Consider the following 140,250-nt stretch of genomic DNA (forward strand, 5'->3'; position numbering starts at 1 on the left):
CTTGACTAATATGAAAATCTATCTCCCATTTACATCTTGCAGTGGAGCAGAACAATTGCTCTGCATTTTGCACAGGGCTGAGCGGAGCCCTAAATGAAAATTGCTGAAACATGGACACCTAGTGGAGACACCCAGCCCTCACTGTGCTCTTCCCAACTGAAATATCACCAAAACATGAACTTTTACAGCTCATCCTGCTGGAACCTGGGGTTTTGTGCCCAGCCCAGCGCTGAGCCACACGAGGTGAAGGGGATGGAGTCAGGATCTGGCCAAGCAGAAGCTTTGCCTCATTGAACAGCTCACCCAGGGCACTGATGGAGCAGAAAAGCTAATGAGCCACACAGAAACAAATGGTTCTTCAGCAAAAGGTAAATAAATCTAGCAATGGAGCTCCAGGGCTGGGTGGAAATCAGGGGGTTTAAGTGCCCCTAATCAGAGCTTTTGCATTTGTTTCCAGGGGGAGAAGGAAAGCAGTGGCTTTGGGGAGACTGGATGCAGAGAAGATTAAAGTTCACATCATTTTCAAACAAATAATTTTCAAATCTAGAATACAAACTGAGGACAAAGAGTGACTGTGATGCCCTCAGAGGGATGGGATGGGATGGGATGGGATAGGATGGGATGGGATGGGATGGGATGGGATGGGATGGGATGGATCCTACAAGAATTCCACATCCAAGTGTGTTTGATCTCCAAGAACACACAATCACTGTCCATGTCTGAAGTAAATATACTCAGGACATACTCATCTCTAAAGTCCTCTTTTCTCATGCTGTTCCCTTCACTGCCATCCACCTCGGGATTGCTGCTATTATGGGATTCCTCACTGGGCTGATGCTTGGCCAATATTTGACTTCTCTTTTTTTGTCTCCTGCGAAAATCATCTGAAACTAAGCAGAAACTAACCTTGATTTATTTCTTTAATAAACAAAATTAAGATGCTGCATGTTAATAAAAATGAAAAGTATTCCCTAGTTGTTGGGGGTTTTTTTTTTAGTTTCCAAAAACAGTCCCATATCTCTGTCAAAGTTAATGTAACCAGAATTTCCATGGGAATTTCTGTCAGTCTGGGGAAACTGGAACTGGCTAATGTAAATAACTGCAGCCCATCCTCCCACTGCTGTCCACATCACCTTGTGAGAAAGAGAAGGGCTTTATTCAGAAAGGAGAGTGTTGTCGTGGGGGTTTTGTGGATTAAAACTCGGATGGGATAACAAAATTTTACAGGAACGTTCTGTCAAAACCAGACAGAAATTATTAAAATGACAAATCATTACTTGAATTTCATGGGATTCCATGCAAAAACCTTTTTTTTTTTTTTTTTGGCACGGATTCCAAAATTACCTAAAGACACTGTAAGAACAGATCATTCTTTTATGATTTTATGAGTTGCTTTCTACATGGGCAAATAGTTTTACAGGCTGACATTTCTGTTTCTTTTAATAAGCCTAAGAATGTAAAATATGTATTTAAGGAGTACCTGGCCTGTATGTTTTGGCTGAGGTAGGACTGAGAATTAACTCCCAACTGCCTCTAAAATTCCCAAACACTCAAAAAACCACCTTGGATTACAAAACTCCTCTGTACCTTCCTGCACATGGCAACTCCATTTTACTGGGGTAGCAACTTCACAGCACAGTAACTAGTTAATATTACTTGTTAAATATTAGTTCATATAATACAAAATGAGCTCCTATTTTAGAAATTGAATATTTCTTCCAAATGATTCCAGATGGGCTTTGCAATGGAGCAGTGCTTGTGGAAGGACACAAACCACAAACAGGCTGAGAGCACAGCTCTGCAAATGTTGTGCAGATTTTAAAGGAAACCACCACGTGTGTGGTCACAGGAGGAGTTCAGTGAGCCTGGCAGGGAGATCATGTCTTGCCACTGGAGCTGCTTTTCAGCTCTATTCTTCCACCAGGGCCTGAGAAATCCTGTGACAGCACAGAGCAGGAGCATCTTCCCCCGGGAAGATACTGGGAGTTCAGAGGGGTTCCTGTGGATGCCATAACAAATCCATATTTATATCCATACAGCTTGGAATTGCTGGGGCTGGCAGTGCACACAATGGGACACTGAGAGTCAGGCAGCAAAGGCAGCTGTGCCAGGGTTGAAGGGTTGCAGCCACGGGGATTTAGGGAAGAGCCCTATCAGCCTTGCCGGGAAGCTGACATTGGCTTGCACCTTAATTTAACAGCGCAATGAATCAGCTGAGCATCAAGAAACAGCAAGCAACTGAATATCTGCGTTAGAGCAGTGAATCGGCCGGAGCCAACACGGAATTCACCGTCCCCACGCTGCCATTCCCAGCACAGGGAGAGAGGTGGAGGGATGCTCGGAGCCAACACGGGATTCACCGTCCCCACGCTGCCATTCCCAGCACAGGGAGAGAGGTGGAGGGATGCTCGGAGCCAACACGGGATTCACCGTCCCCACGCTGCCATTCCCAGCACAGGGAGAGAGGTGGAGGGATGCTCGGAGCCAACACGGGATTCTCTGTCCCCACGCTGCCATTCCCAGCACAGGGAGGGAGGTGGAGGGATGCTCGGCAGGAGCTGCGGGCGTTCGGCCTCTCCCTGCAGGGCACAGCAGGAACGCTCCGGGAAGGGAAAGCAAATGCCCAAAACTCCCGGGAAAGGGGTCTCCAGTGTTCTTAGTGCAGCCCTGTGTCTAGAGGCAGGATTAGCTTTATTTCTGTTGTTCCTAAGAGATGTTTGTTTAACCTGCTCTGAAAAGTCCCAGTGACAATCCCAGCCTCAGTACAATGCTCAGCGTTGTCCTCACTCACAGGAACGCTGTGAGTTGGGGTGGTTTTTTTGCATTTTTATATTATTTTGCAATATATTTTACTCCTCCCGTATTCCAGCGGTCCTCCAGGACAGTGCAGGTCTGTCTTGTGCATTTTGCCATTCCTAGGCTGGATTATTTCAGCCTTGTCCCTCTCCCCATGGCAGCAGTGTGACATTCCTGCCTCCCTGGGCTCCACCGTGACCTCGAGGGCTGCAGTTCAGAGCCTGACATTGGGGTGCTGCCTGCTCATCTGCTGCCTCATCATAAAATGGGAGCCTGCAAACATTTGGGAGAGTGTCTGTACAGTCATTGATAGAAGAAATTGATAGATAAAAGAAACGTGGTGTGACTCATCTGAAGCTTGTCCTTCAGACAGCAAGTTCTGTCTGCAGCACAATTTGGGTTTATCAGGAACAGGGGCAGATACTTGGTTGAAGAAATAGAAGTGTGACTGAGTTAATTGAGGGTCTGGCTGTGGGCTCCCTCCAAGGCTGCACACTGATAATGAAATGTGAGTGGCCTGTAGCTCCTCGTGTTTTGTCTGCTTCTCCCTGCAGTGAACATCTCATAGTAAATGTGTCTGCACAAAGAGAAAATACAGACACAGCCAGCAGAGATAAACCCCACTTTCATTCAAGTGAGACTTCATTTGACTGATTTAGAAGGAATTTTGAATCAGAGTGACATCCTTGATGCTGGGTCACTTTCATTTTGTTGCCTGGCATATTTTAATTTGGGTATTTTAATGGCAGAGCTCTGAGAATGAGCCTGAAGTTACCAGAGCACCTCTGTATTTGGTGACAGGAATACATCAGGTCCCTCTGAGGTTTGGTTTCAACACTTCTTATGTGAATTAATATCAAAACAAATTAAAAGTCCTGAGCTGGTGTATCAAGTGAACCTCTGTAGGCAATACACAAGCTGAGTATTCTCACGTTTTGTGCAATAATTCCTGTCTGGCCTTGTAACCACTCTTGGCCTTGTGACTACTGCCCTTTGGTTCACCATAAAAACAGGAATGAGAGATAAAATACTTCCTAAGAAGGACGTATTATTACAACTTCTCATCAGGGGATTCACTGATTTCTGCTGGGAATCAATTCTGTGCCGAGAGTCTGTCCCTGGAGCCAAATTGTCTTGATCCTCTTTGTATGACAGTGGCACCTCCCAGGGTTACCTCAAAACAGGAGCAGGTGGAGCTGTGACTGTGGGTTTGATGAGCACGGCTCAAGCTGTAGAAAAAGGGATACTGGGTCCTGAATTGTGAAAATGCTTTGTATTTTATTCAGGTGATTTTATTTTATTGTTTCAGAAGCACACCCTGCAGAGCCGGCTCTGAGCTGCAGGATCAGCCTCACCTGGTGGGACAGCAGTGCCTTGTCAGGGTGGCCACTGAACCACGGGCTGAGCCAAAAGAGTGGAACATTGTCCCTGCGTCCTCACACCGCTAATAAATCATCTTCCCCTGTTTCTCCTGCCTCTGCTCGTGGGGCGGGGACATCACCGCATCCCGGCGGGGACATCACCGCATCCCGGCGGGGACATCACCGCATCCCGGCGGGGACACGGGGACATCACCGCATCCCGGCGGGAACATCACCGCATCCCGGCGGCGGAGCCGGGAGCACATTCCCCGTCCTTCCCTGCTGGGAGCGGGCAGCCGGGACCGGGACACCGTGTCCCCACCTCTGCCAGAACTGGACCGGGCCCGCACGCGGGGATGGAGAGGGATCTGGGATGGAGCGGGACCGAGATGGGCGGAGATGGAACGGGACCGAAAACCCCCCTGCAGCAGGGATGGCGAGGGACCGGTGAAGCAGGACCAGAACCCCACGGGAGGGACCGGATCTCCCTCTGGGCTAGGACAAAGCGGGACCGAACCCCGGCGAGGATGGAGCGGGACCGGGGATAGAGAGAGACTGGGAATGGAGCGGGCTGGGGATGGACAGAGACCGGGAATGAAGATAGACCGGGAATGGAGCGGGTGGGGCGGGGCGGGGCGGGGCGGGGCAGGGGCGGAGCCAGGGCGGGCTCGGGGCGGGGCCAAGACAGGCTAGGGGCGGGGGCAAGGCGGGCTGGGGCGGGGCCAAGACAGGCTGGGGCGGGGGTAAGGGAGGCTCGGGGCGGGGTAAGAGGGGCTCGGGGCGGGGCCATTCCCGCCAGGGCTCAGGGCGCAGGCGCGGTGGCGGCGGTGACTGTGACGGTGACTGTGACGGTGCGTGGTGCGCGCGGGCGGCGGGAACGGCCCGGCTCGGTCTGCCCGGGATAGCCCGGACCGGACAGTGCCCCTTAAACCCCACTGGGACAGTCCGGGACCCGTGCGGGTCCTGCAGCCTGAGGGGATCCCGGCCAGCCGTGAGGGGTTCCCGGTGCAGCCCTGAGGGGATCCCGGTGCAGCCCTGAGGGGATCCCGGTGCAGCCCTGAGGGGATCCCGGTGCAGCCCTGAGAGGATCCCGGCCATCCCTGAGGGGTTCCCGGTGCCGCCATCCCTCTCCAGGCGGGTCCCGGTGTAAGGCAGGGAATGCTGCCAGGCACGGCTTTTCCCAGGATGTGTTCCTTGAGTGCCAGGCACAGAAATCTGTGAATATCTCGGAATATCCGAGCTGGGATGGACCCACAGGAGCACCCAGCCGACCCTGGGCCTGCACACACAGCCCAGCAATCCCTTCCTGCTCTGACAGCTCTGTCTGAACGCTCCTGGAGCTCACGCTGCTCAGAACGCTTCATATTTATTTATTTGGATGGTTTCTGCTTTTGCGTTCATTCCCTTGCTTTATTCCTGAATGTGTTTTACTCCTTTTTTGCTGGAGCTTCCTCTATAAACTCCGGGGCGTGGAGATTACCTGGATGCCCCAGAGCCAGATCAGAGATCTCCAGCACATGGCTGCCTGTGTTTGTTTGGTCTAAGAGTTACAGAATTAAACCTGTGTTACCGTGCAGGATCCACGGAGAATTTGCTACTGTAGAAGATGTCTTGCTGAAACACAGAAAAGTGGGTGAACCTTAATTCCTGAGTGTTAAATCTTTTCTTTCCACTTCTTAGGAGGATAAATTAAGAAATGGCAGAAGCAGTTTTTCACCCCCCGAGAAGGAAAAGAAGAGTTTTTGAGTCGTATGAAGCTCCCTTTCCTGTGGATGTGGGGGGGAAGGATTTCAGACTGTGCCAGGCTGAGATCATTAACAACAATGTGATCGTGAGGAACCCCGAGGATATTGAACAGCTCTACAACAAGGTGCTGCACCCTGTTTGCACAATATTTGTTGTATTTTAAATGCAGGTAAAACATAATGCTGGTTCAAATCTGCTGCCTTTATGCTTTCCTGCCCCTTCAGCCTCCCATGATTCTCCATATTTCCCTTCTCTCCTAAAATCAGTACAAAAAAAAGCATATTCTGTATCAAATGTGGAAAGTCTTTCTTATCCAAGCAAATAAATTTTGGAATGAAGTGACATTGTGAGCTAAGAAATGGCTGGAAAGCCTTTATGTTTGTGTCTCCTTTCAACGTTTTATGCAACATTTCAAAGCATCTTTTTTGTAGCACACAGGGAGTTGAAATAGTAATGTTTTATAAATGCTTGTATAATCTTTTTCACTTCAGAGTGATTTATTCCTGTGTAAAATGAGCTGTGTTAAGTTTTTTGTGTCTGAGTACCATTTCAGCAGCATTCTAATGCAGTGGTATCTCCTTGGTTTCAAGTGTTGTTTTCAAACATTTGTGGGAGATGTTGGCTGACAAATATTTAGAATCCAGGAAAAAGACCCAACTCTCTTCAGGCTAAATGGGATTTAAACACTTGGTTAAATCAGGTGTTTGATACCGAACCTGTCACCAGCAGCTAAACAAGCTTAGGCAGAGCCAAAATGCTGCAGGAGTTCAGCTCTTTGTTCCAGCTGATCTCACCATTCCACACTCTGTAACTGGGAAAGAAAGCAGTTTTTGTGCCATGAGATAATTTGGGTTTTTCCTGTCCTTTGCAGGGCTATTTTGGAAAAGGGATCCTGTCCAGGAGCAGGCCAGTGTTCAGCATTTCAGATCCTCTGCTGGAGGCCAAGTGGAGAGGTAAATGGGGGCTGTTTGTACCTCAGCACTGCTCTGGTAGCTCCTCTCACCTTTCCTCACTCACTGAAGGTATATTTTTATAAATTACCTGCAGAAGGATAATCTGCTAGATTGGATCAGGTGAAGATTATATTTCTCTCCACATCTCTCATGCCTAGGAAAAATCTAACAATATGAAATCCATGTGGATAATTCCTTAGTGCATTCTCTCAAACCTTCGCTAAATTGTTGCTTGGGAAGACTGAAGTAAAGGGATCATCCTGGGGCTTTCCCCCTCTTATTTTCCTGGGGTTTAATCTGCAGAATTTGGTGTCCATGAAATTATGAGAGAAGAATTGGTGAAGTTTTCAGTCTGCTCTTGGCTGTTTCTATAAAACCTCATTTTTTACTCACCATTCCCATGACACTGAAGTCCCAGAGGCCATCACTGGATTTCATCCTGTCCTTCCATAATTGTCTGGAGGAAAAAGTGTATTTAGTTCTTCTCTGTACAGGCTGCTACATTTGTACTTTTCCTAGTTCTTTCATGTCCCTGCTTGAAAAGTGGGACCAAAATGGCTTTGAGGACTGAAACTGGGGACAATTCCTATGCTGCAGATCACTGCATCGATCAATATCACACAAAACCATCTTTATATAGATGAAACAATGTCTGATTTTTCTCTACACAGGTGTTAACACAAACATGCCCATAATTACATCTCAAAAGTAAGTTAATTTGCCTTTTTCTTGGTGTTTTTAGGAAACACATTATTCTGGTTTCTATTTCTCATATTGGGTGTCAGGTTGTTGGGTGTATAAATAATGAGGGTGACTTGCTTCTATTTCTTCTCTCATTTATATTATGTATATCTTATATATTATAATATATATAAAATATTATAGATATTTCATTCACAAATCCCTTTAGAAGAAGTAGAAATGGGGTAGGGGATGATGCTCAGGGTGGTTTTTCATGTCAGCTTGTAGGTGTTGATTACTGAATAGAAGCCAAGGCTGAGTGCATGCATCAAATGGGTAATTAATTAATAACAATCACAAGCATAATAAACATTCTTCAGATGAGGAGCAGGAAAAGAAGTTTCTGAGGCAGGCTTTGTCAAGTATCTCTTCCATTTCCATAGGGAATTTTTGTGGTATAGCTGAAGCAGCTCTTGAACTTGTATAATACATTGATATTTTACTTGTTTTAGGTATCAGTTAACATCGGTAGTTTGTACTCTTTGCAAAACAGAGTGCTGGACCACATATTTGTTTTTTTCTGATTAAACAATGTGTAAGTTATTAAGCATGTGCAGCTGAGTTACTGAGTTGGTTTTAATCTTATGATAACTAAAAAAATTCACTTGAATTTGAAAATTATGCTCCTGCAACCCTCGATTCTAGGTAAGAAAAACAGTAACCATATTATTACTATTGCTGCTGCAGTTACTACTGCTTGCAGATACTGAGCATCAATAAAAGTGATTTTATTGGTGCACAAAATGCTCTGCCTCAGTAGGCAAGTGCAAATTAAATGCTAATTAAATGATAGGACAAAGAGGAATGTCTTTTATATAACAAAGAGCACAGCACTGAATTATCCGGCTTTATCAGGAGCCTGCAGGGGGTCTTGTATTTGTGTTGACACATGGAATTTGCATTTGATTGTCTTTGTTACCTGGGCTGAAATTGCTGCCTGAGGATTTTGTTCAGGGAAATAAAAAATGCTGTACAAGATTTGCACTTTCACAGAGTGAAGTCACATTTCAACTGGATATTAATGTTATTTTCCAAGAGAAGGAACTGAAAAGGCACTAAAAACTGTCATAATTGAAAAATATTAGAAATAGTTGCTGAAAGTTGTCAGTGTCTCATGATGGGATTATTGTCATTTCTCAGGGATACAACTGAGGGTTTGGTTTCTGCTGGAGATTTTTCCACTGTTGTTTCTGCTGTGCCATTGCTGTTTCCAAGGCAATTAAAGCAGAGTTTTGCAGCTTCTGCTCTCAGTCCTTGGCTGTATAAAAGCTCAAGTGAGAGGGCTCTTGTTCCATGTTTAAATCCTGCAATTCCAGCGTGGTTTTGTGGGGAATTCAGGCTTAAGGCTTTCATGGGAGAAGGGACTTTCTGCCTGCTGAGGTTCCTGCTCCTTGAACCTGCACAGCAGCTGGGGCAGGGCTCAGCAATGGTGTTTGCTGCCTGAGAAATTGAAAAGGCCAAACAAAGGCAGAGGAGGCAGCAGAGTCCTGATGTTCATGAAGCTCCCTAAAAACCTGGAGCCTCATTGCATCGATCACATTTGTGCCCAGCAGCTGCTGAGGGGTGTTTGTGAACTGTGACAAACCTCTGGGGGTTTCAAGGTGTTAATGAAAGGATGGAATCCCTGGAATCCCTCATTTCTTGTGTTCCCCAGGTACCAGCGCCGTGTGCAGTGGGCTAAGAGTGTCCTGCAGGAGCAGGGCCTCGACGACTGCTCCGTCACCAAAATCCTGGAGAATTACACCAAACCCCTGGGGCTGCCCTTCTCCAGAGGGGATGGGGCTGAACAAACTGGGGACAGCTGCACCACAGGGGGCCCAAAGCCAGGAAATGCAGAACTGAGCTGGAAATCTGCTGGCAGTGAAGGAGCCCAAAGCCCTGAGGGTCAGAACGGGCGCTACGAGGGAGGGGATGCAGCCGTGGGTCCTGGCAGTGGCTCCAGGGAGCAGGAACAGGGGGATTCCAGGGAAATGGCTGAAGGCTCCTGCCACAGGGACCCTCCTGTGCTCTGTGGCTGCGAGGTGAAGCAGAGCCCTGAGCAGAGGGCTTGGGAGGGGATGGACTCAAGGGAATGTGCTCCAGAATATGTGCTGGTGCAAGACGAGGAAGAAGGAAGCTCCTGTCCTGATGATGATTCCATTCATGCACAAGAGAATGTAAGAAAATATCCTGATCTTTTCAAAAAAGCTACTTTCAGAATTCAGTATTTTTTCCACTTCAACGTTTTAATAATAGTCATTTTTTCTTGTAGCTTGTCAAGAAGGAAGTGTTAGTGTGCAGAAAAAACCCATTTAGGATTTTTGAGTACTTACAACTCAGCTTGGAAGAGGTATGTATCAAATACGTGCAAATTAATTGCTTTTCATCTGAAAAAGTAAACCTTATCTATGTTACAGTGTCATTTAAAGCATGTTTCTAAAATACAGGGTCCTCCTGTGTCTCCCAAGTACCTGGATTGTCTTAGTCATTAAACTTAGCTTTAGTAAGCTGTGATAATTCCATGAGATGGCTAAAAAGTAGGGTCCAGTCCTGTGTGCTTTAGGTGAGTAATCCCACTGACACAGAGACCAGTGACAGGACTTTAATATAGAAATACCAGGAGTACAGTGTCTATATGAATCCTGTTTTGATTTTGCTGCTTCTAAATATACTTCTGTGTTAGTTTTAACACCATGCCTTCAGCAGGGATGGCATTGTAGAAAATTAATTAATGAAGCCTTTGTGCTTGCAAGGCTTTGTGTATAAACTACAGGAGGAATGTAGCTATCAGTTAAACTGACTCTGTTTGTTTCTTCAGGCTTTTTTCTTGGTGTATGCTCTGGGATGTTTAAGTATTTATTATGGTGAGGTAAGACATTGGATTAATTTTGGATTACTGGGTATGCTTTTTCTCTGAATATGGTTTGGTCTGAATCTTTACCTCTATGGCAGTGATTTGTTCTGTTAATTCTGGAGGAGGAAATACCAAACAGAGGAATTGAGAAGATTTTCTTACAAGTAATGGTATTTCTGTTTAGGAAATGCAGGTCTGAAAGCTTTAAGTTTACCAAGACAAATAAAATTAAGCACTGTCTGCCTGCAGAGAAAGGATTTGTGTTGCAACTTAGGTGGGAAATACAGTAGAAATAATATGGTGAATAATCACACTTGAGATGGCAAATTCATTGGAGCTTTAAACATTAATTCTATCAAGCTATTATTCATGTAATGCCATAATAATTCAAACCTGTGCTTTTAGTTTAAGATTTGTCAGCCTTTCCTTTAACAGGGGTGTTATGGGAAGAGAACTGCCTAAAAGACCCACTCAGTGGAGCACCAGCTTCCTGTCTTGAATTTAGGGGTTTTGTGTTTTAGTGTCTGCAGCTGGTGCTCTGTGCAGCAGCCTGTGCTATTTGGTATTTGGCTGCTGTGATCACAGACATTTGACACTTGGCTGTGATATTTGGCTGTGCAGCAGAGCAGGGCTGGTTTGTGTCAGTGCACTGACCTTGCTGTGTGCTTTGCAGGAGCCCCTGAGCATCGTGAAGCTGTGGGAAGTGTTCAGTGAGGTGAAGCCTGATTTCAAAACCACCTACATGGCCTACCACTACTTCAGGGGCAAGGGCTGGGTGCCCAAGGTGGGGCTGAAGTATGGCACAGATCTCTGTGAGTACCTCCCCAAAAATGGGATCATTTCCTGCTCACCCCTCCAGGCAAGGCAAAGCTCCAGGCCCAGAGAGGAGTGCAGTGAGGAGCTGCAGGACAGGAGCAGCCTTTGCTGCTTGCAGTTGGCAAAGGACATTTGGGGTTAGCAGTGAAGCTGGGATGTGAGTGGAAAGGAACATCCCATATCCAGTTGGTGAAGAGACAGCTTGGAAGGTCTGGTGTGCTTCATGAGGTTCATCATTCCTACAGGATTGCTCTGAAATTCACTTCCCAACTTTCTCTGTCCTCTTTTAAAACCATCTCCTGCAGTGTTAATGTGATAGTCTCTGAGTAACAGGTTTGAATCCAGATCCCAATTCACATTAAAGTTCATGCACCTCATTCATCCCATCTAAGAGAAGCTGAACTTCTGCTGAACTTACTGCTAAGACTGGTTCTTTGTGTGGGGCTTCTGGGGGAGACAGAGAATGGACTTGGCTTTTTTGATTATTGGTTGGAGATTTAATATTACAGAAGTAATTAGTGGTGTCCTTGCTAAGGAATTCAAGAGCTCCATTTAGCTTATGTCAACATAAGCAGTGCAGTAATGCCTGTTATTACAGGAGAATGTGCATTGAAGTGAGATATTTTTGGATGTGTGCAACCCAGCAGATGTTTTAATGAAGTGGTGACACAGTCTGGGGGTTGTGCTGAGCAAGTCCTTTAGGTCAGTGTGTAGCTCTGGCTGGATTCATCATCCCTGCTGAAAAATTCCATCAATTGCTAATTCCTCTGCTTCTTCTGCCTTACCTTTGACCTGCCCTGAGTCACTCTGCTGCTCTTGCCTCTCTCCACTTGCTGGGACAACCTCATTCTGAGCAGAATTCAGAAGAGTTGAAGTTTTGTCTTGTGTAATTAAAATTTACCAAACATTAGTCAATATTGATGGGCCCTGGTATGAAACTGATTGAAACTCTGATCTAACTGAGGTGTTTCTCTTTCATTTCAGTGCTGTATCGAAAAGGGCCCCCCTTCTACCATGCCAGGTTTGACACTCATGTTTCTGGCTCATGCCTTTGCTTCCAGTTAAATTTCACTCACACCAGTTTAGCATCTTCACTGGTTCAGCACATATTCATCACTCAAAATACGTTGCCAGCTGTGTTCACACTGGCAGTGTGAAAATCCTTTTAGCAGAGGAGCTAAATGACACCATTTCTTAAAATTTTAAATAACAGGTATTAAAAATTCAAAGTTGCAGTGGATTTAGTACTCATATGATGGTGCACTCAGGAAAATAATTGGATTTTTTAATACTGATTTAGGAAACTGTGTGGTCTGGGTAATTTATGTCATTTGGGAGAACTTTTAAGGGATGATAATTGTCTTTATTGTCTAATCTGGTTGAACTCCTAGGTAATAAATTTGTTATAAATGTCAGCTTGGCTTTAACAAAGAGAATGCTGCAAACATCAGAAGGCTGGGGAGTGAAGGCACCATTGGGCACATCTACAACTTCAGTATTTCTCCTCTTTTTCTTATAGAAAAAAAGACTGAATTTCACAGCTTGCAGCCTGCAAGCTGGCAGATTGTTTAATGCCAGTCTTTAGCCTCTAGTTCTTGAGCTGTCTTCAGAAAATGGCAATTCCCTTTCTGTGACTCGGCCTGCCTGCTGTGTTTTCCAGTTACTCTGTCATTGCTGAGTTGGTGGATGATAATTTTGAAGGTTCCCTTCGCAGACCCTTCAGCTGGATGTCCCTGTCTGGGCTGAACAGAACAACTGCAAATGCTTCTAAGGTACTAGTTCTGGGGTAAAAACAGCTTTGGGATGATAAAGTTTGGCTCCAAAGGGCAGGACTTTGAGTGAGGCTGGGAAGAGAATCTCCCTGCTGAAACAATATCTTGAGCTGCCAGTAGTTTCCTCTGTCAATATTCAGGTGAATCCTTGAAGAATTATTATTAAATAATAATTATTAAAGTTCTGCCACCTATAGGAATATTAAAAGTTGTGTGAGGAACAGCAAGAAGACCCGAGTGACACTTGTTTCCCGATTGCCACTTCTGTTTTTAAAGCCCTTTCCATCTCCCAGGATTTTCTTTTGAGCAGTGGGACTGAAATTTCCCTGAGATTTTCTGTGTGAGCCTCAAGGTGCTTCCACAATCCACTGAACTTCCTGTGTTTCCTGGCTGCCCCTAGGAGCTCATGCTGTGCTATTTGATCAGACCTTCTGACATGACTGCAGAGGAGATGTCAACCCCAGAGTGCATGAAGAGAATCAAGGTTCAGGTGAGTGGTTCCTGCTTTTCTGCAGCTCCTCGGGAGAACTGTGCCTTGTTCTTTGCCTTGATTGGGGTTTTGTACACATGCCTGCAATCAAATTAAATTCCTTCATGCCCCAAGTCATGAAAAGTGAATTGCAGGATCTCTATAGACTTAAAATCTCCTAATCTGAATGTGAATGTTGCTGATGCTGTACATGTAAGCATTTGCATGGGCAAACAGGGATTTCTAAAAAACCTGTGGAGATGGCAGGGGCTAAGATAAGTCCAGAAATAAAAGGGCCAAAGTGTGAGAGTTCAGCTCACTTCAGGAACAAACACAGTCATCTACTAAAATACCTCCCTGGTCACATAATACACATCAGTATTACAGACCTAGTCCCCATCCTGGCTGATTTCCTGTAGCTTTGGGGTTTTTTCCATAAGAATTGCTGGGTTTTATTTCAGGAGCTGATTGTGACTCGTTGGGTTTCCTCCCGTGAACGCAGTGAGCAGGATGAATTTTAACTGACTGCACAAGAAAACCCCACTTTAAAAAGCACTTCTTGTTGATTTTACCTGATCCTGGGATGAACTGTTGCCTCAGTACATTTCCTACCAACATACTCACTTGGTGGGTATAAATGCTGTTTAAAATGAGGTGTATCATGTTCACTGGAGAGAATGTTTTACTGTAAAATGTAACTGAACAGACGAAAGGGAAAAAATTAAAGCTGTGTCCCAACTCAAAATGTAAAATAAAAGATAGAAAGGTGCATGTTTGAGTGGTGGCTTCACTGCAGTCATTAGGAATGGTATTTCTGATATTGTGGCAGCACAAACGTGACTTCACAGTCTTGGCAAATTGAGATTTGGATTTGGGGAGAGGTTGGGTTTTTGCAGTTGGGATCCTGGAACTTATTTTTACAATCACAGTTCAGAATTGAGAACTCTTCCCAGAATTTAAATTTATCCTGGGGCCTGGGCACCTTTCCCCATCTGGGTGAGATGTGTTTCTTGCCTTGGGATTTGCAGCTTCACTTTCAGGTGTCTGAATTCCCACCTTGGCTTCTTTCCTTTACCATGCAGTTCAGAATGGAACGAGCAATCTTGACAGGCAAAGAGGCTGGATTTATTTGTTGGTATATTTATTAGTAATTAAAGGAAAGGAAATGAACAGTCAGACAGGGATTTGGGATTTCAGCAGCACACAAGCACATGTTCCCTTTTCTTCACTCAGTAAACAAATGTGACAGGAAAAGGCCATTTTGGTTTGCTACAGCTGAAGTTCCCACACTCATTTGTAGAGCTCTGAAGTCCACAGCAGTTCTGATTTCTGGGGTGAAGTGTCTTTGCAGAACAGAGCACACAGGGAATGCTAAATCAGAAAACATTTTTGCACAACAATAGTTCCCATGGAAATTCTGCGCTATGTCCATTGTGTGTTACTTCACTGGAATGCACAAGCTCAGTATCCTGATCCCTCCCCGAGGTGCAGGGTGAAGTTAGTGCTGGTTTTATCCACACTGAGCCTTAAACCTTGAGCTGGGGAGCTTCACCCCTTCCTTTCCCACTGCTACTCCAGCAAGCTGTGGTTTGCAGGCACGCTGTCCTGCTCCTGCTCAGCCAAGGGCACGATGTAGATGTCTCTGTGAGCCAGCTGCTGGTGCAGGGTGAGGTACCTGGAGGCCTCCCTGGTGTGGGGGAGCAGGAAGCTCTCGGTGAACTGGGCTTTGCTCAGGGGCTCCCGGCCCCGGCCCTGCCGCACGCGGTTCACGAAGGCCAGCGCAAAGGTGAAGCAGTTGTGCTGCTGCTCCTCATACCTGGGGACACAAACACTCCTCAGCAGGGCACCCCACTGCCCCAAACACCTCCTCAGCAGGGACTGCCCCACTGCCCCAAACACCTCCTCAGCAGGGACTGCCCCACTGCCCCAAACACCTCCTCAGCAGGGACTGCCCCAAACACCTCCTCAGCAGGGACTGCCCCAAACACCTCCTCAGCAGGGACTGCCCCACTGCCCCAAACACCTCCTCAGTAGGGACTGCCCCAAACACCTCCTCAGCAGGGACTGCCCCACTGCCCCAAACACCTCCTCAGCAGGGACATTCCCACTGCCCCAAACACCTCCTCAGCAGGGACTGCCCCACTGCCCCAAACACCTCCTCAGCAGGGACTGCCCCACTGCCCCAAACACCTCCTCAGCAGGGACTGCCCCACTGCCCCAAACACCTCCTCAGCAGGGACATTCCCACTGCCCCAAACACCTCCTCAGCAGGGCACTCCCACTCAGCACCATTCCTGGGGAGTGTTTACTCAAGGAACACGCTCCAGGAACTTCCCGTGGATCCCAGTGGTTCAATATATTCATCACAAGTGGTTCTTCCCAGCCTGAACTCTGAGCAAAAAATGAGTGGGCTGCAAGGCTTGATGAAAGTGAGTTCTTATTTTTTATACTTATTTGGCTTTTACCTTGTTAACCTTTGCTCTTCCAGCTATTGTTACCAGCTCTTTCCTGCAGCCCCAGAGTTAATTGTGTGCCACCACGGGTGTGTGGGAGCTCATTTAAAATCCTTCTATCAGTTGTGTTCTCTACTACCCCTCAGTAAGTGAAAAGCTATCAAGAAAACCAGAATTAGGCTTGGCCTGAACCCAAAGGAGTTACAGGATTAGTTTGGTGCAGTTCCTGTCCACTGAAAAAATAAGCAGAGGATTTAATTAAGAGTTGTTTTCAGTTCAGTGGTCACTGGTGTGGTTGTGGAAAAAGGTCCCTGTGTCAGGAGGTGGCAGATGGAAACCAGGGAAAAGCCTGGAGAAGGGATGCACACATCTCTGACCTTCTGCCTTTTTCATCAAGACAGTTTTAATATTACATGGAACTGTAAAAGTGGCATGAATTCTGATGGCTTTTCCTATTCTGTACACATTTTAAAAATCTGTTCTAAATCAAATTTTCCATCTCCTTTAGGGAGGTAATATTTGATTCCTGAAATTTTATAGCACATAGAGAATTGCTAAAAAATGCCTTTGATTTAATGGGTTTTTTCTTTTATATCATGGTTACATTAATTCAGCGACACCCAGGCTCTGTTACAGCTGCTCTCACTGAGGGACAATCCCAGGACTGGTGTTTTCCTGGAGAGCTGCTCTGTCACCATCAAGAGCTGGAAATCAGCCTGGTTTCCATTTCTCACCACTGATATCAAAAACAACAGCTGGGCAAGAATCCCATCACTGTGCTCAGCCTTTAAATGCAAATACACCTCAAACTGCTGAAACCTAGAAAAATAGTTATGGAATTGTGCCTGGACTTTTGTACTCAGCAGCATGCAGGTAACGTTTCATTGAACTGGGGCTTTAATGCAAAATTCCCCAAAGCCACCTCTTGCTTTAGAGCTTTTACTTAAAATTCAGAACATTCTGTCCAACCAGGCCAGGCTGAGGGTGATCCAGGCTGGGCTGCCAGGAATGTGTGTCCCAAAGGATAGCAGGCTCTGAATGAGCCCCAAACCTCATCCCAAACCCCCCCCCAGCTGTTACCTACACACCTGTGAGGGAGCCAGGCCTCTTCCAAGGAGAATTCCTGCAGGAGCTTGTCCCAGTGCTGCAGGAGCTCCCACATGTCGGGCTGCACCAGGGGGATGCTGATGCACTGCTCCCAGCCACTGGCAGCCCTGTGCACACCCTCCTGGTCGTAGTTGTACACCACGCCTGCAAACACAGCAGTGGGCTGCTGGGGAGCACACACAGAGCCCTTGGGGGGATTTCTGACTCAGCTTCCCATCAGCCCTGTAGGAAATGCAGGCCTGGCTTCTAGCAAAAACATTTTCACAGTGTGGTTTGAAAAAAGGTTTGGCTCTTTGAACAATCAGACCTGGCTTTGTGTTAAATACACATCTGATTTCCAGGGTGGGCCTAGCTAGGTAGAACCCAATAGGATTTTTAATGTGGCTTTTAAGAAATGTTTTTTAATTGGGGGTGTTTTTAGAATTAGCAAAAACCATGTTAAAGTCAATTAAACTGTAATTCCTTTAAAGCAAGCCTAGCCTTTCATTCCAGGGGTGGAAGGCGCCTGTTTGTTCCATTCAGTGCCTGTTATTAAATGGATTTGCTCTGGAGCTCTGCTGCAAGGTGAGCCCATTCCCAATGACCCCGTGCTGGGATATTCCGAGCTGGAATTCCCAGGGCAGCAGGGGTGGCAGCTGGGGTGGCTCCTGCGGGGTGCAGGGTGCTGCTTACCCTGGGAATTAGTGATCCCCACGTGGAGGTCGCTGTGCCCGTCGTAGCCGCTGCAGGAGGAGCAGAGGGGCTGCTGAGGGACATGCGTGTCCCTGTCGGGCCCGGCACACGCACAGCTCCATGGACACCCCAAAGGGTGACTGCAGTCCCGGAGCGGCTGGGAGCCCTGTCCCGTCCTTTCCCCTTCCTTCCTATTCCCAGTCCTTCCCTCTCCCTTGTCTTCCCATTTCATTTCCTTCCCCCTTCCTTCCCTTCTCTTTTCCCTTCCCTTTACCTGCCATCTCCTTCCCCATTCCCTCCCCTTCTTCTGCCCTTTTCCCGCCCCATTCCATCTCAGTGCCCGCCCTCTTCCCCTCCCACTTCCATTCCCTACTCCCTTTCCCCTCCCATTCCCCATTTCCCTCCCCTTTCTCCCCCCTTTCCCCTCCCACGTCCATTCCCCATTTCCCTCCCCGTTCCCCATTCACTCCTCTTTCCCCTCCCATTTCCATTCTCCACTCCCATTCCCCATTTCCCTCCCCGTTCCCCATTCACTCCTCTTTCCCCTCCCATTTCCCGCCCCGTTCCCGCTCCCGCAGCGCCCTCTGGCGGTTACTCCAGGAAGGTGCCGTGGCTGGGCCTGATGAGGAAGGCGCGGGGCTGCCCGTGGCCGTGCCGGAAGGGGCTGCGCAGGCGGACAGGCGCGGCGGCCAGCCCGGCGCAGCGCAGGTCCCCGCCGCACGCGGGGCAGCGCGGCGGCACGCGCCGGCAGTACAGCAGAGCGCGGCAGTGGCGCACGCGCAGCAGCGCCATGGCCCGGCGCGCCGGCGAACACCGGCCGGCCGGAAACGCGCCCGCGGGGCGGGGCCGCGGCCACGCCCTCCGCGCCGCGGAACCTCCGTGCGCGGCGTGAGGAGCCGGCCGGGCCCGGCGGTGCGGCGGCACGATGAACACGAAGCAGGTGACGTGCAGGTGAGCGCGGCCCGGCCGGGCCCGGAGCCCTCGCAGCCCTCACACACCTCCAGCCCCTGCCCCAGCCTGCACAGCCCGCTCGCGCCGCTCTTACGCTCCCACGCTCCGACCGGGGCCGGCCCGCGCCGACCCGGAGGTCGTGGATGCCCCCCAAGCCACCCTTGTCCCCTCCCCTGCGCCGGCCCCGGCCCCGCGCTGTCCCCCGCAGGCTGCCTGGGGTCCCGACCCCGCAGGGTGCCCGGGACACAGGGGGATCAGTGGGGAAAGGCTCCTCCAAGGCTCCTCGGGGGAGTTTTGTTCACTGAAAGGGCGCTCAGATAATGGCAGGGGCTGCCCGGGGAGGTTCGGGGTCCCCATCCCTGGAAGTGGCCCTGGAATGCTCTGCTCTGGGGGCAGCATGGGCATCGGGAACAGCTTGGGCTCGATGGGTTTGGAGGGCTTTTCCAGCCTCGGGGATTCTGTGAAAACAAACCAAACCAAGCCGTTCCTGCTGCCGGCAGTGCCGACTCTGACCCGCGCCTCTCCACAGGTACTACTTGCAGGGCGTGTGTCGGGAGGGAAGCAAGTGCCTGTTCTCCCATGATTTGGCCAACAGCAAATCCTCCACCATCTGCAAGTACTACCAAAAGGGGCAGTGTGCCTACGGCTCCCGCTGCAGGTAACCCCGCTCCCTGGGCACCGGGAGGGCTCCTGTCCTGTCAGCTTCACCCCGGGGCAGTCACAGAACGAACAAACAGCACTCGGGGAATGCAATCACTCATTAAATGCGAGTTTTGCCAGAGACAAAAGCAGCTTTCGCCTCCAGTAGAGGAGTTTTGCTCTGGCTCAGTTTCACGGGTTGGTTTGCTCTGTAGAAATTGAGCTTTGGGTTTCACGTGTGTTTTCCATCCAGTTCTTGCAGTCAGAGCAGCAGGTGCTCGTGGAAAGCTGGAAGCTCCTGATGCAGCTCCTGATGAGCTCCTGCTCATCCCGGGGCACAGTTTTGGGGAATTTCATCTCTGCTTGGAGCAAAGTGCCCTCCTCGTGTCCCCCTGGGGTGGTGGGGAGGCTGAGCAGTTCCACAGCTTTCCCTGGAGTCTCCAGGGTAAACCTCCCAGAGGAATGCTGTACGGAATACTGAGCATGTATCCATCAGGGATGTGCCACAGTGCAGCCCCTGGATCCTTCCTGGAGGAGCTCCCTGCTGGCTGAGGAGCCTGCTGGGGTGTCTCCCTGGTCTCGCCAGATGTTTGGGATCCTTTCCTTGCCCGGAGCAGCTGTCGGGTTGGGTGTCCCGGTGCCCTGATCCCGGTTTTCCTGCCGCAGGTATGACCACGTGAGGCTCCCGGCGGCGGGCGGAGCCGCGGCCCCGCCGCCCCCCGCGGCCCCGGGCAGCCCCCGGGCGCCTCCCGAGCACGGCCCCGCCGCCCCGCGCAGCAGGAGGGAGAAGAGGACGCTGGTGCTCCGGGACAGAAGTGAGTGGGAGGCTGCTCTGCTCTCCCCGGGGCTGCGGGAGGGAGGAGGGAGGTGGTGTCTCCTGTGATTGTTGGTGTTTCAAGGCCACCTGTCTGTGGAGTGGCTGTTTCCATCCTGCTCCCTGAGGGATGAGAGGGAAGTGTTTTGTCCACCCTGACAGGAGGATGGAGTGGGGGAACATCAGGCTCTGCTCCCTGGACAACAGGAACTGTTTGATCCCTCAAGCCTGGGGAGCTTAGGGCTGGACATCAGGAAGAATGTTTTCGTGGAAAGGGTGGTCAGGCACGGGGAGTCCTCATCTCTGGAAGTGTCCAAAGGACAGGTGGATGTGGCACTCAGTGCTCTGGGCTGGGTGAGAAAGTGGGGAATGGTGAAACTTGATGATCCTGGAGGTCTTTTCCAGCCTTAATGATTCTGTGATTTTTTTAGTCTATTTGTGACCAGAAAACACCTGAATAAACGCTGTAGTTGAACTTTTCAGTAGGCAGCTTGGGAAAATCCCTATGATTCATGAGCAGAAAGGGCTCAGAGATGAGATTCCATTGGGAAGAAAACTTGAAATTCAGAGAGCAAGGAGCCAGTGGGGGTTGAGAGCAGTGCCCTGTGCTTGTCCCTCCAGATCTGTGCAGCTCCAGTGAGGAGAAGCAGCAGCCCAGTGCCCCTGGGGCTGATGTGTGCTGCAGTGACCCTGGGGACAGCGAGGAGGCCAAGCCCCACTCATACCTGGAGGCCATCTGCAGCGGGCTGGAGGAGCCAGGGGCTGGCGGCAGCCCTGGGGCTGCAGAGCAGCTGTGTCCCTACGCAGCTGCAGGCACCTGCCACTTCGGGGAGCGCTGCCTCTACCTGCACGGGCAGCTCTGCGAGATCTGCGGCCTCCAGGTGCTGCACCCCTTCGACCAGGAGCAGAGGAAGTCCCATGAGATGGTAAAGGGGGGCTGGGAGAGCTGCTCTGCTCAGGGTGTGGCTGGGGCTGCCTGCTCTGAAGATGGGCTTTGCAGAAAAGCCTCTTGCTCTTGATGTGCTGCTTGTCTAGAGCATGGTTCTGACGGTCAAGCCTCGAGCTGAATTGGCAATGATGCTGCAGGTAGCAGCTTGTGGTTTTTCCCATTTCATCCTCATCAGAGACTGGCCTGCAGCCTTCTCCCACAGCACCCTGAAAGTCTCCCAGGAGAATGTCTTTGGGAGGTCTCTGACTGAGTCACCGGCTCACCTTACGGTGCTGGTGGGAGTGGGAATGGGTTGTGGATTGTCACTGCTGGGATGAGAAGTGCTGGAGGAAAACCTGAAATAAGACACTAATTCCTTAACTGGGAAAAAACTAGCATCTGGTGAGTGAATGTGGCCTTAATTATAATCAGAGGAACACCTTGAGTGTGGCACGTATACAGTGAGATGGGTTTTGTTGGGATGTTTGAAGCACCAAATAATTAAATCCCTGTTCTCTGACAGAGATGCAGAAAGGGGTGAATGAAGCACCCTGGCATCTTTATTTCTGACAGCTGAGAGAGCACTGAAGGCTGAAATACATGGTTGAATTTAACGTTCTTTAATTTAAACTCTGACAGTGACAGGTAGGAATGATGCCCTCAGTGAGTGTTCACATTTTCCCTGCAGTAGATCCTTCCCAGAGGGAAATTGTTTTGACAGGCTGGTACTCACAGTGACTCTCTCCCCTGACAGATGTGCATGGCAACGTTTGAGCACGATATGGAGAGGGCCTTTGCCATCCAGGCCAGCCAGGACAAGGTTTGCAGCATCTGCATGGAGGTGGTGTATGAGAAGCCCTCAGCCTCAGAGAGGAGGTTTGGGATCCTGTCCAACTGCACCCACACGTACTGCCTGTCCTGCATCCGCCAGTGGAGGTGTGCCAAGCAGTTCGAGAACACCATCATCAAGTGAGTGCTGGCACCTGAGAGGGGCTGGGCCTGCTCACAGGGGAGTCTGGAGCTGCAGATGGGAACAGAGCTCAGCAAAGCCTGCTCCAGGTGCTGGCCACGCCCAGGACTTGGCTGGGAGAGCTGCCTGCACAAGCAGCAGGATGCACTGGGTGTCCTTTGGTTCCCTTAATTCCACAGCCCTGCATGAGAAGTTTGGCCAGTGGCAGCTCAGCCCTCTCTGACTGTGTGGGCAGAGCTGACTCTGGAACAGCTGGGACCTTGCACAGGTCTGCCCCTTGGCATTGACCTGTGTGCAAAACCAAGAACTCCCATTTTTTCCTGTGTATGTGCTTAATTAGGGGATTTTTAGGGTAAATGTCCCACTAACCATGCTTTTGTCTGTCTCAGTAAATGCCTTTACCTTCTAGCTCTGCAAAAAAATGTGTTCCAAACATTCCCCTCTCATATGAGAGTATTTAAAACATCCAATTAGGGAAGTTTTCTTCTTTGAACATCTCCCAAGTTATGAACATGCTGAAGGTGGGAAATAACTTTTACTCCAAATTTCATTGAAGTGACCATCAACTCCTTGCGTTTCAAAAGGCTGAGACACCTTAATTTGTGGTTTTGGTTTCCTGCTGCACTCACAGAACACAGTTTGTTTCTGTACATTGAGGAGATCCCTGCTGCTTTTGCTGAAGTCCAGAAACAAACACAAGCCCTGGGTGCCCAGAATTGGACAATAGTCCTACTGGAACTCCCAACAAATGCACACAAAGTGCTGTGCTAACATGGGAGGAGGTGACTAAGATCCCCTTTCCCTTGGGAGGGATCCTCACTGCCTGTGGCAGATTTGTGCTGGGTTTCAGTCTGGGGAGGTACCAGAGCATTCTGTGTTTTGCCTTGTTCCTGCAGGTCCTGCCCCGAGTGCCGGGTGATCTCCGAGTTTGTTATCCCCAGCGTGTACTGGGTGGAAGAGCAGGAGAAGAAAAATGAGCTAATTGAAGCATTTAAGCAGGGAGTGGGGTAAGTTCAGCAACCACCCACACTCCTCACGTTGTTTAGCTGCTCTAAGACTCAGTCAATTGCTGAGCCTCTGTTTTTAAACTTAATGTAATTACAGACCACTCTGCAGAGAGCCCCTCCTCTCTGGTCACACTTCTGCTTCACTCTGTGGCTGGATAATTGTAGTTCAGAAATTTAGCCTCCCCATGCTCAGAAATGTTGAAGCTATTCTAGCTCACTTGCCAAAACTGGTTTTGTGTGGCTTCTGTGGATCCCTGAGCCATTAATTGCCTGAAAGGTTGTTGGTGACTGAGGAGAGCAGACAGGGAAGGCAAATGGAACAGTTCCACTGCTCTCAGCTTGGGAATGGGAGGCCAGAGCTCTGGCTGTGTTACCAGAGCATCACTGAGGCTATGGGGACTGAACTGCATCTCCTTCCCTTCCAGCCTGAAGGCAATACCCCTTTCTCTTGTAATTAACTCAGGAAAAAGCCCTGCAAGTACTTTGAGCAAGGGAAAGGAACGTGTCCCTTTGGAGCCAAGTGTCTTTACCTCCACGCTTACCCCGATGGGACCCGAGCTGAGCCTGAGAAGCCCAGGAAGCAGCTGAGCTCCGAGGGCACTGTGCGGGTAAGGAGTGTCTTGCTGTCACCCAAACCTCCTGGCAGGGGCCTCGTGCTGCTGGGAATGGTTCCTGCCATGCAGGACAAGTGCAAAAAGCACTTTATGTTCCTTGGGCAGTTTGTTCTTGGGGACAGAAGGCACCTCTCATTTCACTACAAAGTATCATTGCTTTGTTTTTTCAACCAGTCTAACCTTTCCTCACAGGCATTCTGCCCTTAAAGTTTTCACCCACAGAACTCAAAGCTGCTCTCCTGTGCTGCCACTAAGGGCAGCTGGAAAGGATAAAATCTCAGCAAGTGGTGGTGTGGTGGCTCTGTCCCAGCTGTGTCCCCTCACTGCCTATTGTGGGACACCAGAGCCTGGCTGTCACCCTGAGCTCAAACCCAGCTTTGGGATCTCAACTTGTGACTGGTTTTTAGCGAGGAGATGCCTGCCCTGAGCTGGCTGGTGGTGCTCAGGCAGTTTTTTGTCTGTTGCAGTTCTTCAATTCCGTGCGCCTGTGGGACTTTATCGAGGACAGGGAGAGCCGGAGCGTGCCCAGCGCCGACAGCGAGGTCACGGAGCTGGGGGAGCTGTTCATGCACCTGTCTGGGGCTGAGGAGGATCCCCCTGCTGCCCCCTGAGCACACCCAGCTATTTATTAGCCATGCTTTTACTCTCTCCAGCACAGGTAGAACGATACGTAGCCTGGTGGTTACTTGTGCAGTCCTGCTAAAGTTTTCAGACAGTTTTTATATGGCAACAACAACAAAAAAAGACTAAAATATATTTTAAAAAAAAGTAAGTTGGCTGCATGGAAAAAAAATCCCTTAATCCCAGAAGGGTTTTCTCCCTCTCTGGCCTAACATATGCTGTCTTGTGAGCTGAATGGTAGTGTAAATACAGGTCCAGTGAAAGCTTAAGCTGGCAAAAACTGTTGCTAAATAGAGTGTGGGTGCTTTTGGGTTTTTTTCTCCACTAAATCAGCTAAATGTATAACTACAAAACCCACAGGGATTAATGGTCAGTGTAGGGTTTTCCCCTTTTTTCTCCTTAAAAAGGAGCTGGTAGATTATACCTCAGATAGTACCTGGAGTTCAGAGGAGAGTTTGGTGGCTTCTCTGGGTGTGTGGGTACAGGGCTGGGCAGGGCCTGGCTCTCCAGGTGCTGCCAGTCCAGTTCCCAGCCCTGTCCTACACTAATTCAAATGCTCAGCCAGCAGGGGCTCCTGCTGGAAAGCAAATGCTGCACTGATTCTGGACTCACTGCACAAACTGGAGCTTGGGAGCTGCAGCAGCAGAGTGAGGGGTGTTCTCACTCACCAGGAGCAGCTCTGCAGCAGCTCAGTGCCTCCATTCCCCTTTTCCCCAGCAGTGCTGAAGGCTCAGGAGGCCTGAGGGATTAATGCACATCTCTGCTGCATTAACAGAATTACTGAGTTCCTGCATTCTGGCTTTGTTAAAAATGGGATTTTGGTTGGTGTGGCAAAGGCAGTTTGATTGTGAAATCTGGTACCAGAAGTTAATTCTGCCAAGTCATTTGTATTAACTTTGCAGTTAAACCAAGTGGCTGCTGAGTAACAGGGTGGACACAACTGAGCATGAGCTGTCACTGACTCAGGTCCTTGTAAAGCAAAGTGACACTGAGCAGTGTTTGTAAATACAGATTCAGATGGGTTTGTTTTAGAACAGCTGGGTTGCAATGGAAGGTAGGTGTGGAACTGGTTTGGTTATTATCTATAGCAATAAAAAAGCATAAAAATAATAATTTAAAATGTGTAAGAAAAAAAGGCTGAGAGCAGAAAGGTTTGTAATCACAACCCATGAAGCAGTGATGGTCACAGTCCTGATCCACCAGGGGTGGAAAATCATGAAGCAAAATGTGCTCAGAGAGCCCTGGGCAGGAAGCTGCTGCCAGGTGGGCAAACAGGGCCATCCCTTGCTGGTGACACCAGGATTGGGTGGCTGCTGGGAGGGAGCAGCACAAGCCTTCATCTGGGATTCAAACATCTTCAGCTGGCACCAGAGCAGTGAGTCCAGGATTATCCATCCAGCTGCTGTTGGCATTTCTGGCTCAGGAGCTCCTCCCCTCTGCCCCTGCCAGCTGTGCCCTCTGTTCTCACCTGGAAATAACTTTCCCATTATTATTCCCCGCTCAAGTTGATTTCAGCAGTGCTCACTGCACAGTCGGGGCTGGCCTTGGCAGTGTCTGTAACAAGCAACAATTCCCAGTTTCTTGGTCAGGCTGGCCCAGCAAAGGTCTTAAGTGCAATCAGTGCAGTTGGTCAGCACTAATTACAAAGGAGAAGGTAAATTATCCCTATGAGGATGTCAACACTAAGCTGAATGTTTCAAGGGCACCCAAATACCCCAGAATACTTCTCCAGCCCTCAGCCTCCCACTGAAGCTCATTCCCATCTGCTCCTGAACATACAATTTTTTCTTTCCAGAAAATAATATTGTCAGGAATACACACACACCAAAAAAAAAAAGAATCAATAGAGAGGATGTTCTTTACCTTAGACAAGACACTCCTGATTGACTTTGCCCCAGGAAGCCATGGGGAGTAGACTGAGTAGTAGAAACTAAAAAGATAATTTGTTTCTCAAAGCTACCCAAGGATTTACAGTGTCTGAGTTGCTAAGTTCTACACTCAGCACGTTTCATTTAATTGGACATCAAGTGCTGGTTAAAATAAACCTACTTATCAAAAATACTTCATTTTCTCAAGAAACACATTATCTGGTTAAAAAAATCAATTAAAAATTAATGATTTCTTTTGGGAAATCAGTTAAAGCAAAAACAGCTTACCTCTTCTGGGGTTTATTTCCTTCATGTTTTAATCTTATTATAATGAATTAAAAATTAAGAGATAAAGAATGTTTAGAGAATTGCAGTCCAAATACCAATATTATTAAAAACCATGCAAAACTATATGGAGCAGTCTCCTTCAAGTCTCAATTTACTATTTGGAAGCAAAGCTTATGGGCATTCTCAGTTATCATCCAGGGATTAATATTCTACCCTTGTTGTGTTATAGAATATTCTGAGGACAAACTGGAGGTGATTTCTGTGTCTGGCTCTCCCTTCCTTCCCCAGGAGCTTTGTGGGGTTTTGCTGCTGCAGAGGAGAAGCTGCAGTGGCTGTTTGGGCATTCCAGAGAGAGCTGGACACAGGGACTGCCAAAATTTCCAGCCAAGGCAGCAGCTGTGCCCAGCAGCTTTGGGGTGGAGGGTAGAGGGCAAAGCCAGCCCCTGTACCCACTCTCTGACCCTCAGTACCTGTGCACCCACAGAAAAGCAAAATCCCAAACTGGGCTTCCAGTCATGCCCTAAAAACCACATTTCACCACCTGCTATTTGAAAAAAAAAAACAAACAAACACATTTTTAGATTCATCCACCTATTCCTGTCCTCCATGGAATTCAGCCAACACCAAAAACTCACTTGCACCTCAATAAACAAGAGAAGAGAGCAGAAGTGGTGCAGGGAAAGAGCCTGAGAGCACATCAGGGTGCATGTCCAAAGCAGCTGCTGGAAGATCATTTCAATACAGAAAAATTGTCTTGTTGTGTGATTGGAAATGTAGAGGTTGTTTTATCAAGTGTGTTTTTACTTGCACAGCTACTATTTATCTGTTACTTTAAAAAAAATATTCAGAATGTCATTCCTTGAGTTTTCCAAATGCAGATGTCCTACTCAGAACTGTGGATAACTACATTAAAATGATGACATTGAAGCTTAAACCTAAAATTTAATTTATTTTATTAAAATAAGATAATCAGAGGAACCTTGGCTTACAATAAATGCATTTTCTCAGGAGCAATAAAAACAAAATTAAAACCCAAATCAACAAGAAAAACTGTATATGCTCAGTTTCCTCTTGCTAGTGCATCTCTTGGGTGACAGCTTCCGCTGGGATGCAGCCTCTGCAGGAGGTGGGAGCAGCCCTCAGCCTTTTCCAGCCCCCAGCCCAGCATTCCTCACTCACCCTGCCTGGGCTCCAGGAACAGGTCCATAGTACCAAAGGCAGCTGGGAGGCTTCTCAAGATGACCAAAGCAGGACTGGCTCACGTCCTTCTCTGAGCAGGACAATTCACAACAGATTCCATCCTTTTGCAAGAGTTTTTTCTTCTATGTGCAAAACTATTGCAAAACTATTTTGTGTTGAATTAGCATTTGAACTTATTTCATTGGCTTGGTGAAGCTCTTAGGCAGGAGCTGATTTCCAGAGTTATTTCCTCTTCCCACTCCAGGCACAACTCCCCAGGGTGAGGTGGCACTTGGCATGGGGCAGTCAGAGCACCAGAACATCACCTGTCCTCAGAGCCACCTCAGTGAGCACACAGCAAACCCAGCCAGAGCCACTGCCAAAGAAACAGCCATCGCTTCTGGGAAGGGGAAAATAAGGCTCAAGTGCATCTATTAAAAAAATAGTAATAGATCTCTTGATTTGTAGTCTGTTACCTCTCCCAGAACAAGAGATGGTAGCAAAGGCAATGAGGAGCCGTGTCCCTGCAGGCTGAGAACTGCACGAATCCGGAGCAGCTTCTTTGTACAAGTGGGACACGCAGGATCCTGCTGGAGGAGCCTGACACCGAGGCATGGGAAGCACAGCTGGTGTTCCTGCTGCTGCTCCAGCCAGGAGCAGGGCCCAGGAGCAGTGACAACACAGCTCAGAACACGGGCAGCCTGGTGGAGGTCAGCGTGCACGAGTTGATGTCCTCGGTGTGGGCGGCGCGGTGCAGGGACGGCTCCGAGGCGCTGCGGTTGATTTTGGGTAGAGAGTGCTGCAAGAGCTCAATGGACGACAGGATCTGGGGGGAAACAGCAGCTTAGAGAGCCTTGTGGGACCAGCAGCTCCCTCTGCTTCCATTTAAACGTTCATTCATTCATTTGTTCAATTCTTACCCAATTCAATTACGGCTCTAAGTTTGATTTTAATGCTCCGTGGGGCACTGAAAACAGAGCTGGAGGAATCCAACTCCACCCATCACTGGCAGTGCTGTGAGGGCCTCGGGGAGTTTCAGAGGCCGAGAGGGTGTTTTTCATCAGTTCACAGACATTATGATAATTAAGGAGCATCTAAACCATCCTCCAGGAGAGTAACGGGGAAGGAACTGCATCTTGTGCCCGACATTTAAAAAGAACTTTCTAAACAATGCCTGATTGCAACAGCAAGAAGTTATTTTTCCAGAATTGCTGATGTTTAATTAATGAATTACTCCTAATTAATGAGTATAAGAAAGTACCTTCCCATCCTCACAGCGACAGGAAAAGATAAAGCATCCCTTACCAAAAATTGCCACATGAATTTACATCCCCCAGTGGGTTTTGTGTGCTTGTTCAGAGCTGTGGGGAAGGAAAGGAGGAGTGGCCTCTCATTCCCTCAACCCTACTCTAAAATAAAATGGATATCCAGAGAGATTTCATTTCTATTGTGTGAGGGTGGGGTTTGGCTCATCCCTAGACAGGTCAGGTGTTGAAAGCCTCAGCCTGCACATGCTGCAGGTTGTGCTTCATGGACTTTACAGAAACCGTGAGTCCAACCAAAACACAAACTGCACTATGAATAAAGACAAAAACAGGACACAGGCTGCACTTCCTATTAATCAAAATTTCTATCTGAGCAGGCTCTTGTGTGTGCTAATGGCTCTGTAAAACCTGTGCAGGACATCCCACTCACCTGTGGGAACAGAGGTCGTTCTTCCCTAACTTTCTTCAAGCAATCTGCTACGAGCCTCTTCATGGCTTTGGGGCAGTTCTTGTACAGCTTGCTGAGGTCTGGGGAAGCATAGCCCCGGCCAACCATGAAAATGATCTGCAGAACAAGAGCACAAAAAGCAGCTCACACCAGGGGCCTCACTGTGGGCAGCTTTAGTGCCCCCGAGGTGAGGGAGCCCAGTCCTAGGGGCACCAACACAGCCCTGCAGGTTTGGCTGGCTAACAGGAACAGTACAGCCTGGTAAAAGCTAAACAAATACTCAAAGCTTGGACAACAGTTACTGGGATTTTTCCCCTTAGGAAAAAGCACCAAATCAAATCTTCCTGATGCAGCAGCTGTATATTTAACACCAAAATGGGAACTTCCCGTAACTGCAAGTGTACAAACCAATATTTTACAGCAGAATTTTTACAGCAGTATTTTACAGCAAAAGCTGTAACCTGGAAATAAATTAACAGGGCACTTCAAATGTCTATAAATGAGGATTTTTTTTTCCTTTGAGTAGCTGCACTGTCAATACTGAGGTGAACATTCAGTTACACATGTACAGCTGAAACAAAGCAGCTTGTCAACACCACCTCAGCTGGTTTGCATTTGTATTTGTCCTGCATTTCTCAAGGCCAAGGGGACGTGCCATGGCCAGAAATAAACAGGAGTGCTCCCAGAGGGCTCCTCACCTGATCTCTGTTGTTTATGTGGGAGTAGGGCAGCTCTCCTGTCATCAGCTCATATAACACTATTCCATAGGAGTAGACATCTGACTGGAAGCTGAAGGGGTTGCTGTCCTGCATCCGGATCACTTCAGGGGCCTGGCAGGGGGTAAAAAAACCAAATTATGAACAAAACCAGAAAGCACAACAGGAGGGAAAGTGGGAAGCAGAGACAGCGAGCTCAGCTACAAATGAGTGAGCAAATCTTTGATGAGTTTATCTAAGGCTCTGGAGAAGGTCAGGCAGAGCTACTCCACATCTTATTAAAAATATCAATGCAGTTCAGAGCACACAAAAATATCAACACTTCAGCTGAACAAGTATTTTGCCACTAGAAAAAAAATATTATTTGGATTTGCAATGTTTACTGACTCCTGTTACACCTTACACAGAACTGAGCCTGAGTTTCACCATCAGTTCTTAAACTGGTATCAAGGTTAGAGGGGAAAAATACAAAATTCTGATCTCATGTAAATTGGTACCAAAACATGGTCAGGAAATGGGAAATCCAAACACAAAACAGCACATATTGAAGATCAGGGAAGAAATGCAGGAACATTTTAACATGTTTGCAAAATTATGAAGTTTCCTAAAATAAGCAATGTCAGATGATTGAACAAAACAAGGTGTGAACCAGCAAAAGGACTTTCCCATTGGCTAAGATTTTTTTTTCCCTCCTAAAGAATTCCCTCGGAATTATTGAGCAAAGCACTAAAGTACAACAGCACAAAAACCACAGTAAGGGATCACAGGAAATTCCAAGGAAACAGAAACAACCTCCCCTCTATGACAGCTCAGCAAAGCTGGGCTATAAATGAGTAAAATAAATACACTTTTTTTTTTTTTGCAATGAGCCAATATGCAGGGCTTTTTTTTTTTCCAAGGTCTGTTTCATGAGTAAATTAATTTTAAATCCATTTATAAAAAGTTTGTACAAAAAGCCAAATTTTAAAGTTTTTTAGAAGAAAATAACATTTCTGCTTCTGGAACTTTGTTTCAGGTGATGTGTGTATTTTACAGAGCACAAAACAGTCTTAGCCAAGCATCCTGATTATTTTTAATACCCATTTCCATATATATACTGGCAACCCTAAATGGAGCATGCCTGGTGCCTACTTTGCACAATTAATCTCTCCAGCACTTCCATTCTGACTTGTCCAACAGCTGGAATAAAAATCTACACAGGACTTACAGAGTTGCATGTTCAAGGGACAGATGCAGGAGAAGATTTCAAAGCAGGGAATGTTTTGCTCACCATCCACAGGATTGAGCCCGTGGGCTGTTCCACCTGCTGGGATCCACTCCACCTGGATTTTACAGTTGCCAGACCAAAGTCTCCTATTTTCACTGTGAGGCCCTCATGAAGAAATATATCTGTATTTTTGTTAAAGAAACTGCAAATAATTGAGTCAACAGTTCTGTATTTTCTGACCTGACTAGCAAGTGCTGCTTGTTTTATTTAAAGCTGCTGTGAGCTCTATGTGAAACAAAGGAAAAGGATTTTATAGCAGCCATGCTTAAACTAACATTTAACACTAAACCAGAGCAGATGTTCCAGCATTATTTGTAGATTTATGTTTATGGTGAGCTAGGACAGAAATCAACAGTTCATTACCATCCATGGCTGCTTAAATAACTGGTGCTGAGAAAGGGAAACAGCACAGAGATCTCACAACTCAGGAAAGAAAAGTAAAAAAAAAAAAAAAAAAAAAACAATTACAAGGAGAAATAAGTATCAAAATAAAATCTATTTCCATAAAGTTCTCTGGCAGATCTCCTGAGTTTGAACTGATTTTAACCCAAAATATACCCACACTATTTGTAATTATCTCCTTCATGGGTCTGTTATTGATACCAGCATTTTCACTGCTGGAGTTATTTTAAGAAGATGCCATTTAATGATTTCACTTGGGAATGTTTTAAATTCAGAAATACAAACATGACTGACTCCTCATTTCCATGTTAGGAGCAGAGCTAATTTATTTCACAAAAATGATCATCATTACTAGGAATCACAAATTTCTGGCCTATACAGTAAAATAACTGGGGGTTTTGAGTTTAACTGAAAATGGAATCCACTGAAATTCTGGCACTACTGAACTTGGCAGATTTTTCTCACAATGCCATTTGCCAAAACATCCTGCTTACACTGGATGAAGGAAGCCCCAGTTCCTGCTGGCAGCTCCATGGATGTTCTGGTAATTCCAAAAGCAGGCATTTCAAAGGTGGAAGCCATCAGCTCACAACATTTTCACTCCACATGTTACTAAACAGATATTTTTGCACAAAATACAATGGTAAAAGGCTGCCTTTTCTTGAGTAAGATTTTTGGCTTCGTTTCTGCCAGTCATGTGAGGGCTTCTAAATATATTAAAAATACACAAGAAACAGAAACAAACCCATGTGTGAACACAGATGAACAGGCACATACACCTCCCAGCCAGGAGGAGAGCAGCATTTGGGTACCAGAGGATTGAATAAAGCCCATTTAAGTAAGAGAAGAGAGACTTCTAGAGTACAACTGTTGCACATCTTTATCCCAAGTATGCTAAACAAGCACAGATGTGCTGGGGCAGTCCTTTCTAGCTCATCAACAGGGACTGCCCACTGCTATTTATACATAGAAATCTATTTCAAATAGCTATTGCAGCCCCCACAGAAAGCTCCACATAAACAATAAATCAATAAATCACTCCCTCCCTGCAAAGGGAAGATTCAGAAGGATACTATTGGATTTCATGTCTCTGTGGATGATGTTCTTTGCGTGTAAATAGCTGTGAAGGGAAAAGCAGAAGAGCCATTAGCAGGGCTGCTCACAAAGAGCATTTTCATTCCCCACAGACAGTTTATTCAGTTTATTACACACCCCACCCCTTGACACACCTCTGGCTTTCCATGAGTCTACTTTGGGAACAAAGACATGGAGCTGTGCTCAGCACAGTAAAGAAATGTCAGGAAGGAGTGGCACAAGTTCCATTAACCCTGGAGAACTGGGACTGTCCTATCCATGAAATCTGTATCCTGTGCTGAAGCTGACTGCTCCAAACTCCCTTCATTTAAACATGCCCAGTTTTCTGCTGTCTGACTGGAAACCTGGGCCCTGATCTACAAAACAAAGGAGCTCTGGCAGCATCAGCAGCTGCTTCTGTGCTCCCAACATCAGAACAAGGGCTGAAAGCAGAGAGGTGGGCCTGGAGCAGCTCAGACAGCTGGAAATGCTTCCAAATCCATCTGGGAGAGTCATGTGGAACAGAGCAGCCAGCCCTCATCTCACAGGGTGTCAAGTCAGTGTGTGCCAAGCACTGCAGTGTTACAGTAACCCCGGAGGCAAAGCCCCTTCCTTCCGTACTTAGAGCAGGATTTCATCTGCTGCACTGCAGCAAGACTGCAAGCTGTAAGAACAGGTAAAGTAGAGCAAATGTAAGTGATAGAAGACATGAGCTCAGGCAAGAATCCATGGGAAAAATCTCAACCAAAGCACAGCTACACCCAGCAGTGCAGAGGGAAGAAGCTCTCCTTGGTGCCCCACTGCAGGGAAGGGAGCCCCACTCACTCCATGCCCTGCGCCGTCTGGCGGGCGATGTCGATCAGCTGGAACATCTGGAACTTGGTCTCCTGCACATGCAGATGTTTGTAGAGGCTGCTGCCCTCACACCACTGCGTGACAATGGCCAGGTTGTCCTTGGTCATGTAGCCCATGAAGAGCAGGATGTTCACGTGCCGGGTCTTCCTAACAGAGAAGCACCGAGAGAAATCAGCAGCTGCACCAAAAATGCTTCCAAAGGCTTCTCCAAATGCACCCCTGGCTGAATGATTCATCTCTGCAATCCTAGGTCAATGTGTGAGTGAAGTCTGGGCTTGCAAATAATTAAAATATACCACAGTTGTCAGGTTTTTTTCAGCTGATTTTTTGCTTTTTAGTTACAATACCTCCTTTTAATTATTTTTTAAAAAATCAACATTTAAGAAAAGGATGTCTGAAAATTCAAATGGTTTGACATCAGTAAGCAACAGTCACACTTGCAAGTGTTATTAGAAGATAATGGAATGACAGAAATCACACTGAAAGCTGGGAGAAAGTGCCAGCTTTAGGTAGAAGACTGAATCCCAAGAGGAAACCAAAGGGTAACTATAAACCCTAAAGGAATTATCAGATGAGGAGATAGATTTTCTGTATCTACTTGGTTCTTTTCCAAGAATAACATCAGAAACTTCATTAGACACTAAAAAGCCTCAGGATTTGAAAGCAGAAAACAGTTACACTGATCAGTGTTATGTTTAAGGGGAAAAAAGTTATTCGGCTGCAATTTGAAGAGGAACAGTTCAAGTGGTGGTGAGAATGAGGGCAGAATTTATTAATCCTCACCTTCACTGCCCAGTGTGGCCTGAAGACTGCTAAGAGATCACAAAAATACTCTGAACTATGGCTGTGGTTTTTATTCTTCCCTGGAAATCTGCTTTTTGTGCCTATCATACACAGTATTCTTGGGCCAGAAGGCTCCAAAGGAGGGCTGGGAGTCAAATGCAGTACCTGGAATATCAGAATTCAGTAGTGAAATACCAACTCACCTCAGGACAGCCACTTCATTCCTGAAAGCCTGAAACTGTTCTGGGGTGGGGTCTACAACCTTTAGGATCTTCACTGCTACATCCCCTGGAAATAAATTAGCACAGAAGTAACTGAAAATGCAGCTTCCCCTTCCTCTTCAAAATAACATTAATATGTAATTAAAATTCTCCATTTGTGCATAGCACACCTCTACTAATTTGTACAAAGGTCAAGATTGCCCTGCAGACAAATTTCTGTGGTATCAAGCAATTAATTCAGCTGAATTTCAGTCTAATGGAAAAAGTCATTAATTAATTATTCACACACCTCCCTTCTATTTTTAATGGTTATGTTTGGCTGGAATGCTTTCTGGAGGACATATGGACACACACACCTTTGTGGTTTTATTATCAAATTTAAATACTGAAGTACTTATATGTATAAACTTCATTTGAGCACATTAGAAACCCCAACATTCTCTCCATCATGTAGAATTTCTTGAATTATTTAATTCTTGACACTTGAAGAGGTGTGAATGTTCAGTCTTACTGAATTTATTTAACCTCTTGATTTCTGTGTCCCATTTCAGTCCCATAATGAAAATCAGTTTTTCACTTTTAGTGCAACAATAGTGCTTCCCTTGCTGCTGACAGCATTTGTGCTTTGAGACATGCAAGTATTTACTCATTAAAACTAGAGGGCAGCAGGTAAGTTTACAGATTTGTTTTGTCAGCTTTTTTTTCCTTGACAATACTGCTGTTTATATACAATACTGCCTGGAGGGATTTCTGTGTTTCCTTTCAAAATCACAAGCCATGAATTTGGAAACAAATTCCACAGCTCTGCAGGGTGCCCATTTTCAAAATATTCCCACTACCTACAGATCAAACTTTCACAAATCAAACTTTCACAATAGGCAGGTTTTCATTGAAGAAACTCCACAATTTATGCTGATTTCCTTTCCATCCCACCTTGAAATGAAGCATGCTAATTAAACCACAAAAGTAGAAGGCAAATATAACTTAACAGGAGGCTGTGGAATTTCCCAGCTAATAGAAAATAAACCCTGATGTGGAACATGGGAATGACAAGATCAGTGGAGTGAAAATGGAGATGCAGTTGTGAGATTGAAGTTTTGGCGTCTGTGCTTTGCTTTAATTCCAGTGCTGCTCTTACCAAGCAGTTCCTGTTTATGCCTGGTGCCTTTGGTGGAGGATGAGCACCCAGCACCCCTAAATCCACTTCCCTGTGCCTTTGGAGTCAGATGAGCACCCCAGCACCCCTAAATCCATTTTTTCTTTGGAGGCAGATGAGCACCCAGCACCACAAAACCCATTTTCTCTGTGCCTTTGCTGAAGAATGAGCACCCAGCACCCCTAAATCCATTTTCCCTGTGCCTTTGCTGGAGGATGAGCACCCAGCACTACAAAATCCACCTTCCCTGGGTTGCTGTCCCCCCAGAGGAGGACTCACCGTGCCACTTGCCCTTGTAAACTGTCCCAAAAGAGCCTGAGCCTATCCTGGTGGAGAGCATCACTTCACTGGCTTCTATCTCCCAGTAATAACTGGAGTCTCTCTGTCCACGAGGCCTCTGGAAGAACAATTCACAGGGATTTAGTTTTTAATCACTTGTATTATACACGCAAAAAAAAATTAAGTAACTCCCTTCACACAAGTTCAAGATGACCTGAAAACCTTGAGGGTTTTGCCCTGCAGTTTGGATTTTTGTTTTTCTCCTCAGTTTGGAAGGGTGGTAGGTTTTTAGAAAAGTCACATTTTCTTGGGTATCTTAAACTGTTTATCATGAACATGTTGATCTTGAACATGTTTATCATGTTTCATTTTCTCTGCAATAGAAAATTAAACCCTAATCTGAGATCCTAAAAGGAACATATATTTTATGATCAATTATTGAAAAACAGCTGAAACATTTTAAAAAGTGGTTCCTTCGTAAATATAATGTTAAAATTCTGGAACTCTTACATAGTTAAATAGAATATGCCAAACAGATGAGTCCAAAATTCTCAAGTGTCTAAGTGAGCAAAAACTGTGAATCTCACTAAACAACTGTATTTTCATTGTGAAAGCTTAGTAACCTTCAAAAATTTGAAGATTATATCAACTATTATTCTAACTCTTCTTTCTTTCCCCCCACCCCTAAGTTTAAATCACACCTTTGAGCAAAAAGTTGCATTTTGTAAAATCTGTTTTTCCCTGAGACATGTGGCTCTCCAATGAAAATGAAGGCATTGTAATTATCCACCTTTTGCGGAAACAAGACAGTGCAAATAGTTCTAACAAAGCCAATTTCAAATACATTAAAAACTGAATCAAAAAGATGCAACCTCTGAAGATTTAAAAGGTAATCCTTGGACCTGCACTGACAATGTCACACCACTGCTTGAAATTCATTTGCAACCCAGAACAGTTGCTGAGTATTTATAACCCAAGGCAACAGTGCCATCATTCCCAAATTACAATTAAATTACTCCTGCATACACAGTGCAGAGCAATCCAAGATTACTGCACCTCTTAGTGCAGAAATTCATCCCACCAGCCCACTCCTACCTGTACAGTTTAATTTTTCATTTATAACAAGTACCACCATACTTACAATTTTGTTTTTTTCTTGTGTGTTAGATCCAGGGGCTCGCTCTCTTTGGGCTGGGACTGGGGTTTTAGGCTGAGACCAGCCAGTTGGGCTCATATTGTTAGGACTTCCAGACAGAGCAGAGGGTGAGGCTTTAAGATAGAAATAAAAGACAAACAGTTTGTGATCAAGGAAACAACCAAATCAAATCAGACTAGAAAATGTTTAATTTTTGAAACCATACCTGATTCACTATGGCTTCGAATTGCATCCTGCAACAGAGAAGACGGAGAATAAAGTTAATAAACATAAGAGAGCACACAAAGGAAAAAGCAGGGCTGGTGTGGAAATTGCTGGGCCAGTTTTGGTCAAGTGCAATATAGTGCTGGCCAACAGCTGCAGGATTGGGGATTTGCTCATCACACCAATCCTGAAGGAAACCCATGCAGTTTGTGAGTTCTTACAAAACAGGGAAGAGATTCACAGCATATTGAAAGGACTGCTACCAAAAAGGAAAGAAATAAAAGGACACAAAACAAGAAGAACCAGCAGCAATACTGTCTGCATCCCCCCCTGCACTTCATGCTTGTGTTCCAGGTGTGGACAGAGCTCCTGGGAGGGCCTCAGTCCCCAGGGGACAACCCCCAGACAGCTCTTGGCTTAAAGTAGGATTTCAACCCCCCCCAAAATATTCCAACTCAATATCCATTGTGAAATAACTCCACATAGTACTTCAACCCCCAAAAAAGGCTCCATCAAGTGCCCCTCTCCTTTCCCAAGCACATTCCCACAAGGAATTTGGCATTTGAGCAGTATTTTTCCACAGGTCACCAGGACAGTGCCACAAGTGTCACCTCATGCCACGGGCACAACACAACTCTACAGTCATGCACAAGAGAGAACTAAGCTGACAAACAGCACTGCACAGCTTTTCTCACCTGCCATTTGTATTATCCCAAAGTACAAACACGAAAGGGAAAATATCCAGGGACTGTGTAAGTACAAAGCAAGAACATGCACTACAGAGAGGTTAAACACTGTCAAAGTTAACAGAAGTCAATTCAAACTCTCTAATTAGTAGAATAATAAATGTAAGATTTCATAGGAGGACAGAACAAGCCCACATTCCACTCCATAATATCAAATTAAGATTATCCTTAGCAAAGATTCAGTTATGAAATTTATTGTTTTAGCTCATTAGTTGCATTCACCCAGGCTGGACTAAGTACAGCATTCTTGCAGACTGCCACTGCTCCACACCTGAGTGGATTAAAATCTGCATGAACAACCAAGGAGGAACTCTTCAATTTGCCAATTTTGTTCAATTTAAGGATAACAAAAACCTTTCAGAACCAGAATAACAAGTGATTGGTTTTGTACACCAGCCTGAGAATGTAACTGCTTTCAAGAAAGCTGGCAAAGCATAACTAAAGTATTTAAATTGTTTCTCATACTTATCTATATGGAGCTCTTACTTTGAAAAAGCATTTTTGAGCTTCAATCCTGATGTGAATATTTGCTTCTGAATTCAACAGCAAACCAACCAAACCCCTGTTCTTTAGAGCTGTTCTTACAAACACAAATAACACCATCCCCAGTGCTGTAGTCTGTCAACTTCACTTTGGTAGGAATAAAAGCAGTACAACATGTTCTTAATCTCAGGGCTATGGATGGGTACAGTCAATAAAAATCATTTCCAGAGGGAAAAAGCCACACAATGGATGTGTTTTGAGAAGGTTTTGCTTTAAAGGCTGTGTGACCCAATGCATTCTAATCCAAGCCTATTCACATTCAGAGGAAGATGAATTCAGCCAGCTAAACTCAACATGAAGCTCTTTATCATTTTGTTTCTTCCAATGAACAGCCTCAATATTTGAGTAGAAACATGCTGGAAAGATTCTCATCCAATCAGCTCCAGATTAAACACTTCACGTGGACACTGCTATGGCTTACAAGTTACAGCAATCCTGTTAATCACAAGAAAACAAAAGGCACCAAGGAAATACCTACTCTTCCCCTCAAACAAAAGCGTCTGCACCAGGAGCTGGGAGAAGCATTCAGGCTGTTATTCTAGGCCAACACAGTAAGAGATAAAAGGAAAGAACAGAGGAAGTACAAAAAAAGTTTTAAAATTAAATGTTAGGCTAAATGAAAGAAAAAGTAACCTAATTTGCTTGATAAATGATAATTAAGTGCAGCAACATTTTTAAGCATTGCTCAAACCCAGAGGTTTACTAGGATCTATCCTTGGGTAAACCACTTTTTCATTAAGGTTTTTCTCCTGGTGTACTAAAAAGTCTCTGCTACTTTCTTTCTGCACTGCTTTGGGGTCTTTTAAAAGCCTTCAGGACACAAGAATTATTTTTAGGATAATGCAAAGAGCCAGAATAGAAAGTATTTCTGTCTTTACTGCTCTGCATAAGGAAAGCAATGTCTCCTTCAAGACTCATCACTCTACCAAGGTCAGTAATAATAAAAGGAAGTAATAATAAACAGTAATAATAAAAGGAAGATTTTCTTGAGTGCTTCACTGTGGTTTGTGCCATCAGAGATGGTCAGCCTCTGAAGCAGCAAAAAGAGCTGGGAGCCAAGGAAACCCAAAGAGAAAGAGAGGACAGTTTTCCCCATAAACCCAGCTGACACAAATCCTCTGACCAAAAATGCTCCCTGGGGCTGCAGGGCACTTTTGTCCTGCTGCCAAGGTCCAGAGGAATGCTCTAACTTGCTTCAGAGAATCTTCACATTTCAAACAAGTCCATAAATCACCAGCTGAAGAGGCAGGTGAACTCAGCAAAGGCTTTTGCTTGGCCTCCAGAGCTTTTAAACTATCCCAGAGGCAAAAGCAACAAGCAGTGCTTGCTCTCTCTCCCAAGTCCTGCAGTTCAGCACTTTCTTCTGCCAGACTTTCCTGCACACCAGTTTAAGGCTATCACAAAACAAAATTTTAAAAACCCAACCATTTTAGGCTTGATTTCCAATAGTTGCCCCTCACTGCCTGTCTAAGGTGGGAAATACAAGAAAAAGGTGCTTGAAAGCAAGAACAGCAGAAAATAGACAGAGCTGGCTTCAGCCCACAGGCCCAGAACTGTCATTAATTCCATACAGGTGTAACACAAAACAGAGCACCAGGAAGCTTTGACCTGAGCATTCCAAGTCCAGGAACTACACCCAGACTTAGGGTACCTTCAGTCTGATTTAAAATTAACACCAGGCCCCCCCATAAACCCAAACTTTGAAATTTGGAAGAACATTTTTAGACATGCCTAAAAAGCATTTCTTCACAAAACTGAGCTTAATTGTTCAGCTCCACCCCATCTTTGTACACCCCTAGAATTTCCCAATTACTCCAGCAAAGTTGATAGACTGTAAGAATTAATTATTAACCTCTTATGCAAATGTGACTCCTGAACTGCTCAGCACTCAGCCAGCTGAGGCAAACAGTGAGCAAATGAGAGAAGGGCAGGAAGGAAAACCCCCCCAGTGGCTGAGAATGGGCAGGGGCAGTTTGGGCTGAGCTCTGCTCTCTGCCCCAGCCTTACCTCGATGATCCGGCTGTCCACAGGCATTGTGGTGCTGACCATGTGCACGTTTGGGGTGGAGGTGGAACGCTGTCTTTGGGACAGAGAGCCCTCAGAGGAAGGGTTGGATGGGTTGAAAGTGAAGGCATGAGGTGTAGAATACCTGTGCTGGGAGCTGAGAAGGAAAGAGAGACAAAGGGAGAGTTGTGGTTATTTTTTTCCCCTCTGGCAAGGGAAAAACACTGTTCAATGTAAGCTGTCCAAAAGCAATATACACACAACTCAAAGCAGAGAAAAAGCTGACATTTGCACATCAACTGAACTATTTGGTCAGCTGAATCATTCCCAGTTTAATTTAAGAAATAAATTCGAAAAACTTGAAGATGTTGTCAGCTGACATATTTAATTGGTGTGTTTAGCTGAAGTCTAATTTTGCTGTTACAAATTTTGCCACAGTTCACCCCAATCCCCACCAAATCACATTTAATACACTGACAAAATACTGGCTCTGAGAGATGAATTCAGGACTGTGAAATTAAACAAACTGCTCATTTCAAGCCTGTTAAATGCACAGCTTAAGAGCTAAGCCCTGAATTTGTAAAGCTTTGCAAGACTGTTCAATGGTTTGCACAGAACAGCCAGCAAGGAAGTCATGAAACCCAATACCAGTTAAAAAGGAGGCCAAGACTAAAATCTATCTCAACAAAGAGTTATAAATCACAGCTAAAGCCACTCAGACCATAAGGATCCCAAAACACAAATATATCTTTACTGAAATGGGTCAGCCTTGACAAAACCCTTCAAAACATCTATAAAGTTAATAAGTCACTGTTCAATAACGCTGGAAATAAGATGGTAAAGATCAATTCCTGATGCAGTTCCCATTAAAATAAAGAAATAAATACATAGAACCATTTACAAGTCAGCTACGTGTTCTGTGCCTCATTCCTGACCAGATTTTTCAAATGGGTGCAGAAAAAACAAAAGTTGGCCTGCTCTCTTCAGCCTCTAGAATTTCAAGGGAAAGAATACAGGCACATGTTAGGGTCAGGGGACAGGCCCCTTCAAAAGGGACACAGGTTTCATTTCAGCACTTAAAACTACAGGAATGTGCTCCTTAGGTATCAGAATTTTTTTTAAGAGAAGCATATTTTCAGTTCCCACTCTTCTCTCTTTAAACTCCTATCTGCCATCATAATATCAGAGCATTACTTTGGTTATGGATGTGAATCATCCACCATGAGACTCAATGCACACTCCCTGATCAGATAAAATAAAATACGTTCACAAAAATACCAAAAGGGAGCCTTGGATTTTCTCAGGTATGAAAACAAAGGTCTCCAAACAGCCTTTAATACTCTACCTTAACATTTTAAGGCTAAAAATTGAAAATATAAAATCTCCAATCAATGCTTTGGTGGATCTTAGAACAAGAAAGAATCATCTGTGATGAAGTGGTGTTGCTACCTTGCACCTTCATCCCAACTTTGTATCAGATTGAAGGAGCTGGGGGTCTTTAGTTGCTTTGGATTGATTGTTTTGAAAGAAGTGTATTTCCCAAAAGAGAGGTGACAGGAAATACAAGCTTACCTAACAGGTATCCGGGAGACAGACTCCCGCATCCGTCTCATTGTCAAGGGAGGTAGTGCAGGGACACCACTGTCACTGATATTTGAATTTGGGAACAATCTGAAATATCAACAAAAACAATTACAATTTCAACTGCTACACTACCTCCTGTACAATGCTCTTGAAAGCTGTAGTTTTAAAGGGCTGTTTCTCTGCAGCATGATTAACTTCATGAACACATTCCTATCTTCACATCATGTTTTTCCTCTGTATACAACTAAAACCTCTGCCTTCAGACTCCCAAAGAAAAGTTCCATGAGTTTCTTTCAAAACTTCAGAGACAAAATCTTTTTATATCAGACTTCAGATTTTCCTGGAAGGGTACTTGACACAGTTAAGTTCTATTAAAGCCAGGTAGCACCAAGTGGCACAAGTCATCCTGCACTATGAGAAATGCAGAACCACATGACCAAGTTATAAAAAATACAACCACTAAGAGACGTAACAATTACAGGCTTTAACACTTTTGCATAAAAGGACTAACACAATAATTTTCAACTTTTTGTAACCGGTATTAGGAAAGTACTACCCTCCATCTGTTTTCTCACCATTCACCATTTTCACCACTGTCAGAAGTTGAAGTGTTAATACACTAATGTTTCCAACAGCTAAAATCCAACTGAATCATGGCCTGGTTTATTCCTAACGTGTTGTGTGAGAGGAATCACTGTCCCCCTGTTCAAAAAGAGGGCATTGGAGCAACTGCCTGGTCATTCAAGGTGTTTGTTTGCTTGTCCCAGAATATTAAAATCCAGAGCAAGAACAAAATGCAGTTGATGTGCATGGCCTTTCCCCTGGGAACAGACACTCATTGCTGGCTGTTTCATGAGATCACTCCACAATTCTGCACACTGATCACAGGGACTGCCTTCCCAACAACCCCAAAAGCATCTCTGTGATCAGAGACACAGAACCAGAACTGTTGATGCATGAGAAAGGAGCTGTCCTTACAAGAGCTGCCTGATGTTGCTCCAGTCCACACACATGGTTGGCACCTTGGTGCTGCAGTGCTCGTGGAATTTGTAGCCACACGTCTGACAGCGGAAGCCATTGAGCAGGAACTTCTGGCAGATGTCACAGAAGGCAAGCTTCAGAAATGTCTTCCGAGCCTGGAAAACACAGCAAGTGATTAATCCCAGCTAATTATCTCTTCATTAACTGAGATTTGGATCTTCAGAGCCCGACAGAAATAAACAACCATGCTAAAATGCTATCAGAGCCCTCAGGTTACTGCTGAGCTTAAAACCACATTTAAATATTCTAGCATGGATTTCCAGTTCAAAAGTTTAGAAACACTGAAGGCTTTATTTACAAAAAAAAAGAACCAAATAAGGAAGAAAAAAAACAAGTGTTCTGTCAAATGCAAAAGCAATTTTTTTGCTAACCAAGGTGATAGAGATGTGTGAGCCAAGAGCTGGGGTTTTTGTTTGTTTTCAGTAGCATCAAAGAGGATCAGAGTGGAAGACCCATCTCATTTTTATTAGCCAGAATTCTTAGTGCTTATGACTAAGCAATATTTCTTACATGAGAAATAAATTTCTTAGTAATCAAAATAATCTAAGGAATTTCTACTTTTTTTAAATGGCAGACTTTGTTTTTTTAAAAGCTTCTGAACTATGAAAAAATATTAAAATGAACCAAGGGGTTTCTTTCTCTAGAATCTACTGCAGAGGACAGCTCCAAATTCCAGCTTCTTCCAGATCTGGAGAAAAGTATTTTTTGCTGACCATCTGCAAATGATATTTTCTGTAGTTTTTTTTAAATATAATGTAGAAGTAAAGCAACTTTCAGGTTTTGTAAATCAATCCTAACCTTTCTAATGGATGCAAATGACAATCCTTTAGGATTTAAGATTGCCACAATGTATTTCTAGAACAAAACAAGAAAAAAGCTAAAACATGGGAACAGAGTTCCTTCCCAGGGAGAAGACAGCAATAAAAGGTAAAACTGTTAGAGCTGGGCATTATGTCTTCGCAAAGAAAAAAAAAAAAAAAGCATTTTAAACAATTTTTAAAAATTAAAAACCCACAAAGCACAAAACCACCTTCTACTTGTTTTGCACAGAATAAATAATCCCTTTTTGAGAAGGAACTACAAAGTAAAGCCTTTCATTCCCCACAGAACACTATCAAGTTCCAAGGCAGCATCAGCTCACAAAATAATGTAATGACCTGCAGAACTAACAGCAGCCCTGATTATCCAGCCCAAATAACAAATATCGAACCATCAGTCCAATAAAGCTGCTGAACTTATCCAGCCTTTTTTGACTGATGAGCCAGAGACTGTAAATGCAAATTTTCTCCCTTTTCTGGACTTTAAAGACATGGGTATCTTACCACAACAGTTCCAGATATAGGTGTTGACACAAAATAAAAATGGCCATCATCAGACCTGCGAAGAATGTGAGCTTTGAAAATCTCTGACACCTGGGGATTGCCAGTATAATAAATACAATTCTTGCATTTCACCACAAATCGATACTCAGGGAACGTAATTTGTGGGGAACAGGGTTGTAGGTATCAACCACGACTTATGGAAATCCCTGTGCCCAGAAAGCCAAAATGGCCAAATTTGTGGTTCAACTGATACAGTTCACAGCAGAACACAGAGCAGGAAAAGCTTACAAAGTTGTGTGTGGTGAGTGGGACATGGTCAAGGAAGTCCACTCGTAGCTCCTCTCCAATCAGGGAGGCAGCATCTGTGTTCCAATCCAAACGCACTTTCTTTCTGAAGGAGAAAACGGGGACAACAAAATCACTTTGGAGAGAAGTCTGGCCTCATTAACAATTATGTTTTGTGAGTTTTCTTGAATAAACTGAAACCAAATACCTAAAAAAGCATGGCTAACCTCTTACAGTGAGCTAGACAGATCTCAGTGTCTTTCACTCAAAAAATCAGAAGCAATTTGGAACAAATTGCAAGTCACCTCTTTTTCTGCTCATTTTTAACACATTATTTATATAATATTTGACAGAAAGCACCTGGAACCTTCAATGGAGTCACAGAAATTCCCTTCTAAATAAAACAGATCATGAGTGACAGACTCAGTGACACAAAAGCCATTATCAGGTGCTTGGGCACTGACTGGTGACCTGAATGGCCTCAGTTGCTCAGAGGTGTAACCCCACAAATGCTGAGGCTGCAGGGAGCTTTAAGCCCAAACCTTAGGAGATGTCAAGTTCAGTGCATTAGCTCCATGAGATACCTTCACTCCCTCAGCTTGTAAAACAACCATTTGGTATTTAACAGCAGCATCCTACAGAAAAATTAAGGACTATCTGAAGTGGGATTGAAATCCAAACATTGGGAATTTGTAGAGGGATGCAGAGCCTTAACACTGAGCACACAGAACCATTCAGGGAGGTGGGCTAAGAATCACTGACACTGAATGTACCAACTGCAAAGGCAGCACAGAAATGCACTTTGAATATGAAGGAAGGCATCACTTCATCTAGTACATGGCAAAACCCCCACTAAGGGGCTGCAAGCACTTGAGTGAACCCCTCCCTTTAAAGCATTTTCAGTATTTAGCTTTAAAACAAAAATTAAATTGCCAGTACACAGGAAGCTGACAGAGTTACCCCTAGAAGAGGGCAAAGAAAGCAACAAAGTGTTCACACCAATTGCTTTTAAAAGAAATTAGCCAGAGGAGAAAAAAAACATTACTGCTGCTATTCCAAAGCCAAGATTTCCACATTGTCTGGAAGGAAGTTTCACTCTTACCCTTTTGGTTCAGCAAGAAGTCGAAAAACTGCACAGCATTCTGGCTGCAGACCTCTGACTTTCAGTGCCTTCATGAGACAGTCATGCAGGGTCATTCCATTTCTCACATTCACCTGTGACCAAAAGGGGAAAAAACAACAAAGCATCTAGGCAGTGATTGCACAGTTTATTTAAGCTTTTCCAAGAGTGGAAGACCATTTTCTCATTTTCAGTAGAAATTCCAGGAAAAGGACAAAGGACAATCTGAAGCCATTTTATAAGCTCTCAGTTTCTCACAATGACTGAGTTTCTATGAAACAGGATTTTACATAAGTAGGCAGCCTATAGAAGGAACAGAAATGCAGGCAAATGGAGTCACCTCAAGTACAGAAAAAGGCTTAATTTAGATTTCAAGGAACTTGGGTAAGACTATTGTTAGGTATACTCAGCTCCAAGAAACAGAAGTGTTCCCTCAAGAAGTTTCACTTTGGCTTTAACCCCCACACTTCATTGTGGGCATCCAAGCAAGGAAAATGACTGAAGTGTCATGCAGGCATCATTGTCCAGGCCAGTCAGCAGTGACTTTTAATGTGGAATATGCTCATGTGCATTAGACAATTCACAGCACTGAGGAAGAGCAATACAGCTCATAACACAGATAGAGCACATGTCTAAAATAAAATATATCCTCTAAAACCAACCAAGTGCTGAGCATCACTTCATCACAGTAAGACCCTTTGGAAGCAGGGCTTCTCATCCCAGATGCACATCCACACTCCCAGCAGTGGGAACAGGACAGCATTTCTGAGCTGAAGGCAGCACAGACTCACCACGGTGCGCTGCTTGTTGGGCAGGAAAACACGGATGGTGTTGCTGGTTTTGGACGTGTCCGAAATTTTGCCATCGTCAGAGGCACGGCGCTGGTACCCAAACTGCTGCACTATGGTCGGGGAGATACAGTTGGGGCCATCAAACACAGAATCCTTGAGTCCAAACCCATTGCTGATGGTCTTCCAGGCTCCCTGGATGTGCTCCATTGGTGCGGCCTACAGAAGATGGGCAGAGTCAGGGAAATGGCCACGTCCTTCACTCTGGAGTGGGGCTTTCCCCTCCTGACAAAACCTCAGCCTCTTCTGGAAGCACCTGGAGCTGCCCTGCCATGTGATGTGAGCAACCTACACGTGCAGGGTACAGCTCACCCACAACTGCACAATCAGCCTGACTCCTGCACTGGAATTTCTACACATAGAGCACGAGGAACAGATGCAACAGATGTGTAACTCTTCCCACTGCACCTCAGGCTCACAGGAGCACTTCATCATCAGATTAATCTACATCATCAGTGTCTGAGGGCCTTTCAGAAAGGTGGCCAGATTATGGAATCAGAGAATACCCTGGACTGGGTCATCAGTCCAACTCCTATCCCTGCCCAGACACCCCAACAATCCCACCCTGAGCATCCCTGGAGTTTTGTTCCTGGAGCTCTGCAGCCTCGAGGCCATGCCCAGCACCCTCTGGGGTAGAACCTTTCCCTGACACCCAACCTGAACTCCCCTGGTCACAAGCGTGAACAGTTCTGTAGGAGGCCAGCACAACAGTCCTGAAAATCAGTTATGCACACAAGCATTAGCCCAGACTGCTAAGAAAAGAGATTCAGTAGGAATTACAATAAAAAAGAATTAATTAAGGAATCTATTTTTATATCTCATTTTGAGGCTTTGGTTATTTGGGGTTTTTTAATACTATCAAAATTTACATAGTGTGAAATAGCAAAAAAAATTTCTCAACCCTCACACACACTATGCTCAGTTACATTTCAGCATAAATAAAGCCTGGCAGAACTGGGATTGTTCAGCCTGGGAAAGAGAAGGGTTCAGGGTGACCCAACTGAAAACCTCCAGTACCTGAAGAAAGATGGAGAGGGATTATTTACAATAAACAGGACACCAGGAATGGCTGCAAACTGACAGAGTAGGTTTAGATGGGATATTGGGAGGAAATTATTCCCTGCAAGGGTGGGCAGGGCTGGCACAGGGTGCCCAGAGCAGCTGTGGCTGCCCCTGGATCCCTGGTAGTGCCCAAGGTCAGGCTGGACATTGGGGTTGGAGCAGCCTGGGACAATTGAAGGTGTCCCTCCCATGGCAGAGGTGGCACTGGGTGGGCTTTGAGGTCCCTTTCAACACAAATCATTTTATGATTTTACAAACCTCTTCCAGCACAAGGACACCAAAACTGCCTCCCCTGCACACTTCCAAATCAGCACAGGTTCCTGCACATGCAGGGACAAAGATCAAGGTATCATGGGATTTTTCCCCAGCTATCCCAACTGCAATGCAGCTTGAACTTCAAATTATACTCAAACATCTTCTTCAAAATTAGGCAAAATCAAAGTCTGTACTGAAATCAAATAATTTCTTCAGAACACCCAACACTCCATGAGTGAACACCTGTCAGCAGTTGCTCAAGTCTCATTTCACGTGTGGTCCTGCACCTCCTGTGTTGCAAATTATGTGAACTCTTCAATACATTTCCTCATGTTTACGTCAGAGGAAAGTCAACAGTGTTTGTTTCACTTGAAAAGTTAAAACAATGGATTTCTTGGATTACAAAAGATCTCTACTAATGTTAAGTGTCCGTTCTGGGGTGCCCAGAAGGATAAGCTGAATTTCAGAGTGTTTTCCTTCACAGCACAGCTCTGAAAGTAACTTTGGTCCAGACCTAAACCCAGGTCTGACCAGCAGCCAGAAAGGAAATGTAACAACAAAGTTCCAGAGAAAGGTTTGGTTTAGGTGAAATCATTACCACCACATGCAAAGCCCAGAGTAGCACAACCCTCAATCAGCCTCAAAGGGAACTTTCAGTCAGTTCTTGAATATCTCCTTCACTGACAAGGTACACAGTGACAACATATCCTCACCTTCCTCCTGCCAATCCCTGTCATTCCTCAATCCATCAGCTCTGCAGGTCCAGCTGTCCAAATGTTCAAAATATTTAAATGTCAGTAACATTTCAATTCCATGCCCAATCATCTAAAAGGACTGAGATACTTGGATTTTTTAAATTTTTAAATCTATGGCACCTAAATGACATGAGTTTTGTATTTGATGCAAAAAGGGAATAAGGAATAGGAAGACACAGAGACATTTTGAAAAATAAGAGAAAAAATTGAGGAATACAACTAAGTTCATCACACATAAGCACCTGCAACATCCCACAATTCCTAGGCATCAGAAAGGTGAAAAACAAGTTACGTTCAGTTACAACACCCATATAATGTACATGGTAGCTGAAAGAGCCACTACTGAGATGGCACCAATAAAAACTGAGATAAACTGTTACATAAGAGGGGAAAGATGAAACACAGAGAGCTTCACTTAACTTATCCCCTATGGGAAACTCCTTTGCCTCAACCCTTCCAGGTAACAGATGAGACTAAACAAAAAGAGGAGCTCAACTTGATTCTTCTACTGAGCTGAGGTAAGGAATAGCAGGACAGTCATCAAAACCTCTTTGTCCCTCCCGATTTAAGTTGACAACAACCCAACATTACAGTCTTTGTATTTAATATTTTTATATGCTGCCAACATTTCCTGAAGAATTCCAGAGAAAGCAGGAAATGACAAGGAATTCAAACTTGCATTTTGACAAAAGATAAGCTTCATACCCAGAAAGTGACTTCCCTGCTCTCGGGGTATTCTCTCTCCCAAACACTGCACACTGAAGCACAGCCTACCAGGAAAGATCACAACAATGTATTTTAAGGTTGTTGCACACAGAAAAACGCAGACAGCAACTGATCCTTCTGTAGATCCAAACGTCAGTTCTAACCTTAATTAGGCATTTGCATCCTTCTCTCCCAGGATCTTTGCCTCAGTAAGCGCTGGACAGTCTCAGAACCGGGCATGTCTGGCACAGTTCTCCTCTCAAGCAATGCCCTGCTCTCTCTTGCCATCAGTGGGGTTTTGCCATTTCTTTTGGCTGAAGATTGAGTCCCTGGCAGTCCGGGTTTGCTCACAGATGTTGAGAGTTCTTTTCCTAGTGAATGGATCACACACACACCATCCTCAGCTCTCCTTCCCCCCTAACCTGAGGGCACTCAGGGAGGAGCCAGCACTGAAGGGAAAATATGAGAACACAGGTCAGACCTGGCCTGGAGCTGACAAAAACCTGCCAAGTGGCCTGAGGGCGGAGGGGCAGGGGAGAAGAAAGGGAAGTTAAACAGATCTTCAGTCTCTTGGGGAGAGGCAGGGAATCCCTGCTGCAAAGTTGGTAAACCTGCTCTGGCATCCACTGCAGCAGGGCTTGCAGATGGAAAGGTGGAGTTTGTTGAAAGAACCCAAAGTGCCCTGCTGCTGACTCTTGCAGCTATTCACAGACAGCCCTCTGAGGGTGCCAGAGATTCCAAACACCTCTTCTGGCTGAGAACACTCAAATTCTGGCAGGGCACGGGCAGTCATGTTCATTTCTCAAGCCTTATTCCAGACTATTACCATGGAACACCAGACAGTCAGAAAAGCTGCTGCTTAGGAGGGGATTTCTGAACGACTTACACCTTTCTCCTGCCCTCCAGTGCCAAGAAAGTTGGCTTCAAATTGATATAAATATATCAAATACAAAAGCATGCCCTTAGAACTCCAGCAGCTCACTGCATGCACACAGGTATGAGAGAACAGAATGAATATGGCACCGAAGTGAGCAGCTCAGAGCTGACAGAAGTTAACAGTGACACAAACTAACACTGCACATCCACACACCATCTCCGGTTCATTCAGAGAGCCCTGAATTGGCTCAGCAGCAGAACAAAGCAGGGAGAACACCTCTGGACACAGGTTTGAGTGCACCTGAACAGGTAATTCATGTGTGGAGCACAGCCCACCCTGCAGTGTCCCTTAACCTGGGCCCTGGCAGCAATTTTATTCCCTTTGGGTATTTTGCTCCAAGCAGTAATCAATTAAAGGCATTTTTACTACTACACTAATTTTTTCCAGGTCCCTCAACACCCACACCAACTCACTCCAGTGAAAAGATGTTTGAAACTCTGTTCTACAGAGAAATTTAATTTAAAATAAAGGAGAAAAGATTTTACAATAATGCCTTCATAACTACATTCTTCTTAGGTTTGTCTCTTCCAGAAAAACTAGCTTTTCTCTCTTTAAATTAATTACAAGCACATTTCTGCAACATAATCATTACCAGATACTGGATTTATGTTTATGCCATGCTCAAATAATCTACTGCCAGCTGGATGTTTTCACGTATATTTCCGAAAATTTTCTTTAAATCTTTTCTTCCTGCAGCTCATCAGTTCCATGAAAATGACTTCAAACAGCCTTTCTCCAACTGACAAACTGCAACATCTGCATTCAAAGAATATTTTAAGATATTAAAGTACATCAGCCTCTTTGTACATCCAGGACTGCTGAGAAACTGATACTGGTTGGTTTCATATTAAATGTTCAGCCTAAGTAGAAAAATAATGTCATTTACTGCTGCAAGTCCCCCAGGAATTCTGCACACTGTGACCAAGACTGCACTTTTCATTAGTGCTTTTTGCACACATTACAGATTCTGCTAATGAATCATTGGAACAAGTATTAAACCAAAGCATGGAACAGCTCTGGAATGTGCACATCTGACAGGAACAAATTCCTGGAGATCAGTCACTCATATACAATCAATACATTCATGTCATTCATTCCAGTTCAAAAGGTATTGGAAGTTATTCTTTTTCGATGAGCAGGACTGCTGGTCTGAACTGTTAAAAATTTCAGTTTCCCTCCCTAAGAAATGTCAAAACTGGTACTGAATCGGGCACATTACACATTACAAAGCTGAACTCTCACTCCAGAGTTTAGGTACTTTGCCCTTTCTTTTTTCTGGAACAAACACCCACCACGTCAAAGCAGTTCTCCCTGCCAGCACACACACGTGCTGCCGTTTTTATCCATACAAATTCATGAAATTTTGTGTTTCACAGAACACACCTACAAATAACAGCACAAAGTCCAGAACCCATTTCAAACTGAATACTTTTGTCAGCAAATATAAGCTTGAAATGCTGCTTAGAAGCAAAGTTTTCATCTCTAACACAAAAAGACCAATGACCCATTTAACTGTGGCCTTTTCTTCCCCCATACAGTAATTAACTGATCTAATATTGCTTGGGAAACAAACTATCTGGGGGAAAACCAAAAATTTAAACCAGACAAATCAAATAGCAGTATTTTCTAAAAGTAGCTTTTCAGAGCAGTCAGGGATAAATATGGCCCCATTCCTATATTAATAAATAAAGATGTGATCTATGGAAATATGAATGCAGGGCATGAGTTGGGATCAGTGTAACAACCCAGGCAGATCCCTCTTACATCTACAAGGTTACTGCTTTTCCTTCATGTGTCCTTCACTTCCAACAGATCAATGTCAAAAAACAAACTCCTCCCTAAGACAACTGACAAAAATTAAAAATTAACAGAAGGAAATGTCAGTGGTCAGGGAAAAAACCAAACAGAACAAAAAACAACTGAAACACACACAATTTCTGCCACTGTTGTTCTGATCTTGGCAGTATCTTTTCTGCTCTATTTTCTTTATTTATCAAAAGTATTCTGGTTTTAGTCACTACTTCAGCCTTCAGGAAGAAGATGACATTGGTTTTCCAACAAGTGAGCCCTACAGTAAGGAGGACATAAACAATACAACTCTCAACCTGCTTTCAGACTTACTCATTTGCAAGATTAGTATCTTTTTATATTTAAAACCCGCTGTCAGATTAAAACTCTGGCTAGTAAGCACAAATCAAGTCAGACTCCCTGGCTGCAGCAGGCTGTACTTTGGGCTCTGCTGAGCAGGAATTTGTCACCAAAACAATCTGCACCTTTGGCCACCCCATGCCTGCTCTCTGTTGGCTCTAAGAGCTCCAGGTGACTTTTCCCAGCCAGTTCCCAGGAAGATCTGCTTGGTTTGTCCTTTCCACACAGATCATTCCCATGTCAGACACCCATTTCTTCCCACATGATATTTCCATGAAATTCAAATGTGGATCTCTAAGTTCCCCTACAAAAACACAATTCCTACATTAGAGAAACAGGAGCTCTGAATACCCTGAATCTAAAAGAGGGATACAGAATCCAAAGTTTTGCATTTCCCAAAGCTAAAAACCAATCCCAGGTAGAAAGAAAAACACAGCAGGTGTTTCTAATCAGTCAGAGCATTTTTAAAATTGGATTTACATACAGCTGCAGAATTTATAGCAATTCAAAAACAAGTTTATGGAATTGCTATTGAAACAGTAGGAAAGGGAAAAGCAAGCAAGGAAAGTGCTCCTACATTTTGTACAAGTTCTGTTTACAAAGCATCAGAACTCTGCCATGGAATAAAATTTCCACTTTTCTTTAGTATAATATTTCATCATTTTTTTTATCTAATGTGCTCTTAACATTATGAAGACTATTAAAGCTGAAGTGGTATTTAAGACATGCTCCTTTTTTAATTCAGTAAACTCAAACTCATTACTAGAAACAAAAAGCACTGAACACTGCTTTTTATAGTTGATTGTATCAGAATCACATCATATGAGTCCTGGCACTCTGACCTCTTGTTTCTGTGCCATAATGTTAAATTCTTCTGAGGAGAATCATCCAAAGGGAGAATTACAGGGACATCTCTTTAATGTGGGCCTTGCACTGCAGACGGAAGCGGGACTACAAGTGTTCTGTCCTTCTTTATATGGTCAAAACACTCTGGATTATTTTTTCCCTCCAAATCTCTCAATCAAGTTCACATACCTTCCCAGCCATGTGCCTATTTGCATTCTGCACTTGCTCATGCCCCAGTTGTTCCCAATCTGAAAGCCCCAAACTGTGTTTGCAGTTGCCTGGAACTCATCCACTTTAGAGCAAGGATGAAAAAAGTTACTCAAATGTCAGCAATCCACCAAATGCCCTTCCCACACAAGTTCTCAAGGAATAAACAAAAAAGTGACTGAGAACCTCAGCACAAAGAATGCCTGGTTCTGTCCTCCCTCAGTCGTGTGTAGGAAATGCAGCAACACTGAAGACACCCCAGATTTAGAGCTTTGAGAGAAGGAACAGTCTGAGGATTATGAAAGAAGCTGCTGGGAGCTGTGCTCATGTCTCAGGGTACAGAGAGCCTGCATGGTGCTGTTCAGCAGCACTGCAAAGCACCAGGCAATGCTGAATTATCTGCACATCCCTACAGGATGCACTGCCCCAGCCTGTCCCAGAGCCAGGTGTTCCCTGCCTTCACCCAGGGCAGCTTCCAGCCAATAAACTGATTTGAAGAAGTGTGGGCTCTGTGCCAGCCTGCAGTGCCACGTGGACGTCAATAATGTCATTCTGAGAGCTTGGAAACATCGTCCAGACGGGCAGAGGGCAGGGCCCAGGGACACAGCACTGATCCTCTACTGGAAACAGCCTTGAGAGATCTTCTGGAGGAGATAAAACCAAGGATTCTCCCTTGGATTTTGTAACAAAATGCACCTGGGAATAACTGGATATATCCTTCCACAATATCCTGCATGGACAGCTGTAACAGCTTCATTTTCTTGGTTTGTATGCACCTGTATTTGCCAAGAAACCTGAATAAAACTGCAAACAAAAACGGAATGTACTTAAAAATTTAAGACTGTATACAACAAACAATACTTAAGACTATGTCAAACATTTACTGTCCCAAGAGCCTCCAAAAGAAGTTATGTTCCTTTTTAATATTATCTTATTAAATACACCCATGAAATTATAGCTCTGGTTTGGATGGGTTTTTATTTATTTAACCAAGTTTTATTTATTTAACGAAGGCCTTACCAGCCTTTTTGTTTCAGAGATAGAGTTGGAAGATAAGGTCTCAGACATGATTTACATTAGGTCTGGGTTATTCCCAACAGACCTGCAGTTGTGTGGAAAGGCAAATGCTGTTTGGAGAAGACAGGCAAATATCAAGAGCTGAAGTTCTAAACTGAGGAAGGGCTTTTCCTCTGCAAAGTAAATACCCAGGGAGACTGACTCAAGTAAGAGCTTCAGTTAAATACACACTTCTGATAAAGTAAATCCTGTAACAACTGTAGTTCCATATGGATTTCATGGCATTTTTCAAAAAACAAAAAGCGAATTCTAACAACAGTGCAAGAATACAGGCACAGAGGTGGCCTGAGCTGAGGCTCCCTGAAGGAAAGGTCCAGGCATCTCCAAAGAAATAATGGAGCAGGAGAAGGAGGAAGGGAAAGATAACAAGAGAAAAGTTATTTATACCTTTAGTTTTCCTTTCAGCAAATGAAGTCTATGACAAAAGGATGAAGCACATCATCTGTGGAAGACAAGAAATCAAAAGATATTTACGTTTTAATAGACAAACATATACATGCACTACATACCAAATAAATAACAAAATAATTACATCAGTGATAAATTATCATCCTCCTACTTTCAGAGTTTTCAGGGTCTTCCAGCCTTTCATTATTTTATGCAGCATTTCAGTGTAAGGAGACACAGAGTGCATGACTCCCAAACATTACACAGCTCAACAGCACCTCATTCTTATTCCAGAACATCAGAAAAATCTTTGAGCGAAAAACTCAACGAAGTAAAAATTCAACAGGAGTTCAATACTCTTCTCTCATACATCAGTTCCTCACTCAGACAAACACCTTGCCGACTCACAAATGTTGACAAATCTCAGAGACAAAACAAACAAACAGTACCAAGCAGTCAAGCCTCCAAAGGCTCTCCATCTTGCATAAAAGCACCAACTGTAAGAGGGAGAACTCATAGGGAAGATGAAGAAATCTTGATGGATCATCCCTCACACAAAGTTTTCTCTCCTCCAGACCAAGAAGTCTCAGCTTCCTTATGTCTTTATAAGAAATGCAAGAACAAAAGTCAAGAAGAAATTTTATATTCCCAGCTCACTTTTGGTTAGCGGTATCCTCTCTTCTGGACAGAGCAGATGAAGAAAAAATTAAAATTAATAAATAAAAAGAAACTGCAATGATTTTACCAACACAGCAAACTCAAAGCTTAACAAGAAACCAGAAGAATGCTTTGGAACCTCCACCTTGAGCCTTTCCAGTCATTTTAAAAGTAAAATCTACTGACAGTCTGAACTGTGAATTTACTCTGCTTAGACCTAGCACACCTGTCTCCAACAAACACGAAGGAATGTGGCATATAAAATACTGTAAATATACCTTCCATCATAGAAAAAGATAAGCAAGGAGACTGGGGAGAAGGAAGGAATTCTGATTTTCTCACACCAGAGGAAAAAGTGAGATCTTTAGTTTTAACCAAGTACAAGAGACGATAATGAGTCACTACGAGTCACTAAGATGGATAATGTTACATGAAAAAAAGGAGAGAAAACTGATGGGGAAACTTCATTTACAGAATGAAAACCCGAAGCATTTTTACAGCAAAATCAGGAAGAGGAAAAAGAAATCTCATGCATAAATCATAAAGAGACAGCACAGCATAAAACAAGTGTGATGGGCTGAAGCAGCAGGTGCAGTATTTCTATCTGCCACCAAAGCAATAGCTGTAAGGCAGGAAAAATTACTTCTTTTTCTTGACAGATAAAGAGATACATGACAAAAAAATCAGTAAGAACACCTGCTAACAGAACTGGCAACAATGAGAGTTTAAGAAATAAAAGAGTTGCCAAAAAGCCCAGCTGTTACTGCAAATGTGAGATTCAATTAAACCTGACCAGAATTGTTCACCCAAGACAATGGCAGAGCTGAGGGAGAAGAAAATCCCTGTGTCTTGGAGGAAGTCTCCTGCTTGCAGGATTTTCACCTGAGACACTGTGAGGAGTAGAAGGAATAAGGCCAGCAGGGGCATGTAAGGGGAATGCTAAATTCACCAAATTCATCACTCATCACACTTCAGTGTCAAACCATTGCTTTGGAAAGCTTCTGCTCCAAATCTGCTCCTAAATGCATAAAGAACCAGGACATAAGCTTGATGTTTGGGTTTCAGTGTTGTCAATCACTTCTGAACTATAGATGCTGATGGTTTCAGAAAATGCACCTTGCATTTGAGGTGAGTAAACCACAAATGTCAGACATTTCAGCAGTCACATGTGATGTGATACCTGTCACAGGTATGTGATACCTGTACCACTGAACCCACCTGTCTCACTGCCAGGGCATTCTTGATGTTTGCTCCAGTTTCCACTACAAATGCCTGGGTAGATACAGCATTTTGTCACTGGCAGTGCTTTGGCAGATAATTTGCACTCAGAAAAAAAATTAACTTCCTATAGTGTGCAGGAACACAAAATAAAATTTAGTCAACATCAACCAGCCTGGCCTTTTAGAAATTAGGTCAAAACCTCATACTCCACTTATTCCTGGACTGCACTGTTAATCCCCATCTTTAAAACCCACATTGCCTACTTAAAGTCTCCACATGAGAAACTGAGAAAGACAAAATAATCAGTACACAAATGAAGCCAAAATTTAAAAAAAGAAAAACTCTACCAGACATAAAACATGCAAATACTAGTGAAAGAATCTCTTGTAGTCACAGCTACAGTATTATTTGTGCTGACAGAAGAAAATCTTTTTCAGTGTAAGGCAGTGTCAATCTGCCCAATTTTATTGAAAGTTTTCTCCAGCACATACAGCACTCTGTAACAGAAAATTATTCCAGGTACTGTTCTGTAATTCAACATCACAAGGGCGGATCTTACTGGAATAGGTAAAAATAGCAGCAGGGAACATGCCAAAGGACAGTCTTTCCACTGCAGGGGCAGTGCTTACATTGCAACATCAGCTGGCTCTCCTTTTATAACCTCACCACTGCCAGCAAGCCAGTTACACAGGCAGCTTAAAAGGCTGCAGAAACCCAAGAGTAAGCTGTGCCCTGTTTCTGAGCTGAAATCAATGCCCCGCGTCACTGTGACCCCAAGGCTCTGCCGCAGCACTGTTATTGCCTGGGTAAACTTTCTACCTGCTCCCAAGTGCTCAGCACAGAGGGATGATGTCACTCAGAATGCAGCATGTTTCTTGTCAAATGTCAGCATAAAATTAGAGGCTTGCACACTTTGTTGCTCCTTTTGGCTGCAGCACACTGGAAGCTCCTTCATTTACGCCATTCTCTGCCAACCACACGACCCATCCTCTAAAGAATTCCTTTTATCCCATTTCTGTAGGCCAACCAGTCTGGAACAACCCCTCCCCACTGAGCACTGAACTCAAAATGGGTTTTCTTCCATGTTTCCACATAAAGATAACAACCATTCCAACCTGAGCATTCAAAGTGTGAGCCCAGTGATCAAACAAAGGCAGAAATGTTGTTTTACCAGAAGAGACTCTGCTCCATAGCCAGCAGCTTGGCTTGCAGGTGACCAAAAGTGCTTAGCTTTCTAATTAGGCACCAGGGAAAGCTGCACCCTCCCATCTCAACACCACAAACAGGTTCCTGCCTGCTCATCCTCCAGATCAGGATTGATTGGACACAGCTTCCCAAAGTCATTGGAGGCACATGGGGAGGGAAAAGAAAGCTTGGGAAAGCAGGGACTCACTGAGCTGGCACAGGTGCTCTCATGCTTTTCTGCCTCAATCTAAGAAAATCTGACTGATCATCAACACATTTACCTCACCTTAAACCTGCAAGTCCTGGGATAATCACAGATGCTCCTTATTTGCACGCAGTGGCCCCAGTACTGTGTGTTTATTTTAAAAACTATGCACCAGTCTCATGCAAGTTCAAGAGTAAAGAGAGTTTAGACATACTTTTAATGTATGAATTTTATAACTCAAGTTCCACCAAAAAAACCCCAAACACATCAAGTTACAACAGAAATACACAAGAACTGAAAAAATATTTTGATGGGGTTATGTGATACATTAGACCTGAAGGAATTCAATTTCTAACAGAAATCATCAAAATACGGAAAATATTAATTCAACAGTAGTCTTAGAATTAACAATTACTAGATAAATTCTGAACTTCAGGAATTGAAAAAAAGGTCTTCTTGGCTGTGAAGGTGGAATCACATCCTGTGCCATAAATATGAGCAACTTTCAGAGAAACTTTAGAACAAAGTTTCTGAAGTAAAGTTTAAACAACCCCAAGTTCCCATGTATCAAAATACACCTTTCCAAGTGAAAGCTGCAGAGGTAATTACAGGTACTCTTACCTCCACATTAAGGGGAATTAGAATCCACTTTACTTTCTCTTTTACAAGCAACTTTTAACAGTGCACTTTTTATGGTAATGATTTGGAAACAATACAAATAGCATTTTTTGGGTAGCAATAAATTAGAGATTTAAAAAAAAAAAATTAAAGTGTGATTAACCAGTATTTTTTCTACCCAGCAACACTTCCAGTCCAATGGTCCCCCCCACATCTGCTCTGCAGGATTCTCCCTGTGTGTTCCCACAGTTCTGCAACAATTCCATGCAAACAAAAGAGAGCACATGCATCTTCACCTCCCTCACCACACTCCTTCAGCTTCACCAAAGAATTTTCTTATACTCATTCTGCACCAAATTCTTATACACATTACAAACAAAAAACATTTCTTATACACAAATAAATCTGAATAAATGTGAATAAACATCTAAATTTAAAAAAAAAAATAATTTAGTCATCTCTGCCACAGGTAGCAAGTGAGTAAAAGAGCAGTGCCTTTTGTGGTGTGCCAACAGACTGAAAAACCACTATAAAATACTGAAAGTATGACCAAACTTTGAGCAAACACTCGTAAATGGCTGAGAACAAGAAAGAGGAATATACAAAAGCCAGCACAAATTACTGGTAGAGCTGACAGGGACATACAGTGGAAGCAAACTAAAAGACATCAGAGAAAAAGGGAAACTGGTCATATTAAAATATTTCAATATATATCTTAAATGTTTTCCCCTACAAAAGCATTAGAGACATCTTTCTCCTAGTTCTGCACTATCCTGAATATCCTCCCTCTCAGCTCAGTGTTCCAAAAATCCCCACTTTCAGAACTCCAGCCTGTTCTACGGTGAAAAAATTTATGTAAGCGAAGACTATAATGGGGGCTCCCAGCCATTTCTTAGAGCCTGAACCTCTGAGCCAGCTTTAATTAATCTGGTTAACCCCATGCCACACCCAGCTGCGAGTTAGGGAAGCAACCTCCCTGTGCCTGTGAACTAAAAATACACCAATGGTTCAAGTGCTGCAGGACCCTACGTGTGTGCATCGGAATGCCCCATTAATTACCGCCCTTCATCAGCTGCTCCTCACTGCGGCTGAGGCACAAAGCAGTGGCAGTGCAGAACGGGGCTCAGCCCGAGATGGAGCAGCCAGGGCAAACAGCAGCACCAGCAATGGAGGCAGCACCTGCAGAGTCACTGAGTGACTGAGTGACACACAAGGGGCTCAGAGAGCCAGGTCCCCCCTGCACGGCTGCACACAGCGCCCAGCACACACGGCACAGGCGCGTTAAACCTCACCACAGGCACAGATGATTTGCAAGGCGATTCTCCAGCTCTTTAGCCTGAAGTGGAACAGCTCCGATTGAAGTGTGCTGCTGCTCTGCTCCGCTGCTGCATGCAAGAGGAGTTTGGAGCAGCACAGCAGAAATGGCAGAGCTGCCACACCTGCTCCTGCAAACAAACCGTGCTCTGGCCACCCTGCTGTGCTGTGCAATTCCAGAGCTCTGCTGGTAAAATCTCCCACCCCCCAGAAGCAAAATGCACAATTCAGTCATATGGACTACATCACTTCAGAGCCTGACAATAAGGATACTTATGTAAACATGCTGTTTACTAATTATCAGTTCTAATTCCTAGCTCTGAAAATGCTTCTCATTTACAAATGACTCCAGCATTTTGTTTATCCTCATCTGCTGTGTGCACTGCAGCATTTCAGTACACAAGATGACCATACTCTATTAAACTGTAAAAGGTCAGTACACACTGCTGCAATAAAATCAACTTTGTGTAAAACAGATGACATTTATAGTACAAACACAATATTCAAGTCACTAAAGGAATAAACGTGCGCCAGCTGCTTTTCAAAGCAAAAGCGTTGTTTACAAAAAAACAGCACACACAGCAAAAGCCAGCAGAGCTCGGAGAATTACTCACAGAACTTGGGCCAAAAGAGACTTTCTTTTCAGAAAAACTAAGAACATCACAAAACGTGGGTTACCCATACAGAATAAATTTTATCTACTTCATGCTGTCTCAAAAGCCATGAGTGTGGCACATGCTCATTGCTAAAATACCTTGTTAATTTGGCATAAAGTTCGAATTTTTAGCCAAGTCTCTACTGTTACATCAACTCCTCTTTCAATTAATTTGTAGAGTTGACCAAATGTTTCCAAAACATTATTCAATACACAGTGGATATATTCCATACCAGAAAAATGCCAAAGAGTTTTGCATAAGCAATTACACAAAATCAATTAAAATCAGTACAATGTAGATGTAAACGTGTCCGTTTACAAATAATACTTATGTGAAACTCACTGAAATCATGCTTCAGTGTCTGAAATTTAGTAAATCACAGCTTTTCATCTTGTTTTGATGACTTTTGTTGCTTCCCCAAATAAAGATCACTTTAACTTATGCAATTTGATAGTTTTATTATAAATAGAACACTAAATCCTATTTTTCATTACACACTCTTTAGATTTCTGTGCTTCTAATTTAGAAGATGGTCCAGGAACTTATTCCTTACAACACAATAACTCATTTGCACAGAGTGGCCAAACATTCATTTGTTTCCTGGACTGCCATGGAAGTTTTGGAAATGCAGCTGCACAAATCCCGTTATCCTCATTCCCTGGGCAACTGGTGGTAGGTGATTGTGGCACCCAACTGTCCCGCATCCCCTCCAGCAGCTCTTGGGCATTTCTCATTTCTAAAGTTAGGCAGAGGCACCAAGAACAGGACATTCCCATATATTATAGAAATAAGAAGCCAAAGTATGGGCTCTCCATCAGCCAGGGCATCACAGCAGGAGCACATCCCCAGTGAGGAGTCAAATCCAGGGAAATCCCTTCCTCCTGCCCAGCTGGCAGCCCAGGGAGACAGGACAAGAACCCTGATAACAAGGGAAGGGGAGCAGGAAAACATCTGGGGGTGCTGAAGGAGAGCAGAGGGGTGATGGAGGTGTGGCAAAGGGAATGAATCTGGCAGCACAGGAAAGGACAGACTGTGCACAGAGAGACCCAAAACACCAACCTGCACTGAACTAGCCAAGTTCATTTGCTCTTACTAACTTAATTAGCAATATAAAAACTATTCAAACATCCTGAATCCAGAACATCAAGTCAACTCCTGCACTGAATCTTGACTGAAGGCTCCTTCATATAAAATAATTCAATCTAACAGCTTTTGGTTTCCATCTCCTACAGGAGCTTGGAAACCAAAAGCTCTGAATTTCATGTTTTCCAACAAGGAAAACTTGGTTTTCTTCTCAACTCCTGGTTTTCCAACAGTGCAAACAGCCACATAAATAATCTGGGGGGAGGAGGGGAGTAGATGTCCCAGAAGAAATTACTGCTGATGTAGCGTACCAAGAAGTGCTGACCAATGATTTCTGTGGGTCATGTTTGTGGTTTAGAAAATGAGTTACTTTAATAAGATGTAGTAAGTTCAGGCCCTGAGACAGCAGTGACTTCATATGTAATTTGAACAGAATGCACAGTTGGTTAAGAATAAAAATGGAAAAGGAATTAAACTGAAAAAAATAAGGTTTACATCTTCTTTGGAAAAAAACAGGCATTTTTTCTGCCACTTCCAGCTTTTCCTTCAAAGCAGGTTAATCAGCAGCGTTGCACAAGAAGTTGTCCAGTCCTGAATATATTAAGAATAGCAACAAACCATATGAAAAACATATTCCAGGTCTCTGAAAGCATAACTGTCCCAAACCAACAATGCTACTTCACTTCTGATTTAATAATCTAAGATTAAATTGCTTACTGCATTAATCAGTTACCATATTCATTTCATGAGCACACACAGAGATCCTATGTCTTTCATGATTAATTGCAGCCTTAGGGTTTGCCTGCAGAAAATTCTCATTAAGAAAAACCAAACTAAAGCCACTTCCATTCTGAGTGGGTGTCCCCAGAAGAGATTTAAGTGAATTGCCTGGAATTAACTCTCACATTCATCAACTCAATCTCTCCTTCTGCACCAACACTGCAGACATGTCCTGAAGAATAAGCATGCCCACTCCAACAATATCTCAGTTTGGCACAATGCAGTGATCCTCCAGGCAATAGCTGGAGCTGAGGTTTTCAGAGGCACTAAAGTAAAAAGCATCTTCAGACATTTTAAGCTGGCTTCAGTTTTGCAAAGATTCTGAGCTTTACACCACTGTAGATCCTTCTGGTTCTGCACACCCACAACCTGTGCAGCAGCAATCCCACTGCAATTGGTTCTGCAGCCTCACTGGTCCAGCTAAAATCCCTGCATTTATAGATGTCACTTCAAGGCCGAGAAGGAAAACAATCCTACACAAGTTTGGCCTCTCACAGGTGAGAGGAGCAGAGGGACAGGCAGATTATTGGTGTGTGCAGTCGGGCTGCAGATAAAGAGTGGCAGGAAATAGGACAGAACTGGAAGTCGGGCTCTGCAGGAGCACCCCTGCTACACAGCAAGGCTGAGCAGCTGACAAGGAACCAGGACACTGAACAATCTTGCTCCTGTTTGCAAATGTCTAACGGACTTCAGGTTATAGAAAATAAGCAAGTAAGCACTTCAAACTGACAAATGCCCCAGCAGAAAGAACTCAGTTCTGATGATATACCTAAATGCTTTTCTGCTCCCAGTTCAGCAGACTATGGATCACAGTAACAGCAGGGACAAAGCTACAGCATCACAGCAGGGACCAGAGGAGACCGGGCCAGCACAACCCCGGCTGTGGGCAGGGCACGACTCCAGCTGCGCGGGATGCTCATCCCTGCTCATCCTCCCCGCACAGAGCACGGCTCCAGGATGCTCATCCCGCTGCTCATCCTCTCTGCACAGAGCACAGCTCCGGGATGCTCATCCCTGCACAGAGCACGGCTCCGGGATGCTCATCCCTGCTCATCCTCCCCACACAGAGCACGGCTCCGGGATGCTCATCCCGTTGTTCATCCTCCCCACACAGAGCATGGCTCCAGCTGTGCAGGACGCTCGCTGTTCATCGTCCCCGCACAGAGCACGGCTCCAGGGCTGCGGGATGCCCGCTGCTCACCCTCCCCGCACAGGGCACGGCTCCAGAGCTGTGGGATGCCCGCTTACACTCTCCCCGCACAGGGCACGGCTCCAGAGCTGCGGGATGCCCGCTCACACTCTCCCCGCACAGGGCACGGCTCCAGGGCTGCGGGACGCTCCCCCCGGGCGGTGCGGGCCCACCCGCACGCTCCGCGCTGGCGCTGACAGGCGGCAGTCACGACCCAGCCCCGCTCCCCCCGGCCCCCGGGCACGCTCCCCTGCCCCGGCCCTCTCGGCACCGATCCCTCCAGCCCGGTCCGGGTAATCCAGTCGCGAAGCTCCGCGAGCCCGAAGCCGCCCGGTTCTCCTCCTCCTTCCCCAGTGTCCGCCAGGGCCGAGCGGCCGAGGCGGCGGCCAGGTCAGCGCGCCCGGGGCCGAGCCCAGAGCGGCGCCAGCGCGGAACGGAGCGCCGCAAAAAGAGGAAATACGGGGGAACGGTCCTCCCGCTCGCCCCTGGCGCCTCCCGGCCACCCGTACCTGTGTCCCGGGCCCCCGGAGGGTCCCCCGCGCCCCGGTCCCGCCCGGCGCCGCTCGTTCCGCGCCTCACAGAAAATGGCGGCCCCGCACCCAGGCAGACATTTATCCCCGCCCATCGCCCGCTCGGCGCTCGACGCCGGCCCTGCGCCCGTCTGCCCGACCGCTCCCGCCTCCCCGCCTGGCGCGGGAGTGCCGAGCTATGGATCGGCAGCTCCGCCCCACCGCCATTTGGGAGCGGCTGAGGCGCCGCCAGCTCGGCTGAGGGAGGAGGGAGGGGATCCCGAGGGGATCCCGCTGCCGCTGCGCCTCCAGCCCTGCCCGCGACCCGGCCCGGGAGTGCGACAGGAGCGCTGCCGCTGCGCCGGAGGTTGGGGCGGGCGCCGGTGGGGCGGCAGAGCCGGCTCCCCTCAGGGAACCGCAGCGCTGCCGCCTCACGGGCACCCCCGCCCTCAGAGCCCGCCGCCTCCCTCCGCCCCGCTGCAGCCCTGCCTCGGCCGAGTCCCTCAGGAGTCTGACATTCATTAGTTCATTAACCACCCCGATGTGTGGGCACCGGCACCGCTGGGGTCGGACGGCAGCGGCCGCGCTGTACCTGGGCACAGCCAGCCCTTCCTACCTGTGCAAAGCCAAGGCTGCTTCTGAAAGGAGCAGGCAGCAATTCCCAAGGGGCGGTACGTGCTGAGGGGTGGGGTGTGAGCTGCTGGGAAAGGTATCTGGGGAGAAATAAAAAAATAAATAATAAAAAAAAAAAAGTAGTGTGCAAGCTCTTTTCCTGGAGGAGACAGGGACCAGCTGTCAGACAGCAATCCGTGTGTAACTCCACACAGCCTCCATGGGAAAGCAGGGATACCAAAGGGCTCTGCTCCCTGTTAACTCACTTATTTTAGCTTTGAAAACGTCAAAATAGTGAACAAATTATCACCCCAAAATACGATTTCTCAGGGTAGCCATTGCAAAGGAAAACAATTCTCCTAGAACTGTTTTTAAAGAGCATTACACGTTTGCATTCACAGTCATGTAAGTTACATTAATTGTTAATTAAATAAGCGTTACTCTAAAAAAGAGCCTCTGGCAAAATTCTCAGCCTTATTTTGGATTTCTCTATGGAAGAAAGTTCTGATACAAACCAAAACCTAAGTTCAGCTGTAGTTACATTAACCTCAGAGAGGCATAGCGAGGGCAAGGAGAAGGCAGCGCTGGTGGGTTTACCTCTCCTAAGCACCAAATAAGAAAAAAAAATCCCAAAACATAAGAGAGTCCTTAGGTGCTGGTGCCCTCCAGGAGGAGATGAGGTTCCCAAGTAACAGGGGATTGAAATGGGGATGGCAACCAGAAGCTCTGGAAGGCTGAAACTGAAGTTTCCGTGTCTCTAAAATACTGTGATTCCCATCTATTCTGAGAGTTACCACTGATTCCAGTGTAAAAATGCCTTAAATTTAGAGGATATTGCTAAAAGAAATATTCAAGCTTTTACAGCATCCTTTTACAAGACAAACCACACTGAGATTCCAGCTATTAAAAAAAGACTTTACTGTCTAATTTTCCTCTTCCCCGTTGCTACAGGCTCAGACCTACCAGAAAACCAAATCCAGACCAAGGTGGTATCCAGTGAGGGCAAAATTTAAAATCTAAATCATTCTTTTCAAGTTCTTATACAGTAACTTATGAATGTCACATTCCAACTGAAGAAGTCCCATGATACACGGATCCAGTTTATTTATACAACTTGAACAGGAGTCATATGCATGTATCTGACTGCAAAACTTGGCCCACGAGGAAAAAAAATACAAAAATACACTCAAAGCAGTGTGTACAATAAATATCCACATGGCTTTAGACTAAGCATGTCCATGTGATATGGTACAGTAGTACAGATTTTAGCAAAATATGCAAAAGGTTCTTAAAATACTGTAATATAAAATATAAACACAATGAGGAGCTTGAAAAGAAAGAGGGAAAGGAGGGAAAACCACCTCAAGAAGAGGAGGTTTTGATGAAGACCTTTCATAACGTTTCAAACTTCTTTTAAAAGAACACTAGAACAGTGAAGGAGTGTAGTCATGGAGCAAGTAAACAGATCTGGAGGAAAGCAAGCCAGATTTCAGAGTTAAACAACGCAGCACATGCAAAGAAAGACAATAATTGCAACAAAGAAACAGAAAAGCAAACAGGGAAACTGAAACATTACAGCACTGAGGTAGAAGGGAAACAAAACCCGAACAGACTTTCCAAAATAAACTGAAAATTATCAGCATTCTTCCCGAGGCTGATCTGGCTTATGTTTGTGGTGAGATGTTTAAAGTGTGAATGTCCAGGTATTAACCTTTCATTTGTCCAGGCATATAACCAGATCTTACATTTTCACATCTGGAGGGTGTCCTGTCTCTATAAAAAGGAGCCTGGGGAGCGATCAGGAGGAGAATGGAAATCTCTGAGCTTTAGGCTGTGACAGCACTGTTCTGCTGAGGTGTGAGGCCACCCTGCCTGGGGATTGATTCATTCCCTTTCCTCCAGTGGGGCTGTCACACTGGCAAAGCCATCTCAGCTTCCTCACAGTGTAGCATGGGAGGGATGATCCCCATCTTTGGGAAGAGTTTTCAGCATGGAAAAGGGAAACCTTTCCTTATTTGTGGTGATTCCATTTGCTGTGTGCAATATTCTTGTGTTCCAAATCATTCCTTGAGGATTCTCCAAAAATATCAAATGTTTGAAGTGGCACCACATAACCTTAATTATATCCTTGATACCTCTAAGCCTCAGAAGAATGAGCAGCAAGAATTAGGAGTGGAATGCTGGCTGGGAAAGAGAAGAAATGCATATACACACTTTACTATGGAATTTTGGGGATCAAATCCTTCCTTCCTTCCTTCCTTCCTTCCTTCCTTCCTTCCTTCCTTCCTTCCTTCCTTCCTTCCTTCCTTCCTTCCTTCCTTCCTTCCTTCCTTCCTTCCTTCCTTCCTTCCTTCCTTCCTTCCTTCCTTCCTTCCTTCCTTCCTTCCTTCCTTCCTTCCTTCCTTCCTTCCTTCCTTCCTTCCTCCCTCCCTCCCTCCCTCCCTCCCTCCCTCCCTCCCTCCCTCCCTCCCTCCCTCCCTCCCTCCCTCCTCAAGCCAAGGATCGCTGTAGACAAACTTTGCCATTTTATCCAGCCGCAGTCAAATCATTGTCCTTCTGCACGGTTTGATTATACTACAAATGATCCTCTTACTCCTGCATAAGTTTTGTTTGGTTGCTGGTTTTGGTGGTTGTTGTTTTTTTGTTGTTTTTGGTTTTTTAGCAAGAGAACATTGTTAGGAAAAAATTTAAGTCAAGTTAGATACAAAAGAAGTCTAGCATACAGAGACCATGAAGAAAGTGGCCTTGAACAAATCAAGCATTAGCAACCTAAAAGAGAAGCCAAATAAGGCATCTCTTATTTGTATGATGATGCATAAACTATTTATATTTTATCATCCAGCTGAAAGGCTTTATTATTTCCCTGTGCCACTAAAGTGTTCAAAGGATTGGAAATATAATTTTTAGTTTGTTTTTTTTAATGCATTGAGAATTTAAATTGTGTAAATTACCTTAAAACAACAGGATACCTTATATATGAAGCTATTAACAGTGCAATAAATTTGTTTTGCTGGAATGAAAAGCATTATTTTTGCGGTTTTGTCCTGGACAAATTGTCCATTTTTTACTTTATCTATATCCAGCCAAAGGTGGTTGCTGTTGGGCTGGTTACAGTGCATGCCTTTCTCAGCCTGTCCAGCAGCTTTTCAGCCAAATCTTGGGAGCCAAATCTCTCTCCTCCATATGGAAATCTCTTTACTATAATCTATTAGGTGTTCATACTTGTAGGGTTCTTGGGTGTCTTTCTATAAAATTAACAATAAATATGTTGGATCTACATCAATGATGTAGATTTTCAATACCAGTTTGTGTGAGAACACTTCAAAGTATAAATTGAACAGCTTTTCATTAAGCCTTGAAGTAATTAAGTTATTCTGAGACTGCAGCTCTATAAACAGTAAGCAACAATCTCCTACTGAAAAAATAAAGTTATATTGGCTCTTCCTCACTGATAATCTTACATGAAAGATTGTTAGAATTTTCCAGAAGCTCTGCAGCAGTTTCCAGTGGCTCTGGTCTGGCTCTGGGCAGTGCAGCAGAGAGCATTGCTACCTCTCCAATTTCAGTGCCATGCAATTTGCTTCTAGGAAAATTCAAGGCACTGTACTGCCCCAGGCAGTTCTCTCAGACTCTCCTCTGGACAAGAGGTGTGCAAGAATGCTGCTCAGAGCTGTGAAACCTGAGCTGCCCAGTGCAGGTCCTGCTCACAGACAATTCTCCACCAAGACCCAGGCAAACCTCTGAGTCCTTCCCTCTTCCACACCGTGGTGCCCATTTGTTTGTACAGATCAACAACAAAAAAACCCAAACAACAAATAAAAAAACATCCCTAAAACCACGTGGCTTCACAGTGCTCTCTGTTGTGTCTGACAGGTACAGATGTATTTTATCTTTTTATTTTCCCCACAGCTGGAAATATGTTGGAGGAATAATTTTGGAAAGGATTGAGAATCTGGATAAATCTCCTGTCAGAAACATAGGAAGTTTCAAAGAACACAAGACAAATGCACCAGGTGAGTTGGGGTAGCACTGGATACAAGAATATCAAAGCATGAAAATAATTCTAGAATAATGTTTTATAAATTTTATGTGGAGATGCTGAACTGGTGAGTGCCACCTGCACAGGGAATAAAAAGTCCATCTGAATAAGCATTATTTGAGCTCCAAAAGGAGGACAATTTTTTTAAAAATTAAAAATCTAGGCTATAATTTGTGTCTATTTGAACAGTCATTCCTGCTGCAGAGACAATAAATACAGCACTTTGATTTATATGTGTATTCTATTTTTGAAACCTAACCAAACTGGTTTATTTGGTTTATTTTGACTTTCTGAAAAAGTCTAACCACAACAAAATCTCTTCAGAGCTAGGTACTACAATTTAAAAATAACAAAGCATAAATAGCTCTTTCTTAAACAAACATTTTTAGAACCCAGTCTGAACATATCATAAAAACTTCTTCTGCAGCAGAGAAGTTACACCTGATAGAGAGCTACATAAAGGATTTATCACCTGATTTAATATGACATTTAGCTGTACATTGACAGTTTCTCATGGTCACTGAACTCCACTCAATACTTAGTTTCTCTCCAAGCAGAAGAATTACAGCTGTTCATTGTAATAACATAGAGGATAACAGCAAAATTTCATTTTTCTGTGAGTATGGAATGAGTAGTGACAGGGTAAGATAGGAGGCTGGTATCAGACTGTAGCTGAAAAATACACAAACTTTCCTTTATCCCTTCACAATCGTTTTTTGTTCTGTTTCTTCATCAAAAAGCCCAAGTAGGTTTTTTATAGTTTTGGTGAGAAACCTGCTCTCACTGTGATGTGTTTGTACAGAGAGCCTCACTCCTGCCCTGCTCACGTCACTCTCAGCTTTTATCAAAGCAGATTCCAGAGACAAGGAAACCTAGAGCAGCCAGTGAATCCATCCCACTGCTCTGCAGCTCTGCTACTCCCAGATAACACATGCTAATTAACATGTGGGTATAAAGTCATAAATACCTGCATCACGCAAAGGTTCCTGCAGGCAGCCCGAAGACAAAAGTCCATTTTAGCCATGTGCCTGCATTCCTGCACTAAGAGAAATGCAACTCTCATTAACTGGATTCTGGTACAAAAAGCAATGCAAAATAAGGGAAAAAAAATAAAGGAAAAAAAAAAAAACTGTCCGGCTTTCAGCTCCAGCCTATTTATCCATTGTCTTTCAAGTTCATCTCAAACATTCGGATAAACAAAGATAGGTGATCAAAGGGCTGCATTACTTTTGGCGATACACCCTGCTGCAGCCAGCCTTTGATTCTTGTCCTCCGTGTCCTACAGAGCAATTTGTGCTTTGAGGGCCAGGACAATTAAAAATCACATTGCAAGCACCTACCTTCAGCAGCAGTGCCCCCATGAAGGTGTGCCAGCAGGGCAGGGGTTGGGTCCTGCAGCTGCTGAGGGCTGGGGGCTGCACAAGGGGAAGGAAGTTCTGACCAGCCCTGTCCAAGGCACGGAGCATTCCAGAGCTGCACACGGGAAATCTCACTCGGGGCTGATGCTGATCCTTCACAGGGATTAGCTCTGCTCTGTCACAGCACAAGGCATCAGGAGATTCCCCTGGGAAGCTCCAATGTGATACACCAGTGTAGCTATGCTACTTTTTAAAAACTTGCATATGTATATGGCTCATTTGGTGTCTGATTATGAAGGTGGGGGATGCTTTTGTCAGATGTTTCATTTGTTAAGGATTTTTTTGCTGTTGCATATTCATTTCTCAGACTGGCCAGTGGTAACCAGGTTGATTATATATATCAAAATATACTTCTGCTTCAACAGAAAAGTCAGCTCTGGTTAAATGAACGATGGTGTTCACTTTGGTCTTATTTTTGAATGTACTTCTTTTGTAATTTCTTTTTGCAAGATAATAAAAAACCCAAAACAATGCTATGAGCAAAACAAGTAAATTACTTGAGCAGTAATTAGCAAAGACATCAGGCCAAAGGAATGCAAACATACAAGTCTCCTGCTGGAGCTCAGAGCAGGAGCCCAGTGTGCTGCGTTAGGAGATTTGTTCCATCTCTCAGCAACTGCACAGAAATGAGTGTGGACATGTCTGCTTGTACCTGAGTATTTTTAATATTTTAGAGATACACATCTAATACTCACAAGTATTCACATTCATTTATTCAGACATTCCTCACCTTCAAGCCTATTTCTGGTGGAGACAGAAGCTTTGCATTACAACAAATTATGCAAGGCTTTCTTCTGCCCTCCACAGAAATGGAACAGTGACACAAGGACTTGAGTAACTGCTGAGATATCCTTTTGATTTGATAGTGAGGCCAAAGAAATACGAGAAAAGCAAATTCTAAAGCAAGCTAAAGCCTTTACTTTGCATACAAGTATTTGTAACTTGAAATAACTGATTCTGTGTTCACACACTAAACTCTAGGCAGGAAATGAAAAGAAAAGGTGGTTATTTTTCCCCCTTATCACATGCAAAGTGGAATGGATGGAAAGGAATAGCAATATTTTGTTGTTAGTATGTAATAATGTATTTACTTATAATTCCAGCTTGGGGTTTGATGACTTGAGCATCCCCCCATTTCAGTCCTTCCATAGATTCTGTGCTATCACCTGGATTCTGAGCAGTGTTGCTGAAGAGTCACAGGCACTGGGGCTCTCTGCTGGCTCTGGAATTGCAGGAAAGCTAAAGCTCTGCTGAGGCAGGGAGGGTGAAACTCCAAGGCATTATTTCCATCTGGGGAGGTTCAGTGCTGAGACATCTCCCCAGGACACACCTGACAGATTCACCTCTCTCAAGGCTGTCCTTTGAAAATAAACCAAGGTGGATTTTCTCCTCCTCTTGTGAAAACCTTATCCTTGTAAATAAGGAACAGCATAACCAAAAATATCTTATGTTGGTGCAGGCAGTCTTCAGATGCTTTGCCCCCAGCACCCTCTGGGTAAATTATCTAACTTCTTGTAGCTTTCAGACTTCAAAATTACCTATTTTAACTAAACTTTGCGTGAAACATTCAGTAAAAAGCTATAATTTGTCTCCTCAAGAAACTGATTTTGATGTGTCAAGTTTTCAAGTAGGATCCTGCTCTTGGCTGACAAGAATGCAGGCAAAATTATTTGCCTTCTTTTTTCCCTCTCTCCCTCCTCATTTATCTTTTTATAACAGTCAACTGCACTTACTCTTAAAGAAGTGTTAATGGTTATAGCCATAGTTTTATTCAAAATAAAAACAGCATAATATTATAGCAAACAATATTTCAAATATACAGTATATGTATTATTATGTATTAAATATATTTTGAAATAATTTTTCATCTCTGCTTTGTTTATACCAGGAGAGCTCAGGATATTTCCTTTACAACCAAATGCCTACGTTCAGAGTTTCAGTGCTATCAGAGTAAAGTATATTATTGAGATTGTATAAAACAGCTACTCAAAAGGAATTGCCATTTCTGGAGCAATCCTTGGAAGTCTTTGAGCAAGGGTAAGAAATAGGATCCATTCCCACATTTGACGCAATAAAATACCATGGATTTATTTAGTTTAATATCATGTAATTCACTTGAGTGTTTAACTTAAGCAGGTGGAAAATCCTAGCTTCTCTTAGGGATAGGAAACAGACTCAAGCCATTAAAAGTCTTTAGTTACTTTTCCTGGTAGCTTTTTGTTGCTTGTTTTTGCAGGAAGTGAAGAATTCTCTGAGGAAAGCTTCGAGCTGTTTGTGTGGCTTTGTGAGTAATGGAAAGAATTTACACAAAATATGCCACTGCTGTGCAGTGATATGGAACAATAAATAATAAAATAGGGAAGAGGTAGGAATTGCTCAGACTCCCTTTCTATAAAATCGCTTTTCCTAGAGGAAAGTGGAACTGCTGTGGAACAACTCATATGAAACAGCAGGGATGATAATTGCCAAGTAAGGCTGCTTTGGAATTTGGCAAGGAGCCATGATGTCCTAATTACCTTTACTTTGCAGTTTTTGGCCTGGAAGCAGCTGGTATTGTAGAATTCACTAATCCAGAGTAAATGGGATTGTTCTGCTGTAGCAGAAACCTGGGCAGGCTTTCAAAAAATAAGAATTATTGAAAATATTATTTTGGAAAAAGACTTGACAAGGATATAAAATCCTAGGTAGCCAAAGATGAACAGCATTGTAAATAGTCCTTTACACAGGCTATTGAAATTAAGAATTATTTTCTTATGAAAATGGGTACTTTTCCATTCAATACCATGTTCCCCACTGAAGGAACAACGGTTCCAAGAAAACTTTTATCACAGAGGGCAAGAATACGGAACTATCCTTTCCCAGTAACTTCATGCTGCAGAAAACTTTCAAAGCACTAAGCCTAATAAATGCCGTTCTTACCACAACTATTCACTACAAGGCATAACAGCCCTGCTCTTCATTAGCATTTCCAAATTAATGGCTGTCATTAGGAAAGGCAGTGTGAAGCATCCCTCCCTTCACTGTGCCATACAGTTATTTCAGTTCCACCATCTGACTCCTCACAGCCCCAACTGCTGGATTTTCAAGCTTCTCCTGAAGTTGTTATTCTGATTTCCTCGTTGATATAGGCAGTGTAAACAAACATCCCACTGTTATCAGGCACTGGATCAGTGTCTGCCCCAGCCCCTGCTCGGGCTGCTGCCGCACCTGCACCCAGGAGCTGCTGCCACCCAGGAGCTTCCAGCTGGGGATCCCTCCAGAGAGTCACAGCATAGAGCTAAAAAAGTCTGGTGAGTAATTCTTACTAGACTCACACAGATTAACTGAGTCAGGTTTCATGTTTCCTTAAAGAACTTTTAATTTTTTTGGCTTAATTTCCAGGCACAAGCAGGGCAGTGTGAGTGGAGCCTCCTGACAGGTGATGTGCTCACAGCAAGTCCCAGGTCTGAACAGCATTCATGGCTTTGTCAAAGGCTCAAGCTTGCACTCTGCAGTGTGAAAACCAGGATTTGGTCAAGACAACACAGAGAAAAGCAGGGTTTGGTTTAATCCTCTGAACCTCATCTTTTTCTCAGTGAATAAAAGCAGGGACAGCTTTAGGGCTGAGGTGCAGTTTAACAGTACATGGACTGTAATTATTTCCTGAGTAAATGGGATTGTTCTGCTGCAGCAGAAACCTGGGCAGTCTTTCAAAAAAACAAGAACATACCAAAGATAGTATTTTGTAAAAGAAGACTTGCCAAGGCTATAAAATCCAAAGGGTGCCAAAGTCCCTTTTCCCCTTGCAGCCCCTCTCACCCTGGAGCAGCACTCACAACCCTGAGTCAGGGTTTAGTTTTCATTTATTTTTCCTGACTAACAGCATCCCAGCGCTCCCTGAGCAAGGCTGAGGTGTGCAGGGACTGGAATCTCCCCATTTGGCAGCAGCCCATGGAGCTGAGTTCTTGGCTGGGAACCTGCAGCCTGAGCAGCTGGAAACTGATCCCACAAAGAGCAGCTTTTGCATATGCAAAGTCGATCTCAAAGGCCAGCCCTGCTTATTCAGCTGTTTATCACACTCACATGAGCAGCAATATCATTACGTGCAGTCAGAGCAGAAGACCTTAATTATTTTTTAATCTATAGTTCAGAATTCCATATACATTATAATTAATTTACCTGCCACAAGTATTACCTAGTTTGAAGAAAGCCCATGTGACTTCTTCAAAATGTTATAAAAAATAACAGGAGTAAGTTGGAAGGCAAGAAAATTTGCTGATAAAAAATATTTTCAAGATAGTTGAGACTAAAACACAGACATTGAAAAAGTGCAATATTAGATGAAGATGCTGTTGATTACACTTTATGAAAGTGGATGCAAAGCAAGAATCTGAGAAAAGAAAACCTAAATTGTGTGTATGTGCTATCAGTCAGGGGTTCTGGTGTAGCTCTTGTCAACCAGATCTAGATAGGTAGAATTTACTGGGAAGAGCTCCCTAAAAATGGCACCTGAGTGCTCAGCAATGGTTAAAACAAGAAACAACATCAGCAGCTTTGGAGGGCAGAGAGATGGCACCAAAACAGAAGAGAATATTTACTGAAATTATAGAATTGAAGGATGTACCCACATGTTGAACACAGAATGGAGGACTGTTCCTCCAGTGCCATTTATGTGTAGCACAGTTAGGAGGAACAGAAAAAAACATCAGGGATTTGGAGAGATATTAAGCAGCTCCTATGTGATAAACAACTAAAGGCTTTAGGACTCTCCAGCTGGGGATGGAAAAGGATGGGAGAAAAAATAAAGTTATTTTCATAAGACAAGCACCTCTCACATGCCTGTGTAGTCATCCTGTAGGGACTGAGAAGATTTGAGTAAGAAGTGGAGAAACTCAGGAAACAGGGACTGTGCTGGGTGTTTGCAGATACTCCCTCTCAAACCATGACAAATCCAGTGACAGGTGAGCAGGAAGGGAGCTGCATGCAAACACAAAAGTGTTTTTTCTCCCACCATGACCTCCAGTGTTGTCACAAAGGATGAAAGGTTTTCCTGAATTGGATTTTCTATTTCTGGGCATTCAAAATTCTTTTATGATTTCTCTAAATTGCTGTTAGGGATTTGCATGCAGCTCGCTATGACTTTATATTTGAAATACCAGAGCCAAGAGCTTTTAAATTGACATTTAGAAACAACTTACACTGTGACAAATGACTTCTTGGCACCTAATATTGCTCTTAGTTTGTCCTGTTTAGATTTGGAGGGAAAGATCCTTTTAGTTGTTTTTTTTTTAAAAACAAATCTCTCGATTATGTTGGGTCTCTGAACAACCTGCAAGCATTTTATCCTTTTAGCTGTTACTTCAAAAAGCAGACAGAGATTGATAAAATCAATAACCTATTACTGAAAAATATACATTACTTGTGCACCTCCTAATTTGAGAAGTATTTAGGACACAAGATTCAGAGGCTGATCTGTTCTCCAAATGTTCCATAGCTGTTGGAATCTGGATCTGCTAAGCCAGGACAGCCTAGGATTTCCAAAATAATTACGGCTCAGCTTTAGTGCTGCTCTTGTTCCCTCCCAAAATCCTGGAGAGCACATTTTGCCATGCCTGACCTTTGTTTAATTAAGTAGGATAAACACAGAGTTGTTTCTCCAGCACAGAAAAAAATCCAATATGGCAAAGCAATACTTAAAACAGTTTTGACAGTACAGCAGAATACTCATGTGCTTTAATTTGAAGGGTTAAAAAGCTGTGCTGTGTTCACAAAAATTCTACAAATAACTTGAAAATCCTTGACAGGTAAATCCTAAAGAAACATTTGGGGTGCTAATTCTGGAATAAAGGTGCATAGAGTATATAAAAAGATGTTGAATTCAGATTTTTTGTTTACATAGAGCTTGTCCACACAAAACCCCATGAAAGTGTGCCACATGTTTTTAAAAAGCAAGTTTAAAACACACAGGGTTGTCATCCCAGATTTCTCACAAATAAATAAAATTAAGAAAAAAAGAGAGAGAGAATGGGAGAAGAAAGAGAAATAACCCAACAGACAGTTTGCAGAAAGACAGACTTAAAAGAGAAGTAAAATAAGGAACTCTGCAGTAAAAAAAAAAAAAAAAAAGAATAATAAAAAAAAAATACAGAAGTTCCCCAACTAAATAAATGTTCAGTGCTAAAATTTATCAGCCTGATTCTAGGAATTCAGTGATATCACCACAGGCTACAAAAATAACCCCCCAAGGAGTCACATGGAGTGATGTCATGTGAACGTGAAATAAATCCTTGCTTTTTTTAAACTGAAAAATGTATATTCAGCCAAGCTCTAGGAAAAAGCACAAAGCAGCAAAAAGAGCAGTGGCCCACGTCAGGGGAGTTCAGCTGTGCCCCCCTGATGCTCCACCAGTCTCTATGGCAGAACAGAGAAATCACTGCATGCAAGTGATGGTAACACCTTTATTTCTGATTAAATGCATCATCACAAAGCTTCTGAATTCCTTCTGTTCCTGGAGGGAATGGATCTGGAGTGTCCAGCAGCCCCACTCTGAGGTTCTGCTCTCAGGAAGGTGCTTCAGGGCTTCTCTAATACAAAGGATTTTTTATTTTCTCTCATATGTCCTGGGAAATAAAGGTGCTCAGGACATCAGGATGCAGGACAGAGCAGTGATGGCATTTCAGTCTGGCCAGCCTGCACTCACACAGGAACGTGCTCCAGGACAAATCAGAAGTATTTCAAAGAGCCTTTATAAATAAAATCCTAAACCATTTCTAAGTGAGCCAGGAAGAAAATACAATTACTTTTGAGATTTCCATTAGGATACGCTGGAAAAACCAGAGTGCTGAGCTATGAAGGGTTAAAGATAACAAAACAATACAACAACTTTGGAGATTTCCATTAGAATACACTGGAAAAGACCAGAGTGCTGAGCTGGTTAAAGATAATTAATAGCTGGATGCAGTCTTTAATCACTGATGGCAGCAAAGAGCATCATCCCATAGCCCTGCTGCATGAGATCATTGGTCAAGTGGGTATTTCTAACCACATGAGAAAATCACTACTCCTTCCAGCAGGGAATATGGCCAGAAAGTCGGGGGGGGTGGGGAGTGGGGGGAGGGGAAGTTTTAGAACGTGCTTTATGAAAAAAAAACAACAAAGTTGCTCTGCTCTGAGCTGAACATGACTTTCCAGGTCCATCTTTTAGAACTGGTCTTGAATTTCAATCAGCCCATAAATTGATTCTGCATTTGTCCCACATCATGACAATAGTGAGCAGTTTACAAAAGCCTCGTTTGGTTGTGGAACCTGTCACAGCTCCTGCTTGCTGAAGTTACTATCATATCCAGCTCCATCCATTCCAGGTTTCTTTTCTAGACTACCTGAATATTCAAGTGTGATGCTTTATCCCACTTAATTCTTTTCATAGAGCTATGTGTTAACAAGGAAATAATGTGGTTTTAAGATAGAATGCACAATAAAAATATATACAACAATATCATGGCAAATTTTAGATGAGCAACAACTACAAAGGCTTTGGATTTAAAGCAGTGAAGGGCTCAAATTGTGGCTCTACCAGAAACTACTTAGCCAAGTCACTCAAGGGAGTAATTGGAATTAGCATATCTTTAATGTTTTACTGGCTCTGAGATTGAGTTAAAAGCAATATAGAGATTTCCAAGAATGGCAAAATGACTTTGTTAGTGATAGTGGGAACCAGGTGGGGAAAAGTGTGAAGAAGCAAGGAATGAAACCAGGGATTTTCTATTGTATTGTATTGTATTGTACGCTGGAGCTTCCAAAGCATCAAAACAGAACTGTGAGAAAACAAAAATAGATAATGCTGTTTAGTCCTGTTTGTGAAGATGAGGGGATATCTCAGATGATGACCACGACTCTCAGTTCAAATTCAAAGAGCTCTTTCAGCACCCCACATTTCACTCTGGTTATTCTGTTCTGTGCCAGCCTAGCTGCTGCTTGCAGTGTGCAACCAGGAAGAAATCAGCATTGCACAGGGGTCCTGTCCTGAGCTAGCTGAAATCCCCAGAGGAGCTGGAACTTCTCACATCCTCACAAGACCAAGGCCCATCCTCACATGACCCAAGGAAGTCACAGGACTTGGTGGCACTGGGCTAGAAAGGTTAAAGTGGAACCTCGAGCTCTGCTCAGAGTTTTCCACTCCAATCCAATTTTTCCAATCCCTGGATTTGGGTTTTGTGTGAGGGCCTCTGGAAGAGCCACTCAGGGTAGCTCCAACACCTCTGCTGGCTGATTTTTTTTCCTTTTTAAAAATTTTTTTTCCTTTAAATCTCTCTTGATGGAACTGGTTTACATTGCATAAATACACAAAAATAGGAGCAAAATCCTGGAACTTCTTTGTTCCGAGCAATAGCCCTAGAACTATGTGATCATCTGGAATGAAGGCATGCCTCATCCAAACCAGAAACTTTGCATTAGAACTCTGAGACCTTCCCTGACAAAAGCTGCACCAAAATAAATTGGTTTCCATGCAGAACTTTGAACTTTCCATGCAAAACTGTGTGTGAATCTCGTTTTCCAATGAAAAAGCGTTTTGTCAAAAAGATCCTTGATGAGTTCTTTTTCTGAAGAAATACTTTTTGAGTAACCACTCTGTAGGCCAAGGAAATATTTGAAAATCATGAGCTTCAGCAGTGTCATCCAACAGATGCAATTTTATGTAAGTAATTAACTTGAAAAATACACAGAAGCATTCTCCACTGGCTTGCAGTTATTTTCAGGCAGCTGCAATTTATTGATGAGTGGTCTTTGCATATGAATAGATTTTGATCTGTGCATGACTAATTTCTACTTCTGAAAGAGATTTAACATCTTCTGCTTCCTGCTAGAAATCAATTACAATTTCTGTGGACAATTCAGCATGGAACACTACCCTTAGATTGGAAGCTGGGTTTCATTCTCAGCTTGTTTGCTTGCTTATGATATTGCCCAATAAATTCCACTGAAGCTGAATCTTAAAGGCCCATCAAGTGATAATTCAGTCTGAGCACTGAAATTAGAGGAATCGGAATGTTTTGTATTATCTTTGTGCTTACTTCAAACCAGATACATAAAGAGGCTTTTTTGCAGTTGAATGCTCACAATTTCTGTTCCACTGCAAGAGAAGATGTGACCACAAAACGGCCCTGCCAGGTTTGGTAAAGGGAGATGAAGTTAAAGCAACAGTTACCATGAATGGCAGCCTAGAAAGCAGCTGTAATGCATATAATATTAATATGTCAATATGAATATGTCAATATGATTAATATGTAGTATTAATATGTCAATAATACATATTATTATCCCTAATGCTCCACTTATTTCTACTCGAGATGACTCCAGTGAGTTTATTGACCTCAAGATGGAACAAGATCCAAGCAGAGGTGCTTCCTCACAGGGAGGCTTTGCTGGGAGTGTTGAAACACCCTCCAAGTGTAACTCCAGGGCATCATCTGAAGAGGTCTGATGCAGGTGATGTAGGGACAGTTCAGGAATTACTGCTTATTCAGGAATTTACTGCTCTGTTCGGTCTCTGGGCACTGGTACTGGCCCTAAGATTTGGGAAATACATTTTTCTTGGATGCTGTCTGGCCACCATTTGCACAAAAGTGACTATGGACAAGGCAAGAACCATAAATTCTCAGTTTTTCAATAATTTTCCCTCCTGACTTGAACACCCTGTGTTTTATTCCTAGAGTAGAGAAGAGGCACCACCACACCTCTGCTAACATGGCCAATACATTTTTATTTCCCCTCTGGCCTTTTTAAAATCCAGCACAATAGAGGTCTACAAGCTACTAATATTGAATGAAGGGTTCCACAACCATGTTCAGAAGAGCTGTGAAGCACTGTATTTTGCTTGTTAAATAAGAAAAACAATTTCAGTCCACTGATGGTTGGAGACACTTCAGCAATGAGATAATATCTTTTTATAATCTCAGTATTTAGTGTGTAATTGAAACCCGGAGAACAAAAAAGTGCCTTTTGTCTCTGCTGAGTGTGCATCCACTCACATTTGGAGGTGCAGGATGCAGAAAGTGGGATTTGGAACACAATCAAAGGGGTACAGAGCAATACATTAAGGGACATTTTTCATATAAATTGATAGTTGATAGTATAAAGGTGTGGAAAATAGGAAGAGAGGCAACCACTGGATAAGAAACATTAGTGTGAGGGATTCATTTCACACAAAGGATTCATTTCAGCTGTGTCAGAAAATGATGGTCCTCCATGGTTCATCTCTGGTGTCTTTGTCTATAAATAAACACTTTAGTCAGTAATCACTTTATTTCCAGTGATCCTGAGCAGATATCAGTGTTCGTTCTGTGTCATGGAATCTATTTAGTCTTTTAAAAAGTGGTAGAACAGCCACATCTAAATCTGGACAATTCTATAAACAGCATTGCACAAGTTTCTGATTAAGACGTAACTGTAAAACTTTGTGTACCAGTAGTTCTTCATTAGCCTGCACTCAAGAATTTGAGTAATTCTTTGGTGAAATAATGGATTTCCCAGAAGCTCTTGTTAGTACATCAATTTGGAATTGAAGTGGCATCTGCTTAGTCACAGTTTCATCAGCTCCTGAACCAATATTAATTGGTGGAATTCTCCTGGCAGAGCTGAAGCTGTCACTGCATTCCTTCAGCTCTGTGTTTATAGAATTGGGTCAAAGAAGGAACCAGGAAAAGGTAAGCAAAGCGTTCTTCTGGCATTTTGAGGATTTGAGGAAAGGACTCTGAAATTTTTGGCAATGGGTGAAGGTATCCAAATGCAAAGCCTGTGAGAGAAACCAGGTTCTCAAAGGTGGTGGAAAACAGTAGGAGGCAAAGTGGGAGACTGATTAAAGCCAGGAAGCTGGAAAGGAGGCTGAAGTGGGAGGCTGGGGGGAATTCAGTCAGATTTGGGGTTGTTTTTCACAGCTCCACACTGAGCTGGTCCTTATAGCTTTGTCCTGTCAAGTGGGCATGGCATTAACCAGCAGGTTAATGCAGGATACTCTCAGCTGGATTTTGAAATCCTGGGCTGCCTGTCTGCAGAGGTAGCTACATATTATATTATATTATATTATATTATATTATATTATATTATATTATATTATATTATATTATATTATATTATATTATATTATATTATATTATATTATATTATATTATATTATATTATATTATATTATATTATATTATATTATATTATATTATATTATATTATATTATATTATATTATATTATATTATATTATAATGTCAGAGGTAGCTATTCCAGCCTGGCTTTTGTAGCCAGGGGAAACTCTTCCTTCAGACTGCAGCCACTTCCCTCAGCAGATGCTCACATCACTCCTACATCCCCTGGCTGCAGCTGCTGATGTGCAAGAGAACCAATCAGCCTTGTGGGAATAACACAGGAGCAGGACACTTCTGACTGCCCCAATGGGATCCCAGAGCCCTGTGAGTGTCCTCACAGAAAGGTTTGTGTGGATGGGATAGAGAAAGGATTTTCCTCATTCGCTCACATACAAAAAACTGCGCTGGTCTAGTTCTAGACTGATTTGATCTCCTCTGAGAGAACACAATCCTGTGAAAACCTAAAAATAATAAATTAATAATAAAGTACAGTAGTTTCACGAATACAAGCCGCACGGATTATAAGCCGCACCCCCGGTGCCTCGACAATGTTGCTGTCTTTGTCAATAGATAAGCCGCACCCCGAATATTAGCCGCACTTTCGTTCGTCGCGAGAATCCGTGCGCAGCTTTCACAAATTGGCCAATTAGTAAGAGGATCGCGGCATAGCGGGCTTTACTGGCTCGGGGCGGGGCCAGGCAGGCTCGGCCTGCTCATGGTTGCCGACGGGGCCGGGTGGCCCAGCTCAGCGCCACGGCTCGGCGGGGCTGGCCGGGTGGTGCTGCCGCCGCCGCCGGGCTCGCTGGTCCCCCTCTCCCGTCAGCACCGCCCCGCTGCCGCTTTCGCTCGCCCCGCTGCCGCTTTCACTCGCCCCGCGCCGCGCCTCGCGAGCGCCGCGCCCGCCCCGCGCCGCGCCCGCCCCGCGGCGCTTTCGCGGCTCGCGGCGGCGCTTTCGCGAGCGGCGCTTTCGCGAGCGGCGGCGCTTTCGCTCGTCGGGCGGCGCTTTCACGAGCGCCGCTTTCGCTCGCCCCGCCGGCAGGGCTGCCGCCGCCGCCACCAGGCTCGCCGGCCGCCCCCTCCCGTCTGCACCGCCGCCGCGTTTCCTCGCCCTGGCCGGCACTGCAGGCCCCTGCACCGCCGGGCTCCCCCACGCTGCTGGCCCCGATTATGCTGGGCTTCCCCCGCTGCCAGGCAGCCCCACCCGCCGGCCTTCCTGCTTCTGCCATGCTCCCCTGCACTGCTAGCCCCAGTTCTCCCGGGCTCCCCCGCCCTGCTGGCTCAGGCTCTGCCGCCCGCCCCCGACACTGCTGGCCCCGCCTCTGCCAGGCTTTCCCACCTCTGCCGGGGCCGGCCGGGCTCCAGCTTGGCTTGGGGCTGCCGCGGGCTCTCACTTCCGTGTTGGCAGCTTTTAGAATTTTGTTAATAGATTAGCCGCCCCGGAATATTAGCCGCACTTCCGGGTTTCCACCAAAATTTTGGTCAAATTGGTGTGGCTTGTATTCGTGAAATTACTGTACATATAATACATTTGATCATTTTAGAGCCTTTCAGACACTGGTTCCTTCAGCTGAATTAGGAGAAAGGCATGATTATCGAATCTGTTGTTGCTTTTTTTAAATCTCAGTACATAGAAGCATTGACTCCTGTAATGCAATCTGGTAGTATTTTCTCGGGAATAAAATTGCTGCAAGAATCCCCTCTTCCAGGTGCCCATACAGGGCTGAAATAGCCAGTGAGACTGCACATCCCCTGGTGTGTGAATGAACTGCAGGGGCTGGGTAAATTCCCCAGTTCTGGCTGCTCAACATAGACTCCAGTATCTGCTCAGTTCCAAGAACTATTCATTAATTTATTCTGTGAGCTGAATGCCTTCAAAAGGGACACAAAACTGTCCCAAGGGTCTCTTGCCTATCTTGTGTTTCCACACAAAGGACTAGAGCTGTCTCCAGTCCCTGTGCAAAATTGCAGTAATTTCATGACTAGAAGGTGCACCCTTTTGACTAAAATTTTGATCAAAATCCGGAAGTGCGCCTTATAATCCAGTGCGCCTTATATATGGACAAAGTTCGGAAATTTGCCAACCCGGAAGTGCGAGCCGCGAGCTGAACCGCAAAGGGATGCGGCACCGCGGGAGTGCCGAGCTGTGCGGGGGGAGCGGGAGTGGGCAGCCCCGGCCAGCAGCCGCCACGCGGGGAGGGCGGGAGCAGGCGGCCACAGGAGCCACGAGCCACGGCCACCCTGAGCCAATCCGGACGTGTGAGCCACGAGCCGCAGCAGCATCTTGGGAGCCTCAAGCTACACCAGCTGGCGCCGGCGGGGCCAGGAGTCCCGGGGGCTGCAGCAAGGGGAGGGCGCCTGGGGCTGCATTAAAAGGCTACACCAATCTGTGAAAAATATTTTCAAATTGAGCACCTGCCAGGAAACCCCCCGATCCATGATTCTGTTACTAATTTGTTACTTTGTTGCACGCAGAGCCTCACTGCAAAAAGAAGGTGCGCCCTATAGTCTGGTGCGCCTTATATATGGACAAAGTTCAGAAATTTGCCAACACCCGGAAGTGCACCTTATAATCCAGTGCACCTTATAGTTGTGAAATTAGTGTAACTGTAGTATTTAAACGCTTTTCACAACTAACACAGCCCCAATTTATCTCACGTTAAATGGCTTTCTCAGGACAGCAACCATGTATTTTCTTACTCACCAACATATTATATGCTGTAAGTACAGTAATTTCACAACTATAAGGCGTACCCTTTTGACTAAAATTTTGGCCTGAAGCCAGAAGTGCGCCTTATAGTCCGGTGCAAAAGTTCAGAAATTTGCCAAACCGGAAGTGTGAGCCGTGAGCCGCAGGGGGAGCTGGCAGGGCCACGGCTGCCGGGTGGAGGCGGGGCCATGGGGCCACGGCAGCTGGGTGCAGGGGGGCCCGGGGGCCCGTGGCTTCCAGGTACAGGCAGGCCTGGAGGCCCGTGGCACCCCGGCAGGCATTCCCTGGCCCCATGGAGATGGCACCGAGCAGTGGCAGACATAGCCTGCCCCCAGGGAGGCGGCAACGAGCGGCGGCAGGCATAGCCTGGCCCTGTGGAGGCAGGGCCAAGCAGCGGTGGGCATAGCCCACCCCCGGGGAGGCGGCACAGAGCGGCAGCGGGCATAGCCCCAGCCCCAGGGAGGTGGCGCCGAGCGGCGGCAGGCATGCCCCAGCCTCGCCGGGTACAGGCAGCCCCGGGGGCCCATGGCTGCTGGGTTGATGCGGGGCCTCAGTCAGCAACCACACGGGGGGAGCTGGGGGTGGATCCTTGCTGCAAAAAAAAAAAGTGCGCCTTATAGTCCGGTGCGCCTTATATAATGTACAAATTTGTGGAATTTGCCCACTCCCGGAGGTGCACCTTATAGTCCGGTGCGCCATATAGTTGTGAAATTACTGTAAAAGTAAAAACATACCCACCTTTTGAGACTAGAAAATAAGATTTAGAAATGGATATCCAACTTTAATATATAATCTGAAGAGCAGAGTTCCTTCTGCACCTTGAAAATTTCACCTTTGATTAAACAATGATTACAATCTTCCCTCAGATAAAATACATATATGTGCGTGTGTGTATATATTTATGTGTATAATTTCAAAATCAAAGCCTTGCACTTCTTCTGGATGTCATCTGCTGGCCCTGGAGCTGGTGCCAGCATCCCAGAATGCAGCCTGGCAGGAATTCATCTCCTGCTTGTGAAGGGCTCTCTAATTGCCCTGGGATTTTTCCCTTTTGAACTGGCTCACTAACCTGTAATTTCTCCTGCTATCTGCCCAGAGGTAAATGAAATACCTGGTACACCCAAGGTATTCCTCATCTGCTACAGCTGACTTCAGGTTGGGAATTGCCATCACCAAGGAGAGATGAATTTCCACACAGCCAGGTTTCAATAATACCCCCGGGCGGGAGATCATTCCTGCCTCCATTTCTGCAGGGTTTGTGAGCTCTGGGGGGAAGAAGAGTGAGCCCTTCGTGAAGCTCCAGCACAAGGATGAAACTGGGAGAGATTCTGATCATTGAGCAAGTATTGACTTGATTTAATAAGGCACAATTGCACTTGGTGCTGAGCAATGCAGCACCTTCAGCCTGACAAACTTTTTGTTCCCCCTTTTGCAAAATCAGGGTTGTTATTGCTTTTGGCACTTTGCACTTAGGCAAAGGCATTCTCATGAAGCCTCCACTGCCTCAGTTTGAAAAGATTTGCTGTTCATAAAGAGCTGGTCAAGGTCAATGCCATGGAAAAGTGGGGAGGAGGCTGGATGATTAAATGCAGATCAGCATGGAATGACAGTGGGTCTGTGGCAACCAAAAAAATGGGCTTGGACTGAAACATGAAAATATCAACTCCTCTCCTTTTCCTCACTTTGAGAAACTTCTCCCTCCTGGCATCCTGGTACCAAGCCCCTTCTTTCATTGTGGCCTCTGCCTGTTCCACGTGTGACACCAGGAAAATAATCAATCCAAGCACCTGGAGTGTGGCTTTTGGGATGCACAGCAAGGACAGGATTTATGACAAAGCCTGGGATAACCTTTATCCAGACAGCAGCACTGCTTTCCCTGCCACAACAGTCAAGCTTCTGCACCCAAAACTCTTTCCTGTCTTTCAGTGCTCAAAACTACAAAGTTCAAATTCACCACAGATTCTAGTTTAGGTATTGGTGAATTGGTGGACAAACAGATTATAAATTCAAGTGAAACCAGTGAAATTATTCCCATGTATGTGCTAAGAAGGGAAAATGAGAAAAAAGAAACCAGTCTGTGTGTGTGTGTGTGTGTGTGTGTGTGTGTGTGTGTGTGGTGCTTCCATCAGCACTGGAGACAGTGGGTGGAGAGGTTGGAGGGGGTGTGGAGACATTTTACAAAAGCAAAAACAACCTACAGGTGCAGCTAAAAATATTCTGCTTCAAATTCATCAGCGAGTTAAAAATGCCAGTGAAGTGTGAACCTGTCAGCATTCATTAAAAATGTTTATTCTCTTTTTCCTTTAATACAGTTCCTTCAGTAATTATTTCAGTAATTACATACTGTAAGAGTTGCAGAGCTGAGGCTTGGCTCCTGCAGAGTGGTTCACCTTTTCGGGTTTTTTTTCTTCTCCACCTCTGTGTACACAGATTTATTTGTATGCAAACAATATTTGTGCAGGTGCCTACTGGTGTTTGGGGCATGCAAAGCCAGAGCTTGCCAAAACTTTGCATTTTTTGTTTTCCTTTTATTAAGCAACCAATCATTTCACATACCAAGAGTGTTTGGGCATCAGAGGGATGTGTTCTGTATAAAAGTCCACATTCTTTATGGAACTGTTATACCCTCTCCTTGCTAAGGGGGCAAGATCGAATAGTATAAAACCTTGTGACAGAATTCTGGACTCTTTTCTCTGCAGCCTCCACAGTAAAAAGGTTTCTCTTTTCACTCCCTGATACACTTCCTGCTACCAGGGTAACAAAATATTTGGGGCAAGGAGAAAGAGTGATGATTCCTGGCTGGAAATACTCAGAGGAGGGGTCAAGCTGAGGACCCTCAGACATGAGGTTCTTTAAGCAGGGACTCCTGGACACCCTGTGGGATCAAAACGAGCAAATCTTAAAACCTGAGTGTCAAACTGAATCTGCTGGTATTGCAAAAGTTAGTATCATCCTGAGTATCAAAATGAACAAGGATTTAATTCAACTTCCAGGGTACTCTGATTGAAAATGAAATAAGCCCAAGCACATCTGTTATGGGAGCAGTGTGTAACTACAGCAGGGTTCTGTGCAAGGATCAGTGAGTGCAGGGGCGCAGGGAATTTTGGAGTGGATGCTGCTCCGTCCTTGGGCTTTGCTGGCAGCTCTGCTGCTCTTTGGGGCTTTCCCTGGCACCACCACCCCACTGGGCTTCCCCAGGATGAGGTGCAGCTCTGTGCTCTGGAGCAAAAACACAGCAATGTTCTCATTCTCCCTCAGACAGAGGAGGGAGCACGCAGCACAATGCAAACCAGATGAAAAAATGGGGAAAATGTCACATTTGGGTTTCAGAAATGCAGGAGGCAGTGACCACATCAACTGCAAGAGAGCCCAGATGAGCAGGAGCTGAGGGAGTGCTGAGTGATGGTGTGCAGGGCAGGCAGCTACAGCAATTAACTACAGTCATTAACCACAGTCATCCACCTTACAATGCCCAAAGTACTCATCCCAACCTGTTCCCTTCAGATTCTGAGGAAGTGTGGGATACTTGTCATGAAGGGAAATGCAGCATGGCCTTGGAGCTCAGAGGGGAAAATACAGCTCTAAATATATATAAAAATAACTAATATATAAAAATATAACTAATATATATAAATATAGCTAAATAAATTTTATATATTATAAATATTAACATTACATTAATATTCTAAATATTAATATATAAATATTAAATATAAATATATCAATATATTACCTCAAATATAACATTTGGGGAAAAAACTTCATGCACTTCCATTTTGTTATTTCTTCTCCCCCAGCCTGATTAATGGTAGCTTATTAAGGGTTTACATTGGGAATATGACTTGATATTAGATTTTAACGTGTAAACTCCTCTTTCAAAACAGAGGACAAAATGTGCTCCATTGTCCAACACAAGCAGGTATCTCTGCCAAGAAAAAGGACACTGGGCAAAGGGGGTCTGATGGCTATTGTTTGGCACAGGTCTGTGTTTGTAAAAAACTTCCATTTCCAGTCATTTGGGTGGGGAGTTTTTATGGAACAAGCTTGATTAGGTTGCTTTCCTAAGGAGAGGAAACTTATGTAATGGCTCAGTCTATCTCGTGCTCCAAATTTCATACATATTTGACACATGAGTCAAGGCCTCAAGAAGAATTAATTTTCTAAAGTTTCTTGGAAGTCAGCAACTGCAGAAAGAAAAAGAAACCATGTTCATTCCTCAGCTGAAAGAAAGAAAGAACTCAGGCACCAAATTTTCCTGTTTATGCATCAGGCTGGTTAGGGCCATGCACCTGAGGCTGAATCAGCCCCAGCACGGGAGGGGTTTGCCCTCTGAAATGAGAACCACAGCTAAGAAATCCTTGTTTACCACAGCAGAGGGGCTTTAGGGGTGAGACCACAGAAATCTGGGGTGGAACTGCTTCAGTCTTGCTGTTTGTGGAGCAATGTTTTGGGGTTTTTTTCTTTTGAAATGTGTTCTGACATTCAGAACACAGTAAGCTCAGTCTCCTTGTTCTTAAAAAAAACATGAAATACTTGACAAACTGTACCAAAGATGAGGCACAAAATAATCAAAGCAGTAAGAAATGTCCAGAGCATTCTGGTCCTTGGCTCCTTCACTCTGGAATCAATGGGCAAGGGTGGGGAATCACCTCTGATCCACCTCTCCCAGCTCACCTGGATTTCCCCAGGTTGCCAGAGAACAATAACAGGATTGGAGCTGCTGAAGGACAATCTGTAGACCCTGATTTTGCTGAGGAATAATAGCAATGCAGTGATATAACTGCAGGAAGCTGTCCAAAATAAAAAAAAAAAACAAACCTCACTTTTTGTTTTTTTCCTCATATCTGTGTCATTCCCTTTTCCACTTGCTGTTCACAGCCTGAATTCCTCAGATAACTTTGCTGCGGACTTGAGTTGTACTGCAGATATGGAAAACTGCCTGGAAGTTTTGCTCCTTGGTTGTTCTGGCTGCTTTCCAGCTTTAGTAATATTCAAGATGCAACACATGCAACTTGCTCCAGCAATCATTCAATCATAAAATACAGCAAAAAATAAAGGATCCCATACCAAATTAGCTGCTGCCTTAATTAATGGCTTCAGGAAACAGTAAAAGTGAGTCTAGCCCAGGTCTTTGGAGGGCTGATTCTAATGCTGCTGGAGAGGTGAGGTGAGCCTAAAACACATCAATACAGGGCTAATCTGGAGGTCAGTAAACATTGCAGATTTTCAGTTCATAGTGGGGTTTTTCTATCCAACAACCTGAAGATGTTGGTAGCTCTGACTGCACCCTGGGCACACCTTGAAGCTGTTCCCAGCGCCTGCTGCTGGAAAATGAATGTGGAGACTCCTGAGCTGGATCAGGCAACTCATTTAACAACAAACAGAGCTGATTTCTGTGAAATAGAGCTCTGACCAAGAGGAAGATGCTGAATAAGAGATGGAGCAGCACGAAGGCAAGTGTGGAATCTGACTGAGAAGGCGACACAAATTATACCCTGCACATCCCTGCAAGCCCAAGGGATGCACAGTGGGGGATTTGGGGTGTCTCTGCAGGGCCAGGGGTTGGACTGGGCAATCCTGTGGGTCCCTGTGGGTCCCTCCTGGCCCAGATATTCAGTGATCCCATTAAAATCCCCTGTGCAGTTTCAAACTCCCACCTACTGTGGGCAGGAGATCACCTCCAGCTGCCTTCACAAAGAGCTGCTGCTCTCAAGGTGAAGAACCAAAGCAAATCTCCAAATTGCACAACAGAGCAAGGTCTGGGCCCATTGCTCCACGCCTGCAAGAGCCCCTGCTTAGCCCAGGCTTTGCAATCCCTGAGCAGAGACCAGGGCTGCTCCAGGCTGAGCTCTGTCTGTGGAGCAGCAGAACCAGATGATCTTGGAGCTCTTTTCCAGGCCAGTTCATCCTGTGATTCCCAGTGCTCACAAAACCCTAACGAGACCCAGGATTAAACTGTGGCACACTTGGAAAAGCCAGGCCTTTATCCACATTAATTTCAGCCATCATTTGGGATCTCCTGACCCACAGGCAAGGAGCTCCTCTGCAGATGGACTCTGGGAGCCCCAGGACTGTGTGGAGATAATTCATTGTTATGCAAACACACAGCTGCTTTTAAACCTCACTCTCACACTGCTGTTTCAAAGCACCCAAAGAGGAGGCAGAAATAAAGGCTCCTGCAAAGAGGCTTCGATTAAATCTAGACAGGATTTTTGCAGACAAGGCAAAGGCAAGCAGTCTGGAAGCCTGAAATGGAGCTGTGCTGCTCCAGGAAAGGGCAGTCACAGCTCAAAACACAACTTTGTACCTGATAAACATTAATCCCTGTACCTACTCCATATTTAAATAGAAAATGGCCGTCTCAAAGATTATTAGATTTTGATTTTTTGCTCAGAAAATGTGGACATTTCCACCAAATCCTTCATAAAAATTCATAAGCCTCCCCTTAGAAATAGAACTGGGGCTTTTCCATCTGATTGCAGACTAATTAATTTAACCTTTGCAAGGAGCTTCGGTGAGTATTTAATCCTGACCCTTTAGCCTGGATTCACAGATCCATTATTACCCTTCCAGACAATTAAAAGTGCTGCAGAAGCTGTGAAAACCCCATTCCCCCCATCCAGCCAAGCCCTTGGGACTCACCAGAACCGTGTTCCCACACCCAGGCAGCCCAGGGGCACCATCCCAGGGCTTGGGATCCAAGGAAAATCCAAAGGGACCGGGCTGAGAGTGCTGAGCCAGGTGTACCTGGGGCCAGGAGCTCCCAGGCAGAGCTGGGGATGGCTCTGCTTCCCTACAGGCTCCAAGGCATTCTTTGTGCCAGCACAAATCCCTGTACCCACAGGCTGGGACCTGCAGGGTCACATGGGTGACAGGGCTCAAAAAAGGCAAACACAGAGGCTTAATTTAAACCTCCCCAAAATGTTGGTGTTTCCCCCCTGGGGCTGCTCGTGAGCCTCTTACAGCTTTTCCTACAGTTTCCCTGGAATTTTAATATCCTGCTCTCTTCGGGGTTTGTGCTTTTTGTTTCTTTTATTTTTAGCTGCAGCATTTCTCAGCGGTCTGCAGAGCCTGCTTGACGCCAGCAAATGTAACTAGATTCCGAGTCCCTGCGAGCCAGGAATTGCAGCACAGAGCTCAAACCCTGGCACTGGGCAAAACCTGGGAGCCTCAATCCTGAATTTATCTCCTGCCTTCGGAAAGCAGGCAGGGGGACTCCATCAGAAGGAAGAGAAGAGGTGGGAAAGGTCAGGCGTAAGCAAATAGAAATCAAACAGGACTGAGTGAGGTGACTGATGTGTGTGTATGACTGATGTGTGTGTGTGACTGATGTGTGAGTGTGACTGATGTGTGTGTGAGTGACTGAAGTGTGTGTGTGACTGGTGTGTGTGTGTGTATGTGTGTGACTGATGTGTGACTGATGTGTGTGACGTGTGTGAGTGTGACTGATGTGTGTGACTTGTGTGTGTGTGTGACTGATGTGTGACTGATGTGTGTGTGTGACTGACGTGTGAGTGTGACTGATGTGTGAGTGTGACTGATGTGTGTGAGTGACTGATGTGTGTGTGTGTGACTGATGTGTGAGTGTGACTGATGTGTGTGTGTGTGACTGATGTGTGTGTGTGTGACTGATGTGTGTGTGTGACTGATGTGTGTGTGTGACTGATGTGTGTGTGAGTCACTGATGTGTGTGAGTGACTGATGTGTGTGAGCTGGCTGATGTGAGTGAGCTGTGTGATGTGTATGTGTGTCTGATGTGTGTGAGTGACTGATGTGTGTAAATGACTGATGTGTGTGTGTGTGACTGATGTGTGTGTGTGACTGATGTGTGTGTGTGTGACTGATGTGTGTGTGTGTGACTGATGTGTGTGTGTGTGACTGATGTGTGTGTGTGACTGATGTGTGTGTGAGTCACTGATGTGTGTGAGTGACTGATGTGTGTGAGCTGGCTGATGTGAGTGAGCTGTGTGATGTGTGTGTGTGTCTGATGTGTGTGACGTGTGTGAGTGACTGATGTGTGTGAGCTAATGTGTCTGTGTGACCGATGTGTGTGAGCTGACTCCCAAAAGCAGGGGTTTACAGAGAAAGCCAAGATACTTCTCTCCAGTAACCTAGAAACAAGCCAGGCATGCAGAGAGCAGGCTGCCTGCAGAAAGGGATGCTGTCAGCCATGGTGGCTTTGGGTGGATAAAAAATAATAGGGCAGCAGGTCACTGCTGACAGCCACCTCCCAGGCCCATTTTTGTTTTACACACTTGGAACTGCAGCCCCTAGGGCTGGTCCAGATAAATAAAGGCCACATTTCCTACCCAGCTGTCCAGTTTTTACCTTTCCCTTCCACATGGTATAACTGGAATAAATCTGGCTCAATCACCTTACTTGAACTTACCCCTTAGTTTTCTGTTCTGGCCCTGTAGCAGACAATCCAAGTGAAGGATTGGCAATTTATCTGATTGACAAATTGTTCATCCTGACTGTTCTAGGAGCTGTAACCAGGGAAGTGCCTACAGCAGGGTGTGATTGCTCCAAGGAGGAAAACACCAGTGTGTGGAGGCATTTGATTTCCCACAGGTGATGGAATGAGCCAGCTGCAGAGCCTGGAGTGGAGTGTTCAGCCTGCCCATCCCTGCTGCAGCCTCCAGGGAACAGAAGTTCCAGAAGTTGGGAATGCTCCATCCTGCCTTCACTGCACTTTGCTGTTTGGCAAGGCTCAGTGTTTGCTGCCAGGAAAGAGGAGAAATCAAGGAAAACAGAAAGCACTGGGCTAGCCATGGAACATGGGGCAGCAGCGAGCCCCACATGGGAATGCTGGGCTGCCAGGATGCGTTTCCTGCATATCCAGAGTGTGTGTGACACCGACATCACCTGAAAATCAGTTTTTTACAGGGCAGCTTCTCTGCCCTTTTATAAGTCACAAATGCAGAGCAAAACAAATTGAAAGCAGAGATATTAACAGAGCAACTGTGACCTGTGTGTCAGTTTTCTGCCCTGCATGAAGTTTACAGGCTTGGGGTCTTTTTTATTTCTGGCCTATTTAAAACTGGTTTGGGTAAATGAAGTAAGCTGAGCATGTTTCCTTGGCAGAGATTGTTCCTTATTTTCTCACCTAACTGGGAGCAGTTCTGTCCCTGGTGCCTCCCCACACAGAGGCAGGAGCTGTTCTGTCTTCACTGCTCTGCTGTGGCACAGACTGGGAGGAGACTGGGAAAACACAACTCATGCACCTCCTGTGTCCTCATCCTCTCACTTTTCAGAATCTGTTTGGATCACATTTCCTCTTGGTTCTCCTTGGTCCTGCTCATTCCCCCTGAACCCTTCATTTTCTTTGTCCAAATTAGCCAACTCCTAAAAGGAGTTTTCACAAGGAAAATGACATTATTTACCCTCAGTGCTGTATATCAGAGTTCTGTGATGCTGCAGTGTCTCCTGACATCAAGCACAAGTGAAGTCTAAAAATTGCTGGTCTTTCATGTTGATGCAAATTTGCCATAGAATTGTTCTTCTCATCCAGATTTTTCCTTAAGTGACCCCCAAGCCTCACTTTCTCTTCCTGCTGCTGGCTGGCAGCCCAAGACACCTCCTTGAAAGTACTTCAGATTCAGGCTCAATGATGAGTCAAAAACTGGAAATTTGCCCATGTCCCATTGCCTTGCTTTTTTTTTTTTTTTTTAAGCGGTACAAGAGTAATGGTGATTTGTTAAGGGAATTTCTGATCTGCTCTTTAACTGTTCTGGTTTCTGTCATTCTGAATGCACAGACTCTGCCAGGGTGTGTGAGCTGGCACAGCAGCTGGCAGAGAGCTCTGGAATGCCACAGCTGTCCCAGAAATCTCCCAGCTTGGTCCACGGGGCTTGGAGGAGGGGATCGAGGCAGAGAATCCAGTGAGTGCTGAGGCTGGGCTGGTCCCTGGGCAAGTGGGAGCAGCTCTGGACTAGCCAGCACCAAAGAGGTGAGCACAGCCCTGTCCAGCCTGGCCTTGGGCACTTCCAGGGATCCAGGGGCAGCCACAGCTGCTCTGGGCACCCTGTGCCAGGGAGAATCCCCACCCTCATGGTAAAGAGCTGGTTTTAGTATCCAATCTCAACCTATCCCTTTCCATCTAAACCCATTCCCCTTTGTCCTGCTGCTCCTGGCCCTGGTAAATAATCCTGCCCATGCTCCCTCCAGGCACTGGATCACCACACTGAGGTCACCCCAAAACTTCTCCTCTCCAGGCTGAGCCACCCCAACCCCCTCAGCCTTTCCTCACAGCAGAGCTGCTCCAGCTCTCTTGGTGGCCTCCTCTGCACTGGCCCCAAAGCAGAGCTGAGCAGCAGAATAGGAAATGCAGGATACCACACTGTCTTGCTTGGGAAGAATATTCCATCTGAACATTCCCTGAGAAATTCCATGGATGGCCACAATACAATCCCTTTAAACTCTGAAACCCAAAGTGTGATTGGGGGGGATATATAACACCCTGCTTAATAAATTTCCTTGCTGAAAGTGATGCAAAGTGTGCTGTGTGCTCATGCAGAGCTCTGCATGCTTTTTGGGTGGTGGATGGTGCAGAAGTGTTTGTGCTGGGCAGGGAAAGCAGGCAGATGTCCCAGGACATGCATAGGGCAGCCCAAGGCAGCTGTGGAGAGAAACGGGGGTGCTGATGATGGAACACAGAGTTACCACTGTCATAACTCATTCCTCCACTTTCTGCATTTCTCTCAGCAAGAAATAAGGACGAGGGAGTCCCTGAGTGCAGGACACACAAGAAGCCTTAAGCTCCTGCCATGTAAATATTTGTACAGCAGACAGTGAGTCCTGTGCATCAGGGTAAACTGAAATTCTGCTCTGTTCTCCAACACAAGGGTATTTTATTCAAACTCTAATCTATGTAGCTGCTACCACAAAACAGCTTATTTACAACCAATCTCTACAAAGAGATTGTTTCCTACTTGCCCTGACATGTCCTTGCAGGCACCTTGCTCTTTGCTCTGTTGATTTATTTTTTCTTTTTTTGGACATAGCAAAAACCGTTAATCTGAGAATCTGTACTGGGCACGAGGCAGGGTTTAAAGCCAATTACACTGAGATAATTTGGAAGGCGTGGATAATTCAAGTTCAAATCCAAAGGTTTTTATTCAGTGCTGTAACTTGAGAGAGAGCAATTTCAATTACGTTGCTCAGCAGGGATGAGAGTATCCACACAGTCTGATTTGCAGTATCTGTATTTGAGGTCTCTCAGTAAAGAAGTGCACTCTCCATTTTTTATTTCAGTTATTTTATGGAAGATCTTGTCTCTCTTTTTTTGTTGAATGTGCTGGGATAAGCAGAGCCAAACCATTTTACATTAATTTCTTCAAGATGAGGATTTGACTTCAGACTGGGGAGGCTGTGATCTCCTCTCTCTTGTTTCACTGGGAGAGAAAAATTGCTCCTCTGTCAAATGTTGAGCAGATCCAGCTCTCTGAGCTGCTTTGCTCAATCCATGCTTTTATAGACACATTTTTCTCATGCAGTTCCAGATCTCAGCTGACAATGTGCCTGTCACTTGTGCCATCAGCCAAAATGTGAAATATTGACCTTCCTAAGTGTTCCCTTAAACAGGGCAAGAAGTGTACCCCTCATTTTTTTATGTATCATGTCTGGACATACCCATAAACTGAACATTCATTAATAATATGCACTTTGTCCTACCTTTGACCTATTTTTTTGTGTGCAGGGGAATCACCTGAATTAGTTCACTGACGAAAAAGCATCCTTTATCCAAAGAATATTTTCAAGGAGCTCAGGTTCCTTGAATACCACTCTGCTACTGACTTGGAGCTGCTCCTTAAGTGTTGTTCCAGTGTTTTAACTTAGTTTCTTTCTGTTTTGGGGCCTGATTTCTGGTTGTTTATGCAGTTCAGAGGAAGGCCAGTGCTTTTAGAAGTGCAGGTACCAGCCTGGATGTCTGCAGCAAACTAGAAACTGCCTGCAATTAAGGATGTCACTACTAAAATAAGCAAATAAATTAATTTTAGATGGTTTATTGCAGTGCTTAAAGAAGTATTTCTTTTTCAGAAACAAAGTAGGCCCCCCTACCTGGTCTCTTTTTACATCTCTCACCTTCTGATCAACTTAACTGCAAACCCTATTGATTAAAATATGCTCTATGCCCTCATTCTTGTAGCTTAATACTCAACAAAATTTAAAGTGAAACAGCCAAATCCTTGATTCCTTTCTTGGTTGCTGTACCTGGTCACTTGGCTGTATGCAATAGTTAACATTTTGTTTGCCTTTCTCACGTGGGCTCCCACACCCTTGAAGCCTCCATGTGACATAAATTGCTTTATAGAGGAGACACTGGAGAGCAGGAGCCAGATCTGAGCAGGGGAGTGAACTCCCCTATGACCATTACATCACTGAGGAGTATCACCAGTCATTTCTTATTTAGAAGAGAGCAATCACACAATATTGCTAAATAGAAAACTGGAATATTTTTTGTACATCTGGGACAGGGCTGAGCCTGAAAACGATGCAGAAGTAATATCATTTTGGGGGAAAAGAGCTCTCTTTTTTTTTCCCCTCACCTCATGAAACTGGTGATCTGAATAATTCTGAATTCTCCAACGCCCCAATTTAACAAATAACAGAGTGTTGGGTGTTACACTGACAGCAAACAGGGCATCCCAAGTGCATGGGGCAGCAGGGAAGATACAGGTAACAGGAATTTTCAGAAAGTTGTGCTGGAACAAGGACTTGAGGCTGGCCAGCTGTTCATTCATGCCTGGGACACAGGAAAGGGAACTCGGCAGCATTTGCCTTCCTGCTGCAGGTCAGGAGCCAGCAGAACAAAGGCACTCCTTGGGCTGATAAGGACCCGGCGCTTTGTGGTTGAAACTGGATCCTGGTGTTGGGAGCTGGTTTTATGTGGCAGGGAGGGAGGAGTGCCCGGGCTCCATCTCCTGTTATCAGCTGGCACAAATCCAGTGCTCCATTTCCCTGTGGCTCCTGCTGTGGCTGGCTCCAATCTCTGCACAGGGCTCCAAAAGCTCAGGAGCTCTGCTTTGTGCAGCACTTTGAAACTCTAATCAAAATTAAAATAACTGTTAAGTTTCAGATCTAAGAATTGAACCACTTACAAATAAGAACTTCTAACTTCAGATATTCTAACCATGCCATCACCTCAGAGCCAGCCCTGACAGCTTCTTGCACAGATTCAGAGCCAGAGGATTCCACACAAAGCCACACAGCCCTGAGCTTTTTCGTGTGACTTTAGGGGGCTCATGTGTCCTGCTCAAAGACAGGTGGGAAGTGAAGCCAGTTGTGAGTCAGGAAGATTGTACAGCAGTGTAAGAGCAGTACAGTGAGAATAGGAACTTTTTGGAGTTTTTGGGTTCAAATGTGCAACATCCTGAACTTTTTTTCACTCATTCCTTGCTGTTTGTAATACAAAAAAAAGAAGATCCAGGAAAGAATGAAAGAAATACTAATCAAAATTTCCCCAAGCTCGAAGAACGGAGTAGAAAACCAATTTATGGTATAAAACCATTCATTCTGAATGTTTAGATTCCTCCATGCTAGTGGCAGCTTGTTATTCCTGACAGTGAAAGCAACTGTAAAACATCTTTCTGGTCTGGTGGGGACACTTTGGGTCTCCAGGCAGGACTCCAGCCACTTGCGAGGCTCCTCAGACAGGAGGAGGGTCCCTGGGAAATGTGTGCTCAGCTGTGCCAGGTATTTCCTATAAGAAAAGAGCTGAGTTTGCACCAGGGGTTAAACCAGTCCCAGTTCCACATCTCCAAAGCCAGAGTCAGGAGAACTGCTGGGCTTGGGGCAGTTTGTAGCCCCAGGAAAAGGCAGCTGGAGCAAAGCAGTGTCCCTGCCAGGGTCACAGCTAGGAAATGTCCCTGCAGAGCTGTCAGCCCTGCCTGGGCTGTGTGCTGGGCACAGGGCTTAGAGCAGGAGCTATTGCTGGCTGTCCCACACTGAGATCAGGGCAGAGCTGTCCTAAACCCCTGGACAATGCCAAATGGGAAGCTTGCTGCTCTGAATCCTGTGCTGAGTATCCACAGGCTCTGATAGCTGATATCAAAGGGAGTTCCAGCTCCTCCAGAGGCACCTGTGGGGACACAGGGTTTGCTCAGAGCCACCAGCCCTGACTCATTCATTGCCTAAACTATTTCACACCGGGCCTAAATTCCAAATGACACCTACCCCTAAGGCTTTCTATATAAAGGGAGCTGGCAGATATGGCAAGGTGCTGATGTGGTCTGCACATTTTCCTGCTCTCCAGCCAGGCTGTCTGACACAGCCACAGGCAGCTGCTGATTCAGGCCCAGCTCAGGAGCACTCTGGGGCAGTTCTGTGCCTTCAGTGCCCAGAAGAGATGCAGGGTCACTCCTTGGTGAACTACTGGGGTCACCAGAGTGAAGCTTTCACCTTTGTGCAGTATTAAATCAGAAAAGCCTCTCAGTGAGAGGTGGTCCTGCCTCTCTGTGTGCTCCCCATTTCACATCCTGGACACTTTATGTGCATGCAAAGAGCAAACGGCAGCACCAGCTGAGCTTTGCCTTTCAGAGGGAAATGCTCACAGCCAGAGCAACGTGAGCCTCACAAGGTCACTGATTTTTGCACGCTCAGCCCGTGGGGTTTGGGGTCATTCCTCCTTCTGCCATACCCCTTCCTCAGCTGCCTGCAGAGGCACTGAGAGGGGAGAGCTTCTGCACCACCCTGAGGAAGGAGATGTTTGGGTTCTAGGGGCAGAGTCTGGTCTGAGCAGATGAGCACAGCAGCAGGGCTGACCCTGGGAAATTGTGGCATCCACCCCCAGGGCTGTGTGTCACCTTAGCACTGGTCTCCCAAATAACCTCAGCCAGTCCTGGAGAACAGAGAGTCACTGGCAGCTGCTAACCCAGTCCAAGCAGACTTGTGCAAACATGCCTGAAAGTTGATTAGAAATGGCAAAGTTTCAGATTTGAGCTCAAACAGGGCACCAGGGAGGGCAAATCCTGCAAGTGGCAACTTCCCAAGTGTTCTCACAAGGAGCACCCAGAATGCCAAGGGCAGAGCTCCTGAACAAAACACTGACATGCTGGTTTTAATCCAAGATTTCTGGCTGGCTCCCAGATTACAGACTGGCCTGGGAAGTGTTAACAATAATTTCCCTGCTGCCCTGCAGGAAATTCTCCTGCAAAATATCTGCAAGCAGCTAGAAACAAATACCTGCAGAGGCAGAGGAGCACGGGAGCATCTGAGAAGCTCAAAATTCTTCTGCTGGCTGTGGTGTGAAGCCAATAACGGCTGTGGCAGGTGGGATGGAGGGGTTTAGGGGCTCAGGATCTGAAGTCACTCTTTCAGTCACTCTGTCAGTGGCTCTTTCTCTCCTTTATTCAAATCCTGCATCACAAAGGCTTCTTAGTGCTTAAGCAAACAAAAGCAAAGCTATGGCAGTCCCAGTGCTGAGTTCACTGGTGGTAAGGGAGTACTGGAGCTGGCATGTCCTGGCTCTGGACTTAAACATTCCAACTGCAAGGACATAAAGGACATGTGGGAGCTCCTGCAGCCAAGAGCTTGCAGTCCATAAAGCACAATCTGCCTGGCCTTGGGAGGGTGTGAGGGGCTGCAGCCCATCAGTGAGCACAGTGGTACCTGGGATGGGGACTCCACATTTTGGGACTGAGCCAGCATGGTGGCACCAGTGGCTGTGCTGCTTTAGGGACACAGGTGCTGCTCAAAGGCAGCTGAGCACCTTGAGCTGACCAGCCCATGACCCAAAGGATGTGTTTTTGTCATGACTCGTGGGCTGAGGCCTGGGAAACAACACGAACATTTACACCCCTCACTTAAACCTCAGCCACTGAAGAAGTAAAAAAACCCCAAAAGTCACTATGTCAAATTGAGCTGCATTTCCCATTTTGCTTCCCAGGCACAGGGAGCCGAAGCTGACCCAGCAGTGAGCTGCAAACAGTGAAACCAAATAAATACCTGCTCAAACCAAAAGCAGCAAGCAGTTAATACCCAATTCTACAGTGGAGTTGCATTTCTTGGAAGTCAGTGGAGCTGTCCCCTGTACAGAAGGTCAGGGAGGGCCTGGGTGTGATGTAATTGTTCTGGCACTGACAACCTGCTGTGCTCATTAGTTCATTCACTACAACTGACGGACTGAGTTCATCCATAGGGTTGCCCAGATTAGGGCTTAGAACTGGAAAGAAATTCCTTGGACTCGGGCTCAGTGCCCCTCCAATCACAGAAGAATTGCTCATTATCAGTCAAGTGAGGACGCGCCACCTCAAACACTGAAGAATAATTTGGGATTAGTTGTATGAACAAGGCCATCTCCATTTTCACTGTGTCAGCTGGTAAAAATTTGGTTGTTCATGAATATATTACCCAATTGAAAATACAAAACTTTGACTAATTATTTTCCTTTCTAGGCTGTTTACTATTCAGATGGAAATCTGTTTACTCAGCTGGTGAAGATCACAAGCAAGTTGTAATGACTTGACTTTGCCTTGTACAAATAAAGGTGAGTATTTGAAAACAAAATTTAAGTTATTTTTGTAATGGGAGCCTGAATTATACACTGAATGGAATAATTCTAGTGCCTAAATATCCAAGTTTTGTCAATTTGCATATTCTGCCATTTGCTCTGCTCCAATGGGTCACAGCAGGATCATATATTTAGAATTAAAATAAATTCAAAAAGGCAGCAATTGTGAGCATTTGGTATTCATGGAATGGAGAAATGGTAACTTGTACTTTCAATGTAACAATTTGAGATGCTGCAACTTTTCCAGACAGGACAGAATCACAGAATATTCTGAATTTTCCTTCAGAAAAATGTTGGTTCAGTGGAAACTTATTGGACTGTTTCTGGTGGATCCTTGATCTTAGCAATTCTCCCTATGCTGATGAATGGTGAAATGAATCCTGTTTAATTGATGCTGTGGGTGGCTCCTCCTTGCTCATTTTCTCCTGCAGCTCAGGAAAACAGCAGGCTCACCTTTGGCTCTCTAGGCCTGTGCTGGTCAACATGAAGGTACACATACTTTTAACAAGAGTTTTGAGAACTGCAGCTCGCTCTTCACAAGCAGCTCCCAGCTCTGAGCACAGCTTTGTCAGTGCTCTATCCCAGCTCAGGGTGGGTCATTTCCCTGCATCCCCTCTCAGCTGACAGGACCCAGGCTGCATGAATTGGATTATTGCCATCATCTGTGCATCCTGGCAATGTCACCGTTCATCCTTCTGCTTCAGGACAGCCTCTCCTGTGTCTTCACTGCTCTCAGTGACTCCTGATCACTCTGGCTGCTGCTGCCTGACTTGGGAATCCCAGCACAGCATGTCACTCCTGTCTCCAGACTTCGCTCCTGTCCATGTCTGTTTAACGTGGTAGCCAAAAATTCCCTTCTTACTTCTAAATGTACTGATTTTTTACCTTGCTTGAGGTGTGTGAGGCTCTCCCTCACCCGTCTGCCCTCTCCTGCTGCAGTGCTGGCTGCTTTTGTCAATCCCCAATTCCCTGTTTGGGACAGCAGAGCTGCTGCACAGCTTCCCTGGGCCTCATTAACTCCTGCTGAAGTCTCATATTTCAGATGCCAGCTACAGGCTTTGGTCATAATCTTCAAAGCGGTTAATGGATCAAGCCTCAGCTACATTAAAGACTGAATTTTGATCTGTGAACCATCATGACAGCTGCATTTCCTTGGGGCAATGGAGATTACAAAGCCCAGGAGGAAGTGTGTGAAAGGGAGGAGCAAGGTGATCTTAATTGAGAGAAGCAAGGGGTGGGAAAAATACTCAGAAGATGTTGTACAGATCCAGACATTTCAAACCTGTGATTTCCCCCTGCATCCGAGCAAACAAACCTCAGCACCATCCTTGAAACAAATCCTCAGTAAATTCTAATTTTGCTTTAAAGGCAAAGTTCTCAAGCAGCCAAGTGCTGGGACATCTTTTCTCCCTTGTCCTCAGATGTGTAGCTGCATTCACAGAATGCCCCAGTGGTAAGAGGTTGTCTGGAAGCAGAACCAACGACAAAAATTAATGCAAAATATTCAAAAAGAAACAATCAAACACAGATGAGGAGTCTCTTCTTCGAGAAGGACTTTCTGTGAAGCTGCTGCTGAATACAGTGCACCATTTACTTCTGAAGATAAACCAGAGTTTTCATTCCCATTCTGAGTTAAAATAGTGTATTTCAGGCTCAGTGTTTATCTAAACACAAAGGTCCCACTGGTTAATCTCCCACGGAGGTTTCGACCAGCCCAGTGAAACTGGTATAAACACTTTGTAAAGGCTCTTAGTTTAGTTTATGTCAACTTGGGATGTGTTTATGGCAACCCAAAATACGCTATTCTTACACTCGACTACAAATGTCAGCCAACATCTTGCACCGATTTTGGCTGCACTGATTTAAAATAGAATCTCAGTGTAAACGAGGGTGACTTTGCTGCAAGCTGGAGCTGGAATCCATCGTGGCACAGGGCACGTCCTCCCTCTCGTGGTGGATTCGGGCATTCCCAAAAACTGATTTATTCGTGTGTCCCGAGCCATCCCTGGCAGCAGGGACAAACCGGCTGCTATTTCTGTGTTCGAACATATGGGGAGACAGCTTTATAAAGGGAGAATTGCAAAATACTCCAAGTTGTTCATTTGACAAGCGGAATTTATAATCATTTTGGAATAAAGTAACTCCTAAATTACCAGTAAACATTGCCGGTGAAGTAATTATATAATTAATTGATAAGGTACTGGCTGCTGGTATCAATTCACAGAATCCCAGACTGGTTTGGGTTGTAGAGACCTCAAAGCCCACCCAGTGCCACCCTTGCCATGGGCAGGGACACCGTCCCCTGTCCCAGGCTGCTCCAATCCCAATGTCCAACCTGGCCTTGGGCACTGCCAGGGATCCAGGGGCACCCACAGCTGCTCTGGGCACCCTGTGCCAGCCCTGCCCACCCTGCCAGGGAACAATTCCTGCCCAATATCCCATCCATCCATCCATCCATCCATCCATCCATCCATCCATCCATCCATCCATCCATCCATCCATCCATCTCTCTGGCAGTGGAAGCCATTCCCTGTGTCCTGTCCCTCCATGCCTTGTCCCCAGTCTCTCCAGCTCTCCTGGCTTCTCATTGCCATAAGGATTTCAGTCTTTCATCCCAAACAAATATAATTGCTGTGATTATTTCACTGGCACTATTACTGGGGTTTTTTTAATTTAACATGTTGACTAGAAAGGCTTGGTGCCAAGTGAATCCTCTGCTCTGGTGCTCCACCCTGCCAGGGCAGAGCTGTCTGTTCCATTCAGGGACAGCAGGATGGTCAGAGGGCTGGAGCAGCTCTCCTGTAAGGAAAGGCTGAGAGAATTGGGATTGTTCACCTGGAGAAGAGAAGCTGGAATAACCAAATTGTGGCCTTCCAGTGCCTGAAGGGAGCCACAGGAAATATGGAGAGAGTTTACCAGGGATGGAGTGACAAGGGGGAGGAATGGCTTCTCACTGATAAAGAGTTTAGATGGGATATTAGGAAGAAATTCCTCCCTATGAGGGTGGGCAGGCCCTGGCACAGGGTACCCAGAGCAGCTGTGGCTGCCCCTGGATCCCTGGCAGTGTCCCAGGCCAGGCTGGACACTGGGGCTGGGAGCAGCCTGGGACAGTGGGAGGTGTCCCTGCCATGGCAGGGATGGCACTGGGTGGGCTTTGAGGCCCCTTTCAACACAAACCAGTCTGGAATTCCACAATTTACCCATTCTGTACTGACCATATTCCCAAGTGCAAACGGAATCCGGCATCTCCCAATTCCTTCTCATTAGAGATGCATCTCCTTAGGATCCACATCCTTCCAGGAGAGTATGGTGCTCTAAACTGAGGAATGGCTGAGGAATGGGGCTGTCCTCAGGGCCCAGGACCAGTGTGGGCAGTGCAGGGGACTTCTGGCAGTGCCCTCAAAGAAAATGTGTGGGAAGAATAAAGACCCCACAGGCTGGGACCTCAAGGCTGGACAGCAAAGCCTCCTGCAGCACATTTTGGAGAGGAGCAGCCAGGGAGGGCAGAGTTGGTGCCTGCTGAATGTGTCAGCAGTAGGTTTGACTGTGACCTGCCCTGTTTCTGAGAACACTGAGCTCCCTCACACAGAGCCCTTGGCTGGACTGAGCCCTGAGAGGAGCAGAGAGGAGCCCTGAATTCCGAGAGATCCTGAGTTCCCTTTGTCACAGCTGTTCCCAGTGCTTATGGAACTGCAGTGGAGGGTGGGAAAGCACTTCAGGCCAGCACTGGCAGAGGATGGAGCATCTCTTCCATCCTGAGGGCCAAACAGATCTTTGATGACCTATTATATAACAAACCCTAAATGCCCTTCAGTGCAAAGATGGAAAAAACTCATGTGGCTATTTAGCTTTATTCTGGAGTTGTACATCTGGCTTCAGAGTTGGGCTCCTCCTCTCTGACCCCGGTTTTTCCTCCTGTCCAGGAGCAGAGAAGTGCCGAGGTCAGGCAAGGCCAGGTGACAGTGCAGAGATTGGCCCTGCTCTACCCCAGTGTAGGCACTGACTGCACACATGAGAACTAGACAAAACTATTGCAAAGTTCATCTTCTTCACATCTATTCATTCAACCCACTGACACAGACATTCTGGACATCCTGCTCACATGGTTTGCATTAAAGCATTATGAAATCCCAAATTCTAGTGCCAGATGGTTTTGGATTACTCTGCTTGTGTAAAGGGTTTAATTTGGGTGCTCGGAAAATGTAAAATACTCTGGTAATAGCTTTAGCAGGACTACACAGCCTGCATTTGCTTTATTCATCAGCCCTGCTGGCTGCCTTCTGCACGTTATATTCCCAGCCATGATAAAACTTCAAACATTAATTCAAATTTACTGACTTCCCAGAACAGACTCTGCTCTGTAAAATGTTTAGAGGGCTTGACGTGAAAGGAAATATTCCTGAAGACCTCTCTGCTGAGAAACCACACAGTGAATAAAAATAGCTCTCTTTTTCCAAATACACAGCTCCTAGGAATGCCTGAGCTTAATCCTGAGTGCAGACAGGGAAAAGGGAGAATGGGGAAAGGTCAGGCATACAGCTATTGCTCCTGCCAGGAGCTTTCTTCTTGCTTCACTTGATGAGCTGAATGAGCCTTTTAGCTACTTTCAACAGGGATCACATTTTTCAGATGATCTTTTCTTGGTGGAGCAGATGAGCACCGAGTATAAATATCAGGAGTTAACCTGAAATGGGATCTGTTGGAATTCACACATCCCGCCCTGTGTGGTACCAACAGGGTGAGAAGGGCCCTTGCACTTTGGGGATTTCATCCTGCATGGACCAGCACCTCTTGTACCATGGGGTTCTGCCTGGCCATTGCTCGAATACAGAATCACTCCCCTGATCCAGTCACACTCCCAAGTGCAAAACTAGACCAGTGACTTTCTAGGATATAATAATGAAAAGAAGCTGGATTGTATTTTAAGAGAACTCTCTAAAGTTACTCCTCAAACAGGATGCAATTTTAGTTTGTATAAATTTATTTGAGATGGGGAAGCCAGTGAGTGGCTAAAGAAAGTCTTTATCTCAGTATCCTCTTTTGTTTTAGAAATAGATGGCTTGTTTTCAGAGATGACACAGAAATAAGGGCATGACATATGAACAGTGGTCTTGTTCTCAGAGCAAGAACAAAAGGAGGCTGATTTGTACAGAGGGATTCCCCTGGCTCTGCTCAACACCTTTTATCGGTTTTCACTCACTCTTTTTCCACAAGTATCTTTTCCCCGAGTTTCTGTGTAAAACTCAGAAAGAGAGATGTCAAACAGAAAAATAAACCAGGAGTTTCAGATTTGATTTTGACAAGTTTAGTATTGCCAAGGAATCTGTGTTTCCACTTGTACCGCAACACCAAGCCAGAGCATCACTGACATGCAATTCATCCGATCAGTCTCCAAGTACTCCACAATAATTACAGTAGTTTCACGAATACAAGCCGCACGGATTATAAGCCGCACCCCCGGTGCCTCGACAATGTTGCTGTCTTTGTCAATAGATAAGCCGCACCCCGAATATTAGCCGCACTTTCGTTCGTCGCGAGAATCCGTGCGCAGCTTTCACAAATTGGCCAATTAGTAACAGGATCGCGGCATAGCGGGCTTTACTGGCTCGGGGCGGGGCCAGGCAGGCTCGGCCCGCTCATGGTTGCCGACGGGGCCGGGTGGCCCAGCTCAGCGCCACGGCTCGGCGGGGCTGGCCGGGTGGTGCTGCCGCCGCCGCCGGGCTCGCTGGCCCCCCTCTCCCGTCAGCACCGCCCCGCTGCCGCGTTCGCTCGCCCGGCTGGCAGGGCTGCCGCCGCCGGGCTCGCCGCCCGCCCCGCTGCCGCTTTCGCTCGCCCCGCGCCGCGCCTCGCGAGCGCCGCGCCCGCCCCCGCGCCGCGCCCTGCCCCGCGGCGCTTTTCGCGGCTCGCGGTTCGCGGCTCACGGCGGCGCTTTCGCGGCTCGCGGCTCGCGGTTCGCGGTTCGCGGCTCGCGGTTCGCGGCTCGCGGCTCGCGGCTCGCGGCTCGCGGTTCGCGGCTCACGGCGGCGCTTTCCGCGGCTCGCGGCTCGCGGTTCGCGGCTCGCGGTTCGCGGCGCGCGGCTCGCGGTTCGCGGCTCGCGGTTCGCGGCTCGCGGTTCGCGGCTCACGGCGGCGCTTTCGCGGTTCGCGGTTCGCGGTTCGCGGCTCGCGGCTCGCGGTTCGCGGTTCGCGGCTCGCGGCTCGCGGTTCGCGGCTCGCGGCTCGCGGTTCGCGGCTCGCGGTTCGCAGCTCACGGCGGCGCTTTCGCGGTTCGCGGTTCGCGGCTCGCGGTTCGCGGCTCGCGGTTCGCGGCTCGCGGCTCGCGGCTCGCGGCTCGCGGTTCGCGGCTCACGGCGGCGCTTTCGCGGCTCGCGGTTCGCGGCTCGCGGCGAGCGGCTCGCGGCGGCGCTTTCGCGGCTCGCGGCGAGCGGCGGCGCTTTCGCGAGCGCCGCGTTCGCTCGCGCCGCCGGCAGGGCTGCCGCCGCCGCCACCACGCTCGCCGGCCGCCCCCTCCCGTCTGCACCGCCGCCGCGTTTCCTCGCCCTGGCCGGCACTGCAGGCCCCCGCACCGCCGGGCTCCCCCACGCTGCTGGCCCCGATTATGCTGGGCTTCCCCCGCTGCCAGGCAGCCCCACCCGCCGGCCTTCCTGCTTCTGCCATGCTCCCCTGCACTGCTAGCCCCAGTTCTCCCGGGCTCCCCGCCCTGCTGGCTCAGGCTCCGCCGCCCACCCCCCACACTGCTGGCCCCGCCTCTGCCAGGCTTTCCCACCTCTGCCGGGGTCGGCCGGGCTCCAGCTTGGCTTGGGGCTGCCGCGGGCTCTCACTTCCGTGTTGGCAGCTTTTAGAATTTTGTTAATAGATTAGCCGCCCCGGAATATTAGCCGCACTTCCGGGTTTCCACCAAAATTTTGGTCAAATTGGTGCGGCTTGTATTCGTGAAATTACTGTACTTGTGGACAGAATAATTTTTCTACCAATTTATTCTTTACAAAGAAAGGGGAACAAAGCAAAACGTGAGAGTTTTGCAGGCTGTGAGATCCCCAGAGCAGAGGTTTACAGAGGATTTCTGGCTGTGAGCACTGATCCCCACTGCCCAGCCCAGGTGAGTCTCCTCAGCTGGAGCCCCTCACCAGGGCAGCTGAAGTGGCTGCTGCTGCCAGCTCAGTGTGCACTGAGAGGGAGCTTCCAGGGAGCTGGAGGTGGGGAGGAGGAGCAGGGACATCCCCAGGGCTGGGGCTGTGCCCAGGGTCACTCACGGGGATGCCACCTCACCTGCCAGCTGAGGACCCAGGGCCTGGCACAGCTCCCCTCCACCCCTGGGCTGCCAAAGGCCCGGCTAGAACGCGGAATAAACATCAGGACACTCTGATTAACGGTGGGATAAGCAAGCAGACAGAAAGCTGAGCATTGCCTGTAGCTGCAGGACACACATCTAAAGGGTTTTTAGGATGTGCGCTGGCAGAAATGCACTGGAGCAGCCCCTGTGTCAAAGGAAGGATCTGCACGGAGACACTGCTGTGAGAAGTTGGTTACATTCCCTAAAACCTCATTGTTTAGTCTGTGCTCTATCATTGTCCCACTTTTTAAAACTGGAAGGGCAGCAGTTCCCGTTTTCCTTAGTCCCATCTCTCCCACTGGCTCCCCTGTCTCTAGAGGCAGTGCAAAGGCTGACAGAGCACTACGGATTATTTACCCATGAGACACACACTAGTTAACATTGAGACAACCGAATAAAACTGATTCAGCGATTTCCAAGGATTTCCCTTGGCTCAGAAGAAGCACCTGTGACTTTTCTCCTGATAACTCCACAGCTCCTATGCTTCAGGGTTAGGAGCTGCTGATAGCTCTGGTCATTTCTGACTCCTGATGTCACACACAGAGCCCCTGGAAATGACACATTGTCACCACCTGGGAAAAGGTTCTGTGACCTGTGTGGCTTCACACCTGAGATCCATCATGCAGACAAGGGCAGAATTCAGTTAACCCGGACAAGCTTTGGTTCTCTGAGCCATGGACTTGTCCTTTCCCCTTCCTGTAGTCTCCTTGTGCATCTCCCAGCTCTTCCTACCAGGTAAATGCTCCATTAGCAATCCACCCTGATTGACTCCAAGGAGGCAAGGAAAAAGCAGCGCTGAACTGTTTCACTGAGAGCTGTTGTAATTCTGTCCACAAGGCTCCTAAACTAAGGTTGTTAAAACAAGCTTAACCCTAGCATGTCCCAGTTTTGATCTGTGTTCTAACATATTCTAGTAACTGTGGTTTCTGGATGAGTTTTTTCTAGGAATTCACACGCTTCACCAACACTCTGCAGTTGTAGCAGTGCTCAGGTATGAGGAAGAAATAACAATTTTATTCACCAGTACTAAGAGACTGGCCCAAAGCCCCTTTCCTGCCTTTGCAGCAGGAGGTTCCATTTCATGAAATGAAAATTTAATGGCGTGGGCTCAGACATTCCCTTTATAGCTGTACAGGGGAAGAGAACCCCGTGGCCAGCAGGTGAGGAACACCAAGCTGTATGATTAAGTTCTTCCTTCAGCTTGGAAGGCTGCCCAGACCCACTTTTTGGGAGCCATCAGGCCCAGTGACCCCAGCAGAGCCACACCTGGGAGTTCCAGCCAGCCCACAACACATTCCCTGCAGCTCAGCTCTCTGTTCCCAGCCCAACACCCGAGCTTTCATTACTCAGTGGAGTTCCCTGCCCACAAACCTGCTCATCAGGTTGGCTAATGAGTGTGTTTGTTTCTGAATGCTGCAGTGTCAACGTTACTCACTGCATGAACCCTGGGAACAATAGAGGGAGCAGCCAACACCCAAGGTCATTCCCAACTCCAACTATGAAAACACATTCTTGAGGTACTTTCCATTTGTTATTGCTTCTATCACTTTTCCCAGTTTGAAGCTGGCTGAGAGCTGCTTCCAGGAAAATAACCAGGGCCAGAGCAGATAATGTGCTTTATCCTGGTATACACTAAAGGCAAAAATAAAGTGAAAAATAACATCTTCCTTCTGTAAAGAAAAAAAAAATCAAATAGTTTCATTTATTCTTCAGTTGTCAGGGACAGCTGATTTTTCTCCTAATTTCACACACAACCTCCTTTTCCCTATCTTTTGCTAGATACCAGTATTGTGCCATTTTCAGGCTCCCAAGGATAAAACATCCTTCTAGATGACTCTTTTCATTAGTGTGACTAACCTTGGAGACAGATATTTATGATATAATGATGACTAGACTCCCAGCTGCCTGAATCTCAAAGGAAAATTTTTTCAATGAAGACTTTAGTATGAAGCATGCCTGTTAAAGCTGGTGATAATGATATGAGTCTCAGATGAGTTACTGCATATTTAACTACTATATTATCAAAATAGGATGGCAGTGAGGAAAAACAAGCCATACTTCTGAGTAATGACAGGCTTTATACTCCATTTTATTGAAAAACAAATGCTGGAACCAAATGCCATCCTTCATTTAGGTGACTCTATCTGCTTTTATCATGTTTACATTAATTCCAAATCAGTCCTATATAACACATGTTGTATCATCCACAGAGAATTAGGGATGTTTTGAAAGCCCATTGGGTGCAGCTCTGAAGTCCACACACACGAGTTGATAAACTCTGCAAATACATCAAGTTTATTTTCTTCTGGGGACTTGGGGCAGTGGTGGCCTTGCCAGGGTGGGTTTAATGGTTGGACCTCATGATCCTGAAGGCCTCTCCCAACCTAAATCACTCTATGATTCTTTGATTCCAAACCCAATGTGATATATAATTGGTCAAATAATCATGAAGCACTGGGGAAAAAATGTCTTTAAAGTGACGTCTCATTGCTCATGTGTGGGGTAATTCAAACAGCATTTCCACATGTGCCAAAGGACTTGGATTTACTCTGATTCCTCCATCAGTCCTTAAGCTCTCCAAAAATCTCTATTTTGTATTAAAAAATTATCAAGAGTTGGAATAAATCAGCCAAGACTCCATGTTCTTAATGCAGAAAGCCAAATCTTTATTATATATGTCATATTTTATAGGGTTATCAGAAGGCAGTGTGTCATATCTGATTGGCTGGCAACACATTTACATCTACTTTATTGGTGTGTACATGGTATTTTGCATATCTATCAAACCCCTCCATTTTTAGTTAGTTTACATATTTTTTCTCCTGGTTCTCATGGGACAAGTTCCTTGTTGCTGCAGGTGCATTTGTTTTTCTCCTCAGACTAGATTGTGTTAACAAACCTTCATTCTCGAAATAGCTTCACTTGGGAATTGTAACTACACTTGGAAGAAGTGACAGGGCAACTTTGGCAATTTAGCAGAGTGAGGCCTGATTTAATCAGATCTTTCTTTTATAATTTTTTTACCTGTCTAAGACACATCCCCCTTTTCATTAATTTAAAAAAGGGTCAAGTATTCTGATATTAAAACAGCTCACCCTTCTGAGGATGTTATCTCATTAAAGTTATCACTGGTTATCTGTTAGATATGGGATAAGATACATTAAAGACCAGTTAAAAAACTTAACTTAGCAACAAAACTTAGCAAATTCTGTCATGTCATTGACACAGGGTTTCACAGCACGAGAAAACAAAAGGAATAATGTCCAATGTCTCCCAGGGAAATGGAAATAAATGACCATTGTTTTAAAGTCCAAATAGTCCGTTAGCTGTAAATGTTGATCTTTGACATTATTGAATGTGCTCTTGGATCCTGGAGCAGGGAATAACTGCAGAAGGTTAGTAGGAACACTATACCATGATGATGACATAAGGCTTTTGTTGGCAAATTGCCTCTGTAGTTTGCAGCACAGCTATGTCTTGGCAGTCCTACTTCTGTTCCTGTTCTGGCCATGAAGGCTGCATGGTGATTAGGTTATTTCTCTACTCACTGGGCCTCATTTTTTCAGAGGTGATCAGTGTCTGATCCAATGAACACAGGTGACTGCTTTGAACCTGTTGATGATACAACACAGAAATATCTTCTCCTTAAGCTAATGAAACAATTAGGCCTTGCCATTACACATCCACTTGAGGGTCCTCACCTAAAAACCTTTACATTTTTTTTTCTATAAATATTGCATTATTCAGAGTTCTTTAGGAGCTAATTCCCCTTTCTTTATTTTGTTTTGAAAACAGCATGTATGCCTCTTGCTAAGAACATGAAGGGAATAACACAGCTTTTGCTGTATATGTAGTAAAACAGAAACTGACAGCAATCAGGAATAAGTCAGGTACAGCAATTAGTAAGATTTCAGGTAATACATATAATTAATAACACATGTGAAATTGGAGGATTATTAATAACTAAAATACTGTACCATCTCCCCAGAGTCTGCAAACAGCTGACAAACCTCCATTCAGTGAGGACTTGGATAATAATTATTTCCAGATAATAATTCCCAAGCTCACTCTAAAAATAATTCGTCTGTCACATATAAAGGGCCAAATTGCCAAGTCAAAGTGACTTGAATCTAGTTTTGATGCAGAAAACATCTGGGTTTATTGGCAAATTCTCTATCCAGGTACAGCCAAGGCTGGCCACTACCCAAGCTCCAATTGGAGGGAATTCCCTAAACACATTTTAAAACAAGACTCTTAAGAATAGCAGTTACGAGTAAAGGCCTTGGGTTAAAGACTAATCGAACCATCTAGTAGTTGGAACCCTCTGAAGTTTCCTTCAGGATAGAGATGCTTCAAACACAGCAAACTGCTGGAGCACTTCTGTAATAATAACTGGGAAAAAAAACAAGACTAGCAGTTCAGAGCAGTTCAACAAAGCTCAAGTATCTTTTCTTGGAACTCTGAAAAATACTTTAAATTATGAGACAGCATTGGGTCAAACCATAGAGCCCGTGCAGGGACTATGCAGAGAGTTAACCTGGTCTGAGAGCTGCATAGACAGCTAGAGAACAAAACAGAAGGATCCTGAAATGACACGTGTGGTTTAGATAATTACATAAAGAGATGTTAAAGCATACAAGAAGACAGCTATAAATACACTAATAACATCTTATGAATTATGCCTATTATAAAATCAGTGAATTCACATCACATAATCAATATATCAGTGGTAGGTTGTTGAGGTAAGACCTTTCTAAACAGGCATGTACCTATGACAATACAATGGAACAAAGGAAAACACTAAACCAGCTTACAATCACTAAAAGCTACAATGTAGAATCATCACTGACTCTTCTGAGTTATCTGTGGAAGATAAAACAGCAGAGATTGTAACAAGCAATCTTCAGCAAAATCAAGGGTGAACACATTGTATTTTCCTTATCTACAGACAGGTGTTTATCAGTGTTTCATCACAGCTGTTTTGGTCAGTTGTCTTATCTGTTAAAAGAAAACAACTATATATCTTACAATGCAGAAAAGTAATATTTAACTATCTTAGGTTGCAATGTAAGATGTAACCAGCAGTGTGTCTATCGCCATCTGTTAAAACCAGGTGGGGCAGTGATCTTTATCTCTTCCATGACCCACCATAACTCTGGGGGAGATATCTTCTGCTAATGGGCCAGCTGTTAAAAACACATGGGATAGTCTTCTTTATCTCTTACATGACCCATCCTACCTCCAGGAGATATCTCCTGTTAATGGGCCATTGAGTCCCAGTGCATGACTGATAAAATCACATCATCCCATTGGGAGATTTTCCACCCAGAGGGAGGAGCCAAGCCTTTCCTACCTAGATAAAATCTGAGACTTGGGACACCAAGGGAGCCCTTTTTCCACTGGATTCCAGAGGAAAACCGGACTTTTCCACATCATTACTGGACCTTTGGAGGAAAACTGCACCTTCTACAGGAGCACTGCTCCAACTGAGCCACATCTGTCACTGCAGGAGGATGCAGCCACCATTTAATGGGACTGCTACCAACACCCTGCCTGACAGGGTGTCAGGTTGTACTCTGACTTTGTCAGTGTTTGGGGTTTGTTCTTTGTATTACTACATTTTATTTCAATTTTCCTAGTAAAGAACTGTTATTCCTATTCCCATATCTTTGCATGAGAGCCCCCTTAATTTCAATATTATAATAATTTGGAGAGAGGTGGTTTACATTTTCCCATTCCAAGGGAGGCTCCTGCCTTTCTTAGGCAGACACCTGTCTTTCAAACTAAGACATTAACAAAATCCAAAATAACTCAGATTAAACAACACTCAAACTTGGTAGAAATTAATTTTGACAGAACAAAATGAGCTTAATAGATCTCAGCTCTAAAAGGATATCAAATTAATAGAATGTAACTTAACATTACTCAAAATCTAATAATACTGGGGCTTAACATTACATAATTTTACCAACACTTAATTTGCACTAAATAAAAACATAACAGAACTGAAAATTAATCACAATAAAACTAGAATAGAACAGGAAATAGCTTAAAGTGAAGAACAATTAAACTGGACATTGTCCGTACTCAGTAACACTCAAACTTAACAGAGGTTAACTTAACAAAATCAACTGAAGAAAACTCATCCTTATCAAATTAACAGAACATATCTTAGTATTACTCAAATCTGACAATATTGGACCTTAATTTTGCTTAATCTTATTAGCAATGAATTTGTAGACAATCTGTGAACAGAATGATTTTTCTGGAGGGATGAAAAAGAGTATGACAATTCCATTGTAAGTTTATGTAATGCAGATTCAGGTATAACGAAAGATTACTCGCTGCAAACACTTAGATATCTAAATTTCTAGCTTGTGGCACCTAAACCAGGTGCATGATTAAAACAACTTTGGGTGCTTGACCAGTAAAATTTTTTTCATGAGCTAATTATTTCTAAACTTTAAAGAACTGCTGCAGATAAAATTCAAGGTTATAGGACTTAGTTAAGAACTTAAAATTAATTGCTGTACATAACCTAGGGAGGAGAGCTGCGGGCTGGGTATGGGAGTGATTCTGAGGAGTGGTGTCAGCTCCCCTTGCCTTTTGGCCCTCTCTTTTTCAAGGCAGTGCCCAAAGTGAAGAGGAGCAGGATACCTCCCCCAGATGGCTGGGAGCTGATCCAGCCCACGCTGGACAAGGTGGATCAGAGGATGAGAGAAGCGGAGACAGAGCCACACGAAGGGAAGAGGAAAGTGGAGTCCCTCTGACCCATCTTCAAGATCCACCACCAGAAAACAGGTTACATCTTTGATCTCTTCCACAAGAGGAGAGCAATCAGCAGAGAGCTCTATGAATACTGCATCAAGGAGGGCTGACAAAAACCTCATTGCCAAGTGGAAGAAGCACGGCTACGAGAACCTCTGCTGCCTGAGCTGCATCCAGGCTCGGGACACCAACTTTGGGACCAACAGCATCTGCAGGATGCACAAAAACAAGCTGGAAGTGGGTAGAATCATTGAGTGCACTCACTGTGGATGCAGAGGCTGCTCTGGGTGAAGCCTTTTGCCATCAAACCTGTTTTTTGAACTCTGAGGACATCCTCCTCAATGAGTGCAATTACAGCCACTGGCTGTGATGGGATATTTCTGTATAACAATTAAAGCAGCAGCACGATCAACTGGATCATGCATAAATGGGGGGTGCTTTGGAGTAGGGTTTTGTGTAGCCATTTATTTTAAAATAAAGTTTGCTTTTCTGGGAAAAAAAAAAAGAAAAATAACAGAGGTGCAGCAGCTAAGCTGGGACACTGCACCTCTGTTCTTCCCCCTAAAACATTTGTGGTTGAAAAAGAGGAGGGGGAAAGGCAATAAAAAAACAAACTCTAAAAACTGCACACTGTAAGGAGAAAAATACTGAAAGAAAAATGTAGAAAATGCTAGAAAGGCACAAAACTCACAAAGTTTTGCGGGGGACCACCAACTGAAAAGTTGGATGGAAGCCCCTTCTGCATTCAAATCAGACTTTATATGACAGCGTTAAGTGTGCCAGAGAAAGCTATTCCTAGATTCCTCAAGAGTGCACAAGATTTTTTAAGTAATCACTTCAGAAAGCTGGAAAACAGAAGAAAATTATTTATTTATACAGAGAAGATCACACCTCTTAGGAATTATGAACTATACATTTATATAGCAGGCCATATGTGCTCATAAATAAACCCTTTTCAGAGACTCAAGACTTTGGTTGCTGTTCACTAAGTTAAACTTTACACATGTTAATGAGGAGAAGCCTAGGAAATGAAGATAGTTCCTTCCTAAGTAGAAGTCTTGCTTAAACCAGTGAAACCCCAAGACCTCAGTGTGGTTTTGCAATGTTCATTTTTATTTCTGGGACTGAAATCCTTAAAACAACTTGAGAACATCCCAAGAGAAGAGGAGCAAGACCCAGCTGTGTGCACTGAGGAGACAAAGCTGCTTCATATGTTTAGGATGTTGTCACTTACCATGAGCATTTAGGCTGAGGATTTTTTGTATTTGGCTGAATCAAACAACCAGCATTGAAAATTGTAAACAATATTGTAATTGTTTTGTACTGTAATAACAATTAGTGTTGTAAATTTAGCACTGAAAAATCATATGATGATACAATTATGAGGAGAAAAATATTTCATTTCTATTTAATTTATATGGAGTTGACATGAAAAGAGTCAAAGTGAGAGCAACTTATAAGAGTTTTCACCTGTAAATTTTCACTTTTACAATTCTAAACACCATATGTTTGCACTGCTGGGGAACCCCACAGTATCTGGAGGTTTTTTTAACCTTTAAAACTGCCTCAGCTGCATTATTGCTGCAACTTTGAACCTATAACATAATTAAAGCGACTCTATTAAGAGCATATCTCTCACACACACACCTTAGTCACAACTGTGATATACCTGTTCCTATGCTTTTCTACCTCCAAGCCAGCACTTCTTTATGACCTTTTACTCATCCTCAGCTTGTAGTTTCTCATGCAATTAAAGTGAGCCACACTTATTTTTAGCACATACAAATATTCTAGGAACTACAGAACTGTTTGTCATCTCTGTTGGTAGAGCCCAATTGTTTTCATTTGTTGCTTGGTGGAAATTACTATGGAATTCAGTTATCTTTTTTTGTTGTTGGCAATGCTCACATTTCTTAGATAATTTCTCCCCTCCTGTGAGTTATTCCCACTGCTCCTTCCTGACAGGCATATCCCTAACACGGCTTTGCACAGCTTCAGGTGAACATCTCTTTTTAAAGAGTGTCTCATCATTATTTTTGTACTTCTATTATTATTTAATGTAGCTGAAAGGATCTGTCAGGTTTATACACACATTTCAATCCGAGGTGGGATAACCTCACTTAGCTCACTCTTCTACATCCTCTGCACTATTTTGGGTGAAACAGTGGAAAAAGCAATAAAACAGATAAACCACTGTAACATTAACACAGATTTTTTCCCATTAGATATCTATCTTTCTGCAGAGAATTTATGTCTGAAAGGAATGTGGTTATAATATTTTCCATTAAGTTATCATGCTGCTAAATCTTTCTTGGCAAAGGTTGTGGTAAGGTGCAACAGCTCAACTGTTTGACAGCCTATTCCAGGAATAATGTAGAAGGGGAAAAAGAGTTCTACTCATTACTTCAGTAATGAGATGTTGGGGGGAGGCAAGGTTTTAATCCCTTTTGCTTTGACAGGCTGGAAACAGGACACCAGATGGGAGATATTTAATAAATAAACACTTCAAAGGCTCTGATCCACCTATAGCCAAGTCCTGACTCAGCCTCCTCTTACTGAAATCACTTGGAGCCTGGTCAAGTACAGATAAAGGGCTGATTTCAGTGCTGGATCCCAGCTGAGGATTGCTGCATCCAAACTAGGTTAGGAACCTGCTGCTGGGAGCTGTGGCAGTGTGAAAGGACAAGGCAGCTTTGCCTTGAACTCTCTTCAGTCAAGTCAGCCTAGACCAGCCCATTTCCTCTGCTTCCAGCTCTGGAAAACTTGGTAAAGCTGCTCCAGCACCTGGATGTCTCTGCTCTGCCACTGCCCTCTTGACATACTATTTTTTTCCTAAGACTCTCCTTCCTTCCCAGAATTAACTGGAATAGTCATGAGGGGATGGCCTCTCAAAGCCTTTGGTGTCCGCGTACAGCAGCTCGATGTCAAACATACACTGATACAAGATGGGCTGGTTATGAAAGCTCAAATGGAGGCTCCAAAATCTACTTGATCCAGCCCAGTAAGACTGTCCAGCAAAGAGGTTTAGTTTTGGGATCTGATCTTCCTCTGCAGTCACAACTGAGGAGATGCCCTGTCAGAATAGACAGAATGGCACAAGCATTCAACTGGTGTCATCAACATCACGCAATGCCTGCACTTATGGAGTCCAGTCATGTTAAATTAATAATTGATATTTTTTATCGCATTTGCAATAAACACTGCATAGAGATTTTTGGTCACTCTCAAAAACCATCATCTCAAAAACCATCTCATCAGTAAAACTCACATTTTGGAACCACTCGTGTAAGTGGCTAGGAGCAGTGTGAAAAGCATTTGAAGCAAGGGAGGAGCCGGGGCTGCAGATTGACTGCAGCAGATGCCTGAGGCCAGACAGCTGACAGCAGCCCCAGCCAGCCCGGCACTCTGGGGACGATCCAGGCACCTCCTGACAGGGGCCCTGCATTGGGCGGGATAACCCCAGGGCACTGCTCAGAAATAGAAGCAGCAGAATGACCAAATCTGCCCCACTTAGTCGAATCTCCCATATTAAGAGGGACACCAGAACTCCATCAACACTATGCACATAAACACCTCTGCTGTTCTCATAGCACAGTGCCCCTGGCACTCCAGGTTTTTGAGGTTATCCTAAAATATTTGGCGGTGTGTGGTGTCAGAGCCGTCCTGCAGCAGAGGTCTTTGCTGTGGCACGGACACCATCAAATGCTGATTTTTAACACTGTAGCCATTGGGCTCAGTGCTGAACTGCCCCTGTGACCAAAGGAAAGGACACCTGGAAGGTGGACCCAGTTCAAAAAAGGTATCCCAAGCAGCTGCACCCAGCAGGTTATCCCATAGGTTGTTTGAAAAATAACAGAACAGCACAAGGAGGTTTGCATGTTCTTGCCATGTCACAGGATATGCTTTAGGGATATTTTATTGAGGCACTTTCTCAGCACCTCAGCCTGTGCCACATTGGTTATGGGGTATAGCCTCATGGTAACTCCATCTGCACTTTTACCTTCCTGTTCTCATGGTACACCAGTGCTGCTCCAGGCATCGAGTCCTGAAGGGCGCTCCTTGCACCATGTAAGTTGTGGCTATTTATTCCACAGGACTTCCTGAATAACTGATTTCAACCTCTTTGGAGAAATAAAGGGATGATTGTGTAGCTGCAGTCCCTAGTTAGCAAAGGAAGGTCTTTTTGCCTGATTCTAAATGTGGATATCTGTGCAAGAGTCAGGAGCTAACTCATCACTCACATTATTATATACACTAAGTAAGGAATTATTGGAAATGTCATCACCTAATTATAACAAATCAAAATGGACTAAGCATTGGGAATCAGTCAGTATGATTGCTTCTCTTCAACCACACTGATTTTGCCCTGATTTAGCATAAACACTCTCGAGAAAAAGAATGACAATCAGCCAGCAACTGGAACTGCTCTCTACCCACAGCTCCAATCACTCCGAGGAAAACAATGCAACAACACGGGTTGCAGAACGTGATTTGTTGTTTTATTTGATCTTAAAATTATTTGGCTCTTCATCCAACGCTTCTAGGGATTGTGTAAGGAAAGATATATTGCTGAAACAACAGATTACCTTCAGCTGCGAAGGCACTGGAGCTCCTATGAGCACAGCTATTCCCTAATTGCTCTTGAACCTTGGGATTTTTGGGGCAGACAGCAGACCTGACATAAAATTGCATTTTCCTTGTGTGCAAGAAATGCAAGGACTTTGTACTCCAACCTTGTTTTCTGTCTCCTTTGTTTTCTCTAGGAAGTACTGAGCCAGGAACACATGTCACACTCCTCACTTTTGTTCTCTAACTGCAAGACTATCCTTTGCCTAAATATCAAAGAGAAACTTGCAAAACAAGAATTACAAGTTTTATGAAGATATAACAAGCCAAACTAATTCTTGAGGCAAGCACACAAACCAAATGCTGTTAAAAGACTCTCTTACTATCTGCCGGGGAAGAATTCCCTCCATTATAATGAGACACAGCTAAAAATATCCTGTATTATAAGAACACTGGAGCTGAATATGAGGCAGTACACTTAGAGAGGATGATTACTTGATGTGTCACCAGCAGTAACACTTCTTGAGTAAAGCACCCTGGTTCCACTTCAACTAAGGGAAAGTCCAGGGAATTATTTGAAGTTCTTTTAGATAAAGAATTTTGATTTGCTCAGGGCGATTTATCAGCTGTATCAGTCACAAAAACCTTTTATGACAGTAAGTCTACAGGTACCACCAAAATCAAGCTTGATATTTCCTGGGCTCATGGGCAGTTCGAGAAGCACAACTAGCAAAACACAAGAAGTTATTAGAAAAGTTTTATTACAAGAGGTTTGTTGGTCTGAAATTGAGTCCTATTACAAAGACTCAGAGAGAAGCTAGATTTTATTACTGAAGAAAAAGTAAAGATCTGATAAAAAACCATGATAACATATGATTTTGTTTCTACAGCCTTTGTGAGTGACATTGATCTGTTGGCTGGTTTTTTTTTCATGCAGTGAAAAAAAAAGATGATTTATAAGATGATTTATAACCTATCAGCACTTCCTTAGCTCCACATGCTATTTTTCTTCCTTTTATCACCTGAAAACAGTGGTAATTGATTGAAACTAAAAGTGGGACTACTTGTGAACAGGATTGTAATGTATCCAAGGCAACCAAAGGCCATGGAAATTATGATGGACCAGGACTATGACATCGAGATTTAAAAAGTAATTAATGAGAAGAAATGCTGTTACTGAGGAAGATGTTATTATGAGTTCAAAGCCCGTGGGCAACGCCGATGTTTTACTGAGAGGTTCATCCCCTCTTCACAGCTCGGGATGAGTTTAGTTCTGTGGAAAATACAACATGTTATAAAACACACACAGACACGCAAACACAGCACTCAAAACACAAATAAACTCAAGTCCATCTTAAATGAGCTGCACTTAACAGGGAGGAAAAGACACACGTTGTTACTCATAGTCTAATTATAAAGTAACTTAACAGTGCTATAATATTAGATTTACAACTTGAGGAAAGGTCAATCCAACGTGTCTCCACGATCTGCCTCACGCATTTCATCCCTGAGCCCGGGGGCTCGGTGGGGGTTTCTTGTACCTGATGAGCAGTTAGGGAAAGACATTTAAACAAAAGGATGACAACTAATTGTGGGGAACGCTGCTGTGTTGTACTTGCTGCATTATCCACGTAGGAGCGCAGTTTGGGGCAATAACTGACCACTAATTCATTTACAAAGTTCCCAGGCAAAAAGGAGATTTATGTAAAACATCGTCAGAACGCTGAACTAAGCAGTAACATCACTTCTGAGCTCCGCGTAACGCACAAAGGTTGGGAGCAAATTCTGTTCAGCAACTCGAAAAACTTTTTTCCCCTGCAGCGTGTGGGCTGTCGCGCGTGGGAGCCCCACGAGTGCCGAGTGGAGCCCCCACAGCCCCGCGTCCTCCATTTCCTGCGCCGCTGCAGCGCCCGCGCCCTGCCAAGATGGCGGCGGCGCCTGAGGGCCGGCTGAGGGCGGGATGCGGCCCCTGCCTCCTCCCCTCGGCGCCATCCCGACCCCCGAGGCCGCTCCAGCCCGACCCCCACAGCGGGCTGTGCCGAGCGCGGCACCGGCGCCTGGCTGTGTCCGGGCAGGGGGGCGCGGGGAGTGGGACAGAGGCTAGCGGGGGACGGGGCGGCGGCAAGTCCCGGGCAGGTCTCGCCGGGGCGTTGCGGGGTTTCCCCCGCAGGCTTTGGGCTGCCCGGCTCGGCAGGAGTCTGTGCGGGACAGAGGAGCGGGGCTAAGCGCGGCTCCTCGGTACAACACGGAGGCACCGCGCGGAGCGGAGTGGACTTGGCCAGGCCGGGCCGGGCAGCGACAGGCGGGGGGTGAGGCGGACAAGGGCTCCTACACTCCCACCAGCCGCTCGAGTGTGTGCGGAACCGCGCCGCCGCTACCGGGGCTGCGGTGTGCCCGGGCTCCACTGTGCGCGGCGCGGGCAGCAACGAGCGGTGAGTCACGGGGAAACAGCGCGAACCCACCGCCGCCATGACCACCCCACCCGCCCACCGGGCAGCGCGCGGGAGGCGCGCTCCGCCCCCTCTCCTGCCGCCGCCGTTGGGTGTCCCCGTCCGCCGCTCCCATTGGCCGGCCCGCCGCGCTGCTCCGCGCCCATTGGCCGAGGCGGGGTCCGGTGAGCCGTGCGCACAGCGGTGGGGCGGGGTGAGCCGTCGGGCCGTGTGCACACCGCGTGTGGCGCAGGCAGCGGGACCGGCGGGCCCGAGCGAGCGGAGCCGAGTCGTGCAGGGGCCGCGGCCGCGGGGAACCGGACCGCAGGTACTGTGGAGAGACCGCGAGGGGACTGCAGGGGAGCGGCCGGGGATCCTGCGGGGCCCCGAGGCGGCAGCGAGGGCACTGCGCGGGACGGTGATGGCGCTGGCGCACTCTGGCCTAGCGCGCGGGAAAGTACGGCCGGGCGGGCGCGGGCGCCATTCCCGGCCCTGTGGCGCGCCGGGGAGGCCGAGAAGGCCGCTAGAGCCGTGAGGGCCGCAGGCCTGGAGAGGGCGGCGGGCGGCGGCGGGTGAGTCAGGTCTGGGTTCCGGGAGCGCCCAGGGAGCCTGCGCCGCTCGGGGGAGGGAGGCCGGGGCGCTGGGCGAGGGGGGAGCCGCTCCGCTGCGCCCGGGCGCGGCCCGGAGGGGCCTCACCCTCGGTCTCTTGGCTCCGGGTGGGGGGCGGCGTGGCCGGGTCGGCGCCGCACGTGGCCGCCTGGGCGTGGGGAAGGGGTGTCCGACCGGCCCACCCGCGTGAGCCAGCGAGTTTGGGGTAAAAACCGTCCTGTGAGTTTGGCGACTGCGAGAACGGGCTGAAATTTAATCCTTTATTCACTAAATTGTTCTTTTTCTTTTTTTAATTGAATTTTGAGTCCCCGCTGAACTCCGTCGCCGGGGCCGAGCGCGGCCGCGGCCCGCGCACCACGTGGTTCCCCACGTGTGAGGCGCTGCCGGAGACGAGAGGGTCGAGGTGTCGCAACTGTTTGCTCCGACCACAGGCACGGATGATGGCCTGCTCTAAATCCAAATGTGACCTATAAATGGATAGGAAAAACAGCCTGTGCCATCTGCAGATCGCGGGCTGTGGGGCGGCCTTTTATTTGAGTTCCTGTCGGGTGTAGTTCTCAAGTAACCGCTGTTAGTCATTTAGCAGTCAGCATTGTCACAACGGTTTATTAAACCTAATAGTGAGTTTTGATTTCCTGTGTGCACTCCGTGTGATCCCACTGCCACGCAACTTTGGAGTTGCCTAGTCCTTGTTTCCTTCTTCAGTGCAGACTTGCTTAGAGAAGCAATCCTGCATCCGTCCTCAGAGTGAAGAGGTGAAATAAGTTCACTCTTTGTGTGATGTGCAACAATCCTGAGAGTTACAGGTTTAACCTGCCATTTAAACTGACTTTGTTAATGTCTGGGCTGAATGCTATGTTTAAAACCTTACATGGTGCTTGTGGTGATTACTTTTAAGTTTAAAATTTCGCACAGAGAAACATTAAAAATTAAAAGGGAGGATGGTCATATATGCATATTTGTTCAATAGGGTTTATCTCTTCCCATATTGGGTAGTATGGATAGGCAGAAAGTGCTACTGAGTCACTCCTTGATGAACTTTTGTTCTCTTTCTTGTTTGTGTCATCAGAGATACCAAGAATTACTTGTCGAAGTGGAGTCATCATGTCCTTTTGTCCTGGTTTCTGTCCCCTCTTGAGTCTTAGTTAATGTTCAGCAGTCCTGGGTCAGCTTGCCTGTGAAATGTTTTGAGGGGTTCCAAATGGAGCGTAGAGATTGCCTTTTCGCTTTGGCAGGTTTCCTTGGAATTTCAGACTCATTTCCTTCAGAGCTGGGGTGCTGTTACCTGCTGGTCAGAATCCTTAATTTTGTATCTTGTTCTAGTGAGAACAGAAGAGGGAGTCAGGAGCATCACTACCTCTGCTGTAGCAAGTTTTCAGGTTACAGTGTGGAAATTAACTGCTAAATACTGAGTGGCTTTGGTGACAGTCACGTGTTCCGTGTTCAAGAATTCTTACAACGTATTGCTTGGGAAATAAAAACTCACAGATGGTATTTTGTGTAAAATGAGTAATGCTTTGACTTCTCTTTTGAAACTAAATGCTAGATTATGATTAGCCTTTCTCCATAGGACAGCAGAGCTGTACTTCCTTTCACGTTGGGGGTTTCATCATGCTCAGCTCTGGCTTGTCCAATTCAGGTGTGGTGCTGTGGGTTGGTCACAGCAGCCTGGGAAGGTCCTGCTGATTTCCCAACTCGTGGCTCTGGTGGAGCTGCCTTGCTGAAGGGCTTTGTGTGTGCCGGTTTGAGCAGAGGCTTTTATTTGCTGTGTCCTGAGATTGAAGGAGTGAAGTCCTGCTGATACTGCCTGCAAATGCTGTTTGTAGGTCAAAAGAAGCACTGAAGCAGAGTGAAGAGACTTGGCCCTGTTCTGTTGGGCTTTTGGATCCTAAGGAACTGCTGGTATCCAGAAGAATCCTGAGTAATATCAGAGGTGAAATTCAGCTTCCGTTTTTACTATGTGGACTCCAAGTTAGTTTTATTTAGTTTGTTAAAACAGCTGCTTCTTAGGAGGGCATCTAGGCTAAAAGCCATATAAAATGAGGACTTTGTGGAGCTTTGTGGCAGTTTTTTATATCATCAGGTCTAGAAGGGCTTCTAAACCAGATCTGAATATTGCTGAATTTTATGCATGAAGGCTGAAGATTAATAGCACCTCTCCTGTTCTAAGAGTCTTGAGTATATTTTAACTTCAAAGCCACAGAAAGATAATAGTCTTCCCCTTCAGATTGTGTGTCAGAGGTGTCTCCTGGAACAAGGAGAATTACCAACAAACTCCCACTTAGAAGTTTGGTGCTCAAGTTGCACTCAGAAACTTCAGATGTGACCTGGGAAAGCTCTGTGGTGGCACAGGGATCTTTGGCATCTGACCCTGCTGTTCTGCGGTGTGGCCGTCACACAGAACAAGGTCTAAAATTCATTCTTAGAAATGTTTCAGCTTCGAGCTGCAGTTAAGGAGGTCTGTAGGAGCAGTTCAGGTAAATGACTGCCTTCTCCCTTGTCTAGAAAGGTACGGTTTGAGGTGAAAAAGCACAACTAGACTTGAGTCTTTGGGCAAATTTGGGGAGCTAATCCAGGAGGCAATGCTTTGCTATACCTTGCAGAATTTGACCTGTCTCAGAAATGCTAGATGAGGCTATAGTTGTAATTTGTTTTCCATTACTACTTTTCCTGCCCTGGTGAGGTAAAAATCTGGTTCTGGTATGTAGGCAGGGAGGGGACGATGACACATGGACAGACAGGACAGGCTGCTTTGTGTAACACAGCTGAGCTGCGGAAAACACTGAGAGCTGTGACTGAAAACTTTCCAAGAAGACTTAGGTAGCTTTCTTGCAGAAGGCTTACTTAAGGTGGCATTGACAGATAAAAGGAGCTGCTGGAAACTTGCTGTGATGACAAAATGGAGGGGTATTGACTAATAGAAGTGTTTAAACTTGGGGTGGTTTTTACTGTGCTCATTTTTTTTTCTCTTGGAAGTAACTGAAAACTGTAATGGTGTCCAGAGTGCTTGGAGGCTCTCCATTTAAGGACTTGTCTTCTGAACCAGCCTTTTCTGGATGTTGCTCCTGAAGGTGGTTGTTGGCTTTCCCTGAAAACTGAATCCTTATGGTTCACACTGCTGGGAAATTGTGTCCTGTGTTACACTTGTTAGGATGCAGGCCAGTAAAACCGGTGTCAGCTGCAGCCACCTCTTGCTGGTGAAGCCCTTTGCAGTTCCAGATCTTTACAGGAAGGATGCAGAAGTTTAACGTGGAAATACTGGTGAAGAAGAAGAGAAACTTCAGGCAAACTCAATTTGGATATGTTTAAGGTATCTGAGGATGGAGCAGCATGCTTTGTAATCACGTTTGTATGGCAGCTGTAACGTTCCACTGCTGTTGAGCTCGGTAGGGGAACAGAAGCCTCTGAAGATAGAGGTTTTTACATGAGTGTCAGTGTACAAGGATCCTTGCACAGAGACTGCCGACTTTAGATTTCTGCTTCAGTTAGTGTAATCTTTACCATTTTGCTGTATAGCAGAGGAAGAGAAACTTGAGGCTTTTCCTTTTGAAGGGGGAGTTAAAAAGGAAAAAAACTCTGAATCAGATTTAAAACTTCTTTTTTGACATTCCTTTGGGGCAGTGAAGAGTGAGGTTTTATCCTTCATGCAGCTGCTGACTCAGACTGGGAGAGGGACAGACTAGCTGTAGGTTGCCATTAATCTTGGTATAAAAGCTCCCCCACTGTGTATCTGAAGCATATATATACATATTTAAAATTTAGAGACCCCCATCTTGGAAATGATAAGCAGCATCCACTCTGGTGCCTGAGCCCAGCTCCTGCAGTTGGCTGTGCCTGTGTTTTTCCTGTTTTGCAGTGTCAACAGGGTTGCTATGAAAACAGGCATAAACAATGGCACAGTGAGTGCCAACTGCTGCCAGCAGAGCAGGCACTGCTCAGCCCTGGTGTCCTCAGAAGACATTGGAAATCTTGAATACTGAAATGAACCTCAGTCAGGGAAGACTTGAGTTATGTGTGAAATCAAGTGAATCTCTTTAAGTGCTCCAACCACCAGTTGGTTTAACTTTGTTTAGGTGTGTCTAAGGTCTTGTTGCAGCCATTCACTCCAGAACTTCATTTTGAGGAAAACCCATCATTTGGTCCAGCTGGAAGTTAGATGTGGATTTACAGAGATGACATGCTAGAGTATGTACCTCTTATATTTGAAATTCTCTGCTATCTGCTGTGGTTGGAATAACCACCCTGTGCAGAAGACCATCAGAGAGAACTGTTTTGATGGAGGAGTGGAAAAAAAGCCACAGTAAATTTGTGAAACATTGAGGTACATTAGAAATAGCTAAATAGCAATTCATGTTTAGATGCATATTCTGTATTTAAGAGCTAAATGTCAGGATGCTAATTCTGATTCTTTCTGGAGATCATATGTTTTACTGCTCCTTAGTGGCTTCCTTCAGGACTCAGCTTCTGGGATGTTCCTGTAATCTGGGATGCTGGAGGTCTGGGAGGAGGGGAATCGTTCTGTGACATGAATAAACTGCAGGGTTACAGGGCGATTACCTTGAAGGAGGATCAGGTAAACTGCCAAACATGCAGATGATGATTCTACTTCTGTTGGGTAAAGAATAATAAGTTGGGAGAGACTATGTGAGGTATTTAAACTTCAGGAAACTTCACCAAAACAAAGCTTGACATGCATATTTTTAGACTGGTGTACTTTAAACTTGTCTTCAAGCATGCTTTAAAAAAGACCCCAGTTTAAATGTGTGACTTCCTTGTTCTTTTCTTTCTGGCTCTGGAACTGTGGGTGGGTGCTGCAGCTCAGGGGAGGTGTAACATTGTGAGCACAGTGTGGAATCTGCCTTGTGCAGGTTGGACAGGTTGGGATTGTGCTGTTGGACAGTCTGATGCTTCCTGAGCATTCTGGGGATGTTTTTCCCGGTTAGCCTTCTACATAGTTGGCAAGTGTCTGCTTTCTTAACATACTAAAAATCTCTTTTTCATGTATATCTAGAGTGGGAAATGCATCCTGAGCTATAGGTAATTGTAAGGTATAGTTTTGCTTTTCAGAGTTAAACTGCTGTTGAGGTCTTTTATGACCCCTAAAATCTTCAAATGTTAAGCTAAAGGGCTTTCGAGTGCTTTAGGTTTAGTACATAAAACCTATTCTTACACTTGGCTTCCAGTCAATAGAGGTACTAGCTGCCAGGCAGATCATTCAAGAGAAAATGTAACAACTACCAGGAGGAAATAACTTGTAGAGATCAAGTAACTGGCTTTAGAGTTTAACTCTCAGCAGTAAGGAAGAAGGTGCTCTACTTCAAGGGATTTCCTTCTCTTTTCCCCTCTGCCTGAACATTTGGTAAATTCTTGAAGTAAAGGGTGGCTACAGAATAATTAGAGGGAAAGTTACATCGCACAGTCTGTGCAAAGCAAAGTGGAGGCGAACTTTTATCCTCTGCAGAGGTTTGCGTAGTCATGATCAAATACTGTACGAGAAAGTATTGACTTAGCTGGAAGTCCTGTATGGTTTACATTGCCTTTGCTGAGAGGCTGGGAAACTCTAAATATCTCATTTTAATGTAGCCTTTGGCTGGGGTAGCAGAAGGTGCTCAGAAATGTCTTTCTTGTTCAGACAGGTGATCTGCAGCCATGAGCAGCAACGAGTGCTTCAAGTGTGGCCGTACTGGCCACTGGGCCAGGGAGTGCCCCACTGGGATGGGCCGTGGCCGTGGGATGAGGAGCCGTGGCAGAGGTGAGTGGTGGCTGTGCTTTTCTGCTTGTTTGGACAGCAGATCTCCAGCTGGCTGCTGTTTTTGGTGAGTAAAACTGGCTCTGGCAGACCTGAGTGAAGAAGTTGAGATTCAAATTGGTGACAAGAACCTGGGAAATTTACCTCTACCTAAGAATTTGGCCAGGGGCTCTGAGAATTAAGCTAACTTGTCAAATCAGTTTGTGATTGATCCTTTAAAGTATTCTGAATTTAATACTTATGCCTGTTTTTTTTCTTTTACTTATTTCAAGCAGGCTTCCAGTTCATGTCTTCATCTCTGCCGGATATCTGTTACCGCTGCGGTGAGTCTGGCCATCTTGCCAAGGACTGTGACCTTCAGGAGGATGGTAAGTATCACTAAATATTCCATCTCTTCAGTACCACAGGCAAAGCTCTGTGCCTGAAGATAAGGGTGCTGGGATTCCCTGAGAACAAGCTGTGCATGTGCCCTGTTGACAGCATGCTTCCCCTCACACTACCAAGGTTTTATAGTCTTGTTTGGTATGTTTTTCTTATTGTGGAAGCCTGCTATAACTGCGGTAGAGGTGGCCACATTGCGAAGGACTGCAAGGAGCCCAAGAGGGAGAGGGAGCAGTGCTGCTACAACTGTGGCAAGCCCGGCCACCTGGCCCGCGACTGCGACCATGCAGACGAGCAGAAGTGCTATTCTTGTGGAGAGTTCGGGCACATTCAAAAAGACTGCACCAAAGTGAAATGCTATAGGTAAGGACTGGCAGGAGGTGGCTGGGACATGTACCTCGTGCTGGGTGCGTTCTGTCTCCAGTTTTGGTTAGGAAATAAAGTTTGTTTGAACAGTTACCCATTGTTGCTTAAAACTGAGGCTTCAACAGTTATTGGCAAGGTGGAGTACAGATTCCATGGTGTATCCCTAGGTGGCCACCCAAAGCAGGTGTCCAGTTGTTTGAGCTGTACAGAGAGGCTCATGTCCTTTTGCAGAAAGGTAGCAGGAGGTACTTGGCTGTAGCACAGAGTTGGGTTCCCTGTGTCTTCTGCCAGAGCTTACAAGCCCCAGCTGTGCAGCCCAGCTGGCTGGCACAGCCAGCCCCTGCAGGAGCACACTGAAGATGCTTGGTTATGGGAACAGTGAATAGAAGTGGATGTTAAATCAGTTTGAAATGCCATCTTCAGAATGTTGTCTGGTTTTTGAATTCGGCATATAGGAGAAACAGCTCCTTCCTCTGAGCAGTATTCTTCACCCCACCAACATTCCCTTCTGTGGAAGGAAGGAAGGAAAGAGAGCATGGTGTGTTGGAGTTAAAACTAATTATTCTCAAAACAAGGCTAAATTCTAAGCATAAGCATTGGGAACAGGCAAAACCCCAGACACCATTGGGAAAAAGCCCTGCAAACACACAAAGGTGACATGTGGTGATTCTGGCATATCCAGTGCTTTATGTGAGTTGATAATTTGGGAGCAGTTCCTGGCTCTGCTGAAGACAAACTTGCTTCATGTCAGAGAATTCTGGAACAGAAGCCCTGAATTCAGAACTAGTGTTGCACAAAAGGGAAATATACAATGTCCTGGACAGAGAAGAATTGCTGCTGTGAGTGTTGTGGCTGTTCTGACACAAGCTTTGCTTTTGCAGGTGTGGTGAAACTGGCCATGTAGCCATCAACTGCAGCAAGACCAGCGAAGTCAACTGCTACCGCTGCGGCGAGTCAGGGCACCTTGCACGGGAATGCACAATTGAAGCTACAGCCTAATTATTTTCCTTTGTCGCCCCTCCTTTTTCTGATTGATGGTTGTATTATTTTTCTCTGAATCCTCTTCACTGGCCAAAGGTTGGCAGATAGAGGCTACTCCCAGGCCAGTGAGCTTTACTTGCCGTGTTAAAGGAGGAAAGGGGTGGAAAAATCAACTTTCTGCATTTAACTACAAAAATGTTTATGTTTAGTTTGGTAGAGGTGTTATGTATAATGCTTTGTTAAAGAACCCCCTTTCCGTGCCACTGGTGAATAGGGATTGATGAGTGGGAAGAGTTGAGTCAGACCAGCAAAAACCCTCTCTGGGTTACAGGGAAGTGATCCTATGCAGGAGGAAAGAAATTCTGGAAGTGTCTAAACTTCCTCATAACTTTTTATTTTATTACAATGGCCTTGGATTGTCTGACCTCAGTAGCTGTTAACACCAAGTGATATCTGCATCAGGCCCTACCTAGAGCATATAGCTGAGTGGGAGTAAACAAACAAGATGCACATGCCTGTTAATGGCCATGAGAGAGAGAGAGAAATCTGAAATAAATCTAAAAGTAACAGTAATTCAGTCAGTGAATGTTAATGTTGGAGATACAGAACGCAATGGGAAGCTTTTGAATAAATATCTCAAAGTCAATCTGAAACCCAGACATCAGTGCTCATAGCATAAACAATTTGGAGCTATTCAGGAGTTGCAAATAAATGCATTTTCACAGAAATCAAGATGTTATTTTTGTATACTATATCACTTAGACAACTGAGTTTCATTTGCTTGTAATCGGTTTTTAAAGTAAGATGGTAAGAGCAATTGAAGTCCTAGAACATAGAAAATGTAATTTTAAACTATCAATAAAGCTGGAGGAGGAAGGGGAGTTTGGCTAAAGTTCCTTTTGTTTATTTTTGGTTTTCCTGTACACAGTGCAAAACAACATATTAAAAGGGGTATGTGGAGGTTCAGCTTGGCCTGTTCTTTTGTACTGTCTCCTGTTAAGCTCCTGTCTGCACATGTTCATGGGAGTGGGGTCTGAGTGAGGGGCTGATTACATCTGTGCTGCTGCAGTTCAAGCATTCCTTGGAAAAACCATTAAAGGAGCAGGCTGCTAGAGGTGCAGGGAGTTCCAAACTCTGAGTAGGTCAGTTCTCTCCAGCAGTATTTGAGCTTTCACAGTGGCACCAAGAGCTTTAAGCATGTACACTTGCCCTGTCCCTTGGGGGTTGTGCTTTGTTGGTTCACTGAGGTCAATGACTAGGTGAGAAAGGAGCTGGCAAATAGTGGATCTTCACATCCACTCGGTGAATAAAGTCTTGATATGCAGAAGCTCTTGGCTGACCAGTGCTTCACCTTAAGGCAGGACTGGAGGAGGGGTGTTCTGGTGTCTGGTGTGAACATTGTGTTTGTCTGGAGTGCCTCTGGGTGGCTGGCTGTCCTCAAGCTCTGGCAGATCCTGTGGAATCTGCACTGAGGGACAGGGATGATGTGCTGGCCTGGGCTTGTGTTTGAATTTTCACTGAAGGTTTTGCAGTCCCAAGGGCTGTGGTGTCTGTCCCTACAGGGAGAAGTACCAGACTGGCAGTCTGCACCTGTGCTGGAGACAACTGCATTGGCACGGGCATTTGTGTGTCTGTTATCATTACCAGTTACTGTTTTGGAAGCAAGGGTGAAATGTGTGGGTTCTCCTGGGGTAGTGCAGATACACAGCACATGGTTCAGCCTGGTGGGTTGGGACAAATTTAAGTCTTTGCACACAGTTATCTTAGTTAAAGATATGAGCAGAGTTTGGACCTCTGATTACAAAGACCTGAAAGTCTTTGGGCCTTAAATGACAACAACCAAGTGATGTTTTCCTCTAAAAATCTGTATTTTTATACAAATAAAACAAGATTTAAAAGCTGAGGAAACCAGGCTGTAAGTTCCAGGAGAAAAGTAGTTCAAAATGAGATTTCTCTTCCTTGGTCATCTTTCTGTGAGAACATTGGTGCTGCTGTTTTAGAGTCAGTTTTTCCCAAGTGAACACGAGCAAGCCGTGATTTCATACATTGGGAAAAATAAATTTTGTATGCTTCATATTGATCTTTTTTCACTAATTCTGAGGAATCTCATTTGTTACAGCAAATAACTCATGAAGTGCTTACAGAGAAGGACTGTTCATCGGGAATTGAGTGATAGGACAAGGGGGAACGAGTACAAATTCAAAGAGGGCAAATTTAGATCACGTATTAGGAGGAGCTGCTTTGGTTGTGAGGGTGGGCAGGCCCTGGCACAGGGCTGCCCCTGGATCCCTGGCAGTGTCCCAGGCCCGGCTGGATGTGACAGTGGAAGGTGTCTCTGCCATGGCAGAGGTGGCACGGCAGGAGCCCCAAGGTCCCACCGCACCCGCCCCGCCCATCCAGCAGCGCATGCGCAGCGGTCACCGAATATGCGCGAGCGGGGTGCGCGTGCGCGCTGAGGAGCGAGGCTGCGTTCACTTCCGGGGCTGGAAGCGGCGGCGTGTTCGGGACTGAGCGGCTGAGGGACTGAGGAGAGCAGCGGGACCATGGTGAGTGAGGGGCTGAGGAGAGCAGCGGGACCATGTGAGTGAGGGGCTGAGGGACTGAGGAGAGCAGCGGGACCATGGTGAGTGAGGGGCTGAGGGACTGAGGAGAGCAGCGGGACCATGGTGAGTGAGGGGCTGAGGAGAGCAGCGGGACCATGTGAGTGAGGGGCTGAGGAGAGCAGCGGGACCATGGTGAGTGAGGGGCTGAGGAGAGCAGCGGGACCATGGTGAGTGAGGGGCTGAGGAGAGCAGCGGGACCATGTGAATGAGGGGCTGAGGAGAGCAGCGGGACCATGGGGCCTGCGCAGCTGAGGGGCAGCTCAGTACTTGTTATCCCCTGGTACCCCTGCCCGGCGAGGTGCTCGAAGGGGATCCGGGACCGCTGGGGGGGGTTGCACGGCGGGGCCTGGGATGACCGAGGCCGCTCTGTTTGTGTCTTGCAGGCTCGCAACGCGGAGAAGGCCATGTGAGTGCACGGGGACACCGAGCACTGCAGCGCGGGCAGCGCTCAGGGCCTGGGACACCTCGGCTGAGGCTGCGGCCGCACCTGATCTCACACATCCGTGGTCGCTGGCCCTGACTGTACCTGATCTCACACATGTGCCTGGCTGGCCCACAGAACTCGCTGTTCTGTCTCTTTTAAAGCACCAAGAGTTTAATGATGTTTCTGGGTACTCAGCTGTACATGTGCTGGCCCAGAGGCTGTGGGAGTTGGAGGGCAGCTGCACACACATACCTAGTGCTCTGGAGCCCTTGTAGCTGTGCAGGGTGGTTCTGTGCAGGAGAGACCCTACAGCAGTGTACTTGTCCCCCTGAACCTGGGGGATAAGTACACTAAAATGTATTGTAAAGGACCCTTGTGGTTTTAGGGAGTTCTCATTTTGGAAATAGAGATGCTACACCAGATAGGAGGAATCAGTCAGCATTGCTTTACTTGAGAATGAACCTCTGAGGATTTCTGGTGTTGAGAAGTGGTTAGGTGGAAGAGCTGAAGGTGGTCAATGAATGTGTTCAGGCCTTTGTTTTCTGTAATTAAGTCCATAATAAATACCCAGAGCAAAACTTGTTTCTGTTGGAATGTGGATTTGTGAAAGTAAATTTGATTTCTTCTCTTTAGGACGGCCTTGGCAAGATTTCGGCAAGCTCAGCTCGAGGAAGGCAAAGTCAAGGTGAGATGTAAAAGCCCTGGAGGTTTGGTAGCTCAAGTCAGGGAGGATGTGTCTTAGTTTGGAGGACAGGTGTCTGCTAAGAAAGGCGGGAGCCTCTCTTTGAAATGGTGCATGTAAACCCTGTCCCTCCAAATTATTATAATTTTCAAATTAAACAGCTCTCAGGCAAAGATATGGGAATTAGGAATAACAGTTCTTTACTGGGGAAATTAAAATAGAAATACAGTACTACAAAGAAACAGACCCCAAGCCCTGACAAAGTCACAGTACAACCTGACAGCCCATCAGGCAGGGTGTTGGTAGCAGTCCCATTAAATGGTGGCTGTAGTCCTTTTGTAGTGACAGATGTGATTCAGTTGAAGCAGTGCTCCTGTAGAAGGTGCAGTTTCCTTCTGGAGGTCCAGTGGTGATGTGGAGAAAATCCAGCTTCTCTCTGGAGTCCAGTGGAGAAAGGGGCTCCCTTAGTGTCCCAAAACCTCTGTTTTTATCTTGGTAAGAAATGTTGGGCCCTTCCCCCTGGCTGGAGCAACTTCCAGTGGGATGCAGTAATTTTATCAGTCCCACAGTGGGACTCAATGGCCATGAGCAGACAATGACTGGCTAGAGGAAGGATGGGTTGTGAAAAGATAAAGAACAATGCCCTGCCTGGTTTCAATGGATGGCCCATTAGCAGAATATCTCCCGTGGAGATAAGGATCACTGCCCCCACCCTCAACAGATGGTGATAGAACAGATACCTTTTATCACACTCTGTATTGTAATCCAAGACATTATGGCAGGCCCTGTTCAGAGCCCAGGTGTCCTGTGCTTGACTCCATTTAGAAGGAAGATATTTCAGCTGACTCCGTTTCACACACAGCCAGGAAAATTCTCCGCTATGGTTTCTCCAAACCTCTTTTTACTTTTCTGTTTCATATCACCATATTATGTAGAGGTAATTTTCAGTAAAAGGCAGAGCTTTTAGTAAAAAGGTAGAGTGTTTTAATAAAAGTTAAAATTGTGGGGAAAGGGACAAAATAACTGCACACAAAACCCTACAAGCAAGATGATGCATTAGTTTGTGTAAGCAAGCCAGTGGAATGAGAAGAAGGTTGAGAAGAAAGTGCTTTGTTTAAACTGGAAAAAAAATTACATTATTTAGTAGTGGCAGTTGAGACAAGCTTAACCCTAAGGAGGGGGTGTGTGCTGAAAATCGTGAAACTGTCCTGAATGGAACACTTGTTGTATTGGAGAGGATTATGGGGTGTTTTGAAAAAAAACACAGGTGAGAGATTTTGGTTTGGATAAAGTGGATTTAAGTAGGTCTTTAAAGTCTGTGATAGTTTAATTTGTAAGGACTGTAAATCATCATTGTTCTCCACTTCCTAAAAACCCATGGGAGCAGAAGGCCCTGGAGCTTGGTCGCATAATTTGGCATTAATGGAGCAGTAAAGCCTGTGTGAAGTGCTGTGTGTTAGTGCTCAGCTGAATTTGATGTGTGCGCTTTTCTGGCTAACAGGAGCGAAGGCCTTTCCTTGCATCAGAGTGTAATGAGCTGCCCAAAGCTGAGAAATGGAGGAGACAGGTAATGTCAACCCTTGGATTTTCTAATTCTATAAGAGGTAGAGCTTTACACTTCCTTTTCAGATAACTTGCTTACAGGGGGTTTTCCACATATGTCAGTAGCCTGACAGTTAAATCACAGAGTGTTTTATAAGATTGTACAGCTCAGTGTTCAAAGTAGCTTCTACCATGTGTGCTTGCCCCAGGGCCATGTCCAGCTGAGTCTTTAACATTTCAGGGATTTAAATTCCAGCTGTTTGGGGCTGCTGTTCCAGTGTTTGATTATCTTCCTAATGATTTCTCTCCCCTTGAATTTAATCAGAATTTCTCCAGTTTCAACTTGTATTTTATTGCTACTTGTCCTATTGCCATGCATTTCTCAAACAATCTGTCTCTGTCTTCTCTGTTCCCTCCACTGATTACAAATGAATTTCTGTGTTCTTATTTGACTAGATCATTGGGGAGATTTCCAAGAAAGTGGCACAGATCCAAAACGGTAAGATTTTTCTAACTGTGTTTTATTTTTTTTAATGTCCTGTCATATGCAGTTACAGTGAAACTCCCATTTCATGTGAACTATGCTGTTTCCATTGCATAAGTTCTGAAATTCCTCTGGTGTTTCTGTGAGCTGCCTGATTTATTGTTTTTTTCCTCTTTAACAGCTGGATTGGGTGAATTCAGAATTCGGGACCTGAATGATGAAATAAACAAACTTCTGAGGGAGAAAGGACACTGGGAATACAGAATAAAGGAGCTGGGAGGTCCTGATTATGCTGTAAGTGTGGAATGTGTTGTACTACGTGGTTGTTCTGCTTACAAATGAAGTGACTGCTGAGAAAAATATGGAACATTTAGTTACCCAAGGATGGCTTGGCCAGTGTTATTTTTATTCAGCCCCTAAAATGTTTGGCTGTGTTAGAAGAAAAGTTTTAAACTATGAACTCTGTTTATTTTCCAGAGGATTGGCCCAAAAATGTTAGATCATGAAGGGAAAGAAGTTCCAGGAAACAGAGGCTACAAGTACTTTGGTGCTGCAAAGGACTTGCCAGGAGTTAGAGAACTTTTTGAAAAGGAACGTAAGTAAAAAGCAGTTCTTCTCAGACATGAATCTGTGTAGGAGAATATCTGGAGTAAAATGCTGTTGTAGTTTGTGGGGAGTGCTGGTAACAGCATTTCTGAATGTCTTAGGTCAGCTCAGTGAAACACTGAGCACAGGTCATAAATTAAATGCTAAGAGCACCTTTGGCTGTTTGCAGTTAAGGAAATACAGAAAGGAGTAAACTGGTTTCTACTGGGAATTCCAAATGGTAAGGACTGATGTCCTATATAGAAACTTTCCATATAACAGTCAAACTGTATTGAGAAGTTGTAAATAGTACTGAGTTCAGGACTAGAAAAAGATGAAGAATAAGGGAAAGTTGGTTTGACCATAATTTTAGAAGCAGGAATGAGTTTTCATAATGAAAAAGTGGATGGAAGGGGATGAAACTTTGTCATGGAGTGAGTGGGAATTGCTTGGGCCTGAAAGTGAAGCAAAGAGAAATGATGAGAAGTATTCCAGGATATGGGGGAAGCATTGAGTCATGTACTGGTTTGTGCAGGCCAGAGGGTGACACCAGTGCTCCCAGCGCTGGCAGCAGCTCCATCCTGCTGGGTATTGGCTGGCACGAGGCAGAGGGGTGCTGTGGTGCTGGGGAGCAGCTGGGGACACTCAGCAGGTGATGGAGGTGACCTGGTGGGTGACAGTGGTGTTCTTGCAGCCCTGCCACCCCCACGGAAGACTAGGGCTGAGCTGATGAAGGACATCGACGCCGAGTACTACGGCTACAGGGATGAGGATGATGGGATTCTGGAGCCCCTGGAGCAGGAGCATGAGAAGAAAGGTATGTGAGATTCCAAATCTGCACAGAGCAGCCCAGGAGGGGGTGGTGATGGACTCTGAAGTTAAGGCACCTTTTTTTTCTGACGTAGAGGATTTAGGTGAGAGGTTTAAGTCCATTAGAAAAGCTGTGGCAATAAGACCATGCTGCTCTGACTGGCTCTCAGCCACACTTACCATTTTCTTTTGCTCCCCAGTTATAGCAGAAGCAGTGGAAAAATGGAAGATGGAGAGAGAAGCACGACTTGCAAGAGGTGAGGAGGAGGAGGAAGAAAACATCTATGCTGTCCACGAGGAAGAGGTAGGGCTTGTGACTTTTCATGTGTCTTCTGTGCTCCTGTCTTGGTTTGGAGGACAGGTGTCTGCTAAGAAAGACAGGAGCCTCTCTTTGAAATGGAGAATGTAAACCCCCTCTCTCCAAATTATTATAATTTTGAAATTAAGGGGCTCTCAGGCAAAGATATGGGAATAGGAATAACAGTTCTTTACTAGGAGAGTTGAAATAAAATGAAGTAATACAAAGAACAAGCACAAAACACTGACAGAGTCAGAACACAACCTGACACCCCATCAGGCAGAAATCCAGTAGTTGGTAGCAGTCCCATTCAATGGTGGCTGCGTCCTCCTGCAGTGACAGATGTGGTTCAGTTGAAGCACTGCTCCTGTAGAAGGTGCAATTTCCCTCCAAAGGTCCTGTAATGATGTGGAAAGGTCCAGTTTTCCTCTGGAATCCAGTGGGAAAAGGCTGCTCTGATGTTCCAAATCTCAGATTTTATCTGGGTAGGAAAGGCTTGGCTCCTCCCCCTGGGTGGAGCATCTCCCAATGGGATGATGTGATTTTATCAGTCATGCAAGGACTGAATTAGCAGAAGATATCTTCTGGAGGAAGGATGGGTTGTGGAAAAGATAAAGATCATTGCCCCATCTGGTTTCAACAGATGGCAATAGAATACACATTTTGGTCACATCCTGTATTGCAAACTAAGACCTTCTTGTTACTGTGCCAAGGACCTGTCTGCTGCTACCCTGCCCTCTCCCCACCTGACCCACTACTCCGGTTAGTAAGAGTCAGTAGCAGGGGAGTGCTCTTGGCCCGAGTTTAGGGAGTGCTGGAGGCTGGCAGGTGAGGACAGACCTTTCACTGGAGTGAGAAACACCTTGCTATGATTGAAGTGGCACTGTTTTTGTCAATAAATAATGTCACACTGCCACTGTGTGAAAACCCAAGGAGTGTGGAGCCTTGTTTTCACTTGGATCATGATGCAGCAGGGCTTTGCTGGTGTTGCTGTCACTGCTGTGACAACAGCTCTTGTTTCTTCTCCTTGCTCCCAGTGAGATCTGGAGAAGGGTACTGGAAACAAGTTCTCATTTCCCAGTCTGTTTCTAAGTGAGTTAAGCACAAGAATAAAAAGGAGGAATCCATCAGGTGGATCTGGTGGCTGCTCCAGTACCTGTTTGTATTTGTATTATCCCATGGTCCCTGAACCCAGCTCTTGGTTATGGGACCAGAGCTGTACAGGGAAGTGGTACCTTATGTTTTTAAAGCACTTGCTGTGTTCTCTTCTATTCACAGCTTTGCTGTGGCAACCAGAGTTGTGGAAGGGGAGGAGCTTTACATTCATGCCCATGCCACAGCAGAGCAAAGGCCACATGAGAAATGGAAGCAGTAATGCTGAAAATGTCAAGGAGCAGGATCTGCATGTGATCCTTGTGTTCCTTTTGTGTTGGGTCCTCTTCACTCATTCCTGTGTTTGTAGTGATGACAGTGCTTTGTTCCTTCTGGCAAAGCAAGTGAAAAAGGGATTTTAATGACCTCTATAGAAAATAAACTTGATGTGATTTTTTTCACTTTTTAGTCTGATGAGGAGGGTGGCAAGGAGAGAGAAGGTGAAGATGGCCAACAGAAATTTATTGCACATGTTCCAGTGCCAACTCAACAGGAGGTAAGGCATAACAGCTCTCAGCTGCAGAGATGCACACTGGCTTTTGCAAGACACAGCTTAATTTACATCAGGTCATCAGTAAAAGTGCCCCAAATTTGTGATTTCTGTGACTTGACTCTGCAGTTGTTTAATCCTCTTGCAAATGCTATAACCCTTTTCACCTGAGAACTTCCAAAACCTTCCTAAATATTCCATAAATTGGGAAGTGCTGTGGTATAGCCGAGTATCTGAGGTTTCAGTATCTCAACTGAGCTGAATCCACCTTATTTTTATTTCTGCAGATTGAGGAAGCTCTTGTACGGAGGAAGAAGATGGAGCTGCTCCAGAAGTATGCCAGTGAAACCCTCCTGGCACAGAGCGAGGAGGCAAAGACACTCTTAGGACTGTAACATTGCATCAGTGTCCTGGTTTGTGTATAATCCCTCTGAAAGCAGCAGGTTCCCAAGTTCTGGTAGCAATGGGTTTTAGCTCTGGAAATTCCTCTGGATGTGGAGCAAACTGCTGGACTTACAGTGCTGTGTGCAGAAGGAGAATCATTCTGGTTTCTCCTCTAGGATGACTTGTACTCCAGTGCTGAAAAAGGTCAAACCTTGATGAACTTGTCTCTGCATCTAACAGCTGTCTTCAGTGCTTTCCGTTTGGGAAGGGGTCTGTGCACTGGGGCCTCTTACAGATAGAACCACACCTAAACCTGGAAGAAAACCCACACTGTTCCTGCCGTCCTGTCTGCTGTGTCCTGACTGTAGGTGTGCACTTCTTCTCATGCTGGGTTTTGTTGAGCTGAGAAGTAACTTACACTATTACACCTGCTTAGTTTACCAGAATAACCTGGAACCTGTCTAGAGGTGCCTTGAAGGCAGATCTTACGAGTGACTTTGGA

At 45.3% G+C, this 140,250-nt stretch overlaps 6 protein-coding genes and 1 pseudogene across 17 annotated transcripts in view; 5 read left to right on the forward strand and 2 right to left on the reverse strand.

Moving 5' to 3' along the window:
* Positions 1-4,955: 4,955 nt before the first annotated feature.
* TSEN2 (tRNA splicing endonuclease subunit 2) lies at positions 4,956-14,256 on the forward strand. Of its 2 annotated transcripts, none has more exons than XM_033071653.2 (12): positions 4,956-5,008; positions 5,838-6,027; positions 6,775-6,856; positions 7,528-7,564; positions 9,252-9,753; positions 9,849-9,926; positions 10,395-10,445; positions 11,104-11,242; positions 12,231-12,267; positions 12,907-13,018; positions 13,419-13,508; positions 13,949-14,256. In XM_033071653.2, the coding sequence occupies exons 2-12, from the start codon at positions 5,854-5,856 to the stop codon at positions 14,006-14,008; spliced, it is 1,362 nt and encodes a 453-aa protein (XP_032927544.1). In that variant the 5' UTR covers positions 4,956-5,008; positions 5,838-5,853; the 3' UTR covers positions 14,009-14,256. The 2 variants fall into 2 exon arrangements, with proteins under 2 accessions (XP_032927544.1, XP_032927545.1); XM_033071654.2 differs by having other exon boundaries at positions 4,964-4,996.
* Positions 14,257-14,607: 351 nt separating this feature from the next.
* On the reverse strand, positions 14,608-18,511 carry MKRN2OS (MKRN2 opposite strand). The gene is made up of 4 exons (XM_033071655.2): positions 18,315-18,511; positions 17,720-17,769; positions 17,029-17,191; positions 14,608-15,303 (listed from the first exon to the last, which is right to left on the reverse strand). Exons 1-4 carry the CDS (start codon positions 18,509-18,511, stop codon positions 15,057-15,059), a joined length of 657 nt encoding a protein of 218 aa, XP_032927546.1. The 3' UTR covers positions 14,608-15,056.
* A 77-nt stretch (positions 18,512-18,588) lies between these two features.
* MKRN2 (makorin ring finger protein 2) lies at positions 18,589-27,353 on the forward strand. Its single transcript, XM_033072002.2, has 8 exons — positions 18,589-18,670; positions 19,200-19,328; positions 19,976-20,124; positions 20,745-21,049; positions 21,806-22,020; positions 22,918-23,028; positions 23,492-23,636; positions 24,110-27,353. Exons 1-8 carry the CDS (start codon positions 18,645-18,647, stop codon positions 24,251-24,253), a joined length of 1,224 nt encoding a protein of 407 aa, XP_032927893.1. The 5' UTR covers positions 18,589-18,644; the 3' UTR covers positions 24,254-27,353.
* Positions 27,354-27,355: 2 nt separating this feature from the next.
* On the reverse strand, positions 27,356-91,266 carry RAF1 (Raf-1 proto-oncogene, serine/threonine kinase). Of its 5 annotated transcripts, none has more exons than XM_033072000.1 (18): positions 91,245-91,266; positions 55,297-55,351; positions 46,861-47,076; positions 46,052-46,164; positions 44,953-45,055; positions 43,280-43,437; positions 42,290-42,388; positions 40,721-40,874; positions 37,426-37,453; positions 37,206-37,333; positions 36,065-36,182; positions 34,612-34,696; positions 33,596-33,772; positions 32,770-32,816; positions 31,298-31,416; positions 30,010-30,141; positions 29,294-29,428; positions 27,356-28,424 (listed from the first exon to the last, which is right to left on the reverse strand). In XM_033072000.1, exons 3-18 carry the CDS (start codon positions 47,065-47,067, stop codon positions 28,284-28,286), a joined length of 1,944 nt encoding a protein of 647 aa, XP_032927891.1. In that variant the 5' UTR covers positions 47,068-47,076; positions 55,297-55,351; positions 91,245-91,266; the 3' UTR covers positions 27,356-28,283. The 5 variants fall into 5 exon arrangements, with proteins under 5 accessions (XP_032927891.1, XP_032927890.1, XP_032927888.1 ...); XM_033071999.1 differs by lacking the exon at positions 91,245-91,266 and adding an exon at positions 65,330-65,353; XM_033071997.1 differs by lacking the exon at positions 91,245-91,266 and adding an exon at positions 64,714-64,828.
* Positions 91,267-101,595: 10,329 nt separating this feature from the next.
* Positions 101,596-115,536, forward strand: LOC117002579 (annotated as a pseudogene).
* Positions 115,537-122,424: 6,888 nt separating this feature from the next.
* LOC117002385 (CCHC-type zinc finger nucleic acid binding protein) lies at positions 122,425-131,260 on the forward strand. Of its 5 annotated transcripts, XM_033071422.2 has the most exons (6): positions 122,438-122,536; positions 124,644-124,750; positions 128,450-128,569; positions 128,839-128,934; positions 129,109-129,310; positions 130,195-131,260. In XM_033071422.2, the coding sequence occupies exons 3-6, from the start codon at positions 128,467-128,469 to the stop codon at positions 130,310-130,312; spliced, it is 519 nt and encodes a 172-aa protein (XP_032927313.1). In that variant the 5' UTR covers positions 122,438-122,536; positions 124,644-124,750; positions 128,450-128,466; the 3' UTR covers positions 130,313-131,260. The 5 variants fall into 5 exon arrangements, with proteins under 5 accessions (XP_032927317.1, XP_032927312.1, XP_032927314.1 ...); XM_033071426.1 differs by lacking the exon at positions 124,644-124,750 and having other exon boundaries at positions 122,425-122,536; positions 128,842-128,934; positions 129,112-129,310; XM_033071421.1 differs by lacking the exon at positions 124,644-124,750 and having other exon boundaries at positions 122,428-122,536.
* Positions 131,261-132,736: 1,476 nt separating this feature from the next.
* Positions 132,737-140,250, forward strand: part of ISY1 (ISY1 splicing factor homolog) — a 7,684-nt gene continuing 170 nt past the window's right edge. Inside the window, exons 1-11 of one of the 3 annotated variants that reach the window (XM_033071418.1) lie at positions 132,737-132,840; positions 133,281-133,303; positions 133,955-134,006; positions 135,505-135,570; positions 136,002-136,044; positions 136,211-136,323; positions 136,507-136,624; positions 137,309-137,431; positions 137,625-137,728; positions 139,284-139,370; positions 139,652-140,250. The exon at positions 139,652-140,250 is cut by the window's right edge and continues 170 nt beyond it. In XM_033071418.1, coding sequence (XP_032927309.1) covers positions 132,838-132,840; positions 133,281-133,303; positions 133,955-134,006; positions 135,505-135,570; positions 136,002-136,044; positions 136,211-136,323; positions 136,507-136,624; positions 137,309-137,431; positions 137,625-137,728; positions 139,284-139,370; positions 139,652-139,759 — 840 coding nt within the window. In that variant the 5' untranslated portion in view covers positions 132,737-132,837 and the 3' untranslated portion in view covers positions 139,760-140,250. Of the gene's footprint in view, positions 132,841-132,922; positions 132,961-133,091; positions 133,134-133,280; positions 133,304-133,954; positions 134,007-135,504; positions 135,571-136,001; positions 136,045-136,210; positions 136,324-136,506; positions 136,625-137,308; positions 137,432-137,624; positions 137,729-139,283; positions 139,371-139,651 lie in introns of those variants that run through there. The other 2 variants (XM_033071420.1, XM_033071419.1) reach the window with 2 other exon arrangements.

This window comes from Catharus ustulatus, chromosome 13 (genome assembly GCF_009819885.2).
Source record: "Catharus ustulatus isolate bCatUst1 chromosome 13, bCatUst1.pri.v2, whole genome shotgun sequence".
NCBI lineage: Eukaryota > Metazoa > Chordata > Aves > Passeriformes > Turdidae > Catharus > Catharus ustulatus.

Excerpts from the sequence above, each read along its gene's own strand:
- TSEN2 (XM_033071653.2), top strand. The coding sequence starts at position 5,854 with ATGGCAGAAGCAGTTTTTCACCCCCCGAGAAGGAAAAGAAGAGTTTTT. Across the intron at positions 10,446-11,103 it reads TAAGTATTTATTATGGTGAG|GAGCCCCTGAGCATCGTGAA; the intron begins GTAAGACATTGG and ends TGTGCTTTGCAG. Across the intron at positions 11,243-12,230 it reads GAAGTATGGCACAGATCTCT|TGCTGTATCGAAAAGGGCCC; the intron begins GTGAGTACCTCC and ends CTTTCATTTCAG.
- MKRN2OS (XM_033071655.2), bottom strand. The coding sequence starts at position 18,511 with ATGGCGCTGCTGCGCGTGCGCCACTGCCGCGCTCTGCTGTACTGCCGG. Across the intron at positions 17,770-18,314 it reads AGCCACGGCACCTTCCTGGA|CGGCTACGACGGGCACAGCG; the intron begins GTAACCGCCAGA and ends CTCCTCCTGCAG. Across the intron at positions 15,304-17,028 it reads GAGGCCTGGCTCCCTCACAG|GTATGAGGAGCAGCAGCACA; the intron begins GTGTGTAGGTAA and ends TTGTGTCCCCAG.
- MKRN2 (XM_033072002.2), top strand. The coding sequence starts at position 18,645 with ATGAACACGAAGCAGGTGACGTGCAG. Across the intron at positions 18,671-19,199 it reads ACGAAGCAGGTGACGTGCAG|GTACTACTTGCAGGGCGTGT; the intron begins GTGAGCGCGGCC and ends GCCTCTCCACAG. Across the intron at positions 23,637-24,109 it reads GCTCCGAGGGCACTGTGCGG|TTCTTCAATTCCGTGCGCCT; the intron begins GTAAGGAGTGTC and ends TGTCTGTTGCAG.
- RAF1 (XM_033072000.1), bottom strand. The coding sequence starts at position 47,067 with ATGGAGCACATCCAGGGAGCCTGGAAGACCATCAGCAATGGGTTTGGA. Across the intron at positions 40,875-42,289 it reads GTCTCCCGGATACCTGTTAG|CTCCCAGCACAGGTATTCTA; the intron begins GTAAGCTTGTAT and ends TTTCCTTCTCAG. Across the intron at positions 32,817-33,595 it reads CAGACGGCGCAGGGCATGGA|CTATTTACACGCAAAGAACA; the intron begins GTGAGTGGGGCT and ends TTCCCTTCACAG.
- LOC117002385 (XM_033071421.1), top strand. The coding sequence starts at position 128,467 with ATGAGCAGCAACGAGTGCTTCAAGTGTGGCCGTACTGGCCACTGGGCC. Across the intron at positions 128,935-129,108 it reads CTGTGACCTTCAGGAGGATG|AAGCCTGCTATAACTGCGGT; the intron begins GTAAGTATCACT and ends TTCTTATTGTGG. Across the intron at positions 129,311-130,194 it reads ACCAAAGTGAAATGCTATAG|GTGTGGTGAAACTGGCCATG; the intron begins GTAAGGACTGGC and ends TTGCTTTTGCAG.